This window comes from Mugil cephalus, chromosome 22 (genome assembly GCF_022458985.1).
Source record: "Mugil cephalus isolate CIBA_MC_2020 chromosome 22, CIBA_Mcephalus_1.1, whole genome shotgun sequence".
In the NCBI taxonomy this organism is placed as follows: domain Eukaryota; kingdom Metazoa; phylum Chordata; class Actinopteri; order Mugiliformes; family Mugilidae; genus Mugil; species Mugil cephalus.
Window position 1 is genome coordinate 13,497,501 of NC_061791.1, and position 125,000 is coordinate 13,622,500.

The 125,000-nt window shown below is 43.4% G+C and overlaps 6 protein-coding genes across 17 annotated transcripts in view; 2 read left to right on the forward strand and 4 right to left on the reverse strand.

Annotated features, from left to right (window-relative positions):
* Positions 1-10,001, reverse strand: part of gramd4a (GRAM domain containing 4a) — a 51,479-nt gene extending 41,478 nt beyond the window's left edge. For 4 of the 6 annotated variants that reach the window (XM_047575363.1, XM_047575361.1, XM_047575365.1 and 1 more), the window contains exons 1-2: positions 7,788-8,238; positions 142-355 (exon numbers count right to left, since the gene is read on the reverse strand). In XM_047575363.1, the coding sequence (XP_047431319.1) occupies positions 142-355; positions 7,788-7,816 (243 nt within the window). In that variant the 5' untranslated portion in view covers positions 7,817-8,238. Of the gene's footprint in view, positions 1-141; positions 356-7,787; positions 8,239-9,851 lie in introns of those variants that run through there. The other 2 variants (XM_047575364.1, XM_047575362.1) reach the window with 2 other exon arrangements.
* Positions 10,002-17,584: 7,583 nt separating this feature from the next.
* On the reverse strand, positions 17,585-98,089 carry celsr1a (cadherin EGF LAG seven-pass G-type receptor 1a). 5 transcript variants are annotated; one of them, XM_047575516.1, is made up of 37 exons: positions 94,344-98,089; positions 62,593-62,948; positions 62,221-62,509; positions 58,611-58,833; positions 56,142-56,257; positions 54,720-54,808; positions 47,903-47,983; positions 40,527-40,684; positions 39,275-39,438; positions 38,616-38,741; positions 35,467-35,633; positions 35,152-35,337; positions 34,933-35,046; positions 34,659-34,833; positions 34,420-34,561; positions 33,264-33,384; positions 32,782-32,965; positions 31,725-31,826; positions 30,796-30,890; positions 30,362-30,571; positions 29,980-30,163; positions 29,737-29,880; positions 29,459-29,648; positions 28,913-29,080; positions 28,700-28,826; positions 28,393-28,593; positions 25,964-26,138; positions 24,791-24,903; positions 24,622-24,701; positions 24,397-24,523; positions 24,171-24,296; positions 23,945-24,039; positions 21,546-21,646; positions 21,289-21,429; positions 20,581-20,844; positions 20,114-20,489; positions 17,585-18,987 (listed from the first exon to the last, which is right to left on the reverse strand). In XM_047575516.1, exons 1-37 carry the CDS (start codon positions 97,903-97,905, stop codon positions 18,960-18,962), a joined length of 9,300 nt encoding a protein of 3,099 aa, XP_047431472.1. In that variant the 5' UTR covers positions 97,906-98,089; the 3' UTR covers positions 17,585-18,959. The 5 variants fall into 5 exon arrangements, with proteins under 5 accessions (XP_047431472.1, XP_047431471.1, XP_047431475.1 ...); XM_047575515.1 differs by having other exon boundaries at positions 23,903-24,039; XM_047575519.1 differs by having other exon boundaries at positions 17,585-19,020; positions 23,903-24,039.
* A 991-nt stretch (positions 98,090-99,080) lies between these two features.
* On the reverse strand, positions 99,081-103,093 carry trmu (tRNA 5-methylaminomethyl-2-thiouridylate methyltransferase). Its single transcript, XM_047574709.1, has 11 exons — positions 102,882-103,093; positions 102,545-102,710; positions 102,340-102,446; positions 102,073-102,195; positions 101,790-101,962; positions 101,560-101,616; positions 101,370-101,436; positions 101,070-101,170; positions 100,765-100,909; positions 100,604-100,686; positions 99,081-100,494 (listed from the first exon to the last, which is right to left on the reverse strand). Exons 1-11 carry the CDS (start codon positions 102,961-102,963, stop codon positions 100,345-100,347), a joined length of 1,254 nt encoding a protein of 417 aa, XP_047430665.1. The 5' UTR covers positions 102,964-103,093; the 3' UTR covers positions 99,081-100,344.
* Positions 103,094-103,140: 47 nt separating this feature from the next.
* srr (serine racemase) lies at positions 103,141-106,012 on the forward strand. Of its 3 annotated transcripts, none has more exons than XM_047574686.1 (8): positions 103,156-103,200; positions 103,438-103,480; positions 104,065-104,242; positions 104,336-104,517; positions 104,602-104,732; positions 104,802-104,950; positions 105,029-105,118; positions 105,211-106,012. In XM_047574686.1, the coding sequence occupies exons 3-8, from the start codon at positions 104,065-104,067 to the stop codon at positions 105,450-105,452; spliced, it is 972 nt and encodes a 323-aa protein (XP_047430642.1). In that variant the 5' UTR covers positions 103,156-103,200; positions 103,438-103,480; the 3' UTR covers positions 105,453-106,012. The 3 variants fall into 3 exon arrangements, with proteins under 3 accessions (XP_047430641.1, XP_047430642.1, XP_047430640.1); XM_047574684.1 differs by having other exon boundaries at positions 105,048-105,118; XM_047574685.1 differs by lacking the exon at positions 103,438-103,480 and having other exon boundaries at positions 103,141-103,200; positions 105,048-105,118.
* A 153-nt stretch (positions 106,013-106,165) lies between these two features.
* tprkb (Tp53rk binding protein) lies at positions 106,166-108,190 on the reverse strand. Its single transcript, XM_047574687.1, has 4 exons — positions 107,961-108,190; positions 107,723-107,845; positions 107,240-107,416; positions 106,166-106,435 (listed from the first exon to the last, which is right to left on the reverse strand). Exons 1-4 carry the CDS (start codon positions 108,099-108,101, stop codon positions 106,349-106,351), a joined length of 528 nt encoding a protein of 175 aa, XP_047430643.1. The 5' UTR covers positions 108,102-108,190; the 3' UTR covers positions 106,166-106,348.
* Positions 108,191-108,424: 234 nt separating this feature from the next.
* On the forward strand, positions 108,425-111,300 carry alg10 (ALG10 alpha-1,2-mannosyltransferase). Its single transcript, XM_047574715.1, has 3 exons — positions 108,425-108,768; positions 109,294-109,491; positions 109,577-111,300. The coding sequence occupies exons 1-3, from the start codon at positions 108,604-108,606 to the stop codon at positions 110,636-110,638; spliced, it is 1,425 nt and encodes a 474-aa protein (XP_047430671.1). The 5' UTR covers positions 108,425-108,603; the 3' UTR covers positions 110,639-111,300.
* Positions 111,301-125,000: the final 13,700 nt, after the last annotated feature.

Here is a 125,000-nt window from a genome sequence, read left to right on the forward strand (position 1 = left end):
TAACACCAGCAAAAACAACTATTTACTCCGTGCGGATGAGGAAGAAACAAATAAAGAAAGTCGGTCGAAATGATGAAAACAAACAGAGAGCGCTCAAGAGAGAAGAGCGACAAAAAAACTACGTGCGTGACGAGGACTCACGGGGTCTCGCAGGACGTCCTCCGTCTCCCGTGGAGCCGCCCGGGGCTTCAGCTGCATGTCGTCATTACATTCGTTGTCGGAGGCGGGCGGCGACTCGGCCAGGTCCGGGAAGTCGTCTCTCGTCCTCGGGCCTCGGAAGCGGATCTTGTCCAGGCGCTTTAGCATGGTCAACACCGCGCACCTGGGCTTTACCTTAACATGGCGGACGGCAACCCTGTGGGGCATGACGCAAAGGACAGAACGATGAACTGGCAGCTCGGGGGAAAAAAAAAAAAAAAAAAAAAAAAAAAAAACAGCTTCCAGGGAACACTCATTAATCCTCGTAATTTGTAAGATTGGTTTTACTTCCTTTTTGTTGGCTTGAGACTAGAGACTAGAGGCCACTCAGTTCAGATCATGTAAGAATAATATTAGTACTTGCAAAAACATACATAAGTATTTTCTTCTTCCTCTCCCTCACTCAAGTCCATTATGCAAAATTGTGAAGTGAAAGCTCTTTCCTTTGCCACAAACTGGCTAATTAAATAAAAGGGGCAGAATACACAACTACCATAATGCAGCAACAGAAGAAGATTTTTTATCAGTCATCCAGATCATGAGCGCCTTTGAGATTACACATGATAATTATGATACTTAGCATTGGTTAGTAGTCTAACTCTACATTTCACCTCTTAGGAACAGTAAGAAAAGAAAAAGCAGCGAGTCAAGAAATTGACTGACACGTCCATACTTGTTTTTTTTGTTGTTGTTGTTGTTGTTTTAAATGGGAGATTTTACTACCTTTCTCTGTCATGACATAACAGTAAGGCTACAACAACTCACTGTTGTCATTGGTGACGACACATGGCCATGTTAATTACGGCGGCTCCTGCTACCAGTGTTCAGGTGTGAAAGTTAAATGTTTAATGGCCTTACAGAAACCCTTAAGGTTATGAGGAACAACTAAACACACAATCTCCTTAGATTAAAAACCATGTTATCTGTAGATTTAAGACAACAAACTCATCTTGCGTCGCTCAGTACAAACACTCAAGTCCCCCAAGGTGATATAACACATGGCAACCTCCACTATTAAATGGTACTGATGCTCCTTCTCGTGTCTGTTTGGGTTTTTTTTCGCGCTCCCCTTCGGCCTAAACAGGAAGACGAGGCAACCACATCCTTTAACTCCGCTGCCAAACAGTTGACAGCGGCAGGTCTGGCGACCTCGTTTATCCAATTCACTTCGACGGCAGGAGCGGTGGCACCGCCGAGATGTTGTGAAAGGCTTAACAGTTGATGGTGACAGGGTGGGGCCAATGTCTCCTCGTGTGAATAGAAAAACTAGCAAAATGCCAGTCTCCGCCTTTCACTGCGCTAAGCAGCGGTCGGTATCTGGACGGATCGGGACATTTTTTTTTTTAAATGGTTGGATCAGATCGGATTGATCCGAGGCTGACACTATGCATTTCTTTTACCTCCGCTGTCAACCAAAACAAACATTAAAGGCACGCTGAGGAACAAGACCGAACACGTCGGCTGTGTGGTATTACTTTACAGGCCTGAGAGATTCCTGTTGTATAGCTTTATAATGCTACTCTAAGCAGATTTAGATCAGTGTTCAAGTTAAGCTGTGCGACATTGATATGCATAGATAGATTTAAGTTTGTTGACTATTTATTTCGTCAAAACCATCCAAGTGCTTTTCTGTATAGTTTTAGTTACTCTAATGTTATTTATTCTCAGACAGTCACTGTCACATGATCAGGATCGGACATGTGACATCCCATAAGTTGCTGACTATATGAAAAAAACGTGTGAATCCAGTGTAGCACGACCATAGAGAGAATTCATCCGCGATTCGACTGAACGCAGGAAGTCACAAGGAGCTGTCAGGACAGGCCGACGTACTTTCCGTCACCTGTGCGCGGAGCTGCATAATGCGCGTACTCGGACATGCCATTTTTTTTTGACTGCTGTGATTTGGGTGAAAGATTAAGAGCAGTTCTTTATGTAATCCTCAGAGATTACCTAATCTGCTTGACTGAATGACTGCTGCGCAACAAGATGATGGCTATCCGAGCGAGTTGGCGTCAGGCTGTTGCCGTTGGTGACTGTCTAACTGATAAGCTGACTGTCTTGTTGTCAGACTTAGCAGCAATATGAACCTCCTGTCTCTGGTAATGGGTAATAAGGAATGTATTATTTAGGGGTTTAGCATGAATGAATGAAAAGCAAGGAATCGACTCAGTCACTTCTGTTTCATGTAAGTACGGCCTTGCTCATTTCATCAATATTGGTCTATGATCTCTGCAGGAGGCAGAAATCGATCCGGTCAGCTATCACGAAGGGCATTCCAACGCGCTACAAATAGATGATTAGGATTTACCGGAGATGGCGACATCTGTATAAACAGGGCTTGTTCGGTGGACATTAGGAAACTCCAGTGGGGAGAGGGGCATGCCTGACCATCCACGATCTGATGATTCATATCATGGTGAAATGAGTCAGCAGCCGGCCCCGTCCACACCACGTCCAGTCTGAACAGATAGCACTCTGTTGCACTTTGGCTTCCTGGCCTGGAACCAGGGTAATGGCCGCAATCGTGTCAAACCGAGGTGACCCCCAGGAACAGTCAGACAGATATTCAGAGGCGTCGACCGGTATTTTTAGCGCATGACCTGGCTTTTTTTGCAAATACTGCCTTTCCACGCAACCCACCCACACGGCCAAATGTAAGTGGAAATTACAGTGTATGTTTCCTCCCCGAGGGGTGAGTGGAAACACGGTAAATGGCAGGTTAATAAACACTCCCCCGCGCCTGTCAAGACACCTGTCACAAAGAAATCCGTTCTCACAATAACCACCTCCAGTGTGCTCGACGCAACAGCCCGGTCACTCACCGGTCAGCTCAAACTCTACATGCAAACGGCCATTTTCAAAAACTACTAAGTATTCAGTGAGCGAACGAGTGCCAAAGAAGGCCAAAACATCGCCCCTCGGGATCGCATTACATGTTCCCTGGTTTTCTCTTTCACCGCAGTGTTCTTCTGGCCACCGCCAGTTTATTTCCGTTCTTTTTCAGGATTCCTCTCTCCGGTCCAGAGGCAGTTCCAGCCACAACATTTTAAACGGCAGGATGAAAAGAGAGGACGGGAGGAGAGGAGGGGGGGGCTTCAGCTCAAGGTCCGACCGCCGTGACTTTTACTGTGGGGATACACACAAAGCCTTCAAGAGTCATTTGCCTGGTTCTGTGCAAACACAAACACACCTCCATCCATCTTTTCCCAAACCAGGTGTCCCCGGCAGCGCGACTACCTAGAGGAGACGCTGGTGCAGCCGTAAAATAAAACACCAGCGCGACGAAGGTATGCGCGCACACACGTGCGCATAAAACCAAATGAGAAAACAGACAGGGTGACTGTGTTTGTTTATTACCGCATGCATTAGTCACGGGTGAGGAGCTTTACGAGCAGTCCCCCGTACGGCCGCGATATACATGCGTGGATGTGTGTGTCCGAGTAATCGCCTGCTAATGAACTGTAGTAGCCAGAGGTTACTCTTGGTCACTCGTGTCGCTCTCGCAGCAGCAGCGGCCAATCACAATCTCTCACTGAAATCAGGCTGCAGTTGCACTCCGGTGAACTTTGGCCTACATACATGCATGTAGTATCAGTGTCAATTCTTGTAAATGATTAGAGTTCCTCTAATAGTCAATTTAGCTTATTGAGTTGATACAACTAGGAAACACCTGATTGGTCACAAATGTGAGGATTTACAGTTTTCTCTGCTTTACATATTTTCCAAAAATTGGCACTAAAGAAACATCTATATAAAACATAACATGCACCACTGGTTTTGCTACATTGAAAATAAGAGGAATAACTCAACAAGCTACAATTTACATAGGAAGCTGACGATATGGAGCCTCAAACCACACTGTACATCTGAGGTCAGCTGGCTTCAACCGAGATGTTCCAATGACACGGTGGCATCTTAACCAATCACATGTCTTGTTTCACCAGCTTTTAAATGCCTGAGAAGGTGACTTGGCAGCGGCATCGGTGGACGCGTTCGGCCGCTTTGTAACATTTGTCCCTTGCAGTGTTCGCGGCAGCATTCGTGGCGGGGTTCTGCCATTCGAAACATCACAGTCAAATCTCCTTCACAGGTAACAACGCGTGATTGTGATGTAGCTTTTCCGTGCGATCTCTTCTTTGCACGGTTTAACGTGTTTCGGCTGCTCCTAACCTGCGCGCCAAGCAACACTTTCCGGGCCCTTTGACGTGAAATATGTTCAGCTAACACAATGTTCCAGTAACAGTGGTTTGTGTGCTTGTTGCTGTAAAGTCTCAATACTCGGCAGCCGTCTTGGCAGGCAACTACCTCGAGAGTTTTTGCCTCTTCTCTGTAATGCATCAGGATCAAAAACAAGCTGTTGATTTTCAGCATTTTCGAGAAGAAAATTGCCCGTCATTGCCATCTCTGTTATTGCACCAAGCCAACTAGTACATTAGTGTGATGGAAGTCTGTGTGTGTGGACCTAGACACTGATTGCTATTCCATATTATATTGTTAGTTTAATGCCATTAAAAAAACAATGCTTCCAGATAGGACTACCGCTATGAATAGCTTAATGAGCATGATCATAAAATCCTGCAGAACAACTCTCATTCAAGCTGAGCAGCCTTATGAGTTCATCGGAGAACGCAGAGGCACTTTAGGTGTAATCCTTCACTATCAGCCTTTACATGTATAAGAGGATACTGCGGTCACATGCGTGAGGTAGGAGTAGCTGTTGTCTGTCGGTGAACGAAAAAGGAGCAAAGTTGCCGCGCTCAAAGAGCCCCACACCGAGCGCAACAAGCTCAAGCCCCCGTACAAGTAGACCACATTCTGAGACTTTAGGCAGGTCAGGTTTGATAATAAACGCCCGTTTAACGAAAATGCCTTGGCGTTGTTGCGTTTCCGCTTCGGTGAACGGTGCAAAGACAGTTTCCTTTCACAGATTCTCTCACTCGAATGTGCTGCGTGAACCCATGCAAGGACATCCTGTCGTCACCACCATCATCCATGTTGCTTTAGTTTCTGTAGAAACGGGACATGCTACAGTACGACACTCGCCCGTGGAGCTATTCTGAACTTCTGCAAGTTTCATAAGACACTCAGAGAGGGACAGAGAGAGGGATTAGCATGACCTTTAAATATCTCTAACGGCAGGCTTGAGCTGGAATGTTCCACTGGGCAGAAGCAACTTTAGTTTCATTCACTTCCCTGCATTTATAATGAAGCGTGAGGCAACAGATGGTCAGGAGACAAAAAAAACGTCAGGCTGCCGCCATGTTGTGTAATAACTGAAACAAAGTACGCTGCCAGGTGCTACTGTAAGAGGACAGAAGCCTTACATTTTTTCATTCAGCCTATGGTCATGAATGGAGGAGAGCTATTTAATAAGATCTATGAGTTTAAGGCCGAACAAACGTCTCAAGCACACAGAAACATGTACAAGCACAGCCTTAGTCATCTCGAACAAGAAGAAAACACAAGCTTTTTATCCAACCCACTAATGCACTCCTCTAGACAGTGCGTAACTGGATGAACAAAAACAAAAGTCCATCATTACGGCACGTAGTTCTTAAAGCCAACATCATCTCTGGGCTATTTTTCTCAGCCTTTGAATGATAAAGTTTGTCAGTTTCTAACATGATCAGTCATGTGCATGATGCGAGCCAAGTGATACACAAGATCAAGCGGTTCATAAGCAAACACTCTGAAACAGCCAATGAATGATTATGATTTACAGTTTCCCAAACATGAACCTGACAGAACATCCTGCAGACTGCGGTTGTGACAGCGTGATAATTACACTCACCTGCCAGCTCGATAGAGCGCACGATAGACGTGCGAAATAACCGGGACGTCTGTTGATTCCACTGCGTTTTCGTTTCGGAGGCTGTGGTTTGTCATACTACTGAGTTTTATTACTATTATTTTGACAGTCCCGTTTTAGTCAGTGGGCTACGCTAAATAACAAACAGTTAGCGTTCAGTTCAAGTTCCAGTTTAAGAACACCACAAACGACATCCTCCATGATGATCAGCTGAATTAGCACCTTTCTGAACATTAATTATAAAGTCATCTAGGTGGATTTAGTGCAGGACTGTTACATTGGAATTAGGGCTGTCAAAATTAACGTGGACTAATGCATCATCGTAATTGATCTGATTAAAAATTGTAGCGCAATTAACCCATCAACTGACCCATCCAGCAGATTGAGTTGAGTTACCGTTGCGCATGTGCATATGGGCAGCTGATCCGGTAGTGACAAGCAGTTTTCTTTTCACCAAAACGTTTCCACCTTATTATACCATATTAACACGAAGCATACGTTAGCCTGGGATTCTGCAAGCACTTTGGCTAACGCGTCACCCTGCTTGGGACAAAACAAGACAAAACAAGACAAAGACAAGCTGGTAATGCTGGCTTACAAATATCTGGGCACTGAAACCACTGCTCCATGTGATAAACTGTTCTCAGTTGCAGCAACATTGTAAATAAGAAGTGGTCAGCTCTCCTCTCAGACAATGGCAACAAGTTAGTATGTCTTAGTAGCTGGCTACAAGTGTAACAGGGCCACATTAATGTGCAGAAATGTTGTTGTTTAGTCGTTTCAAGTTTCAATCTTGTTGAAAGTGTTGAAGTTGTTCAATAAAAACTATGAAGAGAGTGCATATATATTCCCTTCTTTCTTGAGTCTGTTTGCTCATGCTAAATCAAACGCAATTAATACCGATTAAAAAAAACGTAATCATGATTAATCGAAATTAATCCACAGCAACCCTGTGATTAATCTCCCTACTTTTTTTTAATCGTTTGACAGCACTAATTGGAATCTGATTTCAGAGTGTAGCTAATGTTTTAGTAAGTGAACTAAAAGCGCCAGTGCTACTCTGCAGCTATTTTTTTCACGGTGCAGTTACATAAACATACATGTATACAATCAATACCTCAACCCTCCACATAAAACTGGAGGCACGGCGGGAGCAGCAGCAGCGACGAGTCAAATCAAACCTAATCAAATCTGAACTGTGTCTGAGGTCAACAAGGCGGCGATCTATTAGGGACAGGAAACTAAACCCTGTCCCCGGTGATATTTAGGCGCTCTCAGATCAGAGGTGTCCGACCTTCCCACTGCAAGCGAACACACCAGCACTTCTTCGCGTCATTTAGGCGCATTAAACGCCACATAAAACAAAGTATGGGCTTAATTATTTTTATCAGTATAACATTTAAACACATTATTCAGATTTAGGCGTGTGAGGAGTGACTGTGGGTTAAATTGCCCTTTAAAAGAAACAATGGGTGTTTGTGAAGTGAATCGAAAGCGGACGACCGTTAGTTTGTCGTTAGCTCGGCTAACCCCACTGGTTGAACATCAACGGTTCCCTTATACCAAAAATAAAAGTTATGTAACCTTATATTTAATTAGATATCTTTATTTTTTTTATCCGCAGCGTTAGGAGACACAAGATGAACCCAAATAATCCGTATTCTTGGATGACACCTTAGAGACATCAAACAATAACGTTACAGGATTTTTTTTTTTTTTTTTGTTAAATAATAGGCGTTTGAATGAGGTTGCAGGGAGGTAAAATAGACGTTCTTACCCAGCACGTAAATCGTAGCAAAGTTTCATGAACACTGAGATTGCCTTTAGTCTTCTTTATCCTTCAGTACACCTGCTGCTGCTGCTGCTCGGTCCGTCCAAATTAGTGCCAGTCTCACGGCGAAAACTGCCTCTCGCTTGGTCCATCCATCTCAACCATATCCGCTTTTTTTTTTGAACGCCGACCAAATGTTGTCTCCTTGCGCTGAACGGTTAGCCGCTTATTCCCCGAAAAATGAGAAATACCAGTTGCGTCCCCCTCCTCCTGTGTGGAGAGAGCTCCCTGGTAGGGCCCGGTGCTTGCAGGTCCTAGCAGCCTCGTCTCCTGTTGACTTCGCAGTGACGACCAGACACCAGGGCCGAGGAAATGTCGTCAGTGTGCGGCGCTGCTTTCTTAAAGGAGCCGCAGATGGCGCGCGGTGCTTCCGAGGCAGGAGTGAAACGCAGCCGCCTCTCGTTTCCACCGCCCTGTGGTTGCCACTGTCATGTTTTCATGAATTATAAATCACTTGGGTGAACAATGGCCTCATTACAGTGTGATTAGGCGTTTTACGTTTTAGGTCCCCAAGCTTCCTGCCGCGGACCAGTACCGGTCGGGAAAACCCTTGGTGCTGGGTCGTGTGGAGACCCATCACGTTATGGCATACACGTTCGGCAATTATTTGTCTCTGACGTTTATACAGTGTTAATCAACCACAAAACAGTATAATTCCCATTGTTAAAGTCCAGGTTCAGTTAACTTGTCTTATCCAGTTACACATGCAGTCACTTGCCAAAACATTAGGTTTGCATTTTTAATTTATCCAGTGTATTTGGGATCATCTTTGAACAGGAAGTAGTAGTTTTTGAAAAAGAGAAAAATAAAAACGTCTGCATATGTGGACACTGGGATTATTTCTTTTTTTATATTATAATAAAGCCACCAATGTGTGACAAAATATAAAACTGTTTATTTTAATTCCTGAACATGGCTGAACAAAACCAGAATCGTGAACAATGAAGTCCCAACGTCAACGCCCAAACGAGTACTTGCTAATTAGCGAGGTTGTATCTCGTTGCTATTGATAAAATTTGTTAAATCTGCGAGTCATATCAAACTAGAAACGTTAATAAGCATAATAAATAAGTTTTAACCATAGAATTTTATGGGGTTCTGCGATCATCTGTAGAATTAATCCAATCATGTTTTACCAACTAGTGTATTGACTCTTTGCTACCACTAGAAAGCAGACTAAAGTGTCCACTAATGAGGACAACGGGTTTAAACGAAGCAGAATAATCGTATGATCATTTTGGTGGATGTAGTTTGTGGTGCTGTTCAATTAGATTATACACAAAAGAGTTTCTGTTATTTAGCGTAAAACCGAGTTGTCAAATAAGACTTAGTGGAGGACTGCAATTTCAGAGAATTCATTCAATGTCACTCGTGTCCCCAATGAACTGTCAAGTGAGTATATTTTAAAGATGTGAACATGCCAATTATGTTACTAAAACGCTTTCCGTTATATGAAAATGGAGCAGGTCTTTTGCAGTGAATCCTTTCTAGGAAATTCTAAGAAAGACTTTATTTGCCAAGGGAAATGAACCGAGTTTCAAATCTACTCTGTCTGGAACATAATTCAGGTGAGGAAATATTGAAACCTCGTGGGACATATTGGATGAGAATATGCAATTTTTTTCTTTTTTTTTTCCTGTGGAATATACTCAAGTTGTTAACTGCCAAAAGTTCCAGGAATAAAATAAATATGTTTGCTTTTACCTCTAGTCGTGGCTCTAACAGGCTTGTTACATAATCCATCATTTCCACCATTTGGTGTTGACGTCATAGTCAGTAATCTTCTCCTAAATATATTCATGGAAGTCTATATGGATAAAATGCCTAAAGGTAGGCACCTGGATCATCTCTCTATGATAACTTTAAGTCTACCTCCTGTATAGTCTAGGTTCACGTAGTTAGGTTCATGTCGAGGAATGAGTCATTGAAATGAATAATGTAGAGCTGGGCTCTTGTAAATAAAATACACCCCTAAAAATAAAACCTATATCCGAAAGAAAACACACTAACCTTTGCATGTTTGCTATGTCAGACTGTCAGATTCTCCTCGTCTCGTCTGCAAACAACAAGAATCCAAGTTAGGGGGTGTTCTCCACCGCTTTGACGATTATGTTTCTAAGGTTTGGTGGTCCTGCGATAACGGACCGCTCTGACAATCTTCTTGACGGTGCTTGAGTTCAAATGAGCACAGAAGAGCAGGGGTTTGAAGGAGCGAAGAGTGGAACACACAAAAAGTGAGAGAGAAACGAGAGTCGCCTGGCCCCTGACCCCCTAGATGAGAACGTAGATTGCGGGGAAGCAGTCACAAGTAACCACTACGTCTGCTGTCAGACTACCAATGAGCCCAGTGAGGATCACTATAGTCCTGTCTTAACTAGAGCTTTGGTCTGGTTGACCTGCGCCTGCTGAGTTACCACCTTCTCACAAACACCACAAACACTGTCTGAATGCAGCGTACACAAGAACTCAACACACGGCCATGAAAGAGTGTCACCCAGCATTTCTCCATAGGGAGCACTTAAAACCATAAGAACTCATAAATGTGGCTTACCGTATTCCAGGTGAAGCATCTGATGACAAGGCATGCTAGTGTGGCTTCAACTGCTCCCGTCGACAGGGAGCGATGGTGTATATTCAGATCAACTTCACATTTGTGTAAGCAAATGTGTAAGGCGCTGAGAGAGAGACTTTTCCATAAACAGACTATTTTATCTGGACCTTACATGAAAGACTTTATTTAGAGATTTCTGAAAAGTTTTCCATAGTGCTTTGCATGCCTGATCAGATGATATGGAAGACAGAGGGCCTTTGCTGCCACTCATTAAAATATGAGGTATGATTTCACATTGTCTTTAAAGCACCTGCGCTGTGTTTTCCGGGTAAAATCAGACATCGGAAATATGTTAATGAGAAGGGAGTTACTAAATAGTCCCACTCTACTCAACAGGGCTTTGTTGTGTCTTTCAACTTAATGTTTTAGTTTTATCGTCCACAACTTTGTTGCTTTCTTTTATTTTTATTTTATTTTTTTTTAGATGCAGTGCTCTTTGGCACCCAAGAGCCTTTGTTTCTTTTATGAGAAGCTGGTGGAGGCCAAAACTGAGTTAAAAGGAGAAACATGAATCCAAATGAATGCTGTGTATTAGCTGGATGTGTGAACGTTTGCCACTATTTTGCTATCAAATTTTATGATAATGACAAAGCACTGTTGCGCTCACAGCTTGTTTATGCTGCACCCATGTGGCCAGAAACCTGTTATTACAAATTTGAATTTCACTGGTAAATTCTGTTCAGACTTTGTGGTTTGGCCTTTTTTTTTTAATACGATTCCCGTGTAAAACCAAATACTAGTTGATAAATTAACTATTCAATAAAGTAACTATTTTGAAGTGGGCTTGTGTCAAAGGAGTTTCATCATTGGTTTCATTGCATACGTCCTGTAGTTGTGTTGTTGTTGTGAACTACATTAAACTGAATGACCTTTTGCCAATCCCAAACAACCTCAGTGACCCCAGAATGATTTCTTATGTAAAAGGGATCGTTTATAGTGACAAACCTACGGACATTTGAACACAAAGCAGTCCCACTCTGCTCTACGCTCAAAGGCTTCACTGCTCTGATTCACTTTTTTTATATGCACCAAAAAAATAAAAAATAAAAATCTCCAAGTGGTGGAGACCAAAACAGAGCTAAAATAAGGATGTATGTTGGAAACACCAAAATTACTTCTGTGATGCCAGTTGTCACAATTAAATCTTTTGTATATTAGCATAAGCGATCTACATAAAGTCACCATCAGACTACCTGTTCTACAATTTTATTACCTAAGCTTAATTAAAACCATGGGGGATTTTTTTCCCTGGGCAACCAATTAATCATACACATGTTTGATTAAAAACAGAACTAATTATTAATCCTTATTTATTAATCCCTACGGTAATAATTTAGAGCGCAAACATGAACCAGTCCCTTGTTTGAACATATCTGAAACCTGCCTTCCTGCCTGTGTCTCTTTGGGCCTCTTAGCTCTCGCAGGTTATTTCAGCAGCAGCCGCTGTGTCATTGAACACGACTTTACCAAACTCATTCTGTAAATACTGTAATCACCAGTGGGAAACGGCTCAGAGCTGCAGTCATCGCAGATGCAGCAAACAGCTACACTCACGCACAGTGGGTTTGTGGCTTGTGATCTTCTTCAGATGTCTTCTAGCAACAGTGCTGCTGCTGAGATCTCCTAAATCCTCCCTTTGCGCTCATTTGGAAACCCTGTAATAAACCTCCAAATCCCAAACCAGCATTTTTTTTTTCTTTTTTTTTTTTCTGGAGGGTTGCACAACCACACATTTAAAGTCTGTTATAGAACATTTGGGAGGAGGATGGAGCCTGAATATATCGAGATAAAATGACTGATTAAACACAGACACATATTCCTTTCAGTCCCATTTTTTAAACAAAGCAAATACAATTTAAGGACTGCATCTTTTTCAATGTAAAAATGTCTAATTGAAGCAAGCCAAGTTCAACTTACACCTAAGCTGAGCCCTGCATGATTCCAAATGTCTTGAACTGAAGCTTCAAATTGAACCTTAACCAAAATTGGCAATACCATTGACAATTCAGCTGTTGTTGTTTTTTTTTGTTATTTTTTGGATGTGTGGATACCATAAATATCGAATTATTTTCAGCTGCATTTCACACTTTGCAAGTCAAAATACCTGTAGCTGCACCAGCCGGACTGTATGCGGAAGGAAAGCACTGTTGAATGTTAACCCACGCAAAGGGTCAAAGGGTCAAAATGTATTTTGTCGAAATGATAAACAGGGATAAAATGTTATCAGTCGTTTGCAGGTAATCAAATGGTACATTTTTTTAAAGCATCTGAAAAACATTTTTTCCCCCCAATGAACTGTGCAACGGGTTCTTTCTGACACAATGACTCAACATTTTTTGTTGCTCCTCTGACACAGTCAGTACGTTTACATGCACGTGAAGAAAAAAACTAATTATTGCCTTAATCGAACTATAACAGGAGAGCTTAAGTGCATGTAAACACGTTACTCCGATATAAATCGGAGACGGACGAGATTAAAAAATGTGCTATTATCGTCTGGTTGTTGTTTGAAATGCCGGTCTGCGGCATGAACGACTTTTCGTGTAATAGATCAACCGGAAATCTGGCCTATTAACGTGGTATTACCCCGCTGAAAAGACACGTATAGCCACCTACTAGAACAGTTATTCGATTTTCTTGCGCTGCATGTAAACTGGGACAAGGACTGTTATCAGAAAGCCGAATTCTGAGCATAGCTCGTTTAAGCTCTGCACGTAAACGCACTGAGTGACGTGTCAACCAATCATGTGCATTTGTTTCACCTGTTACAAACTACCAGGTGCTTTAGTGAGTTGCAGATAATGTCAATGGCAATGCCAACCTAATTGTAGCTTTAGTTGCTCATAGTATAAACACACCATTAGGGTAGGGGTCCTAAAGTTGAAATATGCACCATACCCACTGTGCTGTTTTTTTTCCCTTCACATATCACATGTGCCCTCCCTAACACATTGTGGTTATCAAGCAACTGATAAGTGACCACAAGCAGTTAAAGTGTGAAACAGCCTTTTTGGAGACGCTGCTTCTCAACTCCCACTCTTCCAAGATTCTAGTCCAACTACGAAACATGGCACCGCAACAAAAAGGAACTGATGTCACAGATATCCATTATCTGGAAAACCTCTACACCTGGCTACACCAGAAGCCACAAAACACTGGTGATTGCTCATAGAGACTGAGTCATCAGACAACAGCCAATGGGTTCACATATTGTTGCCTGACATGAGCAACTAATCATCCCTGACCAAGTGAGGTCGTAGTTCTCTAAAGCCTGGAGAGCTTTAAATTAAATAAAGACTTATGAATTAAAGCTTTAAAGCTTTTTTAAAAGTGATTTGTTTCCTATGGCACCACAACGACTGCTACACAATCAGAGTCACACATTTTGTCTGCTCCTCTGTTTCAGAAACTTCAGATTCTAACTATTTATGACATTAACATTTTTCAAATGTGTATTTTATCTTTACAAGATAATCTCAAATGAAGGAAATACTCCAAAACAGTTTGAGACTTACTTCAAAGAAAATTCACTGGTTCATTCTCACTCAACGCGCCAATCTTCAAATCTCCACCCTCCGAAACTTCTTACAAGCAGTGGTTAATTTTCAATCGCGTTTCAATTTGCGTTAAGTCATGGAATGGGTTTTCCCACTTATCAAAAAATTGTTCCTCTGTGAAATGTTTTAAAAGATGTCTAAAAGATCATTTAACAGCTGTCTCATAATGTGTTGTCTACGTATCTATGGTTTGGGGCCCATTTTTAGACATACGGTACATTTTTAATACAGATCATTATCATTATTGTTGTTCTTGAGTTACTAATTAATACACACATACACACATACACCTACTGATATTTTCTGTTTTTATTTCTACATTATTGTTGGTGTTAACCATAATTTTTTATGTAGTGATACTTTCTGATTTTTTGTGTTTTATAATAACATGAAATTGTAATATTATTATATTATTAAAAGGTGGCTTCTAAAAAGCTCAGTGTTCTTTTGTCTCTCCCTGCACTGTTTCATTATTATTTTTTACTGTATTGTAATTTCAATTGTGCAAAAATAAAAACTGAAAAAAGAAAAAAGTTAATCATTAAAAATGTGCACTCACTCTATTGATACGTGACGCATGACTTTGCTCTGTCCACCACTAGATGGCGCCAGTCACCCCCATCCTACCTGTTGTTCCGTTCAGGGCGCCCAACTCCCATGAGTCTGAATTATTTAGTTTGCATGGCTGTGATGGGACACAGATAAAGAACAGGGTGGAGGGTCAGTCTGATACACCTCGGAGAGCAGTTACCTGTGCAGCTTCTCACGTTTCCATGTGAAGGTTTTATTCCAAAGTGAAATATAGGCAACCTGACAAAATGAAACCTGTTATGACAGAGCAATCACTGCCGTAAGACGTTACTGTAAGAGGATATATATATAAAGAAGATATATAGACGGAGTGCAGCTACTGTAGGCCTAAACAGGTTTCATGAGTGTGACAGCTAATCCCACTGCAAGTCATATTTTGACAGGCTACCTCTGTTGCAGCTTCTTACTTTATCTTTGTCACCTGAGGGAAAGACCGGCTTCAGTTGCCATAACAACTGAATTGAACTAACTGTCCGATAGGCTTTGTGAAACCCGAGGCTGTCGTCTAATCTTTCACTCTGCCTGCTCGCAGTAATTTACTTGGCAGGACTCGGTGGCAGCACCTGTAGCCTGTATGTGTACGTGTTTGAGTGACGGACTGGGCACAGATGTCATTTCCTGGGTCCGGCGTGACCTCCGACCCTCCAAAAAAAAAAAAAAAGGAAAAAAAAAAGGTAAAAAGCTGGTACATCTGTGTTAGCCTAGACTACATATCCCATGTTAAAGAGTGAAAATAAGAGGTTTTTGTTACACTTTTATTTTTCATATATATATATATATATATATATATATATATATATTTTTTTTTCTTAATATACTAAATTAAGCTAGCTCTAGCTTGTTTGCTAGCTCTAGTATTGCTTTTAGAATTAGATATGAGAGACGCATCAAATGACTCATCCAAATTTTGCTATTAAAGCAAAGAAGAGTTGTTGCATCAAATGTTTGTTTGTTTGTTTTGTTTTTAATCAAAAAACTGTTTCTTAACATGATTTTGCCGAAAGAAACGTGACTTTACTGTAGAAATAACATGAATTATTAGCAATTGTTTTCCCCCACAGCTCAGCCCTAGTCTTACAGACCCAGCGCTTTGGTAAGGTATTGCAAGGTAAGGCAGCTACAACATGTGATGTTTCCTGGAATATGTTTCCTGGAATTTGTTTCCAGCCAGATCGGATGGCCATGGATCAAAAGGTTGGGTCAGATGGAACCACCGATGAGCCTTTTGGGAGGAGACGGGTCAAGTGAATGAAGTGAAAGTGAATCCCTCCCTTTTCTCTGTCTTAGTATTAAAAAAAAAAAAGTATATTTCTTCAGCTTTCCCGTCTAGCCATTTTCTGCTGGTCTGTGCAGTACGCTAAGCTAAGCTAATTAGCTAACTAGCCATTGGCTGTAGCTAAATATTTATGTTACAGTCTCTATGCTACACATAAAGACGGAGTGCTCGCTTTAAATGGTCTAAAAGTACTTACACAAACACACAGAGAGGTATACGTGTGGAAAGGAATGAATTGCTGCTTATGAGGAGCTAACAAACTCACCAGCTACACCACCTCATCAGGAACACCTGTTCAACTGCTCCTTAACGCTGGTATCTGATTAACCAATCACATGCCAGCAACTCAGTGCATTCAGGCCTACATACATGGTCATGTCAGTGTACTGAAACTCAAATCCAGCATCAGAATGGGGAAGAAGGTTGATTTAAGTGATCTTAAAGGTGCCATGGTTGTTGATGTGAGTATTTCAAGAGGCCTCCCTGAGTACACTCCTGTCAGCTAAAACAGGATACTGGAGAAGCTAGTTTTCAAGGAATCACCAAAATAGAGAATAGGAAAAATGTTACTGGTCTAAAGAGTCTGAATCTGGCGTTACTTACTCACCATGCTTGTCCTTTTATGTGCACATCTTCTGATGGCGGTTAACACCCCGCGTCACAAAGCTAAAATTACCTCAACGTGGATTCTACAGCATGGCAATGTGTTCACCAGATCTCAGTCCGAGGGAGGTGTGGTGGAGGCAGAACCAAAGACAAAAGGGGAGTCTAACCCAGTACTAGCAAGGTGTAATAAACAAAGTGGTGAGTGAGTGATACAGTAAATACACAGAGATTTCCTCCATGAGCTCAAAAACTCAAAAGACATTAAGATTACTTCCAGAATACGCTGTATGGACATAACTTCGCATCGCATAGGAAACCCTTCAGAGAGCTCTTCTGTTTGAATTCAGTCCACACTTCTGTTTGTGTAAGCGTCTCTCTAGCTTTCTACAGTTAATATTTCTATTATTACTACTTCTACTGCATTATTGTTTATGTGCTGCAACTTTCTCGTGTGGGCTATGCAGCTTTAAAGCCACCGAAAGCTCTTTAAACCTTCAATATCAACTTAAATCTGAGTTGTTCATGATTACAAAGGCAACAAAATCTTCTTCCAGTCAATCTTTTTCCAGCTCTATGTGGTTTAATTGAATTTGATTCAAATTGCGCTGTGCACAAGCCCCGCCCACTTTAGGAGAAGAGCAAAGTTAAGAATAATGAAACGCCTCAATTGAAATAATCAAAATATTTCTAACTTTGGCTGAAATGTGGATATTCATGTGTGAAATACTTCATTGTAGTAAAATGTCAAATTAAAAATATTTCCATAGGTTTTTATTTTTATTATGATTATAAAGTCGCCTTTTCACATTAAACCTTTCCATACCGTGCTTATAAAATTAGGTCTGTCACTGTAACTTAGTCACTGTGTAAATATTTAATTAACTGACATCACTTTGTAGAAATTAGTTTTCATTTTGACAATGCAGGCTCTGTACCATGACCAATATTCCCGTGATGACTGTGAGCGTCTAACCATTTCTTTTGCTCATCATTTGCCAGATTCCCAAGAAAAGTCAGCGTTACATAACCCTCTCGAGCGCCGTGCTTGTTTCGACTCGGCGCGCTTCCTTCCACGTCGCAGACATGTAAAGGCAAGAGGCGGTTAAAAATTCATCTTTTTTTTTATTATTTTACAGTCACAATCATTTATTCTTTCCAGTGTCTCAAAACCATAAAAAATAAATATACATTATGTTACAAAACAGTTCCAGTGTTTCGGATCATACAAAAAAGAAAAAAAAAAACAAGGACATTTATGAACAGTATTGATTACATGAGGGCAAAACACTGGGGGTGCGCAGTGTGTAAAGGCATTCAGGTGGTAAACTGGTAAACTGTACATTGTAAAGTTGTCTTAGCTGTAAATACGTTGGTGTCAATTTGACTTCTTCTTTTGACTCAAAGAAATTGGAATATAACAGCTTTCAGCTGAACTGACCACACTGCTGATTTACTTTGTGTGATGACTTTGGTTACCAGGAGGGCGATGCGTTGGACACACGGGCAGGACGGACACTGGAAACGAAGGCTTCTAGTTCATAGTGCTCCAACAGAGGAACAGAGAAATCCCTCCTCTGTTCCACCTAATCAATGTTCATTAAGGCCGTACTGTTCTATGAGAACTCACGTGCAGCTTTCTTATTTTTAATTTACTGCCAGAGTGTGTTTTTAGCGTGTAAGGCCTCGGTCTGGGACGAGGCACGTAGAATAGTGATCTCTGTTAACCAGCACGTGGAGCTACTTTCCCAACTGTGTTCCCAGGCAGGCATATTATTTTTAGTTTAGAAACTTGCTACAGCTGAAATACAAAATATATCATTCTTTCTTCTTCTTTGCCTTTAGAATTATCTACATGTTAATTACACTCTAAATACACTGCACTGAGAGGCCGTAGAAAGCCTTCCTTTAAAGTTAATAAACCAAGACGAGAAGAGCGATTGGTGTCCAGTTTTAATGAAGTGTTCAAAAGTCACTGAGGACAGGTTGTCCTTGAAATCCTGTTGGACTTAACTTAAGAGCTTAAGTCCATGCTCTGTGAAAGAGAAGCTGCCCAGGCTTTCCTACATGAAACACGACGTCATGAACCCCAACAGGATTCAGAACCACCAGCGAGGAGCGTCATTGTAAGGCTTGCGATGCATTCTGGGGGCATTCTTCATCTTCTGCCTCTTTTTTTCCTGTAGTGGTTTTGGCACACATGGCTCCACTGCATCATTTCATGTCGCAGTCCAACACAGCATTCCCTTTATAGCTTCTCATGTCTTTCTATTATCTCTTACGCTTATTTCCAGGCAGTCCTAACGTCTGCAATTAATACTGCTCTCCAGAGAGAGGAAACGTGAGAGGACAGATCAGGCGTGGTTCTCCTCGCCTAATCTTCAGCGCCCGCCTCCATCTTCAACTTTCGACCATTTTATTCCTCTGCTCTTAATCTCCTTCTTTCCTCCTCCCCCCGGCGTGGTCTTGGGCTCCTCCTCTCACAGGGGCAAGCTGGTCTGGGTTTTCCTAATAGGTCAGATCGAAGTCTCGTTACTGCCACTGTCAATGGAGGACAGGGTAGGGGGAGGAGAGAAGAGGAGAGGAGAGGAGAGGAGAGGAGAGGAGAGGAGAGGAGAGGAGGAATGGGGTGATGCAGGAAGAAGGAAGGGTGCAGGGAGAAAGAACGTGCAAGGTAAAAAATAAATGCAGGGACGTGGGAAGTTGTCATGCAGCATTTAAGCGGGAAGGTCGTATTAAATCATGCTATTAAAAGAACTGTTTGACATTTTAGGGAAATACAATTTTGTGACTTTTTTACAAGAATAATATGAAAACATTTTTACTACTTTCGTATCAGGACACAAAATACGATACGTCTTAGTTTACACAAAGACTGGAAAGAGAAGAAAAAGCTAGCCTGGTGCGGTGCAAACGTTATAATTATTTAATGAATCTTTGTTTTAGTTAAATATATTGTGTTTGTTTAATCTGTGCTTAATCTGTTTAATCTGTGTGTTAAAACCAAGCCAGCACTTTTTTTTCATTCTTTGTTTTCAGATCATATTTAAAGGGCCAGCCTGTCCTTCATTCTATGAGCGGATCTTCTCCCACTGAATCCTCCATGTTTCTACAGTAGCCCAGATTGGACAAACCAAACACTGACTCTAGGCTTTTGTCATTTTTATGTTGAAAAAAGGGTCAGTGTTCCGCTGGTTGCAGTCTGTAACATCACCACTAGATGCCACTATATCCTACACACTGGCCCTTTAACAGGCTGACACCAAGGTACTGCCAGTCTTTTCAACTTACTCTTAGCAAGTGCATTTCCCAAAATGTCAAACTATTTGTTTCACTATTAACTTAGTTGTAATACATGCACTTTTGCACCTGTTGACACTGTAGTCAACATGTTCTTTCATAAAGAAGTTTTACGTTCGCTAATAGGGATTGTTCAGATTGTTAAAGTAGTTTTTGAATCCCTTTTAACGTGATTCAAATAAGCACTTTAAAGCATCATTCACTGATGTGGTGAATGAGTCAATGACTTCAAGATTGCTGCTGATTAAACTGTGCTAATACTGTAGTTTGTGTTAGCATAGATAACGATGTTAAATATTGACACTATTGCTACATGCCAACAATCTTTGCTTACTCTGAGTCAGATTCGTTGCCTCCATTGACCGTCCCTGACTTCAAGTGCATGGCCACTCCCCCGTTGGTCTCCCGGTAGATGCTCGGTGCCGAATTTCCGGGAACAATCTGGGGTCGCGGGGCAACGGGCGGCTTGATGATGGCGCTGCCGTCGTGGGTGCCGTTGTGGCCTCCGTCGTTGGAGGCCACCGAAGAATGTCGGGAAGATGGGGTCATGATGTTGACGGAGGGGGGAGGCGGAGAGGATGTGTTGTTGTTGTTGGGTGGAGGGGAAGTGATAGTGGGGGAGTTGTAGTCGCTCAGCTTCTCCCTCAGGCGGTTCTTCATGTTCTTGTCGTTAAGTGGAGGAGGGTAGCTGATCTTGTTCTTTAAGATACCTGAGTCAGATGAGGCATTCATGTTAGTGCACTCCAGGTACAACTGATTGGTTCGTTCAGCTGGGATTTTAAAAAAGATCTGCCCCCTCACCTTTTCTCTGCTCGGGTTGGTGGTTGCTGTTGGGTTGACTGCCAGGTGCGGTCTCTCTAGCATTACCAGGCATCTGTCGGTCTCTCTCCTGTGGAGCCTCCTTCTCTCGTTCACCAATGTGGTTGAGTTTATTCTCCGAGTGCAGCTCCACGTTCACCTTGGTCTCCACCCTGAGCCTCTCTGCGCCGCCCGGGTCCTCGCTGTCGCTGGCCGTGGTGGGGTCTGTCGGCCAGTAAGGCTTCACGTGATTGGATACTGAATCACCTGGTAAAAAGGGAATGACGCGCACTGAAATCAGCAAACCTCCAGGACTAGTAAATAAAGCCAGCATCAAAAACTGCAGTTCCTCAAATGCCCACTTGAGGCTTTCTCCGGAGGAGAGTCAATGAAAAGATCGTAGACCCCCCATGTTTAAATGTACCTACTTTGCAGCAGAAATAAACATATTTTCAGCCTAGCCACCTATTTAAAGCATATTAAGTGTTAAATTTTATGAAAAATTTAGGGTGTGACCACCTGTCAGTCAATGACAGGTTGCTAGCCACCATCCGACACATCAAAATCCCTATTAGGCAGGACTTGGATGGAGGCTCTGCAGGGATGGTGGCTGTCAGGAACTCTATGGGCGATGTACCCGTCTTTATATACAGTCAGTGGCTGAAATCCAAACTGTTTAGACTCAACAGCCCAACATGACTAAACACATACCTTTAGGGGTGCTGTGAAGGGGCCTCTCGTTGTTCCACTTTGGCTTGACATCAATGTCGTCGTCCTCGCTGTCTGAGGAGTGGGAGGAGGCGTAGGAGGAGCTGTGTTCATCCACCGATAGCTCGCTGTCAGAGTCAGAGTCTGATAGAGACAAGGTGGGAAGAATTTAGACATAGACCAATGAGCCTCTATTCGCAAAAAAAATTAAAAAAAAATATTAGTGACAGGTTTTAATTAATGGAACTTGAGAAGCTGACCGTCTCCTTTGGTGCCATTGCGGTGGAACAGGGGTCCGTCCAGATCTGTGTGTCCTTTAGCTGTCCCTGAAGAGACACTGGGCTTCTGACCGGACTCCTCCCTGCGCAGATGAAGACAGATACAGAAGGAAGGGGGTGCGAGGAAAAAATGGGGAGGAAACGCAGAGGTGGAGATTTAGAGGAGGCAGAGAGGGGAAGTACAGAGACGCTGGAAGTTAATTCAAGCCTCGACTCGTGGTTTTAGACGACTTATTTTCAACAGCAGACATCTCTCATTACCAAACATCTGCTTCTGTTGATTGCCTCGACAAAGACGAATATGAAAACGCGGTTTTGCTGTTCAGGTTGAAGCCAAAACAAATCTACCACTGATGGATGGAGCACCTGAATTTCGAAACTATTAATGGTAAAACTATTTCAAACAACCACAAAATTAAAGCTTTAATCAACAGATAAAAAAGATGGGAGGAAGTATATTTTAGCAGCTTACACCATCTACAATCTGCTTTTATTCTTAGTCCTATCCTTTCAACCAGCAGAAGTTGGCTGGAGGGTAAAATGTTACAGGAGACTCTGACCTGTCTGATCTAAGAGCAGCTTGTGGAAGCAGATGAAGATATGCCAACAGCTGCAGGGAACAGGTATGAATGTCTGCTTTACATTCCCATCCCGACAGGTACAATCCCATCTCCCCTCTCTCTCTCGCTCTGTTCTTTCCACATCTCTCCCTCGCTTTGTACATCTGCCTCTTACTTTGCCTCTGTGCAGGCAGCACGCCACACCCCCCCCACCCAAAGCGTTTTTGCTCTCATTGACCCTAATGTCGGCTCGCGTTACCCATATGACAGCTTTACAAGCCAAGGCATACAGTCAGACCTAACCTCCAGTCAGTAAAACTCTTTAAAACCAGGTATATGTAACCCCACTCCACTGCAATGAAAACACGTCTGCGATACACTCAAAACACACGGCTGTAGAAGATAAGCTAGTGAGATGATAGTGAGATAAAAAAAATAAAATAATAATAATAATAATAAGCTCTAACTAAGGATATTGCTAACACCCGGGAGCTAGCATCAGGATACAAATGAAGGGCTATAAATTTGCCTAATCATCTCCCCATAATTAAACACTATTTTCCACAGTGGAGTAGTAAAGTCCATTGCAACTTTACTTCCTAGCTACAAGAGTAGCAGCATGTTTTTTAGCATTTTTACAATAAATTACACCTGTGTCTTCTGTGGTGTGGCTAATCTCAGGTGAATAAGTTTAGCCTCTACTGAATTGCTTTGAATTCACAATTTATTACATCTGAGATATCGCTAACGAAATATGCTCAAGCTAAAGAGCTAGCATGAGCCAATCAACACAATGCTATAACGCTACACACTGATAACACCTTCGATGCTGTTGTATGTTTACGTAGAGAGCTTAAATTTACTTAAATATATATAATTTAAAACGTTTTTGAATACTGCAAAACTTGGACAGCGATAAATATGGGCAGTAAGGACTTTGGCCACACCAAGCTAAAGTTGCATTTACAAAAATACTTTTGCTAGCAGCTAGCTTAGACTGTGTAAACCTTGGTGAGTTTAGTTTTTGTTGGAGCTGTAAACCAGTTATCTGTATGTTTCAGCGCTTTGAATCTGTAGCACGTTGTAATTAAAATTCTCTAACGCGTTTCACTTTCATACGCTCTCAGTTCTATAAACAACGGCAGTGGAAGCTCCATATGAACAGTGCTCACAACCACGTGGAAACCCTTGACTTGTGAAGGTCCAAGCTCATAAGTAGTAACCAGAAGTTACATTTGAAGGTTAAAATTTTACATAGACTATGTTAGCTGTTGCATCACTACACACAACAACAACAACAACAACAACAACAACAACAACACACAAGTATGGATGAATAGTGGAGACACTGTGTTCTGCTGTATATGTCTGCATGTATGTATGTATATATGTGATTTTTGCAACCAGGCCATGTGCCAGCAAATCTCAGCGTGGCCATTCATGCAAGCAGAGTGACTGCACTATGCAGGTGCCATTACGTGGCAACATGCATGTGAGGAAGAAACAAAGGAAACCCCCTCCAAACGTTGGGATACGTAGAAAATAAAATGAACCAGAGGATGAGGGCAAGAGGACAGTGTCTGTGTGTGACTGTAAAGAGTGTGTGCTTGAATTAGTTGGTGAGGGGAGTTAGTAAATGTTAGACACACAGATATACAGAAAGGGGGGGACAAGGGAAGAAACTGGCGAGAAAAAACAGATGCAAACACCAACAGTACACACTCCATCCATGCAGGAGTAGTAGTAGAAGCAGCCATGCAGTCAGTGAGCGTGTTGTACCTGAGTGTGTAAGCCAGGTAGCTGCTGCGGCTCTTGGCTGACCTGAGCGTACTGTCCAGGGACACGGTGGACTCGCCGATGCCCGAGCGGTACAGCGGACCCTCCTCTGTGTACGTGTTGTTGCAGTTGAGAGAGCGCTGAAGATGGACGGAAGGCGGGATAAAAACATGTAACTCCTTTTTTCACTGTGCCAATTAAAAACGCATTCACAAAGGGAACAATCAAAATGAAGGACCATGAACGTCGTGTGAATAGTTTGTTGGCTTACTGTGAGCAAAGAGGCTCTCGTGGTGCTCGACTCGTCTTGTATGTTCTTCTTTCCTGAGAAGACGTTCTTGAGATTCTTCCTCACCTCTTTGTTGAAGACGATGTGGAAGAAGAAAATGAAGACTCCCTGGGGAAAGGGCAAAAAAAAAAAAAAGTTTAAGTATCTGGATTTCCTATATGTGGCTGGGAGGGGGGGGGTGACTGGAGTTAAATAACAACCATTTTACCTGCAGACAGCTGAAGACAGCAAACAGGTAGTGGAAAGTCATCACGTTGCTGTTGACCGCCAGTAGGCCGAGGAGCCAGGTGGCGCTGATGAGCAGCAGGAGAAGGAAGGCCATACGTAGCGCAGGACTGAGCCGGGAAACACGGATTTGTTAAAACGGCAAAGTTTAAAAAAAAAAAAGATATAAAGAAACAAGTGGAACAGGTGAAGTGACTGGGAAACTTACACAGCTCCTGACTTCTCTACAGCCTTCTGCCTGCGACCACAAGAAGCCTTCGCAGCAAGAATGAAGATCACTATGTTGACCTTTAAAGAAAGATGGAGAGAGTTCAGGCATGTTCGTTCATACAGATAATTTGAGACACACTTTGGGCTACGTCAGTGCAGGCACACACCAGGACGACTACAAAGATGGGTCCGGCGAAGCTCCAGATGAGTGTGTCGTGGACGGAGAGCCAGCAGAAGTCTGGGTTTCCGTAACCTTGAGGATCAAGGCCTACTGCCAAACCTGTACACACACACACACAAAATAAATAAATGGCATTACAGGTGAGTTTTAAAGTAAGAAAGACCAGGAAGAGACTAGCAGCAATGTGGAGATGCTGAAATCTGGAAATACAGAGAGTTGTAGCTGTATCTCTCTCAGTAATTTGGTGAGACCACGGAGGGTTAATGATATTCAGCAAGTCTGAGCAGTGACAAGCAAGAAAACTTTTGGTGGCCCAACATAATCTTCATTTTGAAGTGAGACAACTGAGGCGCAAGAAAACTCTGTCCACGACTTTGGACCCCACCACCCATTTATGATCGCGGGGCTTGGAGCAAATAGAGAGTGATGATAACCAAATGTTTCACTAGGAAAATATATGAGAGAGTTACCTATGCAGCCAACTCTACGAAGCAATGGTCAAACTGCTCCTGGGGTTTGAAGGCTCCTAGTATGTCATCCAGGTAACCCAAAAGGTGTTTGAAAAAAGGCAACTGGACTTCAGGCTAAATAAGAAAGTTCCTGCTCCGTTGCCATTTTTCTATGCCTTTTGGATAATGTTCCTAGTAGTATCTTTCTTTGACATTTTCAACTTCTTTTTTTTTTCACTTTCGGATCTCTGTGTGTTTGACTCTGTAAATTTATATCTCTCTGACATTGCGCCTCGATCCAAATTCCAATCGGGTAAGCTACCTCGGCGTCCGTCCCTGCCAAAGTCATGTCAGTACATCACACATTATTTAACAGTTACCTCATTATTATTATCTAATAACCAGGTTTAAATGTTACGCTGCTGCTATATAGGAAGATATTAAACAGGCTTGTAGAAATAAGTAAATCCACGGAAATTATATTAGAGGATGCCTCCTTGTATATATTGAATCATATTAAATCTAGACCGCCATTGATTTTGATATATGCGCCCCTTATTATCCGTCTTTTTTCCGAAACGTTGTCCAATAATCTTCCCACGGGGATCTCGGCCTCCTCATGAAAGGCAAGCCGCGGCACGATCCTCCCCGACATCTGCTGTCATGCCACTTCTGTGCGAGCTTTTTGTTCCAGTCTGCGCGTGACTCACCGGTAATGATAGCCGGTATGCCCCAGCCCATGGCGTAGTAGAACCTCATGTGGCTGTGGTTGATGTTTCGCATCTCCGTCAGCATGCGGTAGATGTGCAGGCCCTCCACGAACATCCAGGCGAAGGTGCACATGTAGAAGTAGTGGAGGAGGATGGCAATCACCGTGCACACAAACTGGACAGAAAGTGGGGGCGAGACGAGAAATGAACGGACGAAAGACAAGGAGAAATCTCAATAAAGTACAATATAGTGTAGCTCTTTGTGTTCTTTGTGACCAATTAAACTATTCATTGCAAACTGAAAGTGTGAACTGTTCCCCGACATATTACGCAACTAATCAGCAGCCCTAATGGTAATACACCTCCAACTCTTTCATGGCAAACCTCGCAGATTTACGTCCCGCAGTAATGATTCAACCTGTCCCTGCATATCTTCACCTCCCCTCCTCACATTTTCCATGGCTGCCGCTATGACAGAAGAATGCGGTGCGTCGGGGAATGTCCCAGCACTTGAGATATGGCGTATTTTAGCAATGCCGTGGAGATCAGAGGAGGAGAAGGAGAAGAGACTGCTCTGACGGGGTTATAAATCACCCGGCAGATGGCCTTGGGCGCACACTGACAGCATTCCACAGCCCCTTCTCTCTCTCTCCCACACACACACACCTGATCGTGAAATCTAAAGCATTGATAAATTCAGCGATATGCAAAAAAAAAAAAAAAAAAAAAAATCGCACGTTCTCTTTTGCTTCTCAAAGATCTCTTTGCAGACTTGGCTTCCAGTGAGTCAAGTAAAAACCAAACTCCACAGCGTGCAGATAACTCGGCATGTGCTACCTCTTCCCAGTCAAAACACAGTGACTCAAAAAAAAAAAAAAAAAAGACAAAACTCCCACCACTTATCTGGCGCCTGTAAACGTACGTGCTGCTAAATCTTTATGCTGGTATATATTTGTCTGCTCTGGCAACTGATCTTTATATGTGGTAGAGTGGAAAGAAGGGCCCTAAAACCTAAAGCTTCAACCACCGGTTTAAGCTAGTGAGAGATTCCTAAACATTGGATTTTTTTTTGTTTGTAAGTTTCTTCCTGACGCGATGAATCAGCTGGAGTAGATTTATGGGGTGTGAACTCTAACTACTGGTTTGACATTTATTGCCGAGCGAACTAGTTCACATAAACCGATATGAAACAGCCCGATGCATCTGTCTAATCTTTCATTAGCTTTACCTGTCGGGTACGGCCCACCACCGTCGATGTCTTTGCGTATGGCTGAAGACATCTGGTTTATCCAGACTAGTCAGCGCTGACACATTCAGTTTAAACACATTGTATTCCCAAGCTTTTACATATGCAGGCAGCTGAGGGAGCTTTAGAGGAAGCTGCTGGTGGGTTCTGTTACTTTAGGACTTGGCCAGGTATGCACTCTGTTTCTTATTTCTCAGCTAACTACTTTCTCATGACAGTTACACACTTGCCACACAGGGAAAAGCAAATAAACATGTTTCCAATCAATTCTACGTAACCCGATAAATCTGTCTTCGTGTCTTAGAATCTCAAACATTACTTCTCAAATAAAACCCAGCAAGGCCGCTTGCAGATTAAGAGATTAATGATGTTTTCAGCACCAGAGACATGCGAGAGTTTCTTTGAGCAAAAGCTAAAAAGTTGTTTTGGGAATCCTTTGCCAAGGACTACCACCCTGAGGCTTGCTTCTGGAGACAGGTACCAGTCGCAGCACGTCTCCTCTACTGGCCCACTGAGTATGAGTCTGTGGCACTAGACTTCAAAGATGTTCCGCACCATTTACTGTGCGCACATGCGTGCGTCTGGCCATGCCAACACCAAATTAGGTTATGAACTTAGGTTATGAAGCGTAGCCTTGTTGTGTTTCTTATCCCAGACCCTACCTTTCACCTCTTAAATGTGAGAGGTCCACCGCAATAAAGTCACATCCAGCTGTCACTTTGTCAGAATGAGCTCACAGGGAGTTTTATTTGGAGTGTGGCTTGGCAACCAGCGAATTCACATCTGTAACAGGCATCAAAACTCATAATCTGTCAAATAAAGAAAGGCCTTAGCCATTAAGTCTGATAAAGCCCTCGTCGAGTCAGCGGTAGAAAGCAGCCTCCAGGTCAAACAAACACCGGAGCGGGACGCCACATGCATGTGACTTCACGTTTGGCTGTCCTACATCTAAAGTACTGTGTATAGCTTAATGTCATTAGAATTAGATTTGAAACCTCAAATTGGTCTTTGATGACAAAGACAAATAACATATTTAATGTCTGTAATACCAGTGATAACCGATGAGGTATACTGGCACCACAGGGCTTACTCCTGCGGTTGCTGGGGAAAAGTATGATTTGTGTAAAAGTACAGGTATACACCATTCAGGCATAACATTATGACCACCTAGAAATGCACTCACCACGTTGTCGGTCTGATTGATGCCAAGCAGGAAGACCAGCTCGGAGAAGAAGAGCGCTGCCACCAGGTTCCTGTGGATGGCGAGGAGGTTGGAGCGGAGCCGATGCAAGAGGCACAACAGGATGAAGGTGACGAGGAGGAGGAACAGGGAGACCGACACCGTCGTGTACGTGACGATCTTCAGCGGGAGGACGTCACCGTGCTGCGGAGACGCGGAGAGCGACACGTCAAGCCGGGAATCGGCAACAAGGCGAAAAGGAAAATTACCGGTTCTGCTGCATGTGAAAGAGGATTCTTTTGGAGGGTACCTCTCTCTTGGAAATGTCCATCAGCACGGCGAAGCTGGTCATGTGGTTACACTGACAGCTGATGTGGCTGTTGTTTCTGTTGAGGACCTCGCAGCCTTTAGAGGACCAGCCGCCAGTGCCGCCAATTCTAAAAACCCAACGCGCACAACAGATGTCAGTACTTTGAAACAGAAAGCTGAGAAAAACTTCTGAATGGACTTTTATCCAGCTTACGTGATGGAGTGGTCCCAGAACACACAGACAGGCTTGGTTCGCTCCTCCGTCTCCAGCATGGTGTACTCCAAGGTGATGGGAGGGTCCAGGACGGGAGGAAGAGGGGGACCCTCACTGTGGACGGTGGCGCTCACTACGGCTGTGTTGATGACTGGACGGTTAGGAAGCCTGGGGACACACAGAGACGGTACAATCAATGCACGGACATGCAATGAGTTCCAAAGTGCCTCAATTTTGGTAAAAACTTACATCTACATTTGTGACAGAAAGCTATTTTTACATCTTTCTTGCTTGTTTCGCACATAGAAAGCTCTCAGACTCCATGGTTAGTTCAGGCGCATATATGCATTCATTAAAACACACCTCTCAGTAAATATTATGACATGAAAACAGTTCAGCTAGAGCGCGTGTTCCATCGTTGGCCTCTTAAATGGATCTGGATCTATATGTGGCTGGATGACACTCTCTTCTGTTCAGTGTCTGACATGTACGTGTTTACATTTCAAATAATTAGAGTCGTTCAGTTCACCAACGTCCTCAATGTACCTCAGACTCCTGCGGTCGGGGTCGTATCTTTCCGGAAGGAGCCTTCCCAGCGACTTGTACACTATCACCACGGCGACTGGCAGAGGGGCAGCGGGCTCGAGGTGGCGGCGTCTCCTGTCAGGCACCGTGTGCTCCTCCTCCTCCTCCGCGGGGCGGTCGGTCGGCGATGGAGGGGCAGGAGTGGGTTCTCCTGAGGTGGACAGGAAGAAGACGGAGCTCAGGCAACGTGGAAGCAAAAGAGCGAAGAGTGATTCAGAGTGATTCAGTCATATCCCTACCTTTTGGGCTCTGAGGGCGCAAGTTAAACTGTGGGAAGTGGACAGAAGAGCCCAACTCTTTCGGGTAGGTCTCCTGGATGTCCTTGAACCGAGGGAACGTTGCCTTCTCTGGGTCCGACATGTCCAAGTAGTCCACAGTTAAGACTAGCAAAACAGCAAGGAACAAGAGGAAAAGGATGAGAAGGATGTGCAACTATGCATGGTCCACCTCACGTACAATTTGATTGCGGCTCAAACACTCACTCATGTTTTCGGTGACGATGGTGAAGGGCTTCAGGTAGGTCTTCCTGACGTTCTGAGCCAGCGTGTTGGCGTAGTCCTCAAAGTTGCGCAGCAGATGCGCCGTGCCGCCTTCTGTCCTCTGGATTTGGTCCCAGTGGTCCTTGGTGTCAGGATCCAGTATGGCGCTTCCTGCTCTCACCAAGTTCTAAAAGACATAAAAAGGTTCTCGTCGTATAAGTTGAATCAAAAGGAACTGGTGGCACATCACAGTGATATCAAAGAACTACCAGAAGTGTAGTGCACAGTGCCAAAGCTAGGGCCATAGATGTCCCATTGGTGTGTCATAGCTTTTAGGTGCATACAACTGCTCTCCTTCATCGTACTGTTCCATCCATAAGAGTACCTCATTGAAATCTGCGTCCTTCATGGCAGTGAGGTCGAACCCCGTCTGCTGGCTCTCGTACTGCAGCACGTGGTTCAGCAGCTGGGCGGCCGTCTTCACGTCGTTGCCGTAGTAGTTCTGCGTGTTGCTGGTGGCGCCCTGGAGCATGCGCACGATGGCCTTGGAGCGCTCGCTGTCCATCCGCGAACTGTTGCGACGCAATTCCTCGTTCTGGTGAGGCATGAGAAGAGCGGGAGAGGGAGCAGGTCAGGGCAGGAGCGACTCAGTGGGTGTGATGAAACCGTAATAGAAATCGGTCAATCCGGGGATTAGTGAGACTACGGAAAGTTCAAGCCTCGAGTATTAGGTTTAAGTTCATAACACAATAGGTAGGGTACTTAAATCTCCTATGGACTAGGGCTCAGATTACAGTTCATGTGTGTTTTTTTCTTCACCATTTTCTTCAGATGTGAGAAGGTGACGGTGGTGCAGTTGAAGAGCTCAGGCGACAACCAGCCCTTCTCGTCACTACAGTGGCGGATTGCCGTACCTGAAATAACACAGAGACAGCACAAATATTAAGCCACGAGAACACAAAACAGATCATGAAATGCACAACAGTAGTTAAGATGAACACATTGTCAAAAAATAAAAGAGGGGCTTGAAGAATGAACCCCTATTTGATCAGAGCTGAAACGCCTTCCAACTTGAGCCGGGAGAGGGCACAGAGCGGTACTCGTAAATAAATTCCCCCAAAGACTCTTGGGAGACAACAAAGGGGTCACCATGGTGACTGTAGTTACTAAGAGGGCAGGGAAGACAGTTACAGTATTACACTAGGAACAAGTCAGTGAACACGGCTTTTGAGTTTACCTTGTTTCTCTTTCTTACTCACACACAAACACACAGCTGGATTATTCTGTTAGACCCTAATGTATCCAGTGTTTTTCCAAGAGCCTCCACTACGTCACTGGCTGATGGGGAAGCCGTGTTGGATTAACGAACCAATCAGGGAGCCTTACCACTGTCTTTTCATGCTTCGGCGAGACAAAGAGAGGGTTCATGTGTCTTATGATACATCAACTCAACAGCAGCTTAACCAAACTTCTGTTAGACGACAGCGCTTAATGTTTTGCCGTTTTTTTCTTTCTGTCTTTTAAAACAAGTGCCTTTGGAAAAAAAAGAAACAGCATGACCCAACTGCCTGAAATAGCTGCCGATTTAAAGCCATAGTTCAACGTTTTGGGTTAGGTTAAACCCGGAGGCTGTTACATTGGTCTGTTGAGCCACCTGCCACTTAGCTTACATCTGCATAAACACTGGAAACAAAGCTAGCCTGTCTCCATCTAGTATCTGAAGTGGGTCACAACTCTAAAGTACTCACCGATGGATCCCTTGGGACAGTTCATGGCGGCAGGGCGTCCAAATTTGGTCTTTGGCCACCAGATGCCTGCGTCAAATGCCTTGGGACAGACATCGTACACCACTGTGGAGAGAAGAGCATGATCCCATTGGTATTGTTGGAGGACGTTTACATACTTGATGCCTCGTTTGGGGCCTTATTAAAGAAATGAAAGCCACCTAACCTCAAGGATATTACCTTCTGAAACAGCTAGACAGACAAGCACAGGGGCACTGAATTACATTAATCCTGCAGGGCTATTACACAAACTGTGGTACATAATTCATTTCAGCATATCTGGGTCCAGGGCAAACCAGGTTGGGACCTGCAGCCTTGTTTGTAGCTGCTCTTAGGTCCCTGTAATCTCTCCGGTGTTTTATTAACTCTTAGCTGCTACTTCACTTCTTAATCTGAGCTTCATTCTCTGTAAAGACCTCAACTGAGTGATTCCACCATAAATCATAAATTTGATTTGATCCTAAAACTGCATTTTTAGGCCTTAGTTTCAATGAAAAGAAGCTTATTGTCACTACGGATTCGTCCATTAAAAGTCCAAACACGTTCTAAGACACCGAGAGGAGCGTCATATTGGGTGAAACAGTAAGCAGGCTGACATTCAGATTCCGTCAGGGACTTTGTGGCTTTGTCTTTTATTCATCTCTACTGTATTGTGTGTGTGCAGTCCCGCTGCCAAGTTAGCCCGCTAGCCAGATTTGCCTCTTCTGCTTGACTGGGTGACGACAAAGATGTGAAGTTAGCTCGGCCACAGCACCCGCAGACGTGAGCGACGCTATTTGTCTCCTTTTGACACCTCATTGATTCGTCCCGGGTCCCTCTGTCAGCCCCGAACAGCCAGCGTTTGAAATTATCTTTTTTTCATCACTGTCCCCTTTGGTTTTTAAAGTCATCAGAATTTTCACGGTCATCACTTCCCATGAACTTTATTCATGCGCTTTTTGTTGTAGATAATGCGTTTTAATCCATGTAATTAATTGTTAATCACAAACAAACAAAAAAAAAACATATTCTCTTCACATACCCTCGCATCCCAGGGGAGTGACTTCAGCGAAGGGGTTATCGCAGCGATTGCACTGACGCCCAATGACTCCCCCTTTGCAGGGGCACTGCCCAGTGACGGGATCGCAGGTCCGAGAGTCAGAGCCGACGGAGAAACACTCGCAGGGGTAGCAGGTGTCCTCACCCTCTGGACGATAGTGGTTGTCCTGCAGGAAGAAGCGTTGGACACATATGGAGGAGTTGCACATATTTTGCATTTTTAAAGCATGTGTGATCCAAGAAGATGCTTAAACATGGTGTAAAATAAACGTGACGGAACAGCAGTAGAACAGCAGTACATGGAATACATAATAATAATGTATATTTATAAATGGCACTAGGCTGAGTTTAATATAGAACACATACTTAATTTCTCCCTAGGTTTGGGGGTCATTGGCCTGAAAAACGTTGAAGACCCCTGCCCTATTGAGTTCTTCTAAAATGTCATGTTATGTATGCATTTACCTTGCAGCGGCACTCTCCGGTGGTCTTGTTGCAGTCTTTATGAAATCCCCTGCTTGTATCACAGTTACAGGGTCCACACACGGGACTGCCCCACCAGCCTTGAGGACACGGCTTCTCCACTCTGTCATTGAAGACAAATTCATTCGGTAAACCAAAGCAAACACACACTGTGAAACGCAATTTTTTTTTTAAGTTTAATTAAAGTTTTTCCATTTTATAGTTAATGCGCTGCACACTCCAGGCAAAGGTGGATAAATCAGGTTATCATTGTTTCAATCAGCATAATGACTCATGCACCTGTTTGGCTTTCATGATTCCCAGGATCATACAAAACAAAGCCACGGCTGATCTGGTTTTGACATGTTACTGAGAAGCTATCGGTTCAAAGGAATCAAACAAACACCTGGTTATCGGTTAGGTTCATCTCCAAATAAATAAATCTACAATAAACTTCCTCTTCGCATTTAAGTCACTTTGACTCGCCGAAACAACGCATATACACAGACTTTCCTTCTCTGAGAGATGTGATCTCCACTGCCACGATGTGATCTGATAGGGGACAAGCGGCAGCGGGAGGCCAGCAAAGACTAAACAACTATGGAGGAGCAATGAAGCGCGGACGGGGGAATCCCACATCCTGCTTAAGACAGGAAGTGATGCGTGTCATGGGGGTCAGAGTTCAGCAGGAAATGATGGATTCTCAATCGGGGCTGACTAATTCACGTGAACTCTCACACCGCCGTGAGATGGATTCCCTAACAGATGGCTGATCCTTGAAATGTTTTTTGATGTTTGATCTGTCTCATTTTCTCTCTCTCTCTCCCACACACAAGCTGGGATTACCAACTAATAAAGTTGCACAGAATAACTGCCAACTTTAGAAAAGAGAAAACACCTGAACCAAAGACGATTAACGAGCTTTGCCATTTCATTTCTAACATCTGGACGTTCAGGGCTTTGAATAAAAAATAGGCTTAAAGAGACCTGTAAGTGATTATGATTTTAAATGTGTAAGATTTAGTATTTTTTGTATTGTATTGGACTGTAAGTAGAATCAAATATCTATTACATTTAAAAGAGGATTTTTTTTCTACTAACTTAAAAAACATCTAATTCCTCTCAGACAGACAAATATGCAGAGTGGAAGAAAGCTTACTTGTTTTCACAGTACTGGCCGTAGTAATTTTGTCCACATTCGCAGGTGTAGCCATGGGAGGAGCTCGGTTTGCGGACACATGTGGAAACGTGCTCACACGGGTTGAGCTGACAAGCGTCCACACACTGCTTACCAAAGAAACCTGCGGGACAGACAGTCAAGAAGAAATGACGCCCAAACCCTACTGAGCCAAATGATATGTGCCGTACGTGTCTAACGTGTGCACGTTTATTTCATACCTGGTTTGCAGACACAGGTGTGTGCGCTCCAGTCGTTGCTGCAGTGGCTGTTCTCGGGGCAGGTTTTGGAGTTGCACGGGTTGGCCAGGTTGCAGCCGCTTTCCACGCGGATCTTCAGGCCCTGATCCATGTTGACGTTGGCCAGGTTGGTGGATGTCTCGCCCATATGCACGCCCTGATGGGGGGCACGCGATAATGAGGAACACGCAAAACAGCAAAGATCTACCAGGGAACGATCTGTTTTTCAGGGGTGTGAATAACATTAAACACACACCTGTATGCAGCCAACGAATCCTCTGCTGACTTGGTTTCCATCTCCAGGCAAACCTCCAACATGAAGAGTCCTCACCTTCAGACCTGGGAGGTTATTACCAATCTCTATCGACTTCTGTTTAAAATGAGCAAAATGCATTAGTAAACCTCATTCTTATGTACATTAAGTAGAATTTTTCCATTCTAGCATAACTACTTGTGCTGCAGTAGTGCTATGTACCTGGTACATGCCATAGTCCAGGGACACAGAGGCCATGTATTTGATGTCCTTTCCATCCTTTACGCTTCTCAGCTCCACCAGCAAGTGATGCCACTCTCCATCATTGACACGAACTTGGGGGAAGCTCAGCGACGCCATCAACTGCTGCCTCAGCAACACTTCCATACGGACCTGTTGTTGAATGACCTGCAAGGTGAGAAGACAGAGAAATCGGATGATAAGACTGCAGCTTCAACTATATAGAGTTCTGTTTAAATGACACCGTATGCTGATGATAATGATGTCTATTCTGACAACAGTTTGCCAGTATCGCACCATGAGGTTGATGGTGGAGGAGGATCCGGCATTGGCCTGCATCAGAGTGCCGGCAGGCTGCCTGGTGCGGAACATGAGGCCTATGTACCAGGGAACAGCGACGGTGATGTCGGGCTCGCTCCAGGACACAAGCGCCTGGCCGTCGAAGAAGTGAGTAGATGGTATCACTGGAAAGAAGACGAGGAATCAGGTTGTGAGCAAAACTTAAACAGTGTTTGTTTGTTAATGAGGCTATGAGTCGCATTTATATACAAATATTACAAGAAAATTATATAAACCATAAACCATAGGCCTTCAACAGGGGGTCTGCAACCCCTAGAGGTCAGCAGAGGCACTGCAGGGTGTCACAAAACCTTTGGTTGATTAGTCATTTTTCATATGTATATACTTTTTCCCTAAAATTTTAATTTCTTTTAATACACATTAATATGAATCCAACATATTTTAGTTAAGGGATAAGTGATAGCTTAATAATGAATGCAAAAAAAATAAATAAAAAAATAATGAATGCAAAATAATAATAACGTATATTTATAAATAGCACTAGGCCGAGTTTAATATAGAACACATATAATAGGTAGGAGTTCCCTACTTAATTTCTCCATAAGTTTTGGGGTCCTTGGCCTTGACCCTTGGTATAAACATTAACTCCAATATACAGATCATTCTTCACATATTGCTTTATGACAAAAAAGAGGAAAAATAACTGTTCTTTGTTCTGTGCGCAAAACTAATGCTGTTATAATATGTAACCATTTTTTTGTGACATGAAGGAAAAAGGTTAATAAGATTTCTTTTTAAATGGTGTATTTACAGTCTTCATTGTTACTGGTTCCTGTTCTGAAATGTTGAGATTCACTGTTATGGCTTGGATTCACATTTTCCTCTACGTCATATAATTGCCGCTTCATGTCTCAAGGATTACTACACAATAATTGTTCGGCAAACATCAAATGTCTGGAGACTTTCTTGAAAGTCCACCGAAAATCCAACAGACGTGACACGCAGACTGAAAGCTCTGGTCTGGATGCTGAAAGAGCAAACATGACCCTCTTTGCACAAAACAAGGGTCAATCTTTCAGTCGAGCATAGAATTAGTGTTTCGTCCTGTATAATCCACACCAAAAACTCTGCATGTTCTCTGCTCCCCAGGGCACATATTTCAACTGAAGCATTTACAAATACACTCACAGACAGAGGCTGTAATTACAGGACAAAGCACATATTTGTTCCCGGTAGCAGAAAACTATAGCGGGACTACTTTCCCAAAGCTTATTGCTCAATATGTGAAAGAAAAAAAAAAAATCTTTGAATGCATATAAAAACAACCACTCCTCAGTTATTAATCACATTAATAAGACTTTAGGGATAAGCTCTGTGAGGCTGTGCTTTAAGCTAAATGTGTCATCCTCCAGCAGGATGTTAACACGCTCATGGATAATGTTGGGCAGATGCGTAGTTTATCCTGTCAGCCTAATAAAGGGAACAAAATTTGGCTAAATATTTTAAGAGCATTTTAGTATTTTTAAATATTTCAACCTGAAAAGCGAACGACCCAAAACTTGGCAATTCAAAGGAAGGACCCTTTAAAAGTATTTCACTTCCTCAACTGGCAATTTTAAACTTCAGATTTCTCTGTGCACCATCTCAGACAACCCTTACAGGTGGTTTATGCTTCCGTTTCAATTTGACACAGCACTTTACTATTTCCAGCTGTTTTAGATCAATAATGATGGAACACATCGAGGAAATTTCAGCGAAAGTTTCAGTCGCCATTGTTGAAAGTGAAACAGGAAGTGGAAACACATATTAAGCCGATGGGCAAAAAACACAGCGCCCATTAGTGTTTGGGTGGTGTTCTTACAGCGTGAGTATAAATGGCTCACACCGGTGTAGGTAGGTTACAGCATCAGCATCTATGTCCCACAATACCCTAAACTTAGGTCTTCGACAGGGGGTCCGCGGAGGCACTGCAGGAGGGTCGCACAATCTTTGGTTGATTAGACATTCTATCTATCTATCTATCTATGTATAGAAAAATTACAGTTTGTGGTTGGTAATGACAGCATAGGAGATCTTAAAAAAAATATATGATTTACATACATAGCTTGAAATATCTTGGTTGTGCTTTAACAGTGCACCTCCACATAGTCATCACATTAAAACTATTTTTTTTTTGTTAATCTCTAGCACAGTGTATTTAGATGCCTATATTATTGTTATTATCATTGAATGGTCTGTCAATCAAAATCTGATCTCACAGAATAAGAAGGTAAATAAACCGGGTGCGTGACATCCAGTACGTTCTAATTGTTTTATGTCTGTCCAGTCTGGATGACAGCGGTAGAGCAAAATAACAAATCTCTTGTTTCTCCCGTGCCGAGAATGTGTGTGAAGCCGCAAACCAAATGTGTCAACAACAAGCAGAGCGGCCAAAACCTCTTCCTAGCTCGCTGTGATCCCAGCCCAGTTCAGATACTGGATACTGGAGCCTGGCAGCGGCTGGTCGGCTACCTCATAGAGGAGAGGGCAAGGAGAGCATTCACACCTTTTCATATTGTTTGCAAGCCTGGAGGAAGAAATCAAAGTTCTCTCCTTTCCATAGAAGAACATGAGACGAGTTATGGGGTGTAAATAACAACACTGGTGGCTGGCCGAGATGCTTTTATGTTCCCGTGGTTAAAAAAGAGAATACGTTCATGTTCATTTTATCTATCTCTGCACACTGTTATTGTTGCAGGCTATTTATAGCATATGTGCAGTATAAATGTTTGCACAATAACATGAGCTGCTAACCTTGCCAGCTGTGGTGGTACCAGAAACAGATATGAGATCAGTGCTTTTTGTTTCATCCTCTGAGTCTGGGCTTTAAGAAATGAGTCAAAGTTTGCTCTTTGTCTTCCAAAACTCCACACCTAAGGCCATGTTTAGAGTCTGATCAGAGGCTCCACTGTGACTTTCCATTATGATTGCTGCATGAGTCAGACTGAGTAAAATGAGGTGTTTCCCATCCAATTTGATCTCCCAAATACGCACCGTTTCCTGGAAGCGCTCAGACACACATGCTGCAGGTAAACGCGCATGCGACAAGAGACACATTTGACCAGAGAATCTTACACGCGAATCAATTGCACGCGCTCGTTTCTTACCTTGCTCACAGTGTTTGCCACCGTATTTGGTCGGACAGTCGCAGCTGTAGGTGTTCCACTTGTTGACGCACACCCCTCCGTTCTGGCACACATCACTGGTGCAAAAGTTTTTCTTTGCAGGGCAACCTGAACGTGAAACACAAAAAGATGCACTCATTGTCTGTGTGTTTGTTTCAAATTATAGATCGACCGATATGGATTTTTTGGCCAATACCAATTTTTTTTACATCAGCATTGGCCGATACGTGCTGTCGATTTTTCTGAGCCGATATTTGGAGCTCCCTCCATTTACATGACAAAAACAACACAACGGTAACAAATGTCTCAATTGAACCAAAATCATTTATTGAACTCAAAGAATACTTCTTGAACAATAACAACAGTAAAAGTTAGGGCTGTTGAAATGACTGAGTGATAAAGTGAATAGATCTCGGTTTGTTATGTATGGGCTGCACGGTCCACAGCGTCTCAAGCAGTGCACCCGCGTATTGGCAGATACCGACACCAGTAAAAAACGGAAATATCAGTCTGATATATCGGTCGATCTCTACTACAAATACAAATACTACAAGTAAATAACTTTATGAATCAACAGTAGGTTCTAGAAATTAGCAGTGTCTCTGCCTCCGCAGTGAAACTCTGCTGAACGAGTATCTGACCTTCTGTGGTGCCGTTGTTAGCGATGTAGCTGGCCATGTCGATGGGTCTGCTGTCGATGCTCAAGTTCCTCATGCAGCCCACGAAGTCTCGGTTCCTGACCGGGAAGTCTTCGGGCAGGTTGGGAACTCCACCGAGCAACAACGGCCCTGTCAAGTCAAGGGACCTGCAGAAGAAAAAAAAAATAACGAAATAGTCAAATAGTGTCCATAACCGTCACGTAATAATCAGAGTCACATATGGACACACAATATGAAAACAACCAATATGTGGTGTGCTTGTCACGTATGTCCTCGCGTTACCACAGAAAGACGGAGGTGCTTCGCTAAACCGCAGCAATATTTATGAACCGAGATCACTGTGTGAAAGTTTAAAGCTGTCAGGTTTAACATAGTTGGTCGTGTAGGAAGCGGCTTAGGCCCGCAGATTCAAAAATGCGCAACATCAAACACAAAAGGGCTTTAAGGTGCTTAACGTGATGCAACGGGGCACAAACCCTGCTAAATCAGGGAAAAATATAAGTTGCGTAAATGCAGCACAAACAGTGCTACTTAGCTGGGAAAAAGATTATTTAAGGGCATGTCTGAAGAGGATTTGGAAGTATGGATACTTGAGAGAGACAGGCTGCAGTTATATATGCTCTACTAGGTATTTTTCACCTGAACCGACTGCCTAGCAAGCCTCACTCTGCCCGTGGTTACACTCTATCACGTCAAGACGTTTCCGAAACCTCTCAGTCTCCGGCTGTTTTGCAACACATGACGCGCCGGTTGTAACGTAAGACCGAACACCCCAGCGTCAGAACGTCCCCTGAACGCCTCTCAAGCGTCTGTGACCTGTGCAACGAGTTCCTGGAAGAATGCAACCCCATTAACTCCCCTTTGAAGCTTTCTGTCTCCACCCTCTACATACTAAATGTGTCTGAGCATGCAAGCTGGAAAAAAAAAAAAAAGTGTCATACTATCAAAATAAAAATTGATTAGTGTGCGTGTGTGGGGTGGGGGGGATAAAAACACACAGTAAATCCTTTAAAGCCCGCGCTGAGATGAGCTTTGGGGTTGTGTGGCGGCGGTAAGGCCACCGGGATGAGCCCACAGATTAAAAGATAAAAGGAGAGGACGGCAGAATCAAAGTTGTGTAATCTGCTGTAATGAAGGCAATTTGCAGGAGCCCCCGGGGTGCAGCATATTCGCCTGTTAGTCAGTGGGAGTGTGTGGGACGACTCCAGGAGAAAAGAGTTTTTGTCAGTCTTACTTCTTCTGTCCGGTCTGGGTGCCCTGCGCAGCGCAGGAGTAGTTGCCAATCTGCTTCCCGAAGCGGATCGCCATGGAGATGTCGCAGTCGTCCACGGCGACCATGGCCACCTTCTCACTGGAGGGTCCGTGAGGGATCCCTAGCCGCCCGATGTTAGGCTGAAAAATAAGGCATTATAAGGCATTAGACACATTTACTGTTTCTTTTTCCCTGTCTGAGTGTCACAGTCGATTTTTTTTTCTGTTAAAATCCCATCACTGGTTGTATTAAAAATTTAATGGTTGATTTCATTCTTTGTTTTATGTTTTCTTTTCACACAATCTGGGAGAGCTTGCCTGGACGGCAGCCATGATCGGTGCGGGTCAGCGCTACACAAACAGCGTCTAGCTGACTTCGGACAACTTGGAGCCGAACCGCGCAGGCCTTCCCCCGGCTTAATGCGACAAAAAAGCCCATTGTGCCTCCGCTCGCACCTAATGGTTCCAAAGTAGGCTACTTCCCCCTCCATCAAGGCCCGTGGCCGGCAAACAGTTGATCTGAGAAAATGTGGATCAGCTTAGAGAAATCAGGCCACCAAATCGCTTTAGATGTCTTTAATATGGAACCTGAGACTCAAGTTCAGCGGAGCATGCCGTTAACTGGAGTTTAATTCAAGAAATGTTCCCACCAATTAGAGAATGAGACATCTTTTACGTTTAGTTCACGCGGCAGTTTTTCAAACGGGAGGGGTAACCACAGACACCAGATCTGATCACGCCGCAGTGTTTACATTAGGCCGTTTGATGGCGGGAGAGAAGTTTAAACCACGCGGTGACACACAGCTACGTAGCTCCGTGTTACAAAACGAAAAGAGAAAAACACTTGAAACTAAAGGAAGGGTTTTACGCTTGTAGAGACGTAATAGAATAGGGAACAAAGGCAGGGACGGAGAGACTGCATGTGTTTGTCTCCCGCTTAATAAATAGGATTACAGTAATGAGATACTGGTGGGGCAGGGACGAGGCGAACAAAGGGTGAAAAAGAGAGGGCGAAGAGTAGAAAAGAAAGGCGTGCGGACAAAAATAAGCAAGGGGAAAAATAGGTAAAGGAGAAAATGAGCAACAGACGGGTATGCCGCGTTCTATTTTGGCTCAGGTGGGTTCGGGACCGGACGTGGATTGTAACCCACGGGGAGTCTGACTGCAGGTCGTCGCTGCTACTCCCTTCAGCGTGTCCTGTTTCCATGGATTCTACCAAAAACTCTTTCCATGAGACATACGGGAAGTACAGCCCCTCTGCTGTTTTCAGGCATTCAGCAGCAAAGACGAGCGTCAGATCTTTCACTGTTTTTTTTTTTTTTTTAAATCACTGCTTTGCCACAGTAAAAAGTAACTAGTAAAAGTGAAATAAATGATTTCAGGTTAGGTATTCATTAGTTTTCAGATTCATTTTTGTGCACATTGCTGCATCACAGTCCAGGAAAAAGTCTACAGGTGTGTTGTTTCGTCCAGTGAAGACTAAGAAAAAGGAGCAAATTTGAAAGAGCTGAAAGAAGCAAACATTTGGGATTTTTGGTTGAAAAATTCAAACTGAAATAACTGAGGGCATTATTTAAACTCAGACTTATGACTAATGTACACCGATTAGGGTCATGCCGTTCACCTTGCGTGTTGGACTTGGAATCACGCCCGTCAGAAACCACACCCCTGCCATAACGCTCTACCCCCACCTCCTATAGTCACCGTGGCAACCACGGCCAATAAACTGTTGTTGGCGCCTCCTACTGTTGTCTAAAGAGGCGTGACCCAGAGGAGACGCGGACGACGCCTTGTTTATAAAGTAAACTTTTTAAAAAAGTCGACGTCCTGAACAAGATGCTCTACTTCAACGGGCTAACAACAGGTTTTAAATAAATTACCCTGCCTTAAGATACGCATGAATGTCCCCTGTGGGAAAAAAAAAAAGGTTTTGTTCTAAAAGCAGCTTGGAGTCTGACACAGTAGATAAAGTTTTGCAGCCGGGAGCAAATGAGCTCTGACAATCGTAACAAAAACAGCACAAACTCAACAGCGGGAAGAGAAAACAGAGTAAAAGAGGGCAGAGAGGGAGAAGAAATGTGCACTTGTAGCACAGAAAGTTAAAAGGTGGTGCGGTTTTATTGGACAGCATTGTATAAGTTCTATTTATTGAACAAATTCCTCTAAAATCAGATTAAGGAGCAAAATAAAAATAAGTCTCACTCGTGACTTCGCCTTATGTTGCTTTTGTTTTACATCTGTCCTTGGAAACGTCTACAAAACTACCAGATTTGAGGAAGTCAGAGGAGAGGGGATGAAATGTTCCCTTTTTACCTTTTTTTTTTTTTTTTTAGCTTTCAACTACCACGGTGAAATATAAACAAACATAAAATCACTCATTTAAGCCAAACAAACCAAAATCACTTGTCACACCGCTGTGAAAACGGAAATCAGAAAGTTTGGCCGATGATAAAACACTTTGATGGGCAACTAAAGGTAGTTTGTCAGAATCTGTCGTCCCCCCGATTACAGCACAATGTCCCATTTGAGCTAAGTCAAGCAATGGAGATGAGATAAAGACGAGAAAGAAAAAACGGAGATGTTTTACATAATGGACCCGCAAACTCAAACTCTCAGGGGATACAGGTGTTACATGTGCTGATAACTCACACACTTCACACTGAAAACTGCAAGTGCAAAACTACATGCAGGAAATATTGAGTAAGGCTTGGTTTAGGCTTCTGAGTCAACAGCTTGGACATGTATTGTAGTATTTCCGTCTGCTAGATCTCCACAATATCCTAATTCATAGGTCTTCTTTTTTTTTTAATTTTCCCCCACAAATTTAAATTTCTTAAATACACGTAAATACACATTAACATGGATCCAACATATTTTTTGTAAAGGGATAAGTAATAGCTTAATACTGAATGCAGAATGATAATAATAATGTATATTTATAAATAGCACTAGGCCGAGTTTAATATAGAACACATATAATGGGTAGGTGGTCCCTACTTAATTTCTCCATAAGTTTGGTGTTCCATAAACATTCAAGGCCCCTTTCATAATCGATTGTTTTGGATCAATTAAGACGGAACACGACGAGGAAAGGTTAACTGAGCGCCCACTAGTGTTTGGGAGGTGTTTCCACAGGGCGAGCCAGACTGATGAGCGCCCATGTATAAATGGCTCACACCAGCGTAGGTTACAGCATCTACGTAACGTGAGGGATAAGCCGTTCTTAAGGGTGAGACTCATATAGCATGTAGAGGATTAAAACAACTATTAGAAACATATTTACAGTGTATGTACGAACAAACTCGCTCTTTATAACTGGGCTATTTGAAGAAGACTGCTTGGGATTTAAAAGTAGTTCCCATGCAAACTTTATCGGGGCTTTTATTTGCACGTCATAACTTAGACGCTTAAATATATAATATAAAAAAAAAGTTATTTCAGTGAAGGAATAAGGAAGTTCACCATTAAACTAGAAATTCTCAAAAGAAATCGTACGCATCTTTATTTTCAATCAAACCTCCCGTTCAGTTAGCTGAGGCTTTTTTTTTTTAACCCCTCGTTTTAAAGTGCTCTTGGCCCTCATTTTGTGGGGGCCCCGTGAGAGTCTCTTATTTACCCTCGGCCCTCCTCTGGGGCTGTTGGAGATTCCCTCTCACTGAGGTGTCGTCTCCAGGGGCGATAGGCTTGCTGCAGCCATGGCAACGCACTTGATCCCCGCAGCTTGCCACAAAGACGGGGAGGGCAGAGGACACGAGCGGACTGGCCGCGAACCTCCCACACACACACACACACACTGGTACACCTAAACACAGAACGTCCGGCCATGCTCAGCCGCCACAGACACTTTCACTCAGCAGAAACACACCGTGAACACACGGGGAAAAGATGCACCCTAGCACACACACCACGGGGCTGTCAAAGCTGACATGATAACTTAACCAAACCTGCAGCCAGGATAAAGAGGCCTGCTGCACGGATTAAGTTACGTGCTAAACACAGTTCGACAGCTTAAACACTGTCAAAATGAGCAACTAATGACCAGGAAATATGTGCGTGTGTGCGCGTACAGAAGTGGGGATTGTGTTCTTGTAGATGTGTCTTTGGGGAGTAGGGGAAGGATGTCTTGAGCGTGTGTGCTGAGTGAGCGGGTGGCCAGCTTGTGTGTGCGTGTGATGCAGGAAGTAGCCAGCGTAGCTGCGCACGGCCACACACTTCAGTTTGATCATAAAGGAAGAATGGCGCACAGTCTTTTATTAGTTTGCGTTTGCCCGAGGAAATGCCATTGTTGCTGACTCTTGGATGAAAGTTACACTTGGTGGATATTTGAAACGCGGCCTCTTGATGCTTTAAAGTGTGTGTGTGTGCACGCATGCGGTTTCCCTTTGCTAAACGGAGAAACCACAACAGAAGTTTTTCTTTTTCTTTTTTTTAAATTCATTTAGTCCCCATAAGAGAATATATTTAGTGCGGCCACGTAGACTGGAGAAAACTGAACCCACAATAAAGATGAGCACTGAACCAAAACCCTCTTGTGTAAAATTGATTTTTGGCCTTGTCATGCACAGGTTAGTGTGTCCCACATTCCCTCTGGCAGAAACAGACTCTGTCATGTCCACATTACCTCACCCGCCCTCTGGCTATGTAAACTTAGAAGTGTGAATTATTCAAACACACACACAAAAACACACACACACATACAGTTTCGTGAAAGCTACGATGTCCCACGTTCAAGCCTATATGTTACTGCCGTCTTCAACTTCTCATCGCACTTCTATCTTTCAGAGTAACAGGTGGACAGCGGCCATTGTTGACTTGTTGCTTTCATGTTGCCCAACAAATGTGGGGATGACACACAAACTGAGGTAAGAGTAACTGTATCCTGCTGTGAATGGCTTCAGAACATTCCTTCTAAAACTCGACAAACACGGCCATGTGCATTTACCCTGAAATTGTTACTTTTCAACTGCTGGTTAAAGCTTATTTTAAACGTTTTAAAAGTTTTTTCGCTTTGACTTAGTTCATCTTATTTTTTTTTTTCATACTTTTAGGCACCTTACAGTTTTATGACATTTGTTGAATTTAGATAATCCTGATATTTAGTACACTTTGCGCCGTTGTCACACCTAAAGCATGCCCGTAGATGCCAGTAGAGCATCTAATTGACCTTCTTATTGGTCTGCTGACCATAAACCAGAAGGCTCCTACCGCTTGCTAAGTCCTGACTTCCTGTGTTACTGTTGCTAGGCAACAGTAAAACAGACAAACATTAATAGCTACTGCACACCTGTGGCCAGCTTTGAAACCGGCAATTATGATACTTAAAAAATGTGGAAAACGTAGCAGGTATAGCGGAGGAAATAACCGCACATAAAAACTAAACTGCCTATGTTAGCACAGTTGCTAACGCTAGCTGCCGCACCTCCATGTCGCCTCTTCTAGATTCTGTTACAACAACCACAAGCACATAGGTTGAAACCCAACGAGCTGGATTGCTTTGTGCTTTCTGGTCTTGAGACGTTTCGAGAATCTATTAATACCCAGCATGCTGTCAGTTACAAGCTGGTAGTTAGTCAATCAAAGCTCTTTAAAGTCTGAATGTCTATAGTGACCATCTAACATTATCTAAACAGCTTTGTAGCGAAAATAAAGCGATTACGGAACATAATGATTAGCACTAAAAGGTAGTGGCACAATAAAAAGGAGGCCTGTCCTGGATAAGGGAGATAAGAAATACATAAGCTGAAAAAGATAAGAGTGAGGAATCGGGAGAGGCGAGGGAGGAGGAGGACACTCAGCTGCCAGGAGAACAGAGCAGCCATAAACTATATAACCATTTCCTTCCTCTCAACTTCATTTCAACATCCTCAGCATTTTTATCTGTCCTTCCTTAACACCCCCCCCCCCCCCCCGTGAAATTCCACTTTCTGGCCATCTCTATCGGCATTAATAAGAGGTTTAGGTCATGCTAGGTGAAGTGTGTGAAATTTATTCCTTTCAGCGGTGCACACACAAAGGAAGTTGGGGAGGGTGAAGGAAAGAAATGAGACAGGGTGGTGTAGTAAGTTCGGTAGTCATGTATGAAGGCGGTCCGTAGTGACAGATTGATAAGATTTATCTCCATTCCTCAATGACAGAAAAACGTACACATGCGCAGATCCTTCTTACTGGTAACTCATTGAGACAGACACATATATAAACGTCCGCACACAACACACCCGACTGTAGAGGAAGATGGCTACACCTGCTAAAATTCAGAAGTTATATTTCGTTATTATTTAGCTAATACTCCAATGAATCCAGTGAGAAGATTAAGGATCTGGCATTAAATCCTGGAGCTGAGATGCATAAGCTGTCTGTACTCGCTTTGGCTCCGATGCCAAGGAAAGCACACAATCGCTGCTCACTCTGTGTCTATCAAGACGCCTGCCCGCCAAGGCTCAGACATGTTCATTTCACCTGAACAAATGTCAATGGAAGACGTCAACAAGATCTGACAGATGAGCATCCAAGTTGTAACTGTGTCTCTTTTGCTCATACACCCTTAGTCCTAGCTATGAGTAGCTTCTTTAACCAAGCAGAGAAATGAAATGGGGCAGATAAAGATGTAGAGGAATGTGATACTTAATCATATAAGGAGACAGAGTTTATGTTTCACAACCCTGAAAAACACACGATGTGTTTCCACGGCTCACATCTAATCAATCTTCTGGAATTTGACAGATTTTTTTTTTGATGTTTAAAGTTGCTCTCTAAGCTAGTAAAGCTAGTAAAGTAACATTAAGAAAACAACAAAGGACAAAGCCATGTTGAAGCAGGAAGAAAACGGTGAAGTACTACACATTCATTGCAAGCACCCTGTTTAACTTACGATTTTTATGTGCAAATACGCAGATGACATTATATACATTGCTTCTAGTGTGCTGCTAGAAGCAATGTATAGTGACGATCTACCCACAAAGATAGTTCAGGGGAAGACTGGCAAACGTACCTTTTAAAATATTAGACTTTAAGGATATAAGCAATGTTCAAAAACATTGGTGTCTGTAATCAAGTATTTCCAAAAGAAGTCATGAAAAAGTACTCTCATAGAGCAGATAAAAGACAACCTGGAACAAAGTCCACAAACTTTCTACTGCCAACAACCAACCCAAACCACACCACCTACTACAGCATCTTCTGACTAAATAAGAGTCAAAACCTTAGCGTTAGAGGCCATGTTACCTTTGTGTATTTAACAAAAGAGTGCACACCAATGTTAGTCAGTAGACTGTACTAAAAGGAGAGCAGGGACTACATGAAACCCATGGGATGTGGGCGGGGGAACACCACTTGGGAACTAAGCTAGAGGTCAGAGATTACCTCCTTCTGATTGAGCTCCAGCCAGGTGGTATAGAGCGGGAGGCGCAGAGCCCCACTGGAGTCCATCAGACTCCCCCCTTCCTGGTAGAGAGACACCGTGAGAGAAAGACACCGCGTTAGAGCTGCAGCCCACAACCAAGCCACATCACTATCACTGTGTATGTGTGATGGGTGTTAAAGAAGACGTATTCCACGCGCTATTGCTCCATTTTAGATTGTGTTTTTTGTTTATTCAAATACGTTGACATATGTATGTCAATTCCACAGAAAAAGGTTAAGTGCGTGTATCTATATGTATATCCGTTCAAGCCTTTGCGCCCATCAATGTACAGCCGCCGAAGTATGAAGACAAACATCTTTGTGTGCATATGCTGTATGCGTGTGCGCATGAAGGCATGCATGCTGGGGTGTCTGCGGTTGCATTCGCTTCCTGATGGTTCGCCAACAATAATGACATCCAGAAGCAGAACACCATTCCCTCTTGCCCACTTCAAAAACACCCTCTCCCGCCACCACACACAATAGGCTACAACTCATGCACTGCCGCCTTTGGACAAAGGTTTCTCTAGTAGATCTATATCACGCTGTGAGATACCATGCAGGTGAAATTTACAGCAGGAAAAACAGAGGGAACATTCCTAGAGTCTGAAGAATCTGAAAGCCTCAAATCCAGCCTCTACTTGTCAACAAAGACTACAATGAGTACATAATGATAGTAGTATTATTATACTAATGAGTGATTAAAGTGATTAAAGTGGATTATAATTAACTCTCTGGAGTCGATGGATGTGGCGGTGCGTCCAAAACACACGATCAATTTATGACAACCTAGCAGCAAGATGCAGTCTCTGTTTCAACTTATATATATATATACCAGTTTTTAAATTGTATTTACAGGCCAAGTAAAACTAGACTTATAATAAATCATTTACATCAGACATATTCCTGAATATTGGCGTCGTGTTGGTGCGCGATTGGTGCATGGGAGAAACGCTAGCTAGCGGAGATCGCAAAAATGCTCAAAAGCAAAAGCAAATAGTGGAAATTGGTTTCCTATTGGTGGAAAAATGCATTCCATCAACCAATCAGGAAATTATATGCCAATGGTTGCTAAGACGGAAACGTTGTTGGAGTGATGCTATATTCAGTCTGGAGGGAACTTTGTTGTTTGCTAAATTTGTACATTTACACTTTCTATTTGCATTCTGAGTTATAAAAATGGTTCATTAAACATGTTTGTGGTTTCCACAGAGAAAAATCTAACTTTCTCCTACTTTGATTTTCTGGTTTCAGGCAATGTAAACAGTTTTTAAGATGAAATATAAAGGTACAACCAAAAGTAGTCAAAAACAATAAATTCCACTACGGACTCCAGAGGCTTAATAAAACACTGATAGTACACTGTGTGTGTTTATGTGTGATGATAACCTTAACTGTTTGAGGTCTGAGGAAACGCACGTCAAGAAGAACAAAGACTAGCGAGGCCTCTTCCTCTGAAAACACACCCTACCGGGGAATGCAGAGTCTGGGGCTTCACCTCCAAAAAGAACTACTTAACCTCTTGTAAGATGCACTTAGCAGAGAAAATACGCAAACCTGCACCCAGGCCTGGGCAGAAACACGTGACATGGTCACCGATCATAACTCTGTTCATATGCCGTGTGTATCCCCGTTCACAGCTGATGAAGCGAGTCCATGTGACCGAGACACAGTCAAACGCCTAATAAGGAATGCGCGTATTCTTCTATCTCATTACGGCCACCCAGGAAAGCCATACGCGCCTTTGAGCATTAGCTATAAAACTGCAATGAAAGCAGACGGATGGCAACTCCGAAACGACTTGCAGTGCATTTCAAGAGCAATTATCTGCTGTGTGCCTGTGTGTGACTGACTGAATATCAGCTCATCCTGAAGAAAACACTATAAATCCTGTAACATCAACAGTGAGACAGAAAGTAATACAAAGAGGGGGATAACAGTTTGCTTATTTTACAGCTCCGAATGAGATAAGTGTTTGGAACAGAACTCCTAAATTAGACCAGAGAGACAAAGCAACATCCCCATTTGTATCCATTGTGTTGCCTTCTGGTTAGTCTGCAAAAGGAGGCTTCTCTTTAGCATAATACCAGCATTTTGTACTGTAGTTTTTTTTTTTTTTTTTTTAATTGCGTATCTTTTCTAATATCTATTTTCCTTTTTTGCTTTACCTTTTGGTCCCTGCCAGGTCTTGGATAAGATATCTGTGAGTGATATCTTTTAAAAACATGTGTTTTGAAAATATTTAGTCAATATAAGCCGGAGGGAATCGGGTGATGGAGAGTTGAGTGAACACGTGCCAGGGTTTTGTGTTCTCTTAACATTTTAGGCTAAGTCCTGAAAATGTTAAAAGCAGCACCTGTCCTCCTTTGAGTAACAGATTTCTAAATGCAGCTAATGTGATTTGGTTACAGTTTCAGTCCAGCAGGCGTGGAATGCAAAACTATATACGTGACATATTATAAAGTATTTCACACTGCTCTGTGAAGCAATTTGCACTAACGTCCTGATGATTAAAGCCCCACCACGTAAACAGCAGGGCCGAGGGCTGAGGCCGAGAGGAGAAGACTTAAGGCGCTTGCTGGTGATAAGAGCCAGCTAAGCCTGTCTGGGAATGCTGACTATACATCCTAGCTGCATATATAAAAGTCCATATTAGCAAGTGTAACAATTGCATGTTTGACATCAAACCTGTAGCGCAGCATTATAAAAATCATTTGGTAATAAGTATTTCATGGTGAGATTCGATAGAAACATCCATGCAGGTGGCCTGGCACACACAACCATGACACAGCTCACATCCTGCTCGGTGTCCGACCAAATGACATCATTTCCTGCAGTCAGGACACATCAAAACCCAAGACGAAGCCTCCTGCTGCTCCCAGAACGCGCTGCCGCATGTTTAGCCGGCGTTTGCGTGTCGCTGCATCCTGTTTAGTTTGCTGACACAGCCGACCGTCCTTGAGGCTTCGCTCGGTGGAATTTCAAAAATGCCCTTGTTCTTCCGCCCTCCATTGTGCAGCATCTCCAACAGCGGTGCAGACATATGCGCGCATTTCAAAATAATAATAAAAAAACAATTACGCACGCTCTCAATTTGTCTGCCCCCCACCACCACCACCACAGATGCACAACACACAGCTTTCCAACTGACCCCGATCGCTGCAACAATGGCAAATCCGTGTCTGTTGTCATGCCAACCCTCGCCTGACCTCTGACCTCTTGTTTTTTAGCAGAGGCACCATGAGTCCTCTGAAGACAGCTTTGAAAATAAAAGGGGGGCGCCCGCAAGACCCTGCGCGATTCCCCCTCACCCCCTCATCCCCTCCCTCATTGCGCGACCCAATAAATCACATTGTGCGAGTGTGCCGTTAGGACCGTTAAACAACAACTGGGGCCGGTGTGGGGCGAACTATCCCGGATTAAGTTGCACCAACTATTTGGGGGATTTATTACAAAACTTGAGAGCAAAGTCCTTCTGCGCGTCTCGATAGCATTTACTTTTAAAGTGGTTATTTACTAAATGAGGTCACACCATCTGTTGCACCGTTCAATCAAGCACAGACAGAAAATGGTGTCAAGCTGTGACACTACAGCCACAAATGAGCCGACAGTACTTTGTTACACTGTATCTGTGCAAAACAGATCTAGTACCAAGGCTTTGACTGCTCATTAAAAGGAGCGTGAAATTTCAAATGAGCAAACAAAACGTGAGTGGAACTTTGTTTAGAACCAAATGTAACTTAAAATCACCGCACATTATGTATTTAGTAAACAGGTCAGTCAGCAGAGCAGCATATACACCGATCAGCCACAACATTAAAACCACTGTCAGGAGACGTAAATATCATTGACCATCTTCTGACAATTCAGTGTTCCGCTGGGAAACTTTCGGACCTGGCATTCATGTGGATGTTACTCAGACAGACCAGACCAGACCAGACCAGACACCCCCACCCTCCTTGCTGGCAGCAGCCATCCCCCAGCAGAATGATGTGGCTAAGATTGTGATATCTCTTTAAATATGTTGACATTCATTAGCTCCAACTCCAACGTGAGTTTTTAAGCCGTTGAAATCACCGCATGGCAGAGGAGAGCAAAGGCGTCAGAGTAGATGGTGTGTAGGAGGCGGGAGGAGGGTGAACTGTCTGGGCCTGTCTGGCCACTGGGGGATGAGGAAATTAATTTTGGACCTATCGCGTTTGTTGCAATCTTACGTTTCTGGGGAGGTACGAGTCAGGCCACGTCGTAGACCGCGGCATGGGTCTGACGCACGAGTATAAATCCAGCATGAGTCTGAGGCCAGCGAGTGTAACAGTCCAGTCGTTTGAAACGCTTTAAGCAGTTCATCAATCATCAGCGGCCACCTTCACTAGAATTCCTAGCTAAACCATTAAAAAGCCCGCAGGAAGATAACATTATTTATGTTATCTTTCTGGGGTTATTTATGTGTCCGTTTGCATGACATGAATCTGGATTGCATCATACCTTCAGAGCCGGACTCTGATCTTTCCTCTTGTCCTCCTGCGCTATACAGACAATACTACCTACGCACAGATGGATGCATGTATGTGTGCGTGCGTGAAGAATGAGTACTCTTTCATGCATGGCACACATATGCGCGCCTTCATTCACGTCCAAGCATTCACATGTCAACACGCCTAATCTATTGTGAGAACATGACTGCTCTCTGCCATATACATTTCGGCTAATCCCAGCAGCAACTGATGCAGGATTAAATTACCATCAGTCAATCAGACTTCTGATCATTCAGCACACGAAGAAAGGCTGACCCCGTGTAGGGGGCTATACTCGGCCTCGGGCTAATTTAAGGGAATGTGTCGCCGGCCCCGCAAATCACCGGTCTGCACTGAGATTGTCATTGGTGGAACACATCCGCCCCCAGCTTTACACGCCAAAAAACACACTTAGTAGGGCATGCGTGTGTGTTTGTGTGTTGACAACTTGGATCTGCGTGTCAGGGCAGCAAAAATGAAGTCTACTGGATCAGTGAGGCTAAATAAAAAGAAAAGCAAACAACAAAAACAAAGCAGGAAATGAATCGTGTTTCCGTAGTGACGCTCTTATAAACATTCGACAACCCAATAGGCAAATAAGACAAAAGGGGCCAACAAACTCTATCCTGCAAATAATACCTGTCATAGTCAAGAGCCTTGCAGCAGCATTAAAGCAGGTTTGAGCCATTGTCTCAATAGCGTCATTATCCTGTTTAGAAGTTGAAGACAGGGACATACAGTCTTTACGCATCTCAAACAATGGATACAGATGTGACCCTGCAGCTAACATGGTAAAGTGTGACATCCCAATTCATCGCCTTTGACGAATACATCCCTGTCAAGGCAACCAAGTATGCCACGGACACAAGAAAGAGGCGAGCAACCTGTGAAATGCGAGACGGTGCTTATTGTAGGCGTGTGTTAGGCCAAGAGGCCGGGTGCTGCGAAACACAGGTGCTACAGAAATACGACGCTGGATGTCTGGAGTCAGGCCAGAGATGCTACAGCTTTTAGCATCGCATACATGAAGGAAGAGCGGGAAAGGAAAGGAAAGGAAAGGAAAGGAAAGGAAAGGAAAGGAAAGGAAAGGAAAGGAAAGGAAAGGAAAGGAAAGGGATGGAGACGAAGAAGAAAGGAGATGTTTGCAACAGCTTAGCAGAGCTCATGCATATCTGTTAGCAAATTAGCATTGAAAGGCTACGTGATAGAGCTAGCACATGCTCGTGAGAGTGGAATCCATTAGCTTCAAGATAAAAGGAAATAAACACATCATTCATTTATAACCATTAAACATAAATCCAGATATTTGTCAAATTAACCGTGCTGTATATTACTTTAGACCCTGACTAAATCCTGAACGTGGCTTTCAATATTCTAATGAGTCCCACACCAAACAATCAGACCCCATACAATAGCTTGTAAATCCTCAGAAGGACGGCGTTATCTTATTTCCTGTCTGGGTGTTAATGTTAAAAAGAACAACGCCCGCAGGCTGTGGAAGTTTGTCGGAAAATAACACCAACAACTGCAAATATGTAATCTAATATTACTGCTGAAGAGGTTACATGAGCTAGCTTGTGAAATAATCGCTGCCGTTTCTTTTCTGATTTAGCAAAGGAGCAAGGAGACCGTCGTGGGAACGCCTTGAAAAATGTCTTTAGACGCCGTGAATAGAACAAACTAAGATGTCCTATGGGCGTCGGTGATTAAAAGTAAATTTAGACTGTGCCATCGTGCAGCTATCCGTGGTTGCATACGAAGGCAATCAACGCTTCAGCTGTCAGTCGGGAGAATGTACAGGGAGAACTTTTGACCCGTGGAGCTGAAGCTAGGCCCCTGGTGGTTCTGGCAGAAAAGCTGCACCATAATTCAGCGTCAAAGACTGAGGCGGAGGGGGTTAACCCGTCTCAGAGTTCACGTCACTAGTCAAACCTGCACTGCTGAGATAATCTCCACAATCAGCAGTCAAGGTTAACTGCCTTGGTAGCTTCAAAGAAAGTCATATTTCACACTCTTGACTCCAATAATATAACTCCTGAACTCATCGCCCCAGAACACTGTCTAATTACAGTATGATCTCAATATGATATTGTTGGTGCGCCTACTGGGAGAATTAGACTTTTTCTATTTTACGAACTGTCTGAAACAAAGTCTTATCAGCGTGTTACTATTTACACCCAACCTCTATGCGCTAGTTGTCAAATAGAAACGTTAAAAGCTCTGCCGAATGAGGAAGACAAAAAGCAGATGATTACGTTCCTTACCTTGTTGTAGTAATGAAGCTGGACGGAGTGCCACTGGCCATCACTGACCCCGTCCGGGATGTAGGGCGACACCGTGGTCTTCGTCTCGCCTGCAGAGGAGGGTGGTGGAGTTTGGAATAGAGAAAAGGAACAAGAGGGAAGACAGAAAGGGAGAGGATAGAGAGGAAACATCACAATCCGTTGCAAATACAACGTCAGAATGTGTACACCCTCAATATATTCATTTGTTTTACTTTTGGCGCACAGTCATTGAAATGCTAAGCTACAACAAGCTTGGCACATGTATGTAATATTTGCTTACTTCATCTAACTAGCTAATGTGATTACTAAATGAACATAAGCGTGTTTAATTTTCTTGTGAATACAACTTTTGATTCACAGCAAGATTGTGTTAAATTGTCTTTAAATAGTACAACTTGCTCGAATGCAAACAAAAACCTTTATTTAGCTTCCATTAAAGGCTAACTGCGTCCTATCTCGACTCACACAAACACACACAAAGATCATAAATCAAGTGTTGGGTAAGCCTGCATTAGTCTGCGCTATCGATGGCTCAGTGAGAAGATTGTAGAGCACAATGGCACCAGATTTACAGAAGGTTTAGGCTGTTTGTCAAGGGTAGGAGCAGCCCCGGCACAAATCCACCGCTTTGGAAATCAGTAAACACCGCAGCACAACCGTTCAGTGAGCGCCGATCGGAGGCCTACTTCAATCAAGAAAATCTGTGACATAGAAACACTTTCCCTCGGTCCTTTCCTCTTCAAGCGTGACTCACAATCTTAATTTGATGATTCATGCATTCAACATTTAGTCAGATTTCAGTTCTGAAGCGGGACTTGGCTCCTCTCCAAAGCAGGCTTCACCCAACATAATCACATTGAACTGGATTCCTCAGCTGTATGGCACCATGGGAAAGTAGTCGGAGTCTGAAAGCTACAGTCACCAGGCCAAAGAAAATTTGCTTGATCTACAATCCTACAGTTACAAGTTTTGTGGGTGTGTGTGTGTGTGTTTGACTGCATTTGATCGAGTATGAACGTGTGTGTCTGTGTGCGCATTCTCCCATGCATGAAAAACTGCTCTTTTGGTGTATGTGTGTGTGCCTTTAGTCTAGTTAGGTGTCTGTGCTATAAATCAATGTGGCAGCTGCTTTTAAAACACTAAAACACACCCATTTTCAGTTACTTTCTCATAAACGATCACGTTCAAACACTGGTACATTTGAATACAAGCACGCACAAACGCCCTTGTCAAAAGAAACCGCTCTTTGATAAGAAATTATTTGGCCGTCGCTGTGAAAGTCACTTTAGATAAAGTGCACTTTCACTCGAGGTAATGTGCTTACAATGTAGCTGATATCTGATACGCGACAATTACTTTTGAGCGGTCACGGACAAACACACACACGTTACGAGGCCTAACCTCCAGAGAAGGTGAGCTGAATCTGTTCATCGATGATCTCCAGGGCGATGAAGTCATGTTTCTCGTTGAACCTGCCATTGTAGAGCAGCAGAGCGTTTCTTTCCCTCGTGGCGAACCTGCGGAGTTGGAGGGATCAGTTAGGTGTTTTATTTTGATAGTCCAAAATAACACAACAATGAGCGTTCAGGCTGTCTCAGAAAAAAACCTGAGCGAATTCCAACTGTTTTCCTGTTACATTGCTAACTCAAACAGACCTGAACGATTGAAGACCTTGTGGAAAGCTTTATGACAAAAAGACTGAGGAGCTGTTAAGGAAAAGTCACTTGGAAAGGAAAGGCAGGATGTGTAACGCCGTTGGGCTGCAGAGAGGAAACAGTCCCCCTGCCTTAGATGATGCATGAGTGTCCGTGTATAAGAGTGGGGCAGAAACCTGGTAATGAGCCGGTACCTACTCATGTGTGTGCTCCATGAGGGACTGATTGTGTTTGCAGTGTAAGGTGAGGGCAGAGGAGTCAGGAGGCAGATGCCAGCGAGGCCGCGAGGGCAGGAAATCAGGATGACCATAGGCAAACACTGATAAGGGAAACTCATCACAAAGCCTTTCCTGTTTTCACCCCACTGTAAACCTTTCTCACCGCCACGCCGTCGATGAACTCACACTATCAAATCCATCTTACCTATCGCTGGTAACAAAACATGTGATAAATGTTTTTCTCTTCATAACATTTACAGAACAAGTGTTATAAACTTGGCAAACTGGGGTTGTTTGTCTCGCAGTTTGTGTGAGAGTGCGAGGAGCACACCTCATAAAGTTGCACATTCACGTTGGTTTTGTCCTGGCTTCCAGGTTCCCGTGTGTGTGTGTGTGTGTCTGAATGTGTGTACTCAGAGGAGGGAACTGAGACACAATGGAAAAGTGCGTACTTGTCTCGGCACGCCCCAGCTGACACACTTTAGCTGGCTGAACACAACTGTGTTTTAATTAGCATTTACTAGACACACCGCTACATGTATGGTAGCCACACTTCTGCGGCTGCGCTGCGTCTTTAGCACAGGACTTAAAATCAAACATAATTACTTTGTAATTTGTCGGCCATGTAAATTTTATGAATCTTAACTGATCATAACCTATTTAAATTTCTTATATGCATATTTTCTATTTTAATAAGTTGGTGTCTTTTTTTCTTAGCCCTCTCTCACCTGCAACCATTAGCATGTCTGTCTAACTAGCTTAACACAAACTTCTGGCTTGTAGTGGTTTATATCGTATGTCATTTAAATCTCGGTAAACTGTGAAAAAGCTGATTTCAACCGTAATACTGGAGCTAACATTAGTGTATTTAGCTATAATTAGCCAGGCTATAGTAGCTAAAATCTGCCAGTTATAGCTTTAGCTATAACTTTAGTTATAATTGGCAGATAATGTTATAGTTTTTAGCTCAATGGCATGCCGTTTCTTTAGATGACTGTAATATAAACTGTATTTCTGCCATGCAGGGACTCTTTTCAACAATGGAGCTAATATTAGCTCTTTCAGCAATTATTAACAAGCTCATAGCTCAGCACAGTTAGCTTTAGCCTAAAAATGCCTGCTGCCCTTTCAAAAAAAAAATTCAATTTGAAATTAGGGACACACTGTTTGTTTAAAAAAGATATTAAGAGTTATCTTTTTTTCATAATAAACTTTATGTGGTGTTTAGGTACTGTTTCAACACTGCTATAGCTTAGTTATAATTAGCAAGCAACAGTAGATCAAATTTGTCAGTTATAGCTTGAGCCTGAGAAACAATTGCTGCCTTTTCAAAATAAATATTTTTTTAGCCTAACTAGTCATAAAATACACTGTGCGTTTCGAAAGTATTAGGCAATTTCTGTTTTTAATTAATGGTAAACCGTACAGGAGCTTACATTAGCCCACAATCTGCCAGCTATAGCCTGCCAGTGCTAGCTTGAGCCTGAAAAATGACTGCCAGCTTTTTGAAAAGATTTTCGTTTGTTTAGCTCAAACTAAAAACATGTACACACAATTTATTCTTCTTGATTAGTGGTAAACTATATGTGGTGCAAAGAGACATCTTTCAACACTGGAGCTATTATTAGTCCATTTAACTCTTATTAGCAAGCTATCGCTGCCAAAATCTGGCACTTGCAGCTTCACCCTGAAAACTGACTGTTGCCAGTTACAAACAATTTTGCTTAGTTCAATATATAATGTATAATGTGCAAAGTATTATTAAAAAATCTCTACATAGGCGTCGTCAGTTGTCCTTATCTTCAACTCCAAACATACACTACCAATCAAAAGTTTGGACACACCTTGTCATTCAATTCAATGAGAAGGTGTGTCCAAACGTTTGACTGGTAGTGTAGGTATTAAAAAGGGAGTGTGTGTTTTTTTGTTTTGTTTTTTGTAATTGGTAATTGGCAAAGAATGAAGTAGAGAAGACATAAACTAAATAAAGTACTTACATGAAGGAAACAGTGAAGTGGAACCTCTGCCGCAGACCTCTGAACGTGATGAAGGACTGTCCAGGGAAGCTGCGGGTGGTCATCTCACAGTAGGGCTTCTCGTACTCCCCTGGCGGACACTGGCACATGAAACCACCCGCCAGCCGGTTGACACACTTGCCACCATTCTTACACACACCGGGTACACAGCGGCCCGATGATGCATTCAGCTCACAGTGCTCGCCTTAAAGATGAAATGGGTCATATCATTCAACCGTGTGTGTATAGTGGAAGACAGTTGAATCAGTGCAGCTCAGCGTATTGTGGAAGATAAATTGTGTGTTGGCGTCATATCATCTCATCAGTTTGTTATCGTTTCATCTTCACTGTGAAGCATGTCGTCCATCGTTGACTGAAATACAGACAGCCCACTGGAATTCAGTTGTTTAAACAAGATGCCTTTGATTATCAGTCAACCACATTCATACAGCTAACTCGTGTCTTCTCCGACAGAGTCTGCAGGTCAAACACTGCATTAACTTTCTGTTTTTAAAGTCCCCTTTTAAATCAGGAAAAGGCCCGTCTCCAGCTAAACATTAGCAACACTGACAAGGCTCTGTTTATAAGCCTCTTCTGGGAAGCACAGGTCTTTCCCTGAAGATAATTTGGCCATATTTGGAGAGAAGAGAGAGGATGGGCGATAAAGAGGAGTTAGAAGAGGAGTGGAACATAGGGAAGGAACTGCAATGGAGAAAGAGAGAAAAGAATAAAGACAGAGCTGAGACAGACTGAGACATTCCTCCATTAAGTATGATCTACAGCTGACCTCGTGCTGATACTTTTAACCTGTACAAAGATCAGATAATAGCTGATCGGTTAAATCCTTCTTACTACCACTCAAGCTTACGATTTAAAAAGTTTCAGAAAAAAATCTGCTTTTAATGAATACACTGCATTCCTGCAGCACCTCCACGCCCACGTTAACTAACCGTGTCCAGCATTTCCCACAATACTATTAGAGCAAACCCCACGTTTACAATGGCGATGGAAGCGGGAAATGCCCAAAAACCCAAATAGAATTCATATTTCTGTTTGCGACATGTCTCAAGAACTAAGAAGGCTTCCTTTTATTTACTAATGGACAACAGTTGTATCTGGCCTCTACTGTTCCTGGCCAATCATCCACTGGAGTATGAAGGGCAGGTCCACCAATGACTAACCAGCAGCATCAACTGCCTGAAATGCTAAAGCATGTTTTATCTGTTGCCCTAATCCTTCAATCTTTATGTTTTGTCTTTGACTTCCAGTTTTTTTAAAGCATGGACAAACCTTCCAGCAAACTAAATAAATAACTAACCAGACTAACCGGAGACTTTGGACTAGGTCATTGGTTACAAAGTTACCCTGACTGTGCCCCGACTGCAGCTATTTTCAAGGTGGACTGGACGTGGCCACAGGTTTGTCCTTCACTTGCTAAGTGTCTAACTGAGGCCGTTTATATCAGATTTATCATATTACATTATCTTATTTACTTTCGTTACAGAAATGGGTTCCGACATGGAAAATTCCTTCTAAATTACCATGCGGATCTAGGTTTTACCAAAATTAGCTGCTGGGCCCAGCTTCCTGGAATGAGATGGATGGACTTTTTTTTTCTGACTATAAAAATATTTGCGATAGGTGCCTTTGCGTTCCCGGGCAGTGTTGTGTGTCAACCTGCTGTCCAGACAAGATCTCTCAGTCCAGGTCACACACAGACCCCCAACACCACAGCTTGGAACCAGTTAATGGCCCTTCTCTCTGCAGCATAATCCTTTTTTCCGAGGGGGAATTATAAGGATCTGTTTCTCTGTAATGTATGAAACCCAAGGAGGTCAGAGTGGGCCCCCGCTGTCATCAGTCTCATAATGGCTCCTGATGGGCCATGACTATCTGGAGTTGAACTGTGACCTTCAAAGAGAGGACACTGAAATGTAGGTAAGGGGAATATGACGGGTGGGTGGAGAAGATGGGCATGGGCGGCAGCAGAAGGAGGCATGAGTGACATAGGCAGGTATAATCAGGTAATTACATCAGATAAGATAGAGGAAGAGAAAGAGAGAAGAGGCAGAGTGTTGGGAGAGACGGAGGGAGAGGCGGGATGAGGGCTGTCGGAGGCTCTCTAGACGCTATTAGGAGCGGAGACAGCCAGTCAGGTATCAGATGTACAAGGGGGGAAATATGGGAGGAAGATCACTGACATCGGGAAATATTTTGCAAAGTGATTTCAATGGGAACGATGAGAGGCTTACAAACTCTTCCCATAGTTCATCTACCACGTGAATGCTGTGCAGCTTCCAGGCAAAGATGAAGGTTTCTCAAAGTCAGTGTCAGCCATTCTTGGTGATTTCCTGGTACATGACTACCACCAAATGTTTATCCTATGGTCTTTTACAGAAACACTATGCGGGTCGGTCTCCACCAAAACCTCCTGAGGGAAATGAGCAGCTTTTTATATTCAAAACCACTGTCAGAAATATTCATGACACTTTAAGATCTGGTTTGGAAGGAAATACGCAGCCATTTATATTCAGTGCCACTGTCAGCAATATTTGCGATGCTTTTGCCTCCGTTTTGGTCTCCACCACCTTGAGGGAAATACGCATATTCTTCTAGTAGCTAGTTACTTTTACCTGTCCGTTTTTCAGCTCTGTTTGTTTTTTGCTAAAACCTCCCTGTTGCATCTGGAAATCACAAAGAATGTGGAAGAGGGAGTAAAACAGTATAGTCACAGTGTGGTATCGTTAAGTGGTGAGCCAAAACCCAAAATAAAAAAAAACACTCTTTGCTCAGGAATGCTGAGGAAGACGGCAAAGACAGAAGATTATTATTTGGGGTTTTCTTACAAATGTTTTCTTCAAAGCAGCTTTAAATTATGGCAAAAACAGATCTGTTAAGTCCCGATTATGTGCCGTGCTCAACGAATTAAATTATCTCAACACAATGACACAGGGCACAGCTTTCAGAAGCAGATGGCTTGAATAGTAAAAGCTAGTGTGAAAACCAAGTTTTATGGAGACAACAGAGAGTAAATGGTGAAGTTGCGGCCCAGAAAAGGGGGCTGTGTTAAGCAAAAGTTATCACAGCTGATGTGGCTTTGGTTAATGGGTTAACTGTCATTTGAGACTGATCAGGTTGGACCAGTGTAGTCGGCATTCCGCACACATCTTAAATCAACCCTACTGTATGTGTGTGTGTGTGTTTGTGTGTGTAGGGGGGGGTGGCTATAGCTGCAGCATTACAAAGCATGTTTGCGTTGTCTGCACCGGGGTCGACCTCGAGCTACAACAATAGGCTGCTTTTACAACCCGTCAGTGTGGTTTGGGAGTTTTGTTCAAGTCATCTAAACCATTGTCAGAATATGAGACGTGGCTAATCCTTACAATAGACTTACTACTGTGCTTTGTAAGATATCTTGTGTACGTGTTTTCATGCTCACCCACTATTATCTTGTATGGTAAACACAATACAGTTTTGGCCAAACGAGCAATTGGAGTTCTTTTCATGATCAAAAATACTACAAAACGTATGACTTCTTACACATTGATGGCTTTTATATATTACTTTTTATTTTTATTTGTAGATAACTTACCGGTGAAGTCTTCCAGGCACTCGCAGGTGTATCCTCCTTCCCGGCTGCGGCACCTGCCATTGTTCTTGCACGGCCCTGAATAGCAGAGGTCGATCTCAGTCTCGCAGTAGTCCCCGGTGAAGCCGACCGGACAGCGGCAGCGCAGCCCGTTGATGGGGTGGATGGGCCGGAACAGAACCGTGTCGGAGGCGATGAAGGGAGGGGAGCTGTCGAACTTCAGCACCGACACGCACTTCATATAGTTCTCACATGGCTCCCGCAAGCAGATGTTATCGTCAAATGGCAACACCTAGGCAGGATAACAACATTTAGTTCTGAGAATAGCACGCATGCCATGTTTATTCGAGGATTTTGACACAGAGTTTGCGTTACCTCCTGAGAGGATATGAGCCTGAGCAGGGTCCTGTTGAGGTAGATCTGCTCCTGCAGGTCCTCAGAGGGGAAGAACGTCCCCTTGCCGGCGGTACCACCGGGCTGCAGCGCCGAGAAGGTCACATTGAGGATGGAGCCTTGGACGTCCGTGTCATTTTGGATGTTGAACACAAACACGGCTTCACGCTTGGTGGAGAGCACGGCCGCCACACCCTCAAGGAAGAGGCTGAGCAGGGGAGAAAGGAAGCGCTCCTGGGACATGTTCTCCAGACGCACCGTGATGCTGTTGGTCAACATGTCGTCGGTGATGATGGTGACGCGCAGAGTGCAGAGGGCAACGACGCGATGAATGCCATCTGAAAGAAAGGAAGGAGATATTTGACTGTCACACGCTTTTTCTCTTCATACGGTGGTAAAAGAGCGACGGGGCCACAGGTTCAAAGAAAAAGAGACAGACATTTTTAAAGAAATCTTCTAACTTAATTAATCTAACATTCATCTGCACTCCCAGGTACAGTGACAAAAGAGCAAAACAAGCAAATTAGCCAAGAAATACCACAGAGACGTTTACCATCTTTAGACATGGGGCCAAGAAAAATCCAGGGAAGTGCAGTCTGAGTTATGGCGCTTATCACCAAAGTAGAGGAAGGTCACATTTAGCCAACCACAACACACACGTGTAAGCCAAAGATGATTCTACGGCTTCCAAGAATACATTTGAAAAAAAATCCTTCAAATTCCAACTTCTTTTCAAAATAAAAGATGCCAGCTCCTGTAAAAACAGCTTATAGAAGAATAATCGCAAAAAGGTAGTAAATTATCTTCACCTTTATTCTGACAAATATCATGTTGCACTTAAAGTAAAGTAAATTCCATCTTAAATAGAGGGAGTAACCTTTATTTCTAGATTAGTAGGATCTAATGTGGGTTAAGCCCAAATACCTCTACTACTTTCTCTACAGTGTGGCTTAACAGCTTGACTTGTTTACGGTGTAACACTTAAGATTGAATTAAGTAGTAGATGGTCGGTGTAGACTCGATCTTGTTGAAGCCAGGACTGGGAGTAATTAGATCAGTCAGGATTTCTGCTCCTGGGGGTGTTGGATGTGGCCTCATACATTCTTCCGTCACAACTGTAAGCTCTGCTGTCCATGAAGGGGAACAGAAGGCTATAGGCAGCAGAGGACACAGGCAGGGTGAAATACAGCTGACAACAGGTGGTGGGGCCAGATGAAATTCACAGAGGGGGGATAATACTGTTGAAAAGACGCAGGGAGATGGGTCCGATTGCACAGCTTCGCCGCACCATACTGAGCCGGTCGTATGTGTGTGGGGCAAAGGGGTCACGGTGAGGTTCGGTCACAGGTGCCCTGTCACTCTCAAGCAAATATGAGGTCAGTCCTCAGGACTGTAAAGTCTCCTTGAACACAGTCAAATCAGGGTGTGGACAGGCCGGTTCACGGTGCTAGCCTCTGGCTAACTGCTAACCGGACTCCAGGTCAACTCCAACGCGCTAGGACAAATACCTCAACATTAGAAGCAACATGAGGGTCAGTTAGTTTCATGGTGCCAAGTTGCTGCTAGTTCAGGGCTGGTATAAATCAAAGTGCATGGGTGGTATGGAGTGGAAAAAAGCCCAAGTACAACATATATCAACTAGTCACTCCGCAAGACAGTGACATTAACCGGCAGCTGTGGGATATTGAGCTGCTGTAATGTGGCGGAATGGATGCTCATTCAACACTGCGCTAACAGAAGGGCTGTCTGTTGGCTACTGTGTTTATTTCTCTAAAGAGCTCCACACCTGTTTCTCACTGTGTGTGTGTGTGTTATCCCACTTGGCAGTAGAGATCCATCACCTGGCACACTCGGATACACAAATCCTGCACGGACTCCGTACAATGGGGCAGAGAAAGTGAACCGTTGAGTGTATACAGTCGTACTTGGACGCTACACGCAGACATATGGACGCACACTCAACGCCGACTCAAAACATTACACCAGTTGTGTAAAGTCACATCATCAGATGACTGTGTAACTGAGTAGGTCCTGACACAATCTGTTAGCGCCGGGCCTAACTAAACACAACGGCGCGGCCCCGCGCCATACATAAACACGCCTAAGTTCACATTTACATTCTCTTTCTACACCCAAACAAACAACAAAAAAAACTCCTTTAAAAACTCAGTGACATGGGACTTCAACACCTATTGTCAACTTTAAAAGCACAGCAGGCTCCATTATTAACAGAGGCAGCACAGATTACTACTTTCACAGAATGGGAGGGGTTCTGAACTATCGGGGTAGTCTGGCTGGCACGAGGCGGAGGCGGAAAAAAATCAAGAAAATTAGAGACAACAAACAGAGCTGTTGATGGCGGAGGCAGATGATCCAAAGAAAACACAGACCTTGGCAGAAAAGGACACAGAAAAATATCAAGTAGAATTTATGAGGCAGAAAAGGACAAAGGCTGCGTTCAGAAAATCCACACGATCACGCCGCGCCAATTATAATCTACTCAGTGTGACCTGTCAACAATTCAAATTGCGACATGCTAACCAACACCAGGCACCGATACTTCACTTCACAATTTTCCAAGATAGTTGTTTGCTTCCTTTCTCTTTCCAGGGGCATCCCAGCCGCCACTATTTAAAGAGCCCACCAGCTGCTAGCACAGGATCACACACACATGAAGAGGATGGGCTGGACTCTGGAAAGGGTGTGTCGGGGGCAGACGCCGTGGAAAACAACATTCTGTGTGTGAGAGAGGACGATGCCACACACACACACACACACACACACACACAGACCTACGCATATATGCACCAACACGCATGGGTTTAACAGGGCTTATTACGACAGAGAGCGTTTGAACAGACGACTCTCTGAGCAAAAGCAAGCTAAAAGTATTAAAGTGAAGTACGGTGTTCAACAACAACATGATATCAGTTCAGTTGGACTGGTCAGTCCCAGTAATGACCGCCAATTTACAATTCACACTCAGATTCGATGGCCTGGTGTAACTGGATTCGTTTAATATCAGATTGTGAGCCAGAACCTTATTCTGGGATTTCATCATGGGGCGGGTTTCAGCTACTACTAGAAGAAAAATAGCTCTGCCCGCAACTGGATAGGCCGACAACCAATCACAGCAGCAAACTATGTGGCACGCACTTCTTGACAAATGCCGTAATAGCTGATAACTGTTTGTCCTTTAAAGTTATTTATCCATCAATATTGTTTTTAACGACTGATGCGATAACGGAAAGTAGACACGACTTCCCTGACAAGAGGTATTTTGATGATGCACCATAGGATTTATGACTACGTAGCTGTTGCTCACCACATAATCCGCACAAACGATTTGATTGGGCCGACAGATTTTGAAGGGCATGACGAGGTCCCACTGAATTTTCATATCGTGGGCCGGGGAACCTTCGGGCCAGCCTCCAGGCTAGGGATTAGCTAGTTTAGAGTGAGATATTCCCTAGTCTCTTTCCAATCATTTGCAGTTGCATTAATTATTGACAAAGAAAATGGCGACTGCCAACAGACCACACATTCAGCACTGCAGGTGTCGAAGGCTGCAGGCGCGATAAGAGCGGTTAATGAGCCGCGAAGCAAGACCCACTTGTGTTTGTTCGTGGGGACAAGTGACCACACACTTGTGCACACATGCAGACGCGCAAAGAGGTAATAAATGCGTCGATCAACTGTCGGGGCGCTTCCCTAACCGCATAGCTCCCACTCTCTCGCAGGGGTCTGCGGTTTGCGCTGGTCGTAATCAGCCCAGACCCTTGACACACACATTGGGACCAGCTGTCGCCGTGAGTGACGAGCACATACAGCTTTTAACAACACACAAACGCCTATCTTAATCTTAATCGATAGGTGTGCATGATAGGAAGGGCTACGGCCTGAAATGTGACACTCAGAACTACAGTAGTTTGATTTTCTGTTTGGTTTTCCACAAAGAATAGCAGCGCTAATGAGGTTATAATGTGAAAACACGTGAGGCACAGAGGTTTCTACTCGGGTGGGCAACCCTCCCTCTGCCCAACTCCACAGTGTAAGATCAACACCAGTGTTTAGTCAGTTAGTTAGTGAGAGGGATGGTCAGCAAAAAACAAACAAGACATTTGTAGCTCTGGCAGGTTTCAGAGAGGTGACAAGCCCACCACAGAGACACACACTTCACTCCTTTCAAACACAACTCCCGCCTCACCTAAAACCCCACTGAAAGGTTTAATCCACCCTTTGTATATCAGATAACAGAACTGCTTTTTGTTTTCATTTTACCTCCATTGTCTTCTGATGAAGGGGCTAACAGAAGACACCAGTTTTTACTTAAAAAAATAATCTTCTCTCTTAAGGCATTCTCAGCTGATGATGTTAATTCCATCCTGCTGACTTTTATCACGACCAAAGAGAAAAGCGACTGAGAGCTTTAAATGTTACAACCACAAGGGAGGCCCGCTATTATGAAAGCAGGAAGCCTGTATGACGGGGCATTGTGAAAATTCTCTTTATTCCACCTTTTTTTTTTTTTTTTTTTTTACAACCCTTTTTACTGGCCAGTTAAAAAGTTTTCGAGGGGAGCTGCCAATGAAAACGGCTGTCACGTACTTTCAAATCCCAAGGAGCAGCAGGAAACTCTCTCCCTCTTTTATTCTTTCATTCACCTCTTTCTCCGTCCCTCTGTCTGCCTTAGCAGAAAAGGTTTCAAATATTTGAATCTACACAAAGCCTGTAACCTGAGAGTCTCCCGACCAATCACCGGGCAGAAACTAAACTGCTAGCCCCTCCCACTTGGTCACACCTGAACACCTTCAGGAGGGGCTGACAGACACCACGGTCGCCTTCACAGGTGATCTAACACACAGGATGGAGCAACATTCCTTCTTTTCTATTTGTTTCTTTTCTTTTTAAGGCCGAACAATAGGAAGCCCTGCCCATAAAAATAACATATCTGCTCTGATCTCAATTCAGTGATCTCTCTTGTGCTTCTTTATGAGCCAGCACTCCATTAAAACTTTTTAAGTTTTCCTCAAAGGAAGCATTGACCCCCCCTCGCAACAGTAACTGCAACCGTTTTGTTTCGGGCTCCAACAAAACGTCAGGCCTCATCTCCTTTTCTTTCTCACGGCAAGCAGCGCCAACATCAGATCGCGTATCAGCAGCCTGCAGACACACCGAGATACATCCTGTACGCCCCGAAGCGACCCGCTAAACGCAGATCGCAGTGAAGTCGTCGCAATCCGGGCATGTCAGTCAAAAGAAACAGAGCCGGCTCTACAGAAATCAAGCAAGAACGGAAAATGGAGATTTGTGAGAGCAGAAAAGTGAGGGGACTGGAGCTGCGAACGTTTCTAAAATGTCAAAATATTGACATCGTTTAACATGAGAACGAACAGAGGACTGATCGTATGCAGCGTTTCGCGGTGTTCATAAAGCATTTGCGCAAAAACGAGGATCATGCATCAAGATGCTTATGTTTCCGGCTAACCTTTCTTGCAGCTATTGTTACGTTGAATATATTGTTATTTATTTTCCTCAGTGTTCCTCCATTTAAAAATCCAAGAAGAAAGAGCAGCTGCGGCAGGTGCTGCGTTTAAATCCTTTTACGCGCTGTCACGCTTCTCACAATTGCTTATTTACTCTATCAGATAATGAAACATCAACAAATTTTAGTTCCGCATCCCATCTGAAAGCATATATGGAACATACGGGGCAGGTGTTTGCTATTCTGCCTGAGCTTAGATGAAGACAGAGATACCGCTTCTACATCGGCCACTCGCATATGAAGCTACAGATCAGTTAGCGTCAGGAGAAAGAGGGGGAACTTTTCAGGTTCTGTCGAATGAAATAAAAAACTTGCTACCAGATCCTATAAAGTTGACTAATTAACACATAATATGTGCGAATCTGCTGGTTGAAATCTACAGTTAACACCTCGTTTTTAACCGGGGTCAGGTGTCATGCTAAGCTAAAGCAAGCTAAGCTAACCGGCTGCTCGCTGTAGTCATTCATTTACAGTTCTTGGTGCAAACTGTAAGCAGCACAAGGATGACTCTTAGTTCCCTAAACTGTATTGTTGTAGTTCAATGTCTGTCTAAATGAATCCATCAGTGAAATAAAGCTCAGCAGTCGGCACATTTCCACTGCCAGACCTTTCCCCGGGGAACCAGGAACCTTTGATCGTAATGCTTTGACCACAGGGGACCTGGGTCTAGATTAAGGTCTGGAGATAAATATTTGATCTTCCTCAAAATCACTTCTCGCATGGTAGTTTCAAAAGCACAGGAACTTTGGAGGAACTTTTGTTGCTAATTTGACAGATTCTAGCATTTGGGGTTTCTTGAATCGAGTTCTGTGTTCTGTGAATTCTTTTTCCCCCCAACACAGACTTGCTGTGACCTCCACGCTTGCTGTTATTGCAGCGTCGCCGCTTTATACACAGGCGTTGTTTTATTTTGCATTGCTGGCAACCACTCAGCTGTAACAGAGCAGATTGTTGTGTAGCTGCATGCAAAAATGGTGCGAACAAACATTTCTCACTTTTCAAACAGGAACTTTATTTTGCCGAATCTATCCTGGGTGTTAGACTGCAGTGAAATCACAGAACACAAACAGTTTGCTCTGTGGACTAAGGAACTGTACAGTTCCTTGAAAAAAAAATAAATCAGTGGGAGTAAAGGCTCTAGGAACTAAGGGGATATGCAACTAGGCTTAGACTAGATTAGCCCTGGAGGGGTTAAAAAACAAATCTCCTTGGATATAAAAGTATTCAGCAGCTAGTGTTTCAAATTTTCCCATCCTAAAGGAAGTTTATTTGTTTAACTTCAACCGTAACAAGTGATGATTTCAGAGGCAAACAGGGGCTAAGCATGGGTGGATGATTGATCACAGGAATGCCAGTGGGCAGCAGGTTAACAGATAGAGAAAAAGAATGATTGATGGGCTACAAGAAAGAAATCTGTAAGACAAGACTGCCACTGCATTGTATTAAAAACAAAAAATTTCGGTTCTAGCAATCTCACAAAAAAAGTCTGGACGGAAAACGCCCCCAAAACTTTGCTAAAGTCCAATCCTGGCAAAAGACACCTCGATATCGCCGTAATCGCAGCTTCACATGAGAACTGACAAGAGCCACAGTTCTGCTCTTCAGCAACCTGTCATCCTACACTCAGCACCGGGTATCTGTGGTCACTTGCCTCCACGTGCATTTGTGTGAGCGAACACATTTCGCTCATATCTGGAAGCACTCAGCGAAAGCTCCTCTCATCTCTTGCCACAAGCTGGAGGCCATATTTTCCTCAGGTGTGCCCATCACCGCTCACCGCCTGATCAAAGTGTCGCGGACGGTGGGGTTAAGCTTTGAACACTCACGTCAGACGCGCGGAGATCAACGTGATGGACGCGCAGGCCCCCGCCGGGAGCCAGATAGGGGTGAAATATTTGGAAAAGGGAGGAAAGCAGTGAACGGAGAGACAGCGAAAGAAATGGGAGGACGGTGAGGATATACAGTCTGTTATTTCATACGCAGCATGGGTATGATGTGGGGGAATGAAAACAGCAATAAAGAACTCGAGGGAGAACACGACGTGTGTCAGAAACTGTTTATCACTTCCATCTTCTAATGTAAGAGGCTGATAACAGGGGCCGGTACCACACAAATTACATTTGTGACTATACATCATCACACCACTGAAAACACTCCGGGGGCCAGTCAAGCCCCTCTGCGCCTCTTCTTCGTCGCCTCTTCATCCTTCTCTCAGTATACCGACCACAGCAGCAGGATTAGTTCCCTTTCCCCCTGTTTCTCTTTGAGCTTTCACCGAAGACGAAGTGGCAGCCGGCACACAAAAGGCTCCTTTCACCCCGGGACTGAGTGGCGGCGGAAGAGGAGAGGAGTGCGGGGTGAGGTCCGGGCCGGGTGTGCGACGGGAATGTCAGGAGGATAACACCCCCGGACCACAGCCGGAGAACAGGTGGGATTACACGCGGGCGCGCCGGCTGAACCGGGATCAAGGAACTGAACCAATCAGACGAAGCGCAAACGGGTGGGACGGCATCCCACTTGTCCCCGAATGTCCCATAAAACGAACATTAAGCTCGCAACGCACAAATGTACGGTGAACTTTAGAAAACGCCTACAAGTTTCTTTCTGCTGAATTTGTTCATGGGTAGGCCGAGTGGTTCTCACTTCTCAGTTGATGCCACCAAGGCTAAAAACTGAGTGCACACTGAATGAGCCCGAATGTGTCAACTGCACCATCCATTCCGGTCTGAGACACTTCTTACACCAATGTAATGTAAAATAATGAACAGCAGCGACATCAGCTCCATCTGAGGGTTATGTCCACACCATAGGTCCATACTGTTGACAAGGGTACTTGTAAAAACAAGGAAAAACCTCAGGATAGACAAATGTCTTTTAAACAAATCTTAAAAAATCTTAGAGTTTAACTGGTTTAATTTGTACGGTTTCTATGTCCTAAGGCAAAAAGTGAAGACCGGGGGTCTCAATCCCCTCCCTTCTCTGTGACGCAACGATCTGAAGCCTCTGGCTTGGCACACGAGGGAGTTCAGAAGCCTGCACCGCCGTATCAACTTCTCCTCCACCTTCACCTTCGAGCAGAATGGACTTTCACAAGCCCCACACAAGTGTCCTTAGTGGCTGTACTTAAGCAGAGCACTGAGGGGCATCAAGTGCCAGGCCAAGAACCGACCCGGCTAGAATATCTATGTCCCATTTAGGATCCCTGGGAGAGAGGGGTGAAAAGAATAGGAGCACTGTTCCTTCCCAGACAATACTAAACGAGCCCGGATGAGGAGGTCAGACAATGCAAAAAGAGAAGCCCGACTGAACGGCTGTTTTTTTTTGGTGCCTGAGGGCTGACTGGTATTAGTGCACTTGTTAGTTCATCACCTGCTCAACAACTGCCAAAAAAATGGTAATTAATCACATAGCAGAGAGGCCTGGATCAGTAAAGTGCAGATGTGGACGCGAGACTTAAAGCGCGGACGAGGAGGAGGAAGAAAAGGCATCGGTTTGCTGTTGTGACAAGGTTTCTGACGATATGCTCAGCAGCTGGCAGTGTACAAAACAACCAGACAAGTTTGAGAACCCCGGGGACTGGGACAAAAAAAAAGGGAACACAGGAAGAGAAAGAGAGCGGAAAAAAGAATTAACCAACAAACCTGTGTAAATCAATGAGAAGTAAATTCTTTATCTGCTAAACTGGGCGAGTGTCATGCGGCGCTAACTTCGCCCGAATCACACAAACTCAATTAGAGGTTTTCAGAGCACAACACCAGTTGTGTTGCACATCATCAGACTCAGAGAACACACAGAGGCCTGAGTGCGCACAATTAACGGGAAACAAAAGCACTATCATATCTCTCTCGGTGCGGCACCGCTTTCATAATCGATTTTAGGACGCTGTTAAATCCACTTAGCTGCTCCACACAAACACTCGCGACTCCCTTTCTCCCTTCACATGTCCGTCCCCCCTTTCCCTCCTGAGCCAGTTAATCAAGTTAAAGCCCTCCACTTCCTCTTATTAAAGGTTCATAGGTCACAGCTTCCAGGTGTCGTCTGGCTCTGTTTGCACTAGATGATGGCAAAAGAATGAGAGAAGCCCCTTTAGGCGGTGACGGTCTACCCCACACAGTCTGAAGGTAAGACAGAAATCACCCAGGGACTGCTTCTGTGTCTCAGACTGACAACCGAGAGACAGTTTAATTGGAGGTTTCTGTTATGAAATGCACTTTAAGAGTCGGTTTTAATTCATCACGCCATGTTATGCGATTGTCCTCAGAGGACTTGCATCAGGTGCCACAGTTTGTTTTGCATGCCGTCTACGGTTTCGCGGCTGTAGTAGGTAACTGACAAAAGTCGTAGATTTGAGGAAGAGAAAGCGAGAGTAGAGACCTTGTTACACTTTTGCAGGACAAGCCCGAGCTTGTGCTCTAAATTACATCCAGCAGGTATTTCTAGACATCATGTAAAAACTAGAATGAGTATCATTAAGGCCCGTCAGAGATGGGGAAAAGTATCCAAGTACACCCACACAACATTTACATAAAGGCAGTGACACACCAAGCCGATGACTGGGTATTTGCCGGTGTTGGTCTGTTGGTGAGCTCTTTTGTTTTGTGTGTCCCGCAACATTGGCAGTAGCTGGAAGCCCGTTGGCAGCTTTTCAGCCGAAAGAGAGATCACCGTGACTGTTTGGAGTGAATAAAACAGAACCCCCTGATCTGAGTTATTTCCTTTTACGTAGGCGCAGAACCCATGCGGGAGCCGGCCGTTGGCTTCCAGCGTTCTCAAGTGCGATTTTTTGGTCTTGGCGAATGCTACGTCATGGTCGACCTCGTTTTCCGGCAGTTCTTTGATGACGCTTTGGTGCGTACTGCCCACAGAACGATTTTGACTGTAGAAAATCCGACTTTATTTGTTTGATAATTTTGAATAGAAATGCAATCATAAATAGTAAACCACAAAAACAGTCAATTTTTTCAGTTGTCCTGACCTAATAAACCCAACTACAAATGGGAGAAGTCACCAAACCCCACTGGGTGGAACTACTTTTCAGATATGTAGATTTTCAGATACACATGTATCATTGGTATATGTAGTGTTGGCATAGCTCGCTTGTTCTCATGTATCACCATGGTCCTTTCAGCCTGTGTGTGGCAGCTGATTAGTATTAGCAGTATTAGATCTTACTTAAAGCCGCTATTCAACAGATCACACAAAGGTGAAGAGTCAACTGGGCCTTTCTCTGGTCCGTAGGAGGGAGTCACTCAACTATAACCAGGAATGCACAACCACACACACACACACACACACACACACAATCTGAAGGCAGTGCACCCTAGTCAACAGTTGGTCATGCTCTGCACACGCGATATCCTCACACAGAAACACATGCACTCACATTTCAGGCTGCTCATGTAAACAAATATATATGTGTGCACACAAACAAACAAAAACAGAAAGGCAAATCAGCACTTAAACACAAATCCTGGGTTTATACGCACACACCGCTCCTCCTCTTCCGCACTCTCGAGCATTGATCCCGTCTGATAAGGTAACAGAGGACAAATAGTCGGTCCGGCGGGGTCGCGCACGGATCAAAAGCCTCCTCGCAGGTCGACCCGCGCGGCTCTCTTAAGAGCTACCCAGCCATGAACGGCCTAATAGGACCCAAGTATCTGTTACACTGACACTAGAGATCCTGTCTTTCTCTGTTGTTATTGGTTGCGACCTCCCCTCAATCATCCGAGCTTTTCCTCTGTGAATTTCTCATTCAGTTTTTATTACAGAAACTATTATTGGAAAATATTAGAATTCGTGCCGCCAAATTAGATTTTAAAGATGAATAAATGTTATTAAAAGAAGTAAGTGGACAATAAAGAAAAAACGATATTTTAAATATATCCAATAAAAAATCTTTTTTCTTTTTTTTTTTGAAATTTCCCGACTGACTGATTTTCCTTTCTGTGCTTTTCTTTCACGTCTCCAACTCTACTTTTCTCCGTCTCTTTCTCTCAGAGGAGGTGTCAGGTTACAGTTATTGTTGGTGCTGGTTACTGATAAATAGGGTGCCTAGTTACCAGCCGGCGCACGATTGGCTCTTTTCAACAAAGCCGAGCAGAAGAAAGAAAAAAAAAGAAGAAAAAAAGGAGCGGGGCAAGTGTAGAGGGGGTCGCCCATGGAGACCATGAAACTTGTGACAATTTAAACAGACTCTAATCTTCTAGGCGCTTGTGTGTGTTCGTCGTGCGAACGCTTCACTGCTGCGCAAGGGGGCAAACTCGGGAGACACTGACCCCTCCGACACCCGTGAATACCCCCATCGACACCTGCTCGGTGCCTGCTGTTTACCCCCATCCTGAATCCACCCCTGCTGGCATTAAGCTGGGCCTCTGCCAAACCCCTCCCCCTTAGAAAGACGCCGCCTGCCCAAGTGAAGGGACTGTTAGGCTAGAAATGATCTCACCCAGAAATCTGCCATTGTCTTCTCTCAACTGAAAAAGTCTAAAACACCTTCCTTCGACTTAAACTCAGCAAAGTTTGTCAATGCTGAGACAATATCTTTTAATAACTAGTTCATTGTATGAATGGGGAGGACGCCACCTCCCAAAAATCCCAGTGTGCTCCGTGTTGTTTCAACACCAGTAGCCGTGAACAGACACTACCCACAATTATGCACCAACCCTACCGTTTTTTTTTTGTTTTTTGTAGTTTTTTTGTTTTTTTGCCACCGCCCACACCACAGATTTAACCGAAGAGTTGGACAGGGGTGAAACTGAGGATGAAGGCGACCATGATAAAGTTGCTTCTTCTTGGGGCCATTAGCTAGTTGTGCAGCAGGTGTAGAGAAGGAGGGATTTTAGTGTTTCCATGAAAAAAAAAAAAAAATACATACACCCTCAAGTGCAGGATGAGTCATCAACATTCTTTGCCTTATTCAATGAAGTGACAAACTCTAACACACCTTCACCAACTACTTTTTTTTTGTCTTTGTATGCCAGATATCAAGTGAAACACTTCATCAAATGTACTTTTTAGAGACGTACTGTGTAATGACGAAAAGCTAAGTTGATTAAAGCAGGAAAGTCCACCTTATTTAGATCACATTCCACTAGTAACAGACATTTCCGCCCCTTTTCTGGGTTAAATACACACATGACATATGTCAGGTTGTCTCATTACGAGCGTGAAAAGAATACCTGCCATTCCTCGCTTTATGTCAACTATCAACCCTCATTGAAGGAAAGTGCAAATCGAACTTGGAATAATCTGGCTAGTTTTACAAAAGCATGCGGCTGTAATTGTTAGTTTTCACTCCCAATTAGCCACGGTTAAACTCCCCGACCGCCTCGACCTCTGTTCTCCTGTCAAACATTCGAGGCCTGGAGGCTTGCTTTCAGACCTGCCGTCGACTTCAGGAAGTCTAGAAAAACCCTATAAATTGTTAATGTATTAGCCGGAACTTTGAGGCTGTCAGAGGGAGAGTGAAAGCTAACAATTATGAGCGGATGACACCGCAAGTGCTGAGCAGTCACATTTGCAAAACACACCGAGACTCCTTCAGACCTGGGTGGTCTTTAAATTTTTTTCTTAAAAGTCTTAACAAGTACACTCACATCCTGCTCCCAGATATAAACGCATGCATCATTAGCGTGGGCTTAGCTTTCTGGGAGAATGCACTCCTGGCGCTTCTTGCTAATTGCCCTGATTGACACATGGCATTAACATATGTTGCGTATCAGCTGTTCAGATGCTGCTGGCTGGTTGGTCACCCGGCCAAACTCGCTCAATGACTCATTCATGAATGGGCTCAGTGTTTAAGTCAGCCGTGCAGTCAGTGAAGCAGTCAAATTCATTGATTCATTCACGCATCCCGCCCATCGGTTAGTCACCGAGCGGACCATCCAGCCAGCAGACGTGTCCAAACTGACGCAGATGTCTCATGTGCTTGGACCCTGCCAGCCCACCTGGAGCTGCTGGCTGCCAGATGAACCTCTTTATGTTACTACCCTCCCTCTCTGGTCCCCGCCCCACCTCCGATCCGGGGCCGGCATGGAGCCACATCTGCAACATCTTTTCTAGAGTGGCTCAGGTGCGTTTCACTCCGCGTGCTCTCTTTGAGCTTCACTGGTCGAGGCCTTTGTCGTGCTGATATCCTCGTAAAGTGAGGCAGAAAAAAAAATCCAGAGGGAAAGCGGATTGAGAGAAAGAGCAAATAAAGGTAGAATAATGCATCATCGATAAAAGCGTAGCACGAACAAAAGCTTTTGAATAGAGACCCTAACCTTTACAAGTGTATAAGCGGTAACAAATGTCCAGAGGTGGAAGACTAGTGTGGAGAAAACCGGAGCGGCACGGTTGAGCGGAGAGGAATAATTCCTTCTCACCGGGAGTCACTTTGAAGTCAGAAAAAAGGCGGAATGCGAGGGCAGAAAGGGGGAGATTGCCCCCACTCTCACCCACCTTCTTCCCTTATCCTCTCCGTTTCCTTTTCCCTCCTCACAATTCCCACCTAACTTCTCCCTCTTGAGATCCACCTTCCCCACGTCAGCTCCTATCACGGCTCGAACCACCGTCCTCCTCTTTCCCTTCCTTCCTTCCCTCCCTACCACCCCCCTCCTCCTCCTCCTCCACCTCCTCCACGGGGTCAGTAAAATGTCACGTTATTGTGCAGGGTGACACGGATGACAAGAACCGTGCGGGGTAATGAGTCAGCTCCGCGAAAGAAAAGGAGGGAGGGCGGTGAGACGTATCGGTTTCAAACTTAGCAGTTGAGAATCTCCCTAACTCTCGAGTCCGGTGAGGCATCGTTTAAGTAACACGCAATATTGATTACTTTATGGAGTATTTAATCCTCCAGTTTAGCGCTGTTTGCTACTATCGGTAAAGAACAACCCACTGCATGACAAAATAAAAGCTTTTACCTCCCTATGTTTTCTTTCTCCTTCTTTCATTAGTCCACACCACAATTATGTGATCCACCATCGTCAAAATGACATCTTACACACTACTCATCGGACACAACCTGATCCTTGCAACCCTAAATTATTACTCCTTCTCCCCCCTCATCTTCCTGCGATTATTCTCTTGCCCGCTCCTTCCTCTCATTTGAAGATTTATTAGGGTGGGGAACCGGTAAATTATGACTCCGGCTCAACCTGCAGGGACACGCCCCAACATCACACAGCTACTCGGCCGATCCCCCCGACTGAGAGACAAATTTTAACAGTCCTCTGAATTACGACCTCAGCGCCTCACCCTCTATCAAACGCGAAAATCTCATCACCCTTGAAGAAATGAACGCGATTGAAGTGTCCGGGCTGTGCCGTGACATGCCCCGACGGGGAGTGGGTTTAAGGCGAGAGAGGAGGAGCGTGGTCACTGTAATGACACTGAAGAGGATCTTCTGGTTCTCTTCACGTGTGGAAACTTCTGAGAAGACGAGGAGGATGGGAACGTCACCTTAGGCGCCTCGGTTATTTCTTCGGGGCAATTTTCTGCACCTCAAACGTTCGTTTTAACGTCCTGCATCGAAAGGTCGACACGTGCACGCACACGCACACTTACAGACAGCCCTCAGCCAAATTATGTGGATGCTTCTGGGTTTCGCTTTCAGGTGAAGTCATTCCTGTGGTAGAGGCTGGAATGAATTATGAAATGCGCAGTCTGTGAGGGACATCCGCAATCTGACTTGAAAAGACGTACGTGTGTGTGTGTGTGTTTGTGTGGGTTAATCCGGGTGGGAGGGCTACAGTTTTCGAGAGAAAAAGAAGAAATGATACTGGCACTGAGGAGTTGGAGACACTAGGGTTTAAAATGGATTTTGTTTATTTAGCTAATGCAGTCACTTGCCAATTCTTTAGCTAGACCAGTCGAAACAAATTCATTCTTACAACAGCCCTGCACCAAATCACCCTCCGGGTAATTCAACTGGATGATGATAATGGAGGATGTAGTGTGTGGTGCCTCTTTAACCTCTAAAGAACTCTAAACTCTAAAATAGGTTTGTCAAAATAATAGAAACATGTGTTGATACAACACATCAGCACTATAAGTTATACCATAACCTTCATGAAGCTACAACTTGGTGCAGATGGATTCATTTTCACCGGTGCACCTAATGAACTGGATGTTGGCATTTATGTGTCAGTGAGAACAGGGACAGTAAGTCATGCTCTGCACTGATCCATGAGATGCTATATCAGTCGGGACCTAACAAAGCTTCATAGTCTTCACAGGTTTTAAGGAAACCTTAACAAAACTAACCTATGAACAGCAGTAACTAAAACATAGTTTTCAGCTTCCGACATGCCAAAGGTGACGACCTATTTTGGCGTCATCCTGGCTGGTTGCACAACTCTCAATATTTGCAACACAAATTTTGCATTTAAAAAAAAAAACAACATACGATTTCACACCAGACCAGACAGATTCCTTAAAGACCCGTGGAGAGAGACTGGAAACTGGAAAAGACTTTCTGCAGAAGACTGCACGAAACCTGCGACAAAAAAGCTTATGAAAGCTCTGTTGACTTCACAGCTGAGTGACGACCAATGCCTCAAGCATAATGGCAGAATAAAAGGTACACCAACAGCTATGTACTACAGAGACAATAAAGACTGGTGTTTAGCCGGTAGTACATTCAGCATGGTGACAAAACTTAGGTAAGTTCGCATGCAACCCAGCAATCAATGTACAAGCATCCGTTGCCATCCATACAGTCACACCACTACGATGGCTACATGTCTACAGTGTACCTTCATTTACATCCTGCAAGAAATAAACAACGGCATTAGAAAGTAAAGCCTTCTTTGTTAATATTAACATTTCTCACACTCTTTTCTGATGTCTGACAGCTGGAACGTCAAATAAGCATACTTCAGATCAAGTAACAGTTTGTAATCTCTATAGGGACTGTGAACCACTCAACAAGAGTAATATGGCATTAATAACAATCTGGAGAGCATTTGAGCGAAAGTGACACGCACAATTCCCGTAACAAAGACATGAATGGGCTATAGATTTCACAAGATACGTAATATAGCAACGGAGGGAGAGAAGAGAAGGATACGGACGGAGGACATAGTGTGTCAGAAAGAGTAATAGTGTGCATAACCTAGGGCAGCTCTGCTTACGCACATCCAGAGGTATGCCAGTGTGTGATGCCTGCCCACAGCTGCTGTCATCGCTTTAGTAATAATAGGCCATTTCCACTTTATCAGCCCTGCAGCGTTCTGGACCCCACTGACTGACTACAGAGAACAGATAGTGAAAATACAAGGTTGTGTGTACAGTACGTGTACAACATGCATATGTGTGTTGCAGATGTAAACCGAATTCAGCCTAAAGCAAAACCACAACAACTAACCACAGCTTCCCTCTCTTACTTTATGGATACTGGCTCACAAGGCTGGCAGGCCGTGACACATATCGGTGTGACCTCAGCACTTAAAGTACACATCATCGCTCAGGAGAGGCACATCGCAGATGGTCCTTGAGTGTGTGTTTTTATGCAGAATGCGCGTGGAGGGTGCGCGCAGGGAAACAAGGCATGGGGGGAAATGCTAAGTTTGTTTCGACATGCCTTCCTCAACCTTCAAGCACACCTCACAGTGTAAATAAGAGCACAAAGTGCGGTTGCACTGCAAGCAACTCAAACACAAGTCACAGGAAATCCATTCATTTTCTGGAAAGCTGAACAATCACAAAAATTCGGTGTGATTAGTTGGATACTTTACTTTGGCGGCTAAATAGTCACAGTCATCAAACATGGACAGCCAATCTGATTTCACAGCTACGTACTCTTTAACCTGAAATGTCCCAACTTTACAAGTTTCGGTGATCAACCTATTGATATGACCTTTCAGGAGTAGTTATAATTATTATTGTCTGTTAAGACAGAGACTGCTTATTCGATTAAATCAAGGAATAATTTCTACCAGTAAGAGGAGTCAAACTGAGAAGCCGTAAAGACCATGACCACTTGCCTGCCCCGGACATTCAATGGGCGTCTAGAGATCCTAGTTTTGGTGGTGCTATCTGCACTTTTGTTACTAGTTGAACCTCTGAAATCAACTTTTTAGCCAATTCAGCAAGTTAAATCTGTGGCAAAGCATGTTGGTGGAAATGTTCCGGTTGGCGAACCATCCGCCGTCCAAGAAGAGAACTGGAAAGTAGGCAAGTGACAAGCTAAGAGGGCACACATCTCATTTTCCAAATAATCGGGACATCCAAATACATATTGTCAGAAGGACATCAAGAATAAACTGTAGACCAATTGATTAGCAGAACTCAGGAAAGGCCAGCTTTGTTACAAAAGGTTTTAGCTCCTTCTGGCTAGACCTAGCTAGTCTGAACTGCGCTTTTGAAAGACAATGCAGCGTGGCCATTGTGTCGTCCAGACAGAGGCGACAGCAGAAGAAGATACAGTCGACCTTGTTTGCCAGCAGTTTCTGTTCTGCCGGTTTGATGTGTCTGGGCTTTAAGACTGCTAGTAAATGGACCAAGGTATGGCCTCTACTGTTCACTCAAGAAGGCTTCTGTTAAAAGCAAAATTAATTTCTCTCCCAATACATTTTATGCATGCCGAAAATTTGATGCCTAACGTGTCAGTAGTCAGTGTCGAGTGGGCTGCTACTCTATAAGCTGTGTATGTGAATAGCTCTGGTGATTAATGTGTCTGAGGGCAGCAGCGAGAAGCAGTAAACCAGACAAGGAGAGACAGCTGTCAGCCCCAACTCATAGTAAGGAAACCCTAAGCAATGGACTCTGGAACTGAACCAACTCATTCCTCACATCTCTCACATGGTTGGACTTAAAGGGGGGTCCTGTGTGTCACTGTTTTACGCCCCTTCAGTCATGAGGAAACACATGTATGGCTGAGGAAACAAACATCAAACAGCAACAACCTTTCAAAAAAGGAACAAACCCTCAGCGTCAAGCCCTTAAATCACAGGGTGGCTCACTCAACTGAGGATTTGTGTAGATTGATCCCATCATCAAGAAACAATTAAAATTATGATCACATTATTATCAGCCGAAATTGGCTGGATACACAAAGTATTATGTATATTACATAAGGAACACGCAAGAAACATTCTGCTGGCGTCTCAGATCAACTCTGATCCCGGCACTGAAAGGTTCCCATTGAATCTTTTAAGTCCCCATTCAAATGTCTTGTCCTGCAATTCCATTATAACCTGTGTGAATCACAGCACGTCGAGACAATCACTTCACGCCTCTGACACAATGCTCCTGGGGTCTGAACTCACTGTTGAGAGGCAATCAGCATTTAAAGACACACGCATCCCGCACTTGTGAGACGGTAAAACTAAGCAAGGGCACACACGGATGATTGTGTACAGGAAGATAAAATGCAAATGCAGGTCAGATTCCTGAATGCCGGATCTGTGAACTCTTGTTTTGTCTCAACACTTGGGTGTGGTCACCTCAGCCTGAAATGTGAATTCTCTACCTGGTTTGGCTTCACCGGCTTTATCTGCTGTAGCCTGCTTAGTTAAAAGAAAACAACCGCAAACCAGAATTTCCTCCTAAGGCAGTAAATCATTATTCTGACATGTAGATGATTGTTTTGCTTAAACCATTAACTGTTTTCTTGAGCAGTTTGAATCCAAATGTGAAACGATTGCGGGAAGCATTTGCAATAAGAAATTATGACTAAGTATCTGACTGTCAAGTGCTGTTTCACGTAACAGCGCAGTAGACAATTAAGTGGATGTATTGTGCAACATTGTGGTTATCTAGGGAATCAATGGCTGTGTTGTTTGAACGGGGAAACGCAAGCCTCGAGAGCTGTGAATCAATGGCATACACGCAAACAGAAGCCAATGTGCGGCAAAGCCATAAATCTAAAGGACAGACGAAAGCAGCAATGTCATTTATTACTTATCTGCAAACGGCTTGTGTCATTTTCCAATGTTTCCCAAGAGAGGCTGACATTATCTGGCACACCAGAAGGTAAGGCTAAGAGACAGTCCAGATGACCCCGCAGTAAGTGGGGGCTTCGTTAGATAAAAGCACAGTTTAGAGCCAATGAGCCCGCGGCTGCTACAGTCTATGGCCTGTATTTTGTTTTGGGGGGTCAAAGGCCAAATGACCATAACCAGGGGTCAAGAACTTTGGACCTGCACTGCCTCACAGGCCTGACAGAAAGCTGAGGATGGGCTATGCACAATGTTCTACAGTTCAAAACAAACATGATCCTTCCTTAATGTCATTTTTGTCTAAAACCCGAGAGCTAAAAATACCCTCAAACCTGCACAACTGAGCTACAATTTCTTCTTAAAAACGACTTCTGCTGGTCTACCTGCTTACTGCAATTAGAGGTGAGAGTAGCTGATCTAGACGCACTGAAGCTCTATGATGAGTCTATTAAGAAATGTTGGCTACATTATAGACTTGGAAATCAATGCAGACAGTATTTTAGAAGGTGCAGAGCAGAGTGCAGGGCGCTAAGCCGCCTATCAGTGTACTGGCATGAGTGTCTGTGGTCAGACAGTGAGTGCCGCCATCAGTCTCCCAACAGCACTCTAGGAGGGTTAGGAGTTGGCAAAAGGCCTGGAGTAGAAAGAGTAGAGGTAGTGCCGGCTATCTTCCCACTGTGTTGCAGGGTGTCGCGCTCAGCTCAGTGGGATCAGAAGGGAAGGAAGGAAGGGAGACGTCAAGTGACCGTCAGTAAGTCTCCTTCTTCCAGGTCTTATCACGTAAGAGACACCAGGGAAGGAGTGGGAGCTGATACCTGGCATTAACTTGATGTAAGGGCATTTTTTGTTATCACCCACAGTGCTACACACACAAACGCACACACAGATAAACAGCTATTCACTGTAAGCCAAGATGTAATTTGATAAAGGCCGGCAGAAGATAGACAGCAGCACGCATGTTATTTTCAAACATCACATGGGATGTAGAGAGATAGAGAGAGGCATTGTGGTTTCTAGTTGTGCTCCAGAACATAGGTGTCATAAGATAAGATAAGCTAGGCTTTATTGTCATTGTACAGTCACCTATACAAAAAAAAAGAATGTTGAGAATGAGTGTCAGGAGTCCTTTTAAAACACATTAGCGTGAAAAATAGAAGTCATCTCTTTCATTTTTATATTTAAAAACTGAAAGTTTATAGAGATTGGCAAACACCCGGCACCGGCCTACAGCAGACGACAATGGCAAGAAACCAGTAATGTTTTTAGACTATTGAGAATAACACATATGGTTTTTTGACAACTTAAAATAGGACCCGCAAATCAAGAAAGATACAGTCATTTAATGAAGATGGCAGAATCCCATTTAGGTTTTTTTATCACACCACTAAAGGAATTAAGTTACATTTTGTTTCATACAACACACACTGCAACACCAATATGGCCGTCAGCTCAACCACAATTCACACGAGTTGGGATCCCACTCTCTATCAGTAAAATCAAAATTCGCCGTATCCAAAATATCCATGAAAGTGGAATGATTATTTCACTTCCACATCTTTCAATTTGCGCTACCATAAAGAAATGTAAATAGCAGGGAATCATGCTGCTTTGATTATTTGTAGTCTCTGAGTTGTTTTTTTGAGAATCTCTGAGTATATTTTTAGCATACGCACACAACGCCAGAGGACACACTGGTGATAGGTGTAATTAGAGGCAAACATGTATAAAAAGAGGCATAACACGACTGGCGCAACAACAAAAGCTTGATGTATTCCGAATAAAGACGATATAGAAATGCATCCTAGCCGGCTTTAACTCGGCATTTCTAAAGTTATCTGCTGTGTACAAACTGTTCCTGGAGGATAAAACAACATTGACTTTGATACGCATGTAACTGAAGACAATTTGGGAGGGCGAGGCAGTTTTTGTGAACCATTATCAAAGGTGGAAGGGATCTTTGTGTGAAATCTGGCCTCAACACTCCAGGGGAGGAGGTCTCTCGGCTGAAATGCTGAAAAGTCCACGGCGGCCGCGTGATCTGGATGGTGTGTGACACGAGGGCATATGTGTGTGTGTCTGTGTACAGTTTGAAGACGCGCTATCGAGTATGTGCGTGAGTCACTCTATCCAAAAGGTAACAGGAGGATGTGTCAGTTCAAAGGAGCACCTTGACATCCTATCAAAAGGAAGAGGAGCATACCCTATATACCTCGGAGGTCCCTCTGTCTGCATTTCTGGAGTGGTGTTCCTCGCTTTCTGTCAAGACGAGCCCCGGAGGGCTGAAGGAAAATGTATAAAGCTTCAATCCGCACGTCTTAGAATGTTACTTTGAAAGGATAACAGAGGCCTGGGCCGCCCCATCTGTGGGATCCAGGGTGCAACGCGCCTACAACCACATGAAATACGCCACTAAATTAAAGCATAAGGCGCTGACGGTGGTCTGACTTCTACGTGTGCGCGAACGAATCACCGTCAGTCGGATTTGGACGCCAATCGATTCCAACGTTCGGTTCCTTCAGTGCGTGTGAACGTGTGGTTTTCTGCTCAAACCTGACAGCAGACAGGTACCGTCAGAGCACAACACAGGCTGTCAGGAGGCCGTAAGCTGACACCAATGAAGACAGCTGTGACTGACACACTGGGGCAAGGCATCGGCTTTCGCTCTGAGTCAGGGTTCAAATCCCCTCATGCCAGTAAACAACCGGGCCATTGAAGGGCCTATGAGCAAAATCTAAAAAGACAACCTAAGACACAGAGAATCCTGCCTTAGCTGTGCAAATCTTTTAACAATGCAGCCGCTTCGTATCTTGTTTTTGCGGTTGCAGAAATCGTAGAGGCACTTTATACCAAACCACCAATTATGGTGAATTATGCCCCAAGAGTTCACTACAGGCTGTAATTTATTTGGCTTGGCAAAACTCTTCCCATCTCCTGCTAAATGCTAACATACTCAAGTTGACAATGCTACCATGCCAGTATTTAGCAAACGTGCTTACACTGTACACTACTTTACTGTTGGCATGCTAACATTTGACTTGGAATTAGCTGAAGCTAACAGACGCACATGGGACAAAGTGAAACTGTGACCTGATGCTTGATGTCAGCAAGCTAGTCATTCCAGTTTATTGTGGCTAGGACACGAATGTGCCTTGTGACTTTCGAATTCAATTGCTAGCACGGCTGTTTATCACGCCGCCAACAACTACAAAGAGAAACTAAACAAGCACGTAAATGTGTCAACGACAGCTAAGGCTCTGACGGGCGGTGAGACAGAAAAAAAAAAGAGCAACAAGTTGAAATCCAAGCGTGCATCAACTAGTCCACACACAAGGTATTAACTGTCATGATTACACCTGTCACCATCACCGGCTTCTTCTTCTATGGCTGAAGGGGAAACGACTGAAGTTGACACCTCGATGAGCACAATCTGACATGGAGCCCTTCAGTTCGGTCCAACATCAACACTCTGGGATCAGCATTAAACCCCAATCAGTTTTTCAGACAGGGCAATTATGAGATAGGGGTCTGATTTCAGCAAAGCTATCGAGAAAAACGTTTTCATCAAGCTGTGATGCAAAAGACATTTTATAATTTAAACCTGGATTGATTCCTCAAACAGCTTGAAATACTGTTCTAACATATGTTTTATTGTTATGTTTTGTATGAAGACAGAGTTGTTTGTCAGTTAGGTTATCTTTTGGGATTGAGTTTCTGCATAAGGGCATGTTTTTGTTCACCACCAGACTAAGCAATGGGACTTTAATGGTGAACAGATATTAGGTCTGTTTGTGCCAGTGAACTCAATCCATTTAAGCCGTTTGACATTTCATCCTAATACCTGCATTGTCAGCGCCACTGCCAAGTCTTAACAGCTTTGACGAGTGCAGCCGAAAATGCCGCAAGTAGGGCTATTACGCATGGAGCACGACACGTTCCTCGGCAATACACTGATCTGACGCCAGCAGAAGTAAAGGTGTAGGGAGGACGAGGGCTTGTGTTGAATGTATTTGACATTTTAAGTTTGCGCACATTCTTTCTTTCTAACCTCACAACTTTGCCTAAACTTTGGCAGTAAGATAAAAAAAATTCTACTTCCTGTTTCACTTTCAACAATGGCGACGGAAACTTATGCCGAAATCTTGTCAGAAATTAGTCGTGCAAATGTTTGTGTTTCCGAACCTCCTCAGTTAACCTTTCATCATTGTGTTCCATCTGTATTAAAATAATTGATTCGAAAAGTGCAAAGACGGAGAAGCAGCTGGGAATATTAAGTGGAAATATGCTTCTACCAAGTTAACCAATCAAACTGACGCACATTAACCACACATTAAGTGGTTTAAGTGTCTACTGCAGGAACATTTCCAAGGAACTAGAAATCTGAAGGTACTCAGTAGGTTCTCACAGCAGGAACCATGGTCTAAATTTAGTTTTGGAGGGGAAAAAAAGTCCCTGCTTGCGGAGTAATACTTTTCAAAAGTACAGGAATTTGTGGCGGGGCTTGCAAGACTCCACCACAGCTCTTTTAATGCACTAACTTTCAAAGGAGAAAATCACAATCAGCAGCAGCATAGTTTGAATTTTCTCCATGGTTGTTGTTGTGCCAAACAAATAATGACACCCGTCTGTCACAGCTGTTGTTTTGTTCATTCATCAGCAGACCAGGCTGGCCTATCTTTGTGGTTCTCTGCAGTAAAAACACAGACAACCAACAAGCCTGCAGAGAGCTTTTGAGGTCATTCAGTTTCTTAAGTTCCTGGAAAAAAAAAATAAAATGTGACTTTAGAACCAACTGGGAGGCTTCTCACTCATTTATGGAAAATGAAGGTTACAATAAATATTTTTGTGTCTTAGGAGGCAAATTATCATTCTGCTAACAGCTACTGTTGTCTTTCTACTGCAGACCAAGGGGCACTTCAATTACTGGAAGCTGTGGTTTTAAGTCGGGTACACTTAAGTAGCTCCTCAGGCAGGCTGTCCATCATTGTAAGGACCTCGTCAGAAAAATTGGTTTCTTTTGGCCTTCAGTTTGAAGTGAAGAGTGGTCTGGACACCTCAGGGTAAAGTCTGAAGTAACCTCCAAGAAGCAACCATTCAAGTAATCTCCATGCATTCATTCATTCATTAAAACCATAAATAGAGAGTAGACTGGTATATATGTTTACAATTCACTCATAATTACTTGTAATTGGTCTTAAAGAGCAAAAGCTAAAGGCAGTCACATGAGTTTTGTTGTAGTACATTGGCAGAAAATTGAATGCACGTCTCTGTATGCAAGCCTCACAGTCACGTATGGAGTCCTAACATCAGTCATCACACAGATTGGCAACCAGCCCAATCTATGCGAGAGAGATACAGAACCAACAAAGCCAAGCAGAGAAACTGAAATTAGCGAAAGGTGCGTCTTTGTTATTGCACCTTTAGATCCTCTCAGTTCACCTGCGGTCCTACACATCAGCAATACACCCACAAATTGAACGAGCCACAATAGTACAGCGGCCCTCAGCATGCCCCGCCCACCGCCACCACCACTTAACCGTCACAGCAGCGAACGCAACGTACGCCCCCCCTCAGCCCCCGCCCACCGCCACCACCACTTAACATTCCAGCAGCTGGTCATCGCACATCATGACGCATGTAATGTCACCCTCGTGAGCCGTTGGCGCGCTGCGAAGCTTCCCCCTGGCTCCCCGGTGAGAGAGACAAAGAAGGGTATTGTGTTTGTCTGGGTTAGGGAGAATGAAAAGGGATGAGAGAGGTGTGTCCGGTTACAATCAAAGACAACACCCCCACCACCACCACCACCACTCAAAACCTGTTGGAGTTTGAGTGGTGAAATCACCGTCCTCCAGCATGTAAATAAGAGATAACCCTGCCTTGTGTGTGTGTGTGTGTGTGTGTTTGTAACAAAAAGGGAATGCACCGTTTCACCAGATCCTCAGGCGCGCTGTAGGTGTTTGCAAGCAAACAACCCCTCTTTGAAATCCGCACAGAAAACACGTTTGCCTGACAGAAAGACAGCTCGCTTTCTTGCTCACCCAACAGCCACTGGAAACCAGCACTCCGCTCGGAGACGTCTCTTGCAGGAAACAGAACACTAATCTCGGGAGTCAAGAGGGCTCAAGTGGCAAACGGTCGCATTGAAATGACAGATTTAGAAACACAAATATGCAAAGTGCATGTATCATACTTACCAGGGCTATAATATAAAATTAAATCAAAAGCAAAGTTGGGGTTTATAATCATATTTGACGCAAATTAAAGGCGACTTGTTCCCTTTGGGAAACTTTGGGAGTTTCGTCGAACTTATCCCACAGTCAGTGTGTGGCCATATTGCTTCTCACAGCCAACGCCGGCACCAGCACACGGCCTCAGATCCTTAAGCGTCCCTCCTCTCTGTAGCCTGTAATTGAGCGCTCAGACATCAGTGGAGTGGAACAGTGACCACTCCTGATCCCCTGGTATTTACACTTCAAACTCTAAACTACAGCCTGGAGGTACACATACCCACACAGAAACGCACACACACAATAAAGCTCTCCGTGGATGTACAAGATTAAGCGTGAATGTGATTCCTTTCTCGCTCATTGAGCACGCGAGCGGAGACGGGGAGATGCGAACGCCGTTATTAGACCTGCCCTGTCTTTTCCGCCACCCTCAGGGACATCGTGTTGTGTTTTCGGCAAGAGACATAGAGGCAGCAAACGTGCGGACGGGTCGCAGAACTTACATTCCGCAAGACAAAAGTGCAGAAGCCACTTGCAGAGCTAGATGAGAAAGCTAATATCACTCCCATGTATTTACTGTAAATATGAACCCAGAGCCAAGTGGCGGGACGAACAGTCGGGCTCTGCACAAAGGGGAACAAAGGTGAAAATTCATTCAGGTTAACAATTCAGTGTTTGCTTGGATTGAACTAACAACTATTAAAGTGGTCCTGCTTTCAGTTTTGCTCATCTAGAGAGTTCATTTCCCAATGAAGAGACAGAATTAAGAGTGGGCTGCACAAAATATGCTCAAAATATGACAGCAGCATCTCTATAACTATTATACATTCTGCATCCGCAAGTTCACAAGGGTCCGCTGGGGTCTGATTGCAGAAGGCATGCAAGAAGCTTTAACAATACAGCTGTGTGCTCTGAAATACGTTCCAACAAAATGATAAACTGCAGTGGCACAAACTGCAAAAGTGTCCTCCTAGATCAACGATTAGCCCACAGGGTCCCTAGGTGAAGTCTAAAAGGCGATGGCCAATCAAGGATTCGTCTTCAGATAGATTCTCTGTAACCGAAACCAACGTCTACCGAGCCACGAGGGCTAAATAACATTCTTGACGCTCGGAGAGCATCCAAGTATGCAAACACAGACATAAAAGCGAGGATGGGCAGGCTGACAATAGACGCTTACAGAGACAGACAAGACAGGCATACCAGACAGATAGAGAAGTGTCGACAGTAACCTAATAAGTGTCTATGGCCACTCGGGAACACCGTACGCTGGGGCAGCGACACTCTGCTGGCTCACGGCCGTGCAACAGGTATAATCGTCAGGGAAGTATAAGAAGAGGCAGAGGCAATGAAACAGAAGGAGAAGTGGGGAGTTTCAAAGCAGGACTGTGTGATATCTTAGGAATGAATGGGATCTCCTACTATCAGTTACTGAGCATGCCAAGCCTCACACACTCATACATATATATGAGCTGCTGCAGACAAGCCTAAAGCACATGGGCAGCATCTACGTAGACTTATGATTAAATGTAATGGCTGCACATTCCCTACTGGCTCAGAGATATTCACTTTTAGAAGCGCTCGGCTTCTCTGCGACTCGCCCCTCTGTCTGGCCCATCCGTCAGCCTGAGGTCGCAAGTCATGTGTAAAACAGTGCAGGGTCATTTCTCGCCACTGAGTGCCTGTGTAAAAAAAAAAAAAAAAGAAAAAAAAACATGTCCTGCTTTGATCTCACAGGTGAAAGGTCACCGGTGTCTGTGGATGGCTGCCACACCTGTGCTCCAGTGAGGAGTCGTGTTTTTCTTGTCAGGACATACAGGCACGAGTCGGTTCGAGGAAAGAGGGGAAAACGGGAGCAGAGGGCTGCCGGGAAGCTCAAGTTAGTCCCTTGAGTCACACAGAGAGTAATTTGTCTTTCCCAATAGGTGGTATCATGTCCGACATGGCGTGATCGGAAAGCAACTGAACGACCGGAACAAGCGATGGAGGAAAAAGAAGAACGGTCTCGTTCCGGTTCAAGAGAACGAAATAAAAAGTCACACAATTCATCAAGAGGCCAACGCATCACACCCAATACTCTGCAGTGAATTGCACAACTGTAACTGTGCCTTATAATAAAGGGACAATTACGACTGTCCTTATAAATCATAAAGCTGTGGTTCTCGCAGGAATGCTTTTTAAGTGGCCTGTCTGTGGAAGATCTGCAAACAAATCAACACATTGTATTTTCTCTTGGCTCGAGCTTAAAATAAACCCTGAGCTACAGTTCTTGTGTCACAATATAAATCTAATTATTCATACGGAGTGGGAGAAAGTGAATCTCGGAGGGGGCGGGTGGACGAGAACAGAAATGTAAAAAAGCTGAGCTATGCAACTCCTCAATCGGGATTAGGAGCCAAACCCAAGGCAGGGAAGCTAAGCAACAGCCCCATGGGGGAAAAAAGAGGGAAAGCACGGTGGGGCGGGGGGTTGTAGGAGGAAGGGGCGGGGTTGTGTGAGTGCATGTAGCGTCATGCCATCCGGCTCACCAAAGGTAAGGAAGATGAGATCAGAGCTCGGGGTGGAAAAAGACGATTTAGCATCAATCATTCGTAATCGTTTAAGTAACAATCTGCTCTGCTGCATCGGTGAATAATTCAGCACAGCTCCGCCTATAGCTTGTTCATGCAAGCTTTAACATTAGCGGTTGTAAACCCCACCTATCCGGTAGACACTTCCTGGAATGAAAAAAAAAACCACTCCTGTCTTTCACATCTCAGAATATTTGCTTTAAGCAAAGACAATGATCCTGGTAAGACTAGTGATTAATGTCCTCTTTACCCCATAAGAGACCGAATGAAAGATATACAAAACCAATCAAGGGGAGCTGGTTTCGCGTCGACTTCCTTAGCCTGGAAGCTAGACTAAACAAGGCGGTGGTCTGGAGTGGGTCAGTTGGAAACTGATTGCGTTAATGACGCAATCTGCCGGAACAATCAAATTATCAGGTTTAATTCTGTAACATACGTGATGGAAAGGAACAGCGACATAGTCATGCTAGACATCTGAGTGCAGGTGACTTTTTTTTTCAACAAAATGGCTCTGATTGGATGTAGGACAAGCCAATGGCATACAAGTAATAGCAACAAACCACATCAGCTCAAATTGGTCTTTGCATTGGGACAAATTTAGACGTCTATCGAGGTCAAGAGTCTGTCATGAAAGATATAAATCAAGCCCTTTAGAAAACCTCTTACTATCAAGATTTGTGACGCTGGAGCTTAGATAGCTGTCAGTTCTGGCAATCAACCAGCTCGTTCTTACGAATCAAAGTTTGTTTTGATTCATAGGTAATCACTCGCCTGTCACTGGCTGGATATGGCTCTGATATATTAAACTCTAACATATGATTGAGTTATACAGGACAACACAGAGAAAACGGCGCACACTCAAATGCTGCACAACTCTGCCTTTGTGACAGTCAGAAACGGCCAGATACAAATCTTTTAGAGAACAGAAAGAAAACCCGAAAGGTTTTTAGTGAAATTTGACAAACTAAGATAAGAGCTCTTACCAAGAGAACACATAGCCCTCAGCTATTGAACCGCAGAGCGATACCCTCGTATTCACACACACACAAGTACAAGAAGCGAGAACGAGGACAGATGGATCAGTGTTGTGGCTACAAGAGTGAGTTAAGCGAGTGTATCTCCGAGGAGTTATCAGGGCGGTCTGTTGCTTCAACACAGGGCTCCAGAAACATTCTCAGGCGTTCTGTTTTCCAGAATGGAAGCACCTGCGAAGTCACTGCACAGCGAGAATTTATCAGGAAGATAAGGAAAGAAAAAGCCCCTGTGACAAGCAGCCACATCTTCATCTCTTTTTGCTGTTGGCCCTCTCCATACAACACTCAGAGCTCTCCTTAATACATCAGTCAATAGGCTTTTGTTCAGCTGGTCAGGGATAAACAAAAATGAGGTAAATGGAGACAAGCAGGTAATGAGAGCTAATGCACTCTGATTAGTCTAATTCCTCATGGACTGAGGATGTCGGTGACGATGAAAGCAGACATAATGAGCTGATAACGATCATGTGAGGCCGCTGCTATAAGAGAAACCCAAACCGAAAGTATGTGTAGCTCAATTTAGATGTTGTCACATGTAACACATAAGTTAGTTTTAAGAATAATAACGGTCAGAAATCCAATTTGAATTGGCTCCAAGCTCAACAAGGAAGGATATAAATTAATCCAATTCAGTGAAAGTGTGAATATGTCTCCTTCGCACAGAGATAGAAGCTTAAACACTAACCAAACATCAACTGGATAAAAAAACTCCATGAAGAACACACGGCCTCAGGTGAGCCGCTTGGAACTGAATCCAATGGAGTTTCTTGTCTCTTAGTGCTTGTTGAGATGATGATAGCCTTCCAATCCCCTCGGGCCTTCCTCTCCCAAGACCCTAAGGTTGAAAGGTCATGACATCAACGGTAATGGTTACCCAACACTTGACGTCGAGGGGAGCCATCAAAATAGAGGGATTTGGAGCTATTCTATGGCGAGAGTGTGTGGATCTGCTTAAGTGTGCATGAAACACATGCTCATATATATTTATGGTCGCGCGCACACAGGGAATACAACTAATGAAGAGGCACAGCCCCCACTGGGACCATCACGAGGTCACTGTTGTCAAGGATACACCTAGACTCATCGGCTGTTATTGACAAGCACGGACGCTGAGGCAGCTAATAAGGGCTATAAGTCCTAGAACTATTGTGATGAGACGCTGGCCCCTCGGATGCTCAGCAGGACGTCCACAGCGGCCGTAAAGCACTTAGAAAGGGACACTCTGCTCTTTGTCCGACACAAAGACGAGGTGCGAGTCCTTCAGCAAAAATACTGGTAGAGAAAAATGAGGGGACATCTGGTGAAAAGCTCCCACCGCCAGATGAACCAAGGTATGTCACAGTGGCGAGAAATTAACACTAACAACTCATTTGTATTTAACGACTACATGGCATACGCTGGAATTCTTTACTTTGGAGATACGGTGACATGGAAAGAGAGACACACAACTGATCTTTGGCTATTTGCCCATTTTAGGATTTAAACTATTTCGGGAGTTCAACACAGAAAATAGGGAAAAAGAGGGGGATACAAAAGAGAAAGAAGGACAGACAGGGTTGAGCGACCAGCTGTCAATGTGTAACAGGATAGTTATTCTTTCGGGACATTAGAGTTATCCTGACTGATTAATGTCAAAGGGATTTCTTACAAAGTGTATGTGCATGTAGTGCCAGTAAGGGTGTAAATTTCTACGTGTTTGCATTTGCCTAATCTTTAACTTTAAAGAGCAAAGTCTGCTTGTGTCTTGGGAAAAAAATAATAACCTGTACGTTAAACATCACCATGCAGTTCAAATTCAAAACCCTCTCCAAAACTGTCTTTTATTCAAATCAATGTCATACAAACTGTAAAAAAAAAAAAAAAGAAAAAAAAGAAGCGCTACTGTAAAAATTGTGGGAAACATCTTGCCACAAGATGTTCATCCACCTCCCTGCAGCACACCTACAGAAGGCCAAAAATGTTCAGCCCATGCACTTCAAAGAGTTCAGCTTGTAAAAGCTCTGAGGGAGGGGAATCATTAGCGTACATCTACGCGCCCTCCATGCATGTGTGTGTTCTGACTTTTGACCGAAGCCCACATAACTGCAACAACGCAGCAGCTCAGTTATGTGGGTACCCTGCTAATAGCGGCTTTTTACGACCCGAACCAACCACTCGCTCACAATACGTTTATCAGCCAAATGGCATGAAAAGCAGCACAACCGGATCCTACACAGAGCCTGAAGCAAACACTTAACTGATCACACAGTCAGCGCCACAGCTGTAACTTGCCTCTGTCTGTACTCAACAACAACACAAAAAAAATCTGCCCCGATTCAGTGAGATGCTACATCACATGCGGCGACTCAAATTTCCACCTTTCCACACATTTCATCAAGTCACACAGCAGGAATTTCACACAGAAGGAAGGGGTTGAGAAATGCGAAGTTAATTACCTGAGACAGAGATGGTCATGGGTGCTTCCAGTGCTCTGTCGTTATCCAGGTCCCTGCTCAACCTCAAATCCCCGGTGTTTTCATTCAGCAGCAGAAGATTTAGTTCATTTCCAGATTCAAACTTGTACCGTAGCTTATCCATAACATCCGGGTCGTGAGCTGGTACCTTTCCTATTATTCCAGATGGAAAACTGTTGGACTTGTTGGTGACGTAGTTATTAAATATAATCTCAAAGTCCTGCAACACCGGTTCGTTGTCATTCACGTCTTTCAGGCGGATGTGGACGGTGGCCCGGCTTACTAGTGGAGCTGATGTGGCCTGGACCACTATGACATACTCGGTTTTGGCTTCATAATCCAGGTCTGTGAGTGCAGTGAGGTCGCCATTAAAGATGTCCAGCTGGAAAACCTCTGGTATATTCCCTTCCACAATCTGGTACATGATCTGAGCATTGGTGCCCTCATCGGGATCGGTGGCAGTGATCTGGGCAACGACGGACCCGACCGGGCTGTTCTCCAACACCTCGATATAAAGCTCATCCTCCTTAAACACTGGAGCATTGTCATTTATGTCCTGGACTACAATCTGAACAGAAACACCTGCTTTCAAAGGCGGAACTCCTTTATCCACAGCGAAGGCTTTCAGATTATAAACAGCAACGTTCTCCCGGTCCAGTTTTCGAGCAGTTCTGATGATACCAGAGTATGGCTCAATATAAAAGTCTCCATCGCCATCATCGCCACCTTGAAATGTGTAGCTTACCCTGCCGTTGGAGCCAAAATCCCTATCTGAAGCAGAAATATAAAGTACGCTCGTGTAGACAGGTGCATCTTCAAATACAGTCCCTTGGTACATGTCTCTGGAGAACTGAGGAGCATTATCATTTGCATCCTCGATGGCAATGTCCACATAAGTGGTATCAGACTTCTGAGGGATTCCGTTGTCTCTGGCAATGATGGCTAACGTGTAGGAGGCCTGGTCTTCATAGTCGATCTCCATTTGTGTTGTGATGACTCCAGTATCCGGGTCAATTTTAAACTGGGGAACATTGTCCTCCATTATGTACGTGATGCGAGCATTTTCTCCCGTGTCCTCATCTGTCGCAGTGATCACCACTACAACGGAGCCCACTGGTTTTCCTTCAGTCAGCATTACCCGGTGGTTTGCGTTCTGGATGATGGGCCGATGGGTGTTGGCATCCGTGACATTGATGAACACCTGAGCGGTGTCGTAGCGCGTTCCATCGCTGGCAGTAACTGTCAGCACATACTGGCGTTCCTGCTTGTAGTCCAAGGGAAAGGCTAAGGTGATGAGGCCGCCGCCACTCTGGCTAGTGATGGCAAAGCGGTTCCTGGTGTTCCCACTGGAGATCTGATATGTCACCACACTGTTGATGTCTCTATCTACAGCCGTGACTGTCAGCACGCTGGTCCCCACAACAGCATCTTCATTGATCTTAAGCGAGTAGGTCTTCTCTGTGAATGTGGGCACGTTGTCGTTCACATCCAGCACTGTGATGCTGACGCTGGCGGAAGAGGACATCACAGGTACTCCATGATCTCTTGCCTCCACACCAAACGTGTAGAAGTCGGTGGTTTCTCTGTCCAGTTCTTCATTCACTGTAACCCAGCCTGTGCCATTGTTGATGGTAAATGGAAATCCAGGGGTGGTGCCAGTAAGTCGGTATTCCAGACGGGCGTTTTCTCCTGAATCACCATCAATGGCTTGAATGTGGATCACAGAGTAACCGATGGCAACATTTTCCAACACGGTGGCCTGGAAAGGCGTGCTGACAAACATGGGTGCATTGTCGTTGATGTCCAACACTTGCACCACCACCATCCCTGTGCCATTTATGAGCGGAGGTCTGCCACCGTCCTGTGCCTTAATTCTCAAATTATACTCCCGGAACATTTCATAGTCCAGTGGATTGATGACATCAATCACACCAGTGGGGGAGTGAATGTAGAACTGTCCTTTAACATTGCCACTGATGATGCTGTAGTGAACTTTGGCATTGTTTCCCTCATCTCTGTCTGTCGCTTCCACCTGGATGACTTTTGTACTGACTGCCACATTTTCCGGGATCTTAACGACATACCTCTTTTTACTGAACTGTGGGACGTTGTCGTTTTCATCCTCCACAGAGATATTAACAGTAGCGGTGGCGCTGCGGGGGCCCGGGTCTTTGCCCTGATCGTTGGCCTCAACTAGGAGCTGGTACTGGGCCTGGGTCTCCCTGTCAGGCCGCTCTCTGATCCGCACCAATCCGTTCCTGGGGTCGATCTCAAACACAGAATTAGCACGTTCGTCGTTCACAATTTTATAGATCATGTTGGCATTGGAGGGGGCGTCACCATCAGTGGCCCGGATTGTCATCACCTCATAGCCCACTTCTACATTCTCCCGGATTTTAACACGGTATTCGTTTTTCTCAAACACCGGGCTGTGGTCATTGGTGTCACTCACAGTGACAGTGAGGTAAGAAGCAGCAGATTTCTTCGGAGTGCCATTGTCAGTTACAGTAACTTTGAAAAGATGGGTGTCTTTCACTTCTCTGTCTAGCGCCTGGACAGTTGATATGGTTCCAGTCTGAGAGTCGATGCTGAAAAAGTCATCAGACCTCCTGTCAAACAAGGCTTCCATGCTGTACTCCAGCCTGCCTCCCTCTCCTTCATCTGGGTCAGTGGCTTTTAGGGTGATAACCCGCGTGCCTGACGGCTCGTTCTCCGGCACGGACACCTGGTAGTTGGGGAGCTGGAACTGAGGGGCTGCGTTTGCCTGTCGTTTCCCTCTGCGCATCAACGTGCCAGAGTTTCTCATGGGGGTCTCTGATGTGGACTCGTGGTGTGTAGACGCTCTCACCAGCGTCAAACTCAGCCGCACAGAGGGCTGGCTGCCTGGAGAGCTGTGCAACGCGCAGTGCATAATCACCTCGGGCTGTCCCCTGTGCTGCTGGAGACATGAGTGTTTGGCCAGGAATAAATCCCCGTGCCTGAACACTGCAGCAAGGTCTTTCCCGAGACATTCCGTGTCCAAAAAGGCAACGTTCCGCGTAAGGGGAGGCAAAAGTTCTGTTACATTCAAAAGCAATTTACCTGCAGGTAAGCAGGAAGATGTATCCAGTTTTGTGAGGTGTTTAATGTCAATGTCTGCCACCCCCGACGCTTTCTTTCTCTTGTACTTAATGAAACAGTCCTGGCCGTGGACAAACACATTAAAGTGCGTCAGAATAACGTCCCCGGACAACGAGGAACCTGTTCTGAAATAAACAGGCGCCGGGTTCCTCCGTGCGTGCGCGCAGTCAACTCTGCGGGACAGAGTGATCACCCCTCCGCGCTCATCAACTTGGAAAAAGCTCTGGATGAATCCGGGGGATAAAGTTCTGTCAAGTTTGTACGTCCACCCAGGTCCGAGAGACAGGTTGGCCAGAACGCTCCCGGGTTGTAAAGTCTCCGAAAGGTGCATCTCCAAACATCCCGCAAGCGGCACTGTGAACAGGACACAAACCCAAATCCAACACATCGGTCGCTCCATGCTTGTAAACCTGCCGAATCCCATTCAACTTCACCGAAAGTCCTTCGCAAAAGCATTAACTCTCCCTCTCCCAGCAGCGCGTCTTAGTTTTATCCCTCATCGCGAAGTTTTAAAGTGGGAAAAGACGCTCGGTATCCATAGTGTCAGCGTATCCACGGCGCGCAGCGGCTGCGTTAACCCACACTGAGTTTGAAATGAGTACAAAATGGCTCCGTGGCTCTCCTCCGCCTCCTCCTCCTCCTCCTCCTTCTCCTCAGACTTATTACCATAAACCTGCTGTGTTCTCCCTTTGGGACGCTTTCTCGAGAGGGGGGGCTTTTTTTCTCATGGAGATTTAGGAAGTGCCACTGACCGGGTGAGCAATGCGCGCAAGTGCATTGTTATGACAATAGGCAGAGAGTTGGGTGAAATTCCTAATGCGCGTTTGAGTGTCGCCCTCTCTTCAACTTTTGTGTGCTGGAGTAGCTGTGAGCAGTGAAACGACTGAGAAGTGTTTGAACCAGGCCTCAGGTCCGCAATATTTCGCCACTTTGCCAACTTTTATCAGCTGCTACTCATCATTTACAAAGACCCCACTCATGTTAATATCGAAATATTACAACTTTATAAACTAGGTCATCAGTTATTACTTTTGTTGATCAATGGCCTATGTAATGGTGAGACTTTTGAATGGTGTTTACACTGTAACAACTGCAGAACAACGCGTCATCGGTGAAAAAATAATCAGTTTTCGCTTGATTGGTTTAGAAGACAATATTAATTGTGTAGAACTTTGTTTTTAAACATTCGATTCATCCAGTTTTGTAAGCAATATTCAAGAGAAAGCATTTCTTGGGGAAAATGAGTTTTCATCTGTGTATTCTAATCAAATTCGCTTTGCCTCTGGTAATGATTTTAGGTAAACACGTGACTAACATCAAATGAAAATGATAACAGAAAATGCTGCTTAAGTCCATTTTTATATGATTAACATAGGCAACAACTCCTATTAGTATACATTCAGATGCACAGCATGTTGTTTATGCAAAATAATCCCAACTAGAGAACAACAGGTGAAACCTGCAGGATAATCTTGTCTAGTAGCGCCCCCCGGTGGACCTATACCTGTAGAACAACGAATGCACGGCTGCTGTAGTTTGAGCTATTTTTCTTCTGGACATAATGTTGATGCACACATGCAAACGAAAAACAAACCGAAACACAAGTTATTGTCTTTATTTTCAATTTTCATGAACAGTTTATGGTTTAAAATCTGAGTGCATCACACAGACCTATATAAAGGCACTTTTTAAAAATAGTTTTTGTAGTAAATCTACAGAAGGAACACTCTGTACAGTATTACACAGCAATAATGTTTAGACATTTTAGTGTCTACTTATTTTTGAACAGCTGAACTAAATTTGAATCACCAATCAAATGTGAATTTGTGCAACCAAGTATGATATAAAAACAAATATGGCGTTATAAGAGAATAAATACGAGTTATTTTTCTTATAATTTAGGCCGAAAACGAAGCCCCGCTGATGGACAACTCCATCAGAGCATCCTAAAACTCTTCTCCTCCACGTTAATAGCAGCTTTTCTGTTATTACAGCAAAAGAAAGCTGTGTACTTTTTTTTTAAAAAAAATACACAGAATACAGACGATTTAAAAGCTGGGCAGGATGCAAGGAGAGGAACCTATTCATTTTCCACCGAGAGAGAAATCTCATAATGGCTGCTTGTTGCTCTTGGCTTTGGTTTCTCCTTCCACCATTTCTGGTGGTTGAGCAACAAAACATTACCCAGGAGTGTGCAACAAGCAGATTTCAGATATTCGAGGGAAGTATGTTGGAAAATGTTTTTTTTTTTTTAAATGGTGCATTTCATTGTCAGCACAGTCAATATTTGCACACTTATCCCAACAAGGGTGGGACACAGAGATCCTTTCGTCAGACAAGTCACACAGATTTCCACTGAGCTCCGTGTTCTTGATTTAAGCCGCACACCTCATCGGCATGATGTACGAAGCAGCCCCTCCCCCCCGGGGTGGCCGACGTGCCTTTGTGAAACCTTCTTGGATGATAAGCCCTTGAGACCGAGGTATGTCGTCCATTTTTTCAAGTAAGTGACGTCTCATAATTTCCATTAACTCGAAAACACAATAAACGCCATGATGGTAATCACTCAAATAGGTGAGGTGCATGTACATGCATGGAGAGCTGTATAAACAATCACTCACACATCATACCTGAAAGCTACCGCTGAGGTGCTGGTGCAGATCTGTTATCCTACAAGTAAAATACTTAAAATTATTTTCATTAGTTACTTTTTCATCTTATCACCATTGAGTCTCAGCTGAGAACCGAGCCTCCTTCTGTTGAGACAAAAACACCTTTGCGGCCTCCACCCAGAGACTCAATATCACCAAGTGCTCATGTGGGTGCTCTTTGTAGTGTACCAGAGTCAGACTGTGAGGTGATCTCAGCTGGCTGGTTGAGGGCTGGGCTGCTCTTCGGCCCGCGTAGCCGCTGCCATGCGCTCGCGGCCCTTCTGGAGCGTGTATTCGCTGGGGCCCAGCTGGACGATCTTCCCGCTGCCCAGACATTCGTCCCCTTTGTAGAGCACAGCAAACTGGGGCAACAGAGAGAAGAAAAGCTCAAGCAGAATTCTAAAACAACTAGACGTTGAAGGTGATGTTACAGAACAGGGAAAAATAACTAGGTCTTATGTTAACAGTTACCTGTCCAGGCGTCAGAGCTCGGACCGAGTGTGAGAGTGAAATCCACACAGAGCCGTCCATGTTCAGAGTTACCGTGCAGGGAACTAGGGAACAAAACGTAAGTGGTGCTTTGTGTTTAACCTGAATTTCAGTTCTTCCTAATGATCGCTTCGTAGACTCACCCAGCGGCATCTGGTGGATGAAACGGAAGTGGCACTCCATCATCTGGGTCCTGACGAGTTCAGGAGGCGGGTCGACGGCCAACCAGTGGAAGCGGTCCGTTCGGACCGTGTCGCGGAAAAGAGCCGGGTGGTTGGTGGTGGGAGCCTGAGACACGACAGGATTAATGAATTAAGTTGCGCATATGAAAAAAAAGATTTAATATCATGCTCTTAGAAAACTGCAATTCAGGTCAAGATTTGTTTCTTATTGCATTATTTGTTTTTGCTTTTTTTTTTATCTTTAAAAATAAAAGACATTTTCTCACCACGAACACATCTCCAGTAGCAATATCTTTGTCCACCACAAACCAGGCGTCTTTCAGTCCTCCTATCCTCGCCCTCTGGCCCAGGGTCACGGTGAACCAACCTGCATGGACAGAAACGAGACACGGGACGTGAACGTAAGCTATTAAGGATCCAAATTTAGAGGCTGAAAATGAGGACACAGTCGCAAAAAACAGCTGAATTAAGTTAGTGCTGTTATGACACTAATTTGTAACACAAGATGGGCCATTGTATTCAGTCTGTAATACTCAATAATATATAGAATGTCATATGACAAATACCTCTGTGTGTTCCCATGACAGTCCCGTCCTCAATGGAGACGAAGTTTCCCGGTTTTGGTTCTACATACTAAAAAACGGAGAACGTAAATGTGAGGCCAGTCTAACACAAAATGACTTTTTTTTTTTAGAAAAAAAGAACATTTCAAGGAAGTTTTGATGTGTAAGAAATAGCTGAAAATTTACGTCTCACCTCCAAAATGAACTTTTCAAAGTTTTTTCTCTCTCCAATAAAGCAGATGCCCATACTCTGCAAGAGCAGTGACAGCTTATTGTGCATCACATCACATCACATCACATCATATCCCATCATATCTTTCTTTGTAAGGTTAGGCCCTTAACCCAAACCTTTTCCTTCCCTTCATTCTCAAACAGTTTCATTTGTCCAAAGAAAACAGCTACATATTTGTGTTTTGTGCACACCTCTTTCTTCTGCAGCACGTGGTGAAACCCCGCCTCGGCAGCCATCTTTTTCACAAACTCTTTGGTGAGTCCGGCCAGGGGGAACATGGTCTGCCTCAGGGCATCCTGGGAGATCTGACTGAGGAAGAAGGTCTGGTCCTTGAGGAGATCGGCACCTTTGTGCAACCTCACAGCTGGTAGAGGGACGGAAGGTGAGCGATGACTCGAGGCAACATCAGAAACAAGCAAGGACGTGAACCGCAGACTTAGCGTCGGCTGCGGAAGAAGGCGGTCAAACACTTACGATTTCGGATCTCGAATCGGTCTCTGAAGAGTGTGGTCGGCGGGGCTTTGTGCAGCTGCTGGAAAACCTCGTCGTCCTCCTGCGACGTCCTGGCGTAGTGGCCTGTCGCAATGGCGTCAGCACCTACGCAGACAAAACCACAACAATAACAAAAAGTCTTACTTAACAAGGCTTTTTAATACTGCCATACCATCTACCTGTTTAACTCTAAGCCTTAAACACTTAAACACCACTGCATCTTAAATAAATCAGAATATGACCTCATACCCAGAGTGTTGATGGCGTACTTGTGGAAATGGTTGAATTTGATGTGTTTGTTGCATTGTATGTCTGGGTTCGGTGTCCTGCCCTTCTCATATTCCTTCAGCAGATTGCTGCCAGCGGAAGAGGAACAGAAGTGACATCAACAACAGCGATGACAATAATAAATAAGAAGAAGGTGTGTCATTTTTGCGTGGCAAACACAAAATACCTGAAAACTTCATGCCAGTACTCTTTGACATAGGACACTTGATGGAACGGGATGTCCAGGATCTGACACACTTTGTAGGCGTCCTCACAGTCCTTCTCCGAAATACAGACCCCACTCTCATCCAGGGAGTCCCAGTTCTTCATGAAGACTCCAGTCACGTTGTAGCCTTCAACAAGCAGACAACAAAATAAAAATGTTTACAACTAACCCATTTGAAAAAAAAAAAAAAACGTACAATGTCACATGTTTGTGAACGTTATTGTAGCTTTCGTGTTCAACCACGGTGCATTGCCAACTTTTAATGTTAAGTAACCTGAGGTGTGTGTTGTCACCTTACCTCTCCTCTTCAGTAACAGCGCCGCCACAGAGCTGTCAACGCCGCCGGACATGGCGCACACGACGTGTCTTATCAACCCCATGCTTTCAAACGTCCCTCGGCTTTTAATTAATAAAGCTTCCCGCTTGTGTAATTAACCAATTTCGCCTCACTTCTCTTCACTGACACTTTCAAAAGCCGCCATGTTAGCGGTCCGACGAGGAAAAGCGTCCGACTCGAAGCACGTCGTAAACCGGAACCATGGAGCCGGGGGGGAAACAAAAAAATGTAACACCGTAAACGTCATGGTGCTGAAAAATAAAAAAGGGAATCAAATAAGGTCAGTGGAAAATATCCTTAAAAAAACTAAACATATCCTTTTGATTTACGTCAAGTATTATTTCTGAAATGCAGCTTTTGTAACTCAACGTGCTTTGGCTTTTCTGAATGCTATTCGTGAACTGGTCACATGTTCTGTGTCAGCGTTTAACTAAAGACTTTTGTTAACTAATTGCAACTTTTTGCACTATTCCTTTTAATTTTTCCAATACTTACGAAGGAATATTTTTTTTTCTAGTGTTCATTCAGACGTGAACGGCTAAAAAACTCAAGTATACATAGTAAGTCACCTGTGATAAATGAAAAATATTTATTATTCTAATATACAACATTTCATTTTAAAATACGTACTTTTTGTGACACTAAAATGCAGCGTTGGAATATATAATTTATTTATTCGTGCATTGTTTTTATTTCGTATGTCTTAGTACTATGCACCTTATGCATTGTGTACATTTTGCGTCACGCTTTATTAATAGCATTTTTATTACAAGTATTTTTTGTATCAATTTTATTGCGGTTATTGTGATTTTGTCAATGTTATCTGGTGTTTCCACGTCTACCCTGTCTCGGATGCCGGCTGCAAAATTAATTTCTATAAGTTGGTTGCTTAAAATATTCTGTGATTTTTTTTAATTTATTTATTTATTTTTAACACACGATTTCGGTTGATTAATGAAGAAAATAACCTGAAAACTGTCAAAGGACGTTTTTTTTCTGCTATTTATTTGTAACACATGTTTTCCTGATTATACTTAAGCCCTTAAGCAACATTTTCAGATTACTCTAACCATGAAGTTTTTACCTGAAATGATTAGAATACTTCCTGCATCAGTTGCATATATTTAACGTATTTTCGCCGCAGATGGGTGAGGTGTCTGCAGACGCCGTCACCCTGGACCTATTGAGAGAAGCCAGAGAGACGGTGAGGAGCAGCCCTCTGGGTGTCATCAACACTCCCATGGTCGCCTGGTGCCAGACCACCCTGCCTTTCAGCATCAGCTGCAACATCCAAATCAAACTTGAAAACATGCAGAGAACTGGTTGGTTGACGTCCCTCTTTGATTCAGGACGGGCAGTCTCACACAGCTGATTTTTGTGGCTTTTTTTTTTTTTTTTTTTTTTTTCACTGACAGGGTCCTTTAAAATCAGAGGAGTGGCCAATCAGTTCGCCAGGAGGCCGAAGGGTGGCCGCTTTGTCACCATGTCTGCAGGGAACTACGGGAAATCCTTCGCGTACGCCTCTAAGCACTATGGGTCGAAGGGAAAGGTGGTGATGCCAGAAACGGCCCCAGAGTCCAGGTCCACCCTCATACAGGTCAGAGGTCATCTGTGTCCTGGTTAAAAACATCTGCAGTTCCTTCGGGTGCAGTTCACGTTGTTTCTACTCCGCCATTCTCAGAGTTTCGGGGTGGAGGTGGAGCGGGCTCCCACGTCCAGTCTAATCGACGTGGTGAACCGTTGTGTTCGGGAGGACAACATGACCTTCCTGCACTCCTACGACGACCTGGATCTAATAGCAGGACACGCCAGGTACATTTAGAGGCGGATTTATCCAGGCAGCTTTTAAGCTCACTAAGCACATAAATGGTGTGTTTGCAGTCTAGGTATGGAGCTGTTGGAGGTGATGCCCGAGCCCGATGTGGTGGTGGTGTGCTGCGGTGGAGGCGGGCTCCTCGCCGGAGTAGCCGCTGCCATCAAACTGTCAGGCTGTGGTAAAACCAGGATCTACGGCGTAGAACCAGAAGGAGGTAAAACATTTTGTTTTTGCTTAAATGTCCTCTACATAATCAACAGATTGTGAGTTTGTGTGTCCGTCTGAAACGCAGCCTGTACAATGTACAGAAGCTTCACGGAGAAGAAGCCAGTGGGGATGGACGCGAGGAGCATTGCCTCGGGTCTCGCGCCGCCTTTCGCAGGTACTGCTCCAGTTTTGCCTCGCTTCAGGTTTCACGGTGTCGTTCCAGACTTGTTTGGTTCCTTTCGGTTTCAGTTCCCTTCTTTTTCCCAGGCAGGCTGCCCTACGAGCTGTGCCGGCGCTACGTCGAGGGGATCGTCCTGGTTAGCGACGAGGAGATCGCGGCAGCCGTGTCCGCCCTCTACAGGTCCGGGTTCGTGGTCGAGCCGTCGGGCTCCGCCGCCTTTGCTGCCATCGTTAACGACAGGATACCGGAGCTGGAGGGGAAGAACGTCGTGTGCATCCTCAGCGGAGGGAACATTGGGAAAGACGAGCTTGCCAACTTCCCAGACTGACACTAAAATTACTTCATACAAATCTGTGCAGATGTGATCTTCTTATTGTATATTTTATGTCATACTAGTACAGCACACCATGACTTCACTATGTTTTGACTCTCTTGCCAGTCATTCAATTCACCACAATAACAAAATGCATATTAATGTAATTTCAGACAGATCTAATTATATACGTATGCAGTTGTAAATGAATTAAACCATACTTGAAGTTTGATATGTAGAAAAAGTTGATTAATTAAAAAAAAAGTTCCTCAAACTTGAATGAAAACCAGGTCATTTAAGGTGACTGAAAAAAACAAAGGTGGATCAAATACATTGCTTTAGACACACGCTATATTTATTATTCTTGTCTTCTCCTCTGGCTGACAGTGATTGTGGGTCTTTCATGTCACTGATGTGGATTTTTTTTTTTAATCCTCCAGGGACCGATCTGATATTTGGCCCGCAGCGCTTTGGATTTATAATTCAGCACGGCTGACATGAGACCAGGACTCAGAGCCCACCTTCAGCTCTCAGAGCCAAAAATAACTAACTGTCACAAAAAAAAAAAAGTTCAAAGGAACCAGAAGCATGAAAACTTCCCGTGGGATGTTGCTAAATAATTCAGAAGAACTTCCATAACTGCCTGCAAACTTTGTCCGCGTGCGTCTGATCGTAACGGATAACAGATAAAAGAAGTAGGAAGAAAGACAAGCTCGTGCGCAGACTTGTGGAAAAACTCATTTATTTTGGTCTGTACATAAAGTGTGGCTGTTACGTTCAGATTTGAATTTGTGTTGAGCAAATGACGGGCGACAAAACATAGCTGTGGCAGAAAATACAATTTTAACATCTCGTATAACAAAAATACAACTTCTCCATTAGAACAGTTCTGGTGCCGTATCCCGGTGAAGCTACATGACGTCCTTGGTGGCCATCCTGCAAACGACCGCGTCAATCAGACTCTTACACTTCTCCTCCTGAGGAGTCACTTTGTACAGCTGTAATGGAGAGAAAATAAGAAACTAAAATTCATAGAAATGCTCCTGAAATCCAATGTCAACAAAGATGTAAAATCAACATGTAACATGGCTGCATTACATATTTATCTTAAACCTTTACATTTAAAGATTTAAAGAGTCACACTTCTCTCTCTACAACATATTGTTAAATACTGAACTAGTGGTTTCCAGTCTTCCAAGCTCTGACTATTGAGGACCATAAAATTAATAATAAATGTCTTAATAACATATAAATAAATGAATAAATAAATGTGCCATAAACATATTAACAGGCATGTCTGTTTAATGTCACTGTATTTACCTTTTTATTTCCTTTCCCCTTAAATTGTTGCTTTACTTCTCAATTAAATCCATTTTAAATATGTATGTATTCCTTTATGTGAATATCCAGGGCATTCCCCCTATATGTTCCTCATAATGACATGCATTTACATTTAATAATTTTGTTAGTTCATTTAAAATATGATCCACTACTCCATTCTAATGAAACATTAGTTTATCGAACTTGTGCATTGGAACTTTTCTTCTTTCGTCCCTCAAACCATGTGACAACCCCTCAGGTTAATTTTCTGTCCATGTTTAGATTTGTATAAAGTACTTTAAGATAGCTCACGCTCCACCAGCTACAACAGCAGCAGTGTGTTGTTTACACATTCAACATTAATAATCTGAATGAGTCATATGTCAAACACAGGTACTTCCAGTTCCACAATTAAACTGCTGCTAATTTCTTCTGCACTTTATTTGGATGCATGCAGTAAACTGTGCACAGTGATGTCAAACCTTTTTGATCTTTGCGTGGTCTGACAACGAGGACACGTCTTGGGCAGGAACCTGCCGTCCGTCCACGCGGTCTGTGATGTCTGAGAGAAGCTGCTCCTCGTCCTCACTGTGCACCAAAACCACCATGACAGAGTCATCGCCGTCAGAGATCCCGAACCTTTTAAAGGCCTCTGAGATCTGCATTAATGAAGGAAATGAAAAGTTTATGAGGCGTTCACTTACCTGGTGGTGCTACACAGGAGTAGTTGTGTGGGATAAAAGAATGAGATTTCACTTCTACATCAATAGTAATGTGATTTAACACTGGGCAAATCAGCAAGGATTGAATATTTCTGTTCTACTAATATAATAAAGGGGAAAATTCATATTTTTAGAAAAAAAAAGAACAATAGCGTGAATCGGGGTGTTAGAGCCATCGGGCGTGAGACGTAATATTTCTTTTAATTGCACATAAGAAATAAAAATGTAGGCAATGTTTCTTACGTTATTAGTAGGTGAAAGGTTGAAGATTATCTCTGAGTACAGACTTCTCGTTTTCATTTTTCCGATGGTCTGTAAATGCACAGCTTTATTGGCAGCTACCAGCACTTGGAAAGTATCCACCAGCTGGAAACGAACACAAAGTCTGACAGTGAATAAACACTGAATAAACTACCATCGTTGTTAGTTAATAAGTATGAAACGATACATTAAATTGTGAGACGGGCTGTAGAATGCTCACCATTGTAGGATTGATCAAGGCTGCGTTGATCTTACCCTCCATGGCACTTTTTCTCAACTCTGCTGCATTTTTGACTTCTTTGAAAAGCATTTGAGTCACTCTGCGGTCGGGGAAAAGCTCCAGCCCATGTGTTAGATGCATGTTGAAAAGCGTTGACCGAAATACGAGAAAATAAGAATTTGCAGACGCTTAGCGCCGAGCTTCACGTGCAGTCTGTACACGGCCGGAACCATAACACGGGGACACCGCCAGACAGGATGTTTTCTCTTTGGAGAAAATGTTACACACGCACAAAAAGAAAAAAATGGATTTAATGAGATTATCTATTAAGGCACTTTTTGTGTGTTTTTATCGTATGTATTATTTGATAGAAATTAAATGGTAAATGATTTAGCGCAACCTAGGAACGAATGATTGCGTGATTGTTTTCGTTCCGGACTTGATTGGGAAACGGACTAACAGCTGTCAAAAATCATAACTCTTCCGCTTATCCATAGTGTACACATTTCAAACCATTTCTCTTTGAATTCAGGCTGTTAGGGGTTTTATTTTTACGCGAATCGTATCGCTCTGCGCCACAGACAAAAGTATAACAGCTAGCTTTGGACCAAATTCACTTTTACATCGTGTTTCCTATTGCAACATGGAGAAATTTGAAGGCTACATTTTCACTGCCCTGTGCAGCGTAAACTTCTTGGTATCCTGCCTGCTGTTCTCCAGAGTTACTCGGGAGCAGAGGGAGCCGTACATGGACGAGATCTTCCACGTTCCCCAAGCTCAGAAGTACTGCCATGGAAAATTCAACGAGGTAAAGTGGAGCTCTCGGTGTCAGGGTGGCCGTGAAAGTGAGTCCATCACTGGTAGGCGGATTAGGGTTAGCGGAGAGCGAGGCTTTTGTTGTCCGCCTCTGGGGGCTTCAATCTCCACAGCGGACATATAGAGTGGCATTAATAGGAGTTGCATAAAGACATAAATGTTTTGCACTTTTCTGTGTGCGTTTGTAGTTGAGTGGAAGATTAAAGCATCAAATGTAGCACGCTGCCGTAAGTGGGGTTACATGACATGACATTTAAGTAAACCAATAATAATGAGCGTTTCATGGTTAATTCTGCTTTAACGGTCCCTGCAAGAAACGGCTTTTCAATTTATGTTATTTTCCACCAAAGAAAATGTGAGATCCTCAACTTCCCATGATTCAGCTGGGCAACGTGACACATTAAACCTTTTAAACCACAAATATTGCGCTTGCATCTTTTAGTGGCGTTGATGACATTGCTATAAGATTGTTCATGGTGGTTTTCCCACACCTCTAACATGGTTTGGATTTGCGCAGTGGGACCCGATGATCACCACTCTCCCGGGCCTTTACCTCGTCTCCATGGGAGTCATCAAGCCCCTGGCGTGGCTCGCCGACCTGAAAGGCGATGTGGTGTGCTCCACAGCCATGCTGCGATTCATCAACCTGCTCTTCAACTGTGGCAACCTTTACCTGATCTATCAGCTTATCTGCAAGCTGCACCTCAAGGACAAGGTAAGAGGAAGAAGAAAACCGTAATATGAGTAATTTTTTTTGGTCACTTTCCTTTTATTCTGGTGTGACGCCACGTCTCTTCCAGACACGGACATCCTCGCGGCGCGTCCTGTCAGCGGTGTCTCTATCCACCTTCCCCGTGCTCTACTTCTTCAACTTCCTCTACTACACGGACGCCGGCTCCACCTTCTTCATCCTCTTCACCTACCTGATGACGCTCCACGGATGCCACAAGGCCTCGGCGCTCCTCGGCGCCTGCTCCGTGCTCTTCCGCCAGACCAACATCATCTGGGTGGCCTTCTGCGCAGGCACCCTCGTGGCCGCCAAAATGGATGAGGCCTGGAGGACGGAGCATACGAAAAAGAAGGATGAGAAGTCCCCGCCTTCTCAGGTGCCACTGTCATTTAGTGGGGCTAAGAAGATAATGCTTTTCGCCGCGGAGTTCTTCACGTCGCCCGGTCATGTGAAGGCGGTGCTGCTGGTGGCCTGGCCTTACGCAGCGGTCGGCGTTGGATTCCTGGCGTTTGTGGTGCTGAATGAGGGGATAGTGGTCGGCGACAGGACGAACCACGAGGCCTGCCTTAACTTCCCCCAACTCTTCTACTTCTTCTCCTTCTCTCTCTTCTTCTCCCTCCCCGTCTCGCTGTGTTACCACCGCGCCCTCCGTTTCCTTCAAGCTCTCAAAAAGCAGCCTTTGTTCTTCCTCTTTGTCACCGGCGTCTCTTTTCTCCTCATTTGGAAGTTCACTTTTGTCCACCAGTACCTCCTGGCAGATAACCGGCATTTCAACTTCTACGTGTGGAGAAAACTTTTCCAGAGGCACGAGCTGATGCGTTTCCTCCTCATCCCTATTTACATCTTTGCCGGGTGGAATTTTCTGGACTCCTTCAAGTCACGCTCGCTCTTCTGGAGTTTGGCCTTCCTGACGTGCCTCCTGTCCGCCACAGTCCCCCAAAAGCTCCTGGAGTTCAGGTATTTCATCGTCCCGTACCTGATGTACCGTCTGCACATGCCTCTCCCGTCTCTTCCCAGACTCATTGCGGAGTTCGTCCTCTACACGGCCGTGAACGCCGCGACTATTTACATCTTCATCGGTAAGACCTTCCACTGGCCGAACAGCACAGCCGTGCAGAGGTTCATGTGGTGAAGACGAGAGCCAGTATATCCCAGATCCGGTGTATGTAACGACTCAGAAATCCCTATATTTACTGAACACAACTTTCACTTATATCATTTACACTGAGATCCAGAGACAGTCAAGAGCTCTAACAAATGTTGGATGTTATCAGGTTGAGTTTGGTTTTCAGTAGCAAAGGCTACAAACCCTAAATAAATCCCTTTCTTGTGTTTCTGGAAATGACCGTTCAAAGTGTTGGTATCAGTATCGTAAAATCATTGGTACTGGTATGCAATCTGGTGATCTGTTTATAAAAGCTGTTTGTACCTGAACTGCTGACTTTTCTACTGGGTGAAAAAAATGAAATGTGTGAATTATGGAGATAGGCTGTGATATTTTCTTTTTTTTTTTTTCCTGTACATGTAAAATGAGATACTGTACGTCTTATTTTGGAGAATTAACTGTTATCACAAGCTGTAAATATGATTAAAGAGACCAAATTTTATTTTTTATTTTTTATTTTTAACTTTGCCAGTGAAGAACACTGAAGGACATATTTGACTTTGACTTTATAATAATTAAAAATTTGGAGACATGTCTAACATTGAGACTTTCACTTTGACCAAGCCATAAAGATCTACTGGAGGTGACTGAGAAGTGTCATTCATTGTTAATTTAGATGTGATTATGATCAATATATATATTTATATCAATATATATATATATATATATATATATATATATATATATATATATATATATCTATATATATCAATATATATATATATATACATTCTTCTGACCTTCTCAAAGTTTTATCACTTGCTGGTTCCTTTTATTTGTCTGTAGCTAATTTAATTTTTTCCCCTACATAGACGTGATTAAATCAAGGTTTGTGACTTGAGTTGATGAAATTCAGTCAAATGTTACTGAATCTTTTTTTTAGTGTGATTTATCATTCCAGGTTTTTTAAATACCTCTGACTTGCTTCTGTTGCTTTCTATTTTCACATGTGTTCCCACACCGTCCTTCTAGCTGTACATACTGTATGCCACGTGTTGATACACCCTTTTAATAAAATGTCTTAAATCAAATGCAGAGTGTGACAGCTATAGTAACCATAAAAACAACACTCAGAAAAGATTCTCCTTTCACACAATATAGTCGGCACAATATACTTGAACACTGATATACACAGTGATTAATACCATGAAGTTTCTATTATTTTCTATATCATTTATTTCACCTGGAACATTAAAACCCCTTCAGTTCAGTTCAGCTCTATTTATATAGCATCAACAATTGTCTCCAGACACTTTATAAAAAAACAAAAAACAACAAACACTGAGGTGACAGCGGCGAGGAGAAGCTCCCTTTTTAACGAGAGGAAACCTTGACCCTTGCAGCTCATAAGAGGGGACCCATCTGCTCGAGGTCAACCAGACACAGAGATGAAAAAGAGAACGGAGGGCATGAAGAGGGCAGCAGAAGCAAGAAGACGGATTCAAACATGCAGCACACACACAAGATATAGGCAAGAGTACATGACACTTCCGGGTGATGCATGATACATGGAAGATTGGTAGCGGATAAAAATATATATATCGGGTGTAGAAAATGGGAGATATAAGACAAATAAATGAATGGTAATAGTGGAATATGAAAGTATGGAGAGAGGAGAGATGCATTAGCACTGCAGCCTAGGCCTATATGCATGGTTCATTAACTTCTATTAACTTATCAATGTGAGAACTTGATCGTAGAACTCAGGTTACATTCATAACTCCAGGCTCCACCATTCCTATTCACTGTAGCCCATCACTTCAGTTGTGCCCTTATTCACCTCTGGCAAACAATCATTGCAGGTCATTATTAAACATTAGTTTTCTAGACTTTACCGAGATTTGGAAGGATAGTGGACAAAAAGTATTGTGAGCGTATAAAAATTCATAATCAAATGTATTAAACCATGTTACATAGCAGGACACAAGTAATTTAAGATATATTTTTTTAATAAATTCTTATAACTATAACAAAGCTATGTCTTAGTCCCTTGTTGTATTTAACTGCTGATTTCAGAGGACTGACTACTGTTTCAACAGAGTACCAGAGTCAGCCACTAGGCGGAGCTATAAGACAAAGATGGATATTCCTTTCAACAAAACATGCAATTCAGCATGAGGCAGATCACTCAAACTGGTGATAACTTCAACGCTCTCCGCTCGAATGGCTGAGTAACACTGAAAAATCTCCATACGCTCTTGTAAAAGCAAACATTAAAGATAAATGGTAAGAGTTGAGTGAGCCTTGGAGGCAGTTTTGCTATTGATTAAATTCTAAAGGCACCTCAGCAACCGCCAATGGTTTCAAATAAAATGAAATTATAGTCAAATGCAGGCAACTAATAACATGGACAGACAAATCTCATCAACAGAACCTGGCATTCTACAGTACATAATGACACTAATAAAAAGAAAAAAAACTACCTTGTTGTTCAGGTACTTGGAGTGGTTATTATTTTACACGTGAAAGCTCAATTTAGAGGAAAGGAAAAACAAGTGCCTCAGTGATTGCGCTTTATCTAACATATATCATTACTAGATTCGTATTATGCCAAGTAGTACAGGGCCATCTTAAAGAGGAATTTAATAAAATCCAACTGGAATGATTACACAAAAGTTTGATCACACATATACTGTTTGCTGTGCAATGTGATCTTGTTCGTATTTTGTCTTAAGCCAACACTTCGGGGGATGATGAAAGTACATATTTGTCTTTCTCTTTTTTTTCTTTAGGTTTGTGTTGCCCTGCACCTCCACACAGTAGCTACAGCTCTGTCAGAATAAGTAAGCACTACAGAATGTAATTGACTTAAATATGTTGCTTTTAACAAACAGAAACATTGTTGCACGCTTAGTTTTGTTGTTTTTACATACATCATTACATTGATAAATTCAACTTTAAATACTATTTCAAAATCATTTTCATCAATAGACAGAACTTTAAACTTATTTTTGATCAAAATAAAATGAAAATTTATTATTTGAGGAAAAAAATGGCATTATTTTAAAAAAAAAAGCACATAAAAATAAAGAGAACCAAAGAGACCCCAACATTGAGCTGTGTGGAACTCCATATTAAATATTCATATGCACAGAGTTATTCTAAGCTATTATAAGCTAAATGTACATATAGTTATTTGACCAGTTTAACTGGACTCTTATAATCAGTGGTTGGCATTGTCGTTAAGCAAAATTGACAACTGGCAATCAATTCAAGATCATCTACTAAAAACATGCCTCATGTTTTGTACCTGGTTATAGTTTAGAATTTGTTTTAGGTTTGTCTGTGTTATTCTTGCATGTAGCTCTGCTGTATCTGTATACAATGTGTACTCTCAGACTTTAACTTGCTCTTCTGTAGCGTCAGTAAACAATTAGAAGTAGACCCCGAAGACACAGACACTTGTTTCGCAGAGTCAAAGGCAAAGACAGGGCAACACAGGAAGACAGCAACATTATTATTTATTTATTTTTTTCAAATGTAATCAGAGTTTGTTATTTCATCGCTCCCAGAGGTTAAACAAAAGCCACAAGAGCAGAAAATGATTAGGGCGAGAACTGATGGAGGGGAGGAGAGAATAAGCAGGAGGTCAAGACTGAAAGAAGCTCATTACAAATTGGTGACTAATTACTGAAGTTAAGGGCTAAATAAAAGTGCAGGCCTCCCCATCATGTCTTTGCTTCTACGCACTGTAGGTAAAATAGTTTTTCAAGTTGTAATCCTTTTCTTGACTGACCACTCTGCATGTCCACATGTCCAGTATAGTACATACTGCAGATGATAAACTTTACCTTGTGGTATATGAAATATAAATTAAATAGTATATTAAAAGAAGATATAATTTGTACTGTAAAATTAAACTTGAACACTTGAAGTCTCTGGTTTTAAACCATGTTGTAAGTTGGATAATGATAAGATATTTAAGAAACACGTAACACAATTTTAAACATGAGCAGTAACAAGTTTTCTGGTGATCAGTTCACCACGGTTCTGTAGATCAAAGTGTTGCTGAGGCACCGGCTGTAGTTTCTCTCAGTTTATTAGACTTGTCACTGTCACTGACATTATTTCCAAGGCGAGGCGCTTGCCATTTCTGATAATTATTATCAACCTTACTGCGGCTGGTTACAACAGAGACATTTCATTTTCCACTCTTCCTCTTGTGCTGGGAGAGGGGGTGAGGTTCTGTGGGTTTGAGCTCAGAATAAATTTCTCTCTCCTTATATTTTTTTTATTATTTAACAGCTGTGACAAAGAGTGAATTCCTTACGATGAGTTAAAAAACTGTAAAATTCTACTGCACATAAAACCAAAAATGGGTAGCAACATGTGTGAAGACTGTCAGCCATCCAGGACACCTGAGTATCTAAAAACAAAAAATGGTACAAGACTTTAGGGATACTGGAGAATCAGATGAATTATCTGTGGCATTGTCATCTGGGACAATGGAAAATACTACTTCCATGTAATATTTTCCTCCATATGATATGATAAAAATTCTGTCGGAAATCAAAATGTAAATGTGTTACTTGCAATTTGTCGATCTCTCTGTTCTGGTGTGAACATAAGATTCACTAGCTTTTTAATCAAGCTTTAATCTGATACCAGTGATGCTCCATCGCCAACTATGTCCATGGCAACAATCACCAAGTTGTGGTTTATGTGTGAATGCACCATAAGGGTATATCAAAGGCCAAACTCTAGAAGACTACTAACACTGTGGGACCATTTTTCAAGATCCCTTTAAAGATTACAATTAATTTTTAGTTAGGATATGGGTCATCTCAGCTGGAATGCGAGTCTGTTTGTGTGTGAAGGGGAGTGTGTGTGGAGTCGACAGAGCTGTCAGGGATGTCATCTCTGTCAGATGGTCGTCTAACTCCTCCGACAACTCTGACCCTTTCGCTGTACATCAGTCAGCTTCCTACGCGAACGTCCACGTGTCAGCCTATTACCATCTGTGGTTAGAAGCATACTGTGTACTCTCACACACATTCATGAAAGGACGGAGAACACGCAAACCAAGCAACAAATTCTCAATATTCACCACATTCCCAAGTGACCCATTAGCTACACACACACACACACACAAACATGCACTTAAAAGGCAATGAGGCTCCTAGCAGAGCATGCATCTGCCTCATGTCTCACTGCATAATGCATTACCAGCCAAGGTGGAAGCACTTACACACTTACACACTCAGAAACACTTCATCGCAATGCATAATACATCAAGCCAGGTTGGGGAGAACATGTGGCCTCATACATGGCGCTAATTGAGACAAAGGCAATCTACCTAATATACAGTAACAAGCAAGGGCAATATAAACCCAGGCTCTTTCTCTCAGTGCGATGTAATTCATTAAGCAGAAACAGTAGATGACTAAAGCACTGTGTAACTTGTAATAAACAGCGAATGGTGTGCAATTTCTGTTTAGCCCACACTGCTATTAGATCACAACTTCATTATCCTACGGACTTGGGCTTTGCTTTGTAATGATCACCACTTACTGTTCTGCAACCGTGATTTAAAAGCAAAGTATTGACATAGTTTAAAGTAAACACTTTTCTTGAGATAATGATTTAATTAGGCAAATGGCCGCAGCTCCAGTGTGTGCCTGACTCTTCAACACAGAGCAGAAATGCAAAGAAACAGTAGATCTATGTTACCATGACACAAAAGAGCATCTAAAGGGCTTTACAGCACATGTCACAGAAGAAACCGTAGAGGAGAATGTTCCTGTGTGAATTACCTGTGAATCTGAGACAGGTCAGTCATGGCAGCAGATGTGCAAGCTAAATGCTAACATTAGCATACTTTCAATGACAATGCTAACGTGCCGATGTTTTCCTGATTATATGCAACATCTTCACTCAGTTCTAGTTATGAATATTCATGCCAACATGCTAACTTGTGTTACTGTCAATAAAACAGAAAGAATAAGTAAATGAGCAATACGTTCTTGACTTGCAACATTATCTGTTAAGCTGACAAATATACATATAACTGAAAAGGTGCTGGGATTTGCCTCGATTGATGAGCTACACTGTGAAAATTAAAAATGAGTATCCACTGTATAACTAGATAATCTATCAACAAGCTATCTATCGACATAGTGACCAAAAATTGCACTGATATTGGAGAAACAAACTACAAATTGAATGATTCTGTGGCAAGTTGTGAAGTTTTCTCCTATGATTTCTGAGCAGATTCATGGAAGTTTCTTTGTAATATACATCAGAGGTGATAATATTTTCAAAACGGTCACTCAAACTGAATCTATAAATATGTGTACAGTGATCAAACATTTGCCCAAACTATAAAACATTTAATTAACTATAAAACATTTAACACCCACAAGCATTTGCTAAAACACATACAAGCCTTTGTATGTGTTGCCCCTCTGAGGTGCGGGGTCCCCCAGGGATCAGTTCTGGGTCCTCTACGGTTCTCACTTTACATGCTACCTCTGGGGTCCATATTTAGGAAACACGATGCAGGTGTACATGGGGTGCTTTGAACAAGCAGGTCAGCTCAGTGGTTAAGGCTAGCTTTTTTCAGCTTGTCCAGAATGCAGCAGCTCGTCTCCTAACCGGGACAAAGAAATGAGAGCACATCATGCCGGTACTTTCCTCTCTTCATTCCGGTCTGCGAATAGTCTTCCCACTTGCCTTAAGACCCACTTTTTTATCCTTATCTTTGGCTGAGCGAGTAACCATGTTTTGATTTTCTACTTGTATTGATTTTACTGTTTTGTCTTGCTTCTATTGTTTTTATTGTTGTTGATTATTTTATCCTGTTAAGGAAGAAAACATGACAGCACAGAAGCAGAAGTAACAGTACAATAATATAGAATATGCAACACTGATGTGATTCCTAGAAATGAAAAGCAAATCCTTTGTATTATGAAAAGAGCATGATGTAACCATGTGTCATAATCATTATACGACAGCTGAATCCAAACAATAAGAAGTTAACTGGTGAGTGACCTTTCCTATTTGCCACGTCAAAACATCTCATGAGTCATTCCATACTAGGCGTGTTGATGTAGCCGGACACGCCCAGTATTAAAGAAACAGCTGTGTGTGGATGGGCATGGGCAAGGCCACAGTAAGTCTTGGAAGGTTGGATGTGCCACTTATGTACCACCAAAGGCTGTAATCACATCATTAAAAAAGTATTGACTTATGATTTCATCAGAGATTTGATGTTTTTTGACTATAGAAGTCAGTACCTAGTGCCCATCAATGGCAGTGTACATTCAGTACTTGTGTATTGGTTTCAGTTCAGGCTGTGGTTGCTGCCGCTTGGGTGTGCACACCCCAGAGAAGTATGCTGTTAAAATCAATATTAATGATGTGAGTATTGACAGTAAAAATATATGGATTACAATTAGCAACACTGTCACCATAAGGTTTTGACTGCCCACCAGTAAGTAGTAGCCTTGCATAATTCAGTCATTATCACTATCTGAGTCTGGAAACAGCATGTCATTCTGATGTCATTATGGAGTGTTTTTTAACAAATACAGGATCCAGTGGGATGTTCCTACAACTAATCATTTCATTGTAAAGAATTTCAACTGTATATAAGATTGACTGGCCCAACAGATCTTTGCAAGAGCATATTGATTTTCCAACAGAGTGACCCCAGTTATGTCCAATGCAAGAAAAAAAAAGGACGAGAGAAGTTGGGCTGTACGGATTTGTGTTTTGGAACTGGGGACATTTGAGTAAAAGACACAAGTAAAAGGTGCCTAGTGCTTTTGTTATCCTCATTTTGCATTACATATCAAACCATTCAAATAATACACAGGTTCAAATATTCTTTTTTTTTTTTATTATTTTTTATTTATTTATTCCTTTACTAAAATATGTTGAATTCATGTTAATGTGTATTTAAAGGAATTTAAATTTGTGGGAAAAAAAAAAAAAAAAATATATATAAAATGTCCAATTGAAGGCTTACCTTGAGACTGCAGCCTGTGGTGTTTTTAGAAACAGGTAAAACCTAATCAAGCATGCCACAGGCATTATTTGAAGAAAAACTTTGGCTAACTGCTACTCTTAACCAGAATAGAAACAAGAACAGAAGCAACACGACATATCCTTTAAGAAAAATGTTGTCCAACACAAGTGCTCTTTATAACTTATGTAACAGACGTGGATCGCATGGACCTGAGGGCACCGGCAACTGTGCATCTTTTGGCACCTTTTAAAAAAACAATTACAGCACACGAAGAGAACGTTCTATTTATATGAGAATGGTGGGAGTTCAGGGGGGGGGCGGAGTGGCCTAAACATGTGTTTTGTTTTATTAATGGCACACGGTAATTATGCAGCCTGCCCACATTCCAACCGGTGGCTTGTCTGTAAAAGTTTGATGTCCTGTGAGGGATGCGTGGGAGCTGATCTGGTGATCTTTAGGTGTCCTGATGCCACCTTCAGGTTTACAGAATGTACCTCAATGCTGCACCAACCACCTCAGATACTTTTTCCTTTTTCTTTTCTCTCTCTCTTCTCTTTCTTTCTTTTTTTAATTTCAGAAGAATATTCAAATGAGATCCAACTTTAGCTCTGTCTCCGTGGCAGGTTGCTAAGCTACAGACTGTGTCAGGAAGTGACAGGCGAACATAATTACGACCCTGGTTGACAGACATCGACCACAGTGTTCATTAGACTTACTCGAGCATTAAGACATCAAGTCTTTTTAAAGGACAAAAACCTGACATGACCTTTTGTTATCGACTAATTACCACATAATCATTTGGTGAATAAGTGTTTAAACAATTAAGGAGCAAAGAAGTCCGTTTCCAGTGTGTGTGTGGGGGGGGGGTTTGGTGTGGGGCCTCGGGATTGCGCTCGCGTGGTGTTTTCTGGAGTTTTTTCCCACTTATTTTATTAGCACGAACATTAAGTGGATCTCCAGCGCGAGGTTTTCTCTGGCGTGAATTTTACAGTCGCGATGTTTTGCTCCTCTGCTGCTAATGAGCTCTTTTATTCCTCCTGTAGTGTGTGTGCGCTCGTTGTATATGTTTCCTCTCTCTGCTTGCACTGCTTTGATTGACAGCAATATTAGCACCTTTTCTTCTCCCCCCTCCCACCCGTGCCTCCCTTCAACCCTCAAATCAATCCATCCATCCCTTTCCTTTGACCCTGAGGGACGCTGAGAAAATAAAGCTATTTATAGCAACTTGAGGCATGCACAAGGCTCTCCTGTTTGTGAAAGGAGATCACACACGCACCACTCAGACATATTCATCTGCATTTCAACTGTATTTCCACTCCAACAAATGATACATGTGGCGGCTGACTGTATTAGAAAAGAGCAGCTTCAGAGGCTATTGTCAGCGAGTCAGGGTTAGATCTTAAATTCATATGAGCGCTGATTCATGTGTCAATCTCTCCCTCTCACTATTTGCTGCTGATGTGCGGAGCAAAGAGCCGCGTGAAAGTCAAGCTGGGGGCCGCAATGCAAAGAAACTGAAACAAATTATGCAGCAGATAAATGTGAAGGATAATGAGGTTTTTAAAGAAAATCTGCGATAATGCGCGCATTGCTTGTTAAAACGCATTGCTTCCCAAAACGCATTGCTTCCCCTTTCTTTGAAACCTTTGTCACGTTGCGGCCGCGCTACGCGAAATTCCCAGTGACAGGAACGACAAGTGAGGCTTGGACTACAATGCACAGAAACAAATGAGGAGAACGCTCGCTCATTAGCTATGGAAGTGGAAGGGGAAATGTAGGAAAAAAATGGACATGGACACCGGAACTGCTCCTCAAAAGTGAAGCTAAAGCAAGTAGAGCTCCCCCTGGTGACTGACTGCAGTATCAGTCATAAGCTCCATCATGTTAAAACTTGCAAAAACACGTCAAATTATTTCTTTTAGGACAATTTAAGTCATTTTAGGTATTTAATGTAATGTTGATGCATGTTCAGTCATTTTTTTGGATACATTTTGTTTTATTTGACGCTATGGGATGTGATATAATGGGGTCTGCCAGTTGCCATGTCAACTACACCGTAAAGTGGTCCCGTAGAGTTGTAAAAAAAAAAAAAAAAAAATATATATATATATATATATATATATGAGTACAATGTATAATCCAATATTCAATTTTAACTGATGGAGGTAGAGCAGAGCGCAATATTAATTAATATTCCTTGCCGAGGAAATGTGGGTAGGTCATCAATATAATGCCTCTGCGTGGCGGCACTTTCAGGCAGTAATGTGCAGACTCTGGCTCCTGAGTCCCAAGATGGCACCACCCACATCCCCAGCGTCAGTTTGGCTAATGTACGGAAATGGCAAACTAAAATATGAATCTAATATTTTGGGCAATAAAATGTGAATTCCTTGTGCTTTTTAGTAGCTTTTTGCCTGGAAACCATCAGTCTGACTAAAGACCCATTAAAGTTTTCTTGTTTAATTTAAAGTTTGGTTCTGTGAGTGACAACCCTGCTGGAAGGTTCCATAGTGGGTGTATATCAGTTCTTATACAGATCCATGGATTCCACTGGACATAAAACAGTCATTTTATCTTGCTGAACATAGGAGCCACTGATCTGCCTTAAGCCGTTAGCTTGTTTGTGTTCTTGTGTGAGTTTGGTGTGTTGTTAAAACACCATAGCGGTAGACCTGCAAGCCCCTGCGTTCTGTAAGATAAAAATGACTGTTTTAATCAACAGAGCTGGAAGGCTTTGAAGAGATCAATATAACGACTTCAATCAGAAAAGGCTCTCTGATGGCGGGTTGAAGCGAGGACGATATTCTGAATGTAGAGTACACTGGCCCTTGTGTTAGGTGGTAAAACTTTTGCTGTTGGCAGTATCTCTTATACTAAGTGGTTGTTGTTTACAACGTTCATGAGAAAAATCCACATTGCCCACCCCTTGTTGTGTTGTGAAATGAAGCGAACTAGTTAACTAAGGCTCAGGAGCAATGCCACATGAAGGATCTTTCTTGAATCGTGCCTCCTTAAGTTGTGCATGCGCTAACCCCACCGCTTCTAGTTCTAGTTCATGCTCCCTCTATGTGTTTGTGGTTTGCTTTGCATGTTCTATTTCTTTTTCTCTGTTTTGTTGACTTTGTGTGGCTGCATTACAGTGCCACACCCACATGCTGGTTGTATATATTACAGCATTTCAGAAGTTTGGTGTGGACACAAACATTTCCTAAGATGACGCCGTGCTTATGGAGAACTTTTTCGGTTCCATTTCCGTGTGGAAATGGTGCTAGTGAACTCACTCTCCCCCGTTCTCCACCTTTTCATCCCTTCGTCCTCCTGTTCTACTGTACCCTTGTCCAATTCTTCTCCATATCTCCTTCCGCTTTATCTCTTTTTTTTCCAGGCACCAACTGGCCTAGGACCACTGTTAAAGGTAGAGTTCACAAGCTGTGATTTGTTTGTCAATGTCTTTAGAAATATTCCAGAGACACGACAAGATAATATGGCTGTACACCAATGACTGCCTGGCAGTGGTGATTTTCAGACTTTAGAACTTAAGATTTACTTGTCTGCTTTTGACGCCCTAGCTTAGAGTGCCCAATCCCAGACAGCATGGCAACACAGATCGTGTCAACAATCCTGTGAAAACTATTGTTTAAATTTAGCAGCTCCAGTTGCAACTCTGCTCATTTGGCCACTGTTTGAAGTACGCAGACTAGCAGCTGCCTGCTAGCTTAGTATAGCATAGCTTGACTAATTTCTCTTCATTTCCTTTTATTTTCGCAACTGGTTAGTCCAGCTGCCAGCTACATCCGCTTTGTTGAAAACAAATTGAACTCCATGGCACTCAGTTGAAAACAAATTGAACTCCATGGCACTCAGTTGACTTCTATGACTATGTCACTGTTACACTCCTTTACATAACCATATTAAAAATAACACCCAAATGATTTCATTAGCCCAGCAGATCTTTGCTATTAGTTTGCAACGGAGCTAACCACAAGCTCAACACCTCCATTTGACCGTAGCAAACTGCACCCACTGTGGATAAGCCCTTCAAACAAACCCAACGATAACTTTAATTCCTGGGAGTCTCACTGCACGTGTAGCCATGATGTGGGATGGTTTGATGGTTTATAAAAACTGTCAAACAGCATGTGAATGAGAAACGACTCAACCTAGTGAAAGGAGGATTTGACAACGTTCTCCTTGAGGAAGGACAAACATGGTGACCAAAGGGTTTGGTTTACTGGGTGACTGCCACCAGTTTAAGTAGAGCAGCAGGCAATCAGACCAGCTGAGTTGAGTTTCTCCAACGACCTCCTGAATCGGCCACACACCAATGCCCCAGAAACACATGGTGAGATTTATACGAAATAAGTACATAAGCATGACAGCCATCAACTATATTATGCTCTGTGGTTTTTCAGGAGAAATCCAATTATATAGCACTTTCAAACCGTTTTCCAACAGACTACAAAGTAATCTCAAGGCTGTCATGGAAATACAAAGATGGAAATAATGAACGCCGGTCTTTCAAGAATACTTAAAGTTTGATAGGTTGATGAATTAGAGCAATTTATCTCAAGACAAAAAAAAAAGTGTCCCTTTTGTACAATATATGGACACAATATTACCGGGAACTCTTTCCATCACCACTCCCGTCTCTCCGAATTGAACCTGTCATTAAATAAATAATAAACAGAGATTTAATTTGTGCTAAAATAGAATCCATTCCCTTTGCCGCGGCCCTATTTCACGCATACATATTCAAACTTCATCAGAGCTGTGATTTGACTTCACTTCTTGGCAGCCCGGCTACGATTTCAGGCTTGATTTTTAGCAGGTCAAATGTGGCGCCCGCCGAGTGAATTTGTTTTGCAAATGTATGCAAATATGGATCCGTAATAAGGCGAATTCATCAGCCGATTTTGTCCGTGTGCTAAATTTATGAGCACGTTTGTGCACCTGACATCTATCCAATATACACGAGAGGGCTGATGGTGATTGATTGGAGCGCCAGTGGACGGACACTGTGTGCACGCTTGATTATATCTGTCACCCTCCACCAGCTTTATTATCAGCATAACGTAGACACATTTACAGCGGATGTTTTACTTTAATTCGAGAGCCATGCTGAAATGTCAGTGAGGAGAGTAATTTCGCTGCTTTGGAGGCACAAGCAAGGCCTACACAATATCAGGAAGGTGGTCATAATGTTTTGCCTGATTGGTGTAGTCAGTCCATGATGATTCCATTTAAGTTAGATTGTTTAAGTAACATACTACTTAGGTGTGATCATAACTTTGAAATGTGTTTGTTGACTCCCTGTGTGCTGCTCTTCAAGCAGATAATCAGCAGCGAATCCATATGCTGCAGATGCTCCTTCTTCCTCTACGCAGCATGTTGTTTACCACAACGACAGACCTGGTGGTGACAGCTAGCCAGCGTACAGGACGTGACAGATCAGACACGTGCTTGCTGTCAAGCCAGAAACGAACACAAAGTGAGTGGGAGTTTGCAGGAGTCGCACTAATTGGAACTTAAAGGCGAAAACCACTGAAGACTGATGGACACCATGTAAGCTTGGCATTAAGTAATGGAAGGGAAGGACCATATGGTGATTCTGTCAGAGGAGGTTTGGGGTGGCTGTGCAGTCAGGAGTCACATGTGGCCGGTCAACTGCGTTCAGTACTCTACAGATAGCTGCAGAGCGAAGCTCCAGTTATCTGCTGAAAAATGCTATTTTTACTATTTCCTGCCCTTGTAGCTGTCATGCTTGTGTTGCAATGATTGCACAACCTCAAAACTCCAACCCTTTTGCGGAATGTAGTTGTTTTCCTGACAAATGTTGGAAAAAAAATTAAAAACTACTGCATATTGACAGCTGAGCTATTGCCATGAGGCTATTAGCTAGCTCTTAGCATCAGACCTGGAAGCATGGGAAATAGCTAGCCTGGATTTTGCCAAAGTTGAATGAATAATTTATTAAAGCTAACTACAACTTTATGTTCATTTTCATTTGTATTTAACAAATTGAGACACAGTCTCATGTGCAGCGGATCTTATTTGGAAAAATACGTACGGCAATCAAACATAATTTTTTGATCCCTTCTGAACTATATACTGCATATATTTTATATATATATATATATAAAAAAAATAAATGAATTACATACACCAGGTTTATCAGTTTAAAACGGGGGTCTTCAACGTTTTTCAGGTCAAGGACCCCCAGACTGATGAGAGATTAAGTAGGGACCACCTACCTACTATATGTGTTCTATATTAAACTCGGCCTAGTGCTATTTATAAATATACATTATTATTATCATTTTGAATTCAATATTAAGCTATTTAAATAATACACAGGTTCAA

Coding starts and splice junctions, on each gene's coding strand:
- celsr1a (XM_047575515.1), bottom strand. CDS start 97,905: ATGGGATTCGGCAGGTTTACAAGCATGGAGCGACCGATGTGTTGGATT. Junction 29,649..29,736: donor GCGCCCTCAGAGCCCAAAAG/GTAGGGATATGA, acceptor TGTCCACCTCAG/GAGAACCCACTCCTGCCCCT. Junction 29,081..29,458: donor CCCGACCGCAGGAGTCTGAG/GTACATTGAGGA, acceptor GTGTGTCCCCAG/GCTTCCTAACCGTCCAGTCA.
- trmu (XM_047574709.1), bottom strand. CDS start 102,963: ATGGGGTTGATAAGACACGTCGTGTGCGCCATGTCCGGCGGCGTTGAC. Junction 101,617..101,789: donor ACGTGCTGCAGAAGAAAGAG/GTGTGCACAAAA, acceptor CTGCTCTTGCAG/AGTATGGGCATCTGCTTTAT. Junction 100,910..101,069: donor CTACTGGAGATGTGTTCGTG/GTGAGAAAATGT, acceptor GTCGTGTCTCAG/GCTCCCACCACCAACCACCC.
- srr (XM_047574685.1), top strand. CDS start 104,065: ATGGGTGAGGTGTCTGCAGACGCCGTCACCCTGGACCTATTGAGAGAA. Junction 104,733..104,801: donor CTAATAGCAGGACACGCCAG/GTACATTTAGAG, acceptor GTGTGTTTGCAG/TCTAGGTATGGAGCTGTTGG. Junction 105,119..105,210: donor TCTCGCGCCGCCTTTCGCAG/GTACTGCTCCAG, acceptor TCTTTTTCCCAG/GCAGGCTGCCCTACGAGCTG.
- tprkb (XM_047574687.1), bottom strand. CDS start 108,101: ATGCATCTAACACATGGGCTGGAGCTTTTCCCCGACCGCAGAGTGACT. Junction 107,846..107,960: donor CCTTGATCAATCCTACAATG/GTGAGCATTCTA, acceptor GTTCGTTTCCAG/CTGGTGGATACTTTCCAAGT. Junction 106,436..107,239: donor ACCACGCAAAGATCAAAAAG/GTTTGACATCAC, acceptor TCTCCATTACAG/CTGTACAAAGTGACTCCTCA.
- alg10 (XM_047574715.1), top strand. CDS start 108,604: ATGGAGAAATTTGAAGGCTACATTTTCACTGCCCTGTGCAGCGTAAAC. Junction 108,769..109,293: donor GCCATGGAAAATTCAACGAG/GTAAAGTGGAGC, acceptor GGATTTGCGCAG/TGGGACCCGATGATCACCAC. Junction 109,492..109,576: donor AGCTGCACCTCAAGGACAAG/GTAAGAGGAAGA, acceptor CGTCTCTTCCAG/ACACGGACATCCTCGCGGCG.